General features: G+C 40.9%; 4 protein-coding genes and 1 long non-coding RNA gene across 10 annotated transcripts; 2 read left to right on the plus strand and 3 right to left on the minus strand.

The window, feature by feature from the left end:
- Positions 1 to 25,845: 25,845 nt before the first annotated feature.
- On the minus strand, positions 25,846 to 32,628 carry LOC120496319. Its single transcript, XR_005626272.1, has 3 exons — positions 32,554 to 32,628; positions 28,454 to 28,525; positions 25,846 to 26,067 (listed from the first exon to the last, which is right to left on the minus strand). It is a non-coding gene; the product is annotated as an uncharacterized LOC120496319 (long non-coding RNA).
- A 1,310-nt stretch (positions 32,629 to 33,938) lies between these two features.
- Positions 33,939 to 42,937, minus strand: NHLRC3 (NHL repeat containing 3). 3 transcript variants are annotated; one of them, XM_039696602.1, is made up of 7 exons: positions 42,804 to 42,937; positions 41,940 to 42,089; positions 40,918 to 41,065; positions 40,233 to 40,433; positions 39,000 to 39,091; positions 37,034 to 37,146; positions 33,939 to 36,557 (listed from the first exon to the last, which is right to left on the minus strand). In XM_039696602.1, the coding sequence occupies exons 2-7, from the start codon at positions 42,042 to 42,044 to the stop codon at positions 36,329 to 36,331; spliced, it is 888 nt and encodes a 295-aa protein (XP_039552536.1). In that variant the 5' UTR covers positions 42,045 to 42,089; positions 42,804 to 42,937; the 3' UTR covers positions 33,939 to 36,328. The 3 variants fall into 3 exon arrangements, with proteins under 3 accessions (XP_039552536.1, XP_039552537.1, XP_039552534.1); XM_039696603.1 differs by having other exon boundaries at positions 42,808 to 42,929; XM_039696600.1 differs by lacking the exon at positions 42,804 to 42,937 and adding an exon at positions 42,575 to 42,706.
- A 737-nt stretch (positions 42,938 to 43,674) lies between these two features.
- Positions 43,675 to 64,669, plus strand: PROSER1 (proline and serine rich 1). Of its 2 annotated transcripts, none has more exons than XM_039696599.1 (13): positions 43,675 to 43,804; positions 46,950 to 47,015; positions 47,722 to 47,790; positions 48,245 to 48,339; positions 50,545 to 50,638; positions 51,102 to 51,212; positions 51,951 to 52,034; positions 52,933 to 53,011; positions 55,241 to 55,336; positions 55,456 to 55,500; positions 57,756 to 59,517; positions 60,152 to 60,299; positions 64,352 to 64,669. In XM_039696599.1, exons 1-13 carry the CDS (start codon positions 43,760 to 43,762, stop codon positions 64,355 to 64,357), a joined length of 2,700 nt encoding a protein of 899 aa, XP_039552533.1. In that variant the 5' UTR covers positions 43,675 to 43,759; the 3' UTR covers positions 64,358 to 64,669. The 2 variants fall into 2 exon arrangements, with proteins under 2 accessions (XP_039552533.1, XP_039552532.1); XM_039696598.1 differs by lacking the exon at positions 64,352 to 64,669 and adding an exon at positions 61,571 to 63,173.
- Positions 64,670 to 67,663: 2,994 nt separating this feature from the next.
- On the plus strand, positions 67,664 to 75,962 carry STOML3 (stomatin like 3). Its single transcript, XM_039696618.1, has 7 exons — positions 67,664 to 67,821; positions 69,705 to 69,808; positions 70,426 to 70,498; positions 71,728 to 71,810; positions 73,536 to 73,739; positions 74,727 to 74,861; positions 75,274 to 75,962. The coding sequence occupies exons 1-7, from the start codon at positions 67,770 to 67,772 to the stop codon at positions 75,472 to 75,474; spliced, it is 852 nt and encodes a 283-aa protein (XP_039552552.1). The 5' UTR covers positions 67,664 to 67,769; the 3' UTR covers positions 75,475 to 75,962.
- A 1,135-nt stretch (positions 75,963 to 77,097) lies between these two features.
- LOC120496315 (complement C4-A-like) lies at positions 77,098 to 119,318 on the minus strand. 3 transcript variants are annotated; one of them, XM_039696645.1, is made up of 41 exons: positions 119,233 to 119,318; positions 117,587 to 117,779; positions 116,412 to 116,592; positions 115,541 to 115,611; positions 115,143 to 115,228; positions 114,351 to 114,433; positions 112,920 to 113,007; positions 110,165 to 110,270; positions 109,851 to 109,974; positions 109,422 to 109,537; positions 108,528 to 108,695; positions 107,308 to 107,505; positions 105,507 to 105,698; positions 104,052 to 104,201; positions 103,506 to 103,632; positions 103,067 to 103,138; positions 102,026 to 102,226; positions 101,167 to 101,278; positions 100,881 to 100,951; positions 99,915 to 100,054; positions 98,681 to 98,893; positions 97,373 to 97,424; positions 96,854 to 96,934; positions 95,590 to 95,793; positions 93,964 to 94,039; positions 93,389 to 93,545; positions 91,967 to 92,062; positions 91,471 to 91,639; positions 90,350 to 90,516; positions 89,759 to 89,917; positions 89,112 to 89,171; positions 88,546 to 88,639; positions 87,653 to 87,818; positions 85,941 to 86,028; positions 85,238 to 85,312; positions 84,550 to 84,658; positions 83,492 to 83,581; positions 83,036 to 83,128; positions 82,022 to 82,105; positions 78,566 to 78,698; positions 77,098 to 77,427 (listed from the first exon to the last, which is right to left on the minus strand). In XM_039696645.1, exons 1-41 carry the CDS (start codon positions 119,295 to 119,297, stop codon positions 77,289 to 77,291), a joined length of 5,049 nt encoding a protein of 1,682 aa, XP_039552579.1. In that variant the 5' UTR covers positions 119,298 to 119,318; the 3' UTR covers positions 77,098 to 77,288. The 3 variants fall into 3 exon arrangements, with proteins under 3 accessions (XP_039552579.1, XP_039552578.1, XP_039552580.1); XM_039696644.1 differs by having other exon boundaries at positions 87,653 to 87,821; XM_039696646.1 differs by lacking the exon at positions 102,026 to 102,226 and having other exon boundaries at positions 87,653 to 87,821.
- Between the last annotated feature and the right edge of the window lie 15,780 nt (positions 119,319 to 135,098).

Consider the following 135,098-nt stretch of genomic DNA (forward strand, 5'->3'; position numbering starts at 1 on the left):
GGGCATCGCCGCAATCTGCATCCCCTGTATAACTGGGTGTATTAGCTGGATGAAGCAGGGAATTAAACAGGGTAGGAAAATAACTCTGGCTACTGAACAGAGAATGAAGAATATTAGTTTCTTCCACCAAGCCCCGTCAAACAGATTGTCCCACCAGGAAGTGTTCAAGATTGAATTCCACTTCTGGATGGGAACGTGTGCAACCCTTTTTATTTCGTCAGTGAGACCCCAGATTGTTTCCCCATAATCGTCAATTTCAATGCAGCATTCTGACTCATTGAATTTTCTACATACACCCCCTTCTTTGGCTAATAGGTAATCTAGTGCTATCCTGTTCTGGTAGAGAAATGCTCTCATCTGGGAGTGCTGCTGAGATAGTAACTCCAGGGCATCCGAGGTGTGGTTAGGCACAATCTCCACCACTGCCTGGAGTCTGATCAGTCTGTTTAAGAGGTAAATTGGGGTGCGATAACCCCAGCTACCGTCCTGGGCCCAGGTAGCAGGCCCCTAATACTCAATTATACGTTCAGCAGGCCATTCCTCCTCCCCCCACTTTTGACTACCTTCGAAGATAGGGAATTTCTTTCTTATTTCTCTCTTTTGACGACCCAGGGTTTCATATAGAGGAGCTCCCAGTGAGCTGCTTTCTGATCATGGCAAGATAAAGAAAGCAGGTCTGATTATTCCCAGGCTGCAAGATCCTTTCCATTTTTCAGGCAACTCGCATTATGCTTTTTTTCCACACCCTCTGCCCCCACTCGCGCCCACTGGGTTGCCACCAGCGGCGGGGAAGACCATCTTCTTGGCAGCAGGCGTTAGGCTCGCGGAGATCACTACTAGCCCAAGCTGCGTACCTTCGCTTAAATGTTTCCCACCGGCTGCACCTTACTGGCTGAGCACTGCAGGGTACTTTACACTCTCTCCGGCATTCAACAGCTAGAATTTGGGCTAGATATCGGAGCTTTCCCCTTAGTCCGTTTTGGAAGATTCTAAACCACAATATGGAATCTGTCTCAGTTACTCGCAGTTCTGTGAGGAGCGTCAAGAATAGGTTAGTTGCATGCACTTCGTTATTATAGCAATCCTCACACAAACCCTTGGGCCTCCCCACTCAGCCACAGTGAGCCACCCACGGTATTTTGCAATAGAAACACTTAAATGTTACAAAAGGGCGACAAGGGCAATTAGGCTTTTGGCACTCTATCCTGTCAATCTCAGTCATTAGCAGGGTCTTCGTAAGGTCAGTTTCAGGTCTCTGGGAGGAGAGACGACCTCCCACTCCGGTGTGTCCTTTTGAGGTTTTACTCACTTAAACCTGGATGCGTGTGTCCATCCCTTTTCCGCGGTTCGTACTGCTGTATCTGTGGTCAAAAGAACAAGAAAGGGTCCTTCCCAATGAGGGGATAACAGGGTGTCCTTCCAGGTCCTAATCAAGACCTGATCTCCGGGACAGACAGGATGAATAGAGAAACCTATAGGGGTCTCTTGCATTATGATCCCCTGCTTCTCTCATTTGAGAGTGTTGTTTTGATAGTAATTCGAGGGTGTCTGCGGTGTGTTTAGACGCAATTTCTACCACTCCCTGGAGTCTTATCAGGTGGTTCAGGAGGTATATTGGGGTACGGTAACCCCAGCTACCGTCCTGAGCCCAAGTGGCTGGCCTGTAATGTTCAATGATGTGTTCTGCTGGCCATTCTTCCTCCCCCCATTTTTGGCTACCTCCAAAAACAGGAAATTTCTTTCTTACCTCCCTCTTTTGACAGTCCAGGGTCTCATATACAAGGGAGCCTCCAATGAACTGCTTTCTGACCGAGGCAAGGTGAAGAAAACTGGCCTGATTAGTCCCAGCATGCATGATCCCTTCCAATTCCAAGGCAGCTCACTGTATGCCTTCTTTCCACAAATCCAGTATATCCCATTGGGTGCCTTCCAATTCTTTATATTTTTTGGCCCATTCCAAAACTCTTAATTCCTCTATGGATTGAAAAGGGTTAGCCCCAGCCACTTTATTCCAGCATAGCCCAATTTTCTCGTTCCATTCACATTTGTCATTCTTTTCTTGGCTCCAGTACCATGAGGGAGGTTCTGGTTGCCAACTTTGGCTTTTATCATCCAGATTTAATGCCAAGGTGGAAATACAAGGCATATAACCTACCACCTCAGTATATTAGTTCCCTTCCCGGCTTATACAAATTGTTCCAATCACACGTTTGTCCAGGACCCATCCTTCGGGCTGTTGTATTACTTTGGAAATTTTAGTATTGTCCCATTTTAGTAGTTGTTCTGGGGTTAACCCTTCTCCTTTCCAAGGCCATTTTTCAGCAGATTTTAGTTCTCCACATATCCAACAATTCGACAACCCTAATTCTGTGGCTATTTCCTGCATTAGATCTATAAACAAGTTTCTGTCTGATGTAGGCAGACTGAAATAATTATATTGTTCTTCAAATTGGTCATATTGCTCGCTTAGGGTTTTTAATCTTTCTTGTTCTAATCTGCATTTTCTCATTTCTAATTCCTGTCTTTTTAATTCCTGAGCAACTTGCTGGATCTTACTCTCCGCGTCTAATCTTTCTTTGTTCCTGGAGAAAAAAAAGGTTTTATCATACTGTAGGCAGGTTCTGCCATCATGATCCTCAAGTAGGTCAATGATAACTGGTTCCCTTCTTATAGGAAGTTTATTTTCATACTTTAAATTTTTGCCTGCCCAGTAGGTTTTTCCCCCCATAGCACACATTCCTAATTACTCATTATCGTAGCATAACTTATTTACTTGGTAATACCCCACAAAAACTGATTCCATTTCTCCCCCAGTCCAAACAGTGCGGTTACATTTGTTGCATACAAGGATTTTTATAGATTCAACACTGTGTTTTTGTTTTAAATGGTTTGACTTACCCTCTCTGGACATGATTCTCTGCGAGATACAGACTTCTTTCCCTTCTTTAACACAAACACTATATCGAGTGCCATCGAAAAAACAATACCTGCTTACCATGCCATTTTTAGTCCTCTGAGGTTAGATTGGTTGAAGCCTCCATTTCACCCTGTCTCTCCTCGAGAATCTGGGTACAGACTCCACACTTGTAGCTGGGGTCCCGCCGACCCAGGTTAGCCTGGCTTTCAGCATGAGCACTAGTCTTGAGGCACATGACTAGACTCAGGCTCACTAGAATCACTCCTACTAGCATTCTTCTGCCTCCACCTTCACCCACTGGGTTGCCACCAACCGCGGGGAAAACCATCTTCTTGGCAGCAGGAAGTAGTTTCCCAGAGGTCATAACTAGCTCGAGCTGCGTATCTTCGCTTAAACACACCCCACCAATTGAGGCTTACTGGCCGGGCACTGCAGGATACTTTGTTTAATCTTTGGCACTCACCCGCTAAGATTTGGGCTCAAGATTGGAGTTTTCCCCTTACCCCATTTTGGAAAAGTCTGAACCACACTAGAGAGTCTGCCTCAACCACCCGTAGTTCTGTGAGGAGCGTCAAAATTAGGTTAGTCAAATGTATTTTATGATCAAAACACTTTTCACACAAACCCCTTGGTCTCAATCCCCTTTCACAGTGAGCCATCCACAACTCCTTACAATACAAGAACTTGAATATAGCAAATGGGTAGCACGGGCAGTCAGGCTCTTGACACTTTATCGGGTTGATTTCTGTCATTAGTGTGGTCAGCGCAGTGTAAGCTTCAAATCCCCAGGTGGAGAAACGACTTCCCACTCTGGTGCTTCTGTCCAAGGCTCAACTCACTTAACTCTTGATGCTTGAGTCCAACCCTTTTCTGCTGTTCAAACTGCTGTGTCTGTGGTTAAGAGAACAAGAAAGGGCCCTTCCTAATGAGGAGATAATGGTATGTCTTTCCACGTCTTTATGAGGACGTGATCTCCGGGTCGGACTGGATGAATAGCAAAACCTAAAGGAGTCCTTGCATTATAATCCCTTGCTTTTGTAGTTCCTGTAAGGTTTTATTAATAGTTATGAGGTATGGCCTTGCTTGCCCATCCTCGATTTTAGGGTGCTGTACCGACATCCCATGTTCATAAGGCATTCCATGTAACATTTCAAAGGCTGATATTCCTGTTTCTGAGTGGGGCAGCGTCCTGACATTTAGCAGAGCTAAAGGGAGGCATTTGACCCAAGACATTTTGGTCTCTAATATTAATTTCGTCAATTGTACTTTTGGAGTCTGATTCATCTACTCGACCTGTCCAGAGCTTTGGGGATGTCAAGGGGTATGATATTCCCATCGGATTCCCAAAGCCTCTGTCATTTGTTTTATTACCCTGGAGGTAAAATGTGTACCCTGATCTGAATCGATATACTTTATTAGTCCATATCTAGGCACTACTTCTTCCAATAATATTTTGGATACCACGTGTGCAGTAGCTCGGGAGCTTGGAAATGCCTCTACCCAATGTGTCAGTTTGTCTACCTTTACTAGCAGGCACTGGTACCTACCCACCTTTGACAGATCTGTGAAATCAACCTGGACCCTCTCAAAGGGCCTGTATGGCACTGGGCGGCTCCCCAGTGCTGTTTGCCTGGCTCAGCTCCAGTTTACCTTTTGGCATATCATGCATCCCTGTACCTCTTGTTTCGCCAATTCATATATTCCTTTGCATCCAAAGAATTTGAAGAATTGTTCTACCAAAGCCTGGGTCCCCCAATGAGTCTGCGTATATAACCTCCTTAAGATTTTCCGGGTATACTCCTTTGATACTAATTCCCTTCCATCTGGCAACCTCCACTTACCTCCATCCAATTTTCCCCCGATTTTCTATACCCCTCAATCTCCTTTTGAGAGAGTTAGGGGGGAAATTCCCGTGCCTCAACCTCACAAATTTCTGGAGTACTTGTCTGTAGGAGTGCTGCGTGTTTGGCTTCTTGGTCCGCCTTGTTGTTTCCCCTTGTCTTAAATTGTGCTCCAGTTTGGTGTCCTTTTATGTGAACTACAGTGATTGCTTCGGGCTCCCTGATAGCTGCCAGAATCTGCTTTATCAATTCTTCCTGCACCAGCCCCCTCCCTTTTGTGTTAATTAACCCTCTTTCTTCCCAGATCTTACCGAAAGCATGAACAACCCCGTAGGCATACTCTGAGTCCGTGCAAATAGTTCCTTTCTTACCTTTCAATCCCAACAAAACTCTCAGCACTGCATATAATTCGCATGCCTGTGCTGACCATTCTGCATTTAAAGGACCTGATTCTACCGTCTGTCCCGTTACCCCATTTATTATTGCATACCTTGTTTTTCGTTTTCCTTCGATAACCCTGGCTGATCCATCCACAAACTACTTTTCCCCTTCCTCCAATTCTTCCTCTTCCAAATCAGGTCTGATTTTGGTCTGCAGTTGAACGATTTCAGCACAATCATGGGCAGGTACACTCAGAATTTCTCCATATAGAAATTGAGCAGGATTCTGAGCTGCTATGTTCTTATGTTCTAAGTCATGGGAATGGATTAAAATGGCTTCATATTTCAGAAGCCGTGCATCAGTGAGCCATTTTCCCACCTTCTGCTGCAAAATGCTCCTAACGTTATGTGGGGAACATACTTCTAGAGGAGCCCCAAAGGTTATCTTTTTGGCCTCCTCCACTACCACAGCTGTGGCCACTATAGCCTGTAGGCACGTAGGCCACCCCCTGCAGACAGGGTCCAAAAGCTTAGACAACACATAGCCCACTGGTTTCTTTGACCCTGCCCAATCCTGTGTTAGCACCCCGTAAGCAGTATGATTACTTACATCCACAAACAGTGGGAAAGGTCTTTTTACATCTGGCAAGCTCAATACTGGAGCCACTATAAGAGACTCCTTCCGTTGCCTAAAATTTTTCTTGTCCTGTATCTGAGCATAAAACCTCAGTCCCCTTACTTTCAAAGGATAACAGTAATCCAATGGTCTTAGGAGCCACTCATCTTGGTGCAAATCCAAGTGAAAGTAATGGACCTAAACCTAGGTCTACTATTCCTTCTGGCTATATCAAGTCTAGCGGTATACTCCATTCTATGATCAGGATCAGGATGGGCCTCTAATTCAAAATATGCCCTAACTGGGGCACTACGAGCGGTAGCCCAAACAATCTCCCATTGATTAATTAGGAACAACACCTTTTTGTAAGTATCTTTCCATAAACATCATGTACAAACATTCCACACGTTCACAAACACCATGTACAGAGATTAAGATAAGAATTGTTTTAATACTTTCTCTGAGCTTTCTCACAACTTCACCAGTATGATGCCTGGGAAAGTTATCTGTTTCTTTTTCTGACTAAACTGTCAGCATCCACAGGTCCCCCTTTTTGTTTAAAGCAGAAGGTGGCATTTTTAATCCTCTGCAGGGCCCCTTGCATGAAGGAGAACAAATACAGCTCAAGAGGTCCCTTTAATAATTTTCCATTTATCAATCAGAACCTCAATCAGATGCTGATTTAGAATGGTCAGGGAGGTTCTCCAACACATACCATCAAATTATTTACAGTCACATCCTTTTACAACATCAAATCTTGTTGCTCCTTCTTACAAGAAATCCTTACTAATTCTAAGACAGTAACAAAATATCATTAGTCTGCTCAAAGAACTGGCAGTCTAACTTGTCAAAAACCCTTTTCCAGAAACAAAGAAAAAGACAGAATGCTCATTCCCTACTCATAGAGGGACCATCTGACTGATGATCAACATCTTGATCATTGTTCAAAGGTTGCCTGTTGGCCACAATCTGTTTTTGGTGTCGCAAGGCAGGATGAACACACCCTGCAGGTATCCACGGTACCCCAGTATCTGTGGAAATGCATGCGTAACTGTGACACCAAGTGATAAGCTTGCATGGGCCCTCCCACTTATTAGTGGTTAGGTCCTGTATCCAGACTTTCGCTCGAGGCAGGTGCATCTCACCTGAAGACTGCAACAAGAAAAAGTGATTTAAAATGACAGGATTTTTTGAATTTTATGGCACTGTAAGATGATTGATTGTATATAGAGCTTTTTCCAATCCGCTGTGCAGGGTTTCTCCAGGCATTCCCCTTTCTTGTCTTTCCAGAACATGCTTTAAAGTATCATGAACCCGTTCAACAATGGCTTGACCAGTTGGAGAATACGGAATACCAAGTTTATGTGAGACTCCCCAAAAACTTAAAAACTGCTGCTTTTTCTGCGAAATGTAGGTGGGACCATTATCAGTTTTCACAGAAGAAATTATTCCCAAAATTGCAAAAGCCATCCTCCAATGGGCAATCATGTCACAACCCTTTTCTCCAGTGTGAGCAGATGCCCACATAGCAGAAGAGAAGGTGTCAATAGACACATGCACTTACTTAAGTCAGTAAAATTTGGCAATAGAAGTAACATCTGTTTGCCAAAGATGCAAGGCTTTTAGGCCTCTGGGGTTCACCCCCACTTTTAAAGATGCAGCCAGTCCATGACAGTCAGTGCAAGAACTGACGATGTCACAAGCCTTGGCTGGGATTAACGGAAATTATTTCTGCAGAGTACATGCACTTTGAGGGAACAAATCATGTGATGCTTTGGCTTGTGCAATCTTGTCAGGCTGAGGTGCTACCCATGCAGGGTTAGCTAACCTGTCAGCCCTGGCATTACTTTCTGTTATGAAACCTGGTAAATTGGTGTGACTCCAAATGTGTAAGATGTAATATGAATGAACTTGGATCTGAATTGCACATCACGAAGTTTTCAATAACTGAAACAAAACTGTGTTATTGACCTCTTTCAGAAGTGAGCAATCCAAATGTTTAGTTATGTCTGCAACATAGGGATAATCAGTGACCAAGTTCAGAGGCATCTGAGAAAACTTCTGAAATGCCATGGCAACAGCCTTTAATTCAACCAATTGGGCCAAGCCTGACTCATGGTCTTCTAGCACTTGCCACTCAGATTCATCCTTTCAACTATCACTACTGAGCCCCACACCACACAAAGCACCAGGGCTCAGTCAGAAGGCTGTTTAGACTTATCTATCAATGAAACATGCTGCCCTTACAGTCCCAAAAGATGTCCATGTCTGCCCAATGAACACATACACTGTCCATTGGTCACAAAGAAAAAGCAAAACTTGCAATAGGTGAAAGGAGCCACGGCAATGTGTGAGCCAACCAAAGTCCAGATCTTCTTGCTTACACTTTTCTCTCTCTCATTCCTCTAGTTTTCATGGTGATAGCCTTGGTAAATTCCTTGAGAGAGATATGAGGCCTTCCTTATCTTCAGAAAGCCTTTGCTGGCTCACAAGAACAGCACAGAAATGTCTTTCCCACAAGTAACCATGGCTTTCCCTATTTTTCCTGAGCTGCCAGTGAAGATGGTGGGTTCTTGCACTGGCACCCAACTATTTCTTGGCCACAAGGACATATTGGTTGATTTTACCAATGCAATAACTTATGACTGGGTAAATGACAGGCAATCTGCCCTGAAAAGTTTTTCAGGACACTTTGCAAAGGAGCACTGTTAATGAAGCTCCTTTCAAAGACTTCCTGCTCTATTGTAAGAATAATTTTCATGGGATCAGCTTCCATTAATTGCAAACACCATTGACAGCATTTGATTATCAAGTGAGTGATTAATTCAAACAACCGTCTTTTTCAGTTGATTGTGTGAGAAGACCCATTCCAAAATGTGCAAGGGATCAGACCATTTGTCACTCCATTGGCCAATGATACCTGTAGGATGAAAATCTGGATTGGTGATGAAGAGAGTAGTATCAATGGAAGGATCTACTCAATGAAGCTGATGAGCAGAAACAGCTTGTTGGACTTCCTCCAGCGCTTGTCGCACCACAGAAGTAAATTTCTGAGGTGAATTTAGGTCAGGGTCCCCCCCTTAGAATATTATACCTTGGGGACAATTGTGTCTTGGTTAGCCCTAAATAAGAACATAACCAGCTGATGACACCCAGCAATTTCTGGGCATCATTCAGAGTCTTAATAGAATCTGTGAACTGCACCTCTTGATGCTGACTGGTTTGATTCAGAATTTTGACTCGTAAATATTTACAAGGAGGATGCTGTTGAACCTTCTCTGGAGCCACTTGCAGCCCATAAGAATGCAGAGCAACAAACACCTGAGGTTATATCCTCAGCAATTCATCCTGGATGGAGGCTGCCACCAGGATGTCACCCATGTAGTGATAGCAATACACGTCAGGACACTGCTTGTGGACTCTGGACAAGGCCTGAACCACATACCATTGACAAATACTTGGGCTGTTTCTACAGCTCTACAGCAAAACTTTCCATTGATATCTGTGCACAGCTTCAGCATTGTTAATTTCAGGCACAGTAAAGGCAAACTTTGGTTTGTCAGAAGGATGCAAAGGAATTGTGAAGAAACAATCCTTTAAATCAATGACTGAAATTTCCCATCCCATAGGGACCATGGTGGGTGAGGGCATATCACACTGCAATGTCCCCATGCTTTCCATCACTGCATTAATTTTCCAGAGGTCCTGTAACAGCTTCCATTTCCCAGATTTTTCTTTATCACAAAGACAGGAGTATTCCAGGGACTAGTAGAAGGCTCAATTGTGTCTCTGTTGCAATTGTTCCTGAACCAATTCATGAAGGCCGACTGATTTTTTTTTGTCAGGAGCCTCTGGTTCTCCCAGGTGCATCTGCTCACTAGCCACTGTAAAGGCAGCATAGGATACTTAGCGCCCTTCAGCACAGTGACCCCAGTCAAAAATACATTCCAATCCGTACCCCCCAGGCTGCCAATACATCTCACCGCCCAGAGGCTGATTGGAGCTGCAGTGACATAGGGCTGAACTGGGCTGTCTGTCCATCTACGTTTTTGATCAGCACAAAACATTGACTTACAAAGGTCTGTGTTGCATCCCCCACTCCTTCAGTGGCCAAACCTATGGAAGCCAAAGGCCACGTAGGAGGCCACGCAGAGGAGGAGATTACTATCACATCAGCCCCTGTGTTGATCAAACCTTGGACCTGGATCTGAGGTGGGTTGGCACCTGGTAGAATCAGGGTACATGTCATCTGTGGTCGCTGAGCAGAAATATCTGTAGCCCAGAAGACTTGTGGCAGTCCTGTGGATCCAAAGTTGCCATCTCCATGAGTGCTCTGGTCAATTCTGGGGATACATGACTGAAGAGGCACAAGTTGAGCAATACGAGTCCCTTCTGGAAAAGTGATGGGGCGGGGGGTGGGTGTGGAAACCATAGCACAAATTTGACCTGTAAATTCAGAGTCAATGATATCTAGATGCATGAATATTCCTTGGAGGGTGGCACTAGATCTTCCAACAAGCAGTGTACTCAGTCCTTGACCCAAAGGTCCAAATGCATCCCAAGGAACCTTATATACATGACAAGATTCTAAGATGATTGTTTCTGCAGTGTGTACATCCACCCTGGCTGCTCTGTGGGTGCTACCCCTAAGCTGGCTGAGCTCAGCCTGTGCCAGTACCGTGTCCTGGGGAATCATTTGTATCGGAGCACACTTCCCCTTTGCACTCATCTTCCTGTTTCCTGAACCTACCAAAAACTGACCATTGGCATGGTATTTAGAGTTACATTGGGTTGCATAATGACCTGCCTTTAAACACTTAGAGCACAAGAAATTAGTATTCGTTCCTTTCCGCTTCTGTGTTCCCTGTTTTTGCTTGCCCTTCTTTTTCCCCTGTTCTGTTGTGTCCCCCTTGAGGATGTCTGGCCTGACTGTAAGGCACCCGCTAGAAGAGACATTTTGTAGTCTACAGAACCTACTTTAGAACATGCTTGGACCATGTCTGTAAATGTTGGGTTGCTGGAAGAGCATCTATGATCTTCCTACAATCGTGGTTTGCGTTGTCCCTTGCTAATTGCTTACATAATATCTGCCTCTAATTATCATCCTCAATCTGCTTTTCCAGGCCTGCTGCAATTTTCTCAACAAATGGTAGAAATGGTGCTTTTGTTACTTGAGTTATTTTCACATATTGTAGTTTGGAAGTGGCCGTTTCTATAGTTTTTAACAATGCTAAAAGCTCTATCCTTTGACTCTGCTCATAAGCAGCAGATCCCAGGTAGCCTGAAGACCAGGAATAAAAAAGGCATTTTCCCCCATGAGAGCAACCACCCCCACATAGTATCTCGGATCAGTCTGAGGCAATTGCATGTTCTCTGCAACCCTTTGAGCGATCTGCCTCCAATTGTTCTGAAGAACTATAAATTGCAGAGGTTGGAACAATATTTGAGCTATATTTCTAATATCAAATGGAGCAAGCAGGCCAGTGTTTAGCACTCTGATAATTTGCATAACTTGTGTAGAACCAAGGCCATATTTTGCTACCCTATCTTGCAAATCTTGGACAACCCGTCAGGCAATGACCTCGTACCTCTCTGCTTGTCCTGTATTTGGGACAACTTTACACATGGGAATAGCCGGGACTCCCCCTTGTGGCGGAACACTGCGTCCCTGATCCACCTGTGTCCCCTCCTGAGATGCTGGATTAACTATTTGACCGTCACTTGTGGCTCCTTCCCCCAGATTTGCCATGCTGGTAAGTCCACCACTGGGCATCCCCAACTTTTCTATCAGGTCCCAGTGTCCATTCTCTAAAGCCTGCAACTTAACTAATTCCCAAAAATGGCGAGGGTTCAAGGTCACCCAACAAGGGGACAACATCCCCCCTTGATGGCTCTGGGACAGTGTCACTGATTGTTGTTGCTGGAGTTCCACTGCCAGGGCATGCCCCTGTTGGGGGGCAGGTGTTCGTCACTGTCACTGTCCACATCCTGGGACGGGGGCGGGTGGGAAAGCCTGTGGGCAGCAGAGAATGGTAGGTTGGCCAGAGGTACTGAAGGTGAGGAACCGGCTGCAAACTGTGGAGCAGAGGGGCTGGTTGCAAGCCCTGGGACAGAGAAGCCAGCCACTGGCTGCACAGTGGCAGGGGGCGCAGATGCTAATTGCGGCATGGAAAAGCCAGCTGCTGGCAGGGGCAGCAGCGGGAGTGCAGCCCTAAGGGTGGCATGGCCTCGCACATAGCGTGCCGGATCTTACACAGGCAAGTAAAGCACACAGGGAATGATCTGAAACAGGAGCCCCCATACACGGCAAAGCATCCTTCCATGCATAAAGAAATAATCTCTCTTCTGTAGAAGGTTGGTTCCCCATGTTAAATGAAACTCTTCCTACCAGCCCTCATGTAATCTGGCCCCTTCTATAAAGGATAGTTAAAAGTGTTTTTATAAATATATTAATAGCTGTTCTAGTTACAGGAATAGGACACCAGTTTAGCACAAAATGTGTGTAATCAAACTGTATTTTACTTCCCTGTCATTTTTGCTGAAATGTTCATGACGGGTTCTCAGGTCCCCTGCCTTCAGGATGACCCCAAGAGTCCTTTTTTCCCAGCCCGATGGTCAAAGAAAGAATGGGAATTCTTCGGCTCTGCTTCACAAGGTTCTTTATTGTCTCTTATCAAAAAAGTTTTTTCTCAGACCAGCAGAGTTCTGTCCTGCAGGTCTGCCAAGGGCACACTGCCTGCCCCTGGGCTGGTGTCTACATTTTATACTATGAATTAAGTGTACTTTATTTATCATTATTTTCCAATACCTATCACCTATGTTACACTGTCTACTTCTACTCTATACCAATCTAAATGTGCCACCATCACCAAGAAGATGGAGGCTAGGAAGAAGAAGGAAGAAGAATAGGACAACACCCAGATCCGTCTATCTTGCCTCCTAGACCCGCTATAGTAAAATCCCCAAAATTCCACTTTCACTTGGTGATTAATTCATTATTACTCTACTTAAACTTCTGTGACTTGTGATTCTTCATACAAGGTTGGTAATTTGCTCCATGGGTTAAGATCAAAATCCCAAGTGTCTTTGGCTTCCCGCTAGGACTCCCCAGGCCCCTGCCAGGGGCACACGTCACCCAGGGCACCCAGAGGGGTGTCCTGGGTTCTGATAATGGGTCACGTGCAGTAGCTGCCCAGTACAGCCCTGACACCTCAGGTTACAAACTGGGTGTTAATTAAGATAGGGAAAAAGAGGCAAACTCCGAGAGGCAAGTAATGTTTCCTTTCTTCACACCAGTGACTCAGCTGTGATAACTCCCCTCTGGGGGGAGCACCAGCACGTTCACACGAAGCCTGAGAGGTCATCTCTGCTAACAGAAGAAACAGACTCGATGGCTCCAGCAGAATAGGCCACTGTAATTCTTAAGACCATAAAAGACTCACAAAATATCCCATGACTCAGAGTCGTGTCATCCATTGGGAAACTTCCTGCCCTGGGGGAGGTACTGAGCATTTCCACCTGAACCTGAGCATATATAAATCTTTGGGTTGGGGACTTCTGGTACCACTTGAGGATCCAGAGTGAGACCAGAACTTCAGTGGGACTGCAACCACTGCTTTCAACAAGACTGCAACCATCACCCTGACCAACCTTGTTATAGCCTGGCCAACCAGGTAATACACTGCCATTGTGCATTAAAAACACATCTCTGTGTATCAGTGTATTAATTGAACATGGCTCATGGAGGAAGACGATGTCAGGCAGCGGTGTGGGAGCAGCCAAGGGGACTGGCGCATTCGGGGGAACCTTGGGGCCAGGGCTGGGGCCAGTGTTGTTTGTGTTCAGCAGCAGGACAGAGCAGCAGTGGCCCTGCGTAGTGCCTGGCATGACGGTAACACCGAGACCGAGACCAACACTGACTTCTTGACAGCAGCAGAGGACCAGGAGCTGCTCAGCACCTGGCCAGCCCTGCTGTCCCCGAAGGAGCTGTTGATCCCCCTGATCTCCCGTCACTGCTTGAGGAGCCTGGAGTGCCCTGTGCCCATACATGTCCCTCCCCCGCCGCTGATGACACCCCCAGCAGGGACCCCACTCTGCTGGGGCTCCCCCAAACCTCCCCAGGTGGAGTCTCAGGTGGTGCAGGAGCTGCTGCAGGAGGTGCAGCAGAGCCCAAGGGGGGCTCAGGACCCCCCATTTCTATTCGCCTCCAGCTGCCCGACAAAGACATTGCCACAGGGCTGCTGCCAAACCCCTGGGACTATGAGACTGTGCCCGTGGGCCAGTTCGGGCTGGCTGTGCTGCGGGGCATGGGATGGAGTGCTGCTGTGACAGACATGATGGAACTTCAGTATGAGCTGGAGTGCAAGCTGGCAAAATGGGACCTGACTCTTGACAGTACAAATGTGTTTTCCTCAATTCTTCTAGCAGCAGAGTGCAGGCCACAGTTTGCTGTCACCTGGAGGGGCGTGCAGTATACTTGGAATTGACTGCATCAGGGGTGGAAGCACAGTCCCACCTGCTGGGAAGGATGAAAGTTTGACAAGAAAGTCTCCCAGATATGTATGCTTAGCAGAAAGATTTTTGAATGTAGAAGCTGAGGAAGGAATAGAAATGAAAGCAAGTTTTGATATAGAAGAAAAGAATTGCTGAGCCAATGTTATTGGGTAACCAAGGAGGTAAAGGGTATGTTAGTTAGAAGGGGTTTTTTATGACTTAGAGCAAAGGATAAACCCACCTCAAACAAGATGTTTGTACCCAGCAGTAAGATAGCACAGGCAAACAAGTCAGCAAATGTTGCAAGTAGAAAAAAGGTCACAGAATTTTCTACTGCAAGAAAACTGAAAACAACTTCTAGCTTAAACTGTAATGGACTAACTTTTAGTGATTGGAGAATACTAACATGAATATGGTAATTATAGTACTTATGATAGGCTATAGGTAAAAGTTAAGGTATAGATTGATTCTATTGTATTAAGATGCTCAGCAAAGAAAAGTATATAATGCATTTGTAACCTAAGCTAGGGGTCTCCAGGCCTGCCTGCAGCTGCAGCTGACAGCTCTAGGCACAGGCTCTGTTGCCCACAACCCTGGGCTGCTGTAACATCTTGGATGTAATAAACTGCATTTGGAAGAGCCGCCTGGACTCCTGCATCTCTCATTTAGGGTTTTACACTCACCATTTTCTATGGACTGATTCAGAGTGCACTGAAGAGGGTGAAGTTCCAGAATGCTATCAATGACCTCATTGTATAGAGCAACGCAGCAGATGTTTTTGAGAAAGGGGAGAAAATAATTCAGGTTCTCCAGAAAGCTGTTTTTATCATTAAACAAAATAATGTCAAGAGACCTGCCCAGGAAAGTCAATTCCTAGGAGTGAAGTGGCAAGATAGCTGTCAACAGATTCCAGCAGAGGTGATTAATAAGATAGCTGCCATGTCCTCACTAACCACAAAGAAAAAAACCACAGGTTTTCCCAGGTGCTGTGGGTTTTTGGAGAATCTCAGAATACAACTAGATTGTAAGCCCTCTATACCTTGTGAAATGGAGGAAAATCTGTTTAAAGTGTGGCCCTGAACAACAGTAAGCCTTTGAACAGATCAAACAAGATATCACTCACACAGCCCGTGGGCCAGGCAGGACAGGATGTGAATTACATGCTGTACACCACAGCCTGGAGCCTCTAGCAGAAGGTACCTGGAGAGACTTGAGGATGACCTCTTGGGTTGTGGAGTCAGGTATTCAGAGGATCTGAGCCAGCTGTACCCCAACTGCAGAAGAGATTCTTGCAGCCTGTGAAGGAATTTGAACTGCCTCAGAAATGATTTGCATTGAAGCACAGCTTCTTCTGACACCCTGACTACCAGTGCTGGGCTGGGTGTTTGAAGGAAAGGTCCCTGCAATATGTCACACACCAATGCATCCTGAAGTATGTGGATTGCCCTCATTACACAATGAGCTCAGATAGGAAATGCAAATTGCCCTGGGATCTTGGAAGTTATCACAAACTAGCCTGAAGGTGACAACAACTGGCCCACTTTTCTCAAAGGAGAATGCAATTCAGATATGTTCATATATATTCTCCTATAAAGAGAGACAACTCATTCCAGAGTGTTCCCCTTTAAATTGTCTGAAACCAAGGCACCAATGACTGGGAAAAGGGAAATCTAACCCCCATTTTTAAAAACGGGAAAGCCAAAAACCCAGGGAACTACAGGCCAACCAGTTTCACCTCTGTGCCAGGCAAGATCATGGAGCAGATTCTCCTCAAAATTATCCGAAGGCATATGGAAAACAAAGAGGTGATTGGTAACAGCCGCCATGGCTTTACTAGGGGCAAATCATGCCCTGACAAATTTGGTGAACTTCTATGCTGGGCGTACAGCGTTGGTGGGAGGGGCAGAGCAACAGGCACTGTCTGGCTGGATTTATGCAAAGCGTTTGACACCGTCCAGCATGGCATTCTTGCCTGTGACTGTGCCAGCCCCATCCAACACATTCAGTATCTGTGGGGTTCCATGCACTGGGGTTCCCCCTGCCCCACTGCCTGGCACAGCAATAACCCGAAGCCCACGCACCCTCCGGGGTCCCCTTTCCTCAGGATCCTTTCTCCGGAGAGGCGTTTCTGACTGGAACCTGCTAGCTGCAATAAGGGGTTTCCACACTGGGGTTATGATGCCAGTAAGAAAGGCACCTGGATTCTGTAAAGCATAATTTAAAAATAAGACTTTAAAAAGCTAACAGCATAAAGAAGGAAAACTGTAGAGTTAAACTTACATCTCTCTTTAGATCCTGAGAACTCCGTGTTGTGCAGCACTGGAGAGTAGCAGCACACCCTACCGATCCCATCAGGTGGAAGGATTAGTCTCTTCTGGTCCTTCAAGCTTTTATTGGATTTTCTTACAAGAAAACAACTTCATTCATAATTTCTACTGTCAAACAGAGAGGACGTTCACATGAGAACTTTTTGGTATGCTGTGAGATAAAGGCAAGGCCGTGCAGATGTGTAATCACTGGTATGGAGTGGGAGCTGCTCCACTGTTATCATTACCCGGCTGAATCTGCCCTGCACCAAGGCAGAAGTGCAGCATGGAACAGGCCTGAAGGTGATGCTGTTGGTGTGCAGCACAGCATGGCTTTCTGCCTTCACAGATTCACTGTTACACGGATCACTAATCCTCACTGTGCAATGCTCTTTAAGTCAGAATCATCGCAGGAGCCCATAAAAGTAGTTTGAGATCTCCATCAGTCTAGAAACAGTTTGGAAGATCCTGAAGTTAAAAGCAATTGTTCTCTGTAGCAGGGAATTTAGGATATTAGTGTGGATCATGTTGTTTATGCTGATGAGGTAGCAGTCTATACAGAATCCCTTCACTGACATTTTGGCAATATAATTTGTTATTTAAGAGAAAAGGATTGTACAGATAGGCTGAGTAAAAACGAGTCAGCAAGTTTTATTGTTCAGAATGTTAGCTGGAGCTCAGCTGGAACATGATCAATAGTTGTCATGAAGGAGACTTTGGCCTAGCAGGCTGCATCCAGCTTCAGAATGAAAGAACCACTGAGATTTATCTGTCATGCATGGTATCTTCTCCCAGAGGTTCTTAGTTACAAGACATTCTTTGATAATAAGATTGCTGTAGTCTGACTACTAATTCCACTGAAGCCTATTATAAACTCCAGAATGATACTGAAGGTTATTGAAATTCTCTGCTGGCTACATAATAATTGTCTTTACTTATTGACAGCAAGTATGTCACCATCTCCGTCTTTCCATTTCTCTTCTCTGGATTCCTCATTTTATTGTCCTTGCCATTTAACTAGTTGCTTTGTAAATGTAATTTCTCTAATGAATGGAGCTACAGCAAAGACTCACTTGTGTAATGTTTGAACTAACTTAAAGTTCCACTGAGGTGGCCAGGGGTCATCTCACAGGCCTTGCTGCAGAGCAGATCTCTCCAAGCACTACACAATATCCTTCACCTCCTCCTGTTCCACAGCACCTTGGGATTGGTGCTTATTTGTCTTCTACAAAGTTCTTCTGCAAACACAGCAAGCAAGCTAATGTCTTTACCAAATAGCAGAAATAAACAAGGGAAGTCAAGCATACTTTTCATGTGAAGTTCCTGAACCATGCTTACTTCATATAGCAACACTTAAAGCTTTCTGAGGGCAGCAAATGTAACCTCTTCTATCACCAGTGTTTAGTCTAAAAAGGATCTTTTTGGCTATTCTGCTACCCTTGAAGCAAACATGACAGAGATTGTCATTCCCCTTGTAAGTCAGAAGGACCATCTGGCACTACATTAGAACAGTATTATATTAAATTCATTAGCATGCTAATTATAGGATTACTAGTGAATGGTTAAACTGCCAGATGCTATGAAGATATATCACTGTCTGTTTACGTAGTTAGGCAAACATTTAATTAATCCTCCAGCTGCTGTGTCTGCTTTACCTATGAACATATCTAAATTGCATTCACCTGTGCAAAAGGCAGGCCAGTCATTGCCTTTCAATAAGAAAAGCTTAAACACAACTTCAGTGCAGCATACAGCATGTACATGTATGATTTAAATATTCATGCTGGTAATTGCATCAAAACTGATTACAGACTCTTCCACTTCAGTTCCTGGATTGTGCTCCCTGATCTTTTAGTGGTCTTGCAAATTTTGAAAGCTAAGTTGTTTTAGAGACTTCAGCAATGTCATGTTAGAAAACTTAGTATACAGCCTCAGTTAATAGGATGTCTACAAGTGATCCTACAGCCTTTTACTTATCCCCATTCTAAGGAGTCTTTCATTCTGAAAACACTGAGGAGAGTACTTCCAATATCACACAATATTTAATATTGGTCCCAGGGTGTTTAGCATTCCCATGAGCCTGCTACTTTACTAAAATGCTGAAAAACAGAACCCATTTGGGATGTGGCCTTGGCTAAGGATGATTTTCAAAGACAGTGTAATTCCTTTATAATTGAAAGTGCTTGTATTTTGCTCTATAATTGAAAGTGTTTGTACTTGGCTCTATTTGGTATTGTAATCTCTAAGAGATAAGATCTGGAAAAATGGGACTTAATGATCTAGCTAAAGTCTAGCCTCCATTCACTCAAGTTTCCATTATACTTTGTTTGTTTGTGTTTAAGAACCAGATTTCATAAAGGTGCTTTATTTCCACTTAGTAGTGGGCCCATATAGTCAACCTGGACTTTTCATAGAATCCATCCTAAGACACAGGCATTGTGGAGACCAAAGATGCACAAGGAAAACAGGCTGAGAGATGCAGCTGCAAGTCTTGAGTCCCCTGAGTCAAGAGTTTTTTTGGATGGGCAGCATCCTTGGCTGGACACAGTCTGTTGATCTCCATTGATTGCAGAATGTGCTTCATGCAACTAAAATTGCCAAAATTGAGTTGCAGTTTTGCAAAAAAGTTCTTGGCATGATTTTGGAATGGGACCACAAGCATTTTTCCAGACAATTCACGAGCACAGCAGTTACTACACAACAAAGAGCAGTGCCAACAGGCAGACTAGATGCAGCCAAGCATTTTGGAGGCTAAAGGAATTTAACAGTATTTTGTGACAGTTGACCTTTTTGCCACAGTACTGACAAGAGTAGGATGAAGTAGGATGTACTGGGAAGTTATTCAGGAGATACCAGGGATATAGGCTTTAGGAAAAAAAAGGGACTTTAGAGTTTCTACAGTAAAAATAATAGTTTAAATATTTTTACTATTTTAAGCCTACTTTATTTATAATTTTCTTCTTCTTTTGCTAGCATTCCTCTAAGCCAGTTTTCATAATATTTGTCTCATGAAACACACACAGCCTTCCCTCTTGGGCACAAACACTGACAATGTGATCCACGTGATGGCTCTCTCAGGGTTAGATGCTGGTAAACATGCCTCATGCAGCTCAACAACTGAAATCCAGACAGAATATTCAGGATTACGTGGTGCTTAACCCTGGCTGGGTACCAGGTGTCCACCAAAATTGCTCAGTCACTCTCCTACTGAGCTGGGCAGGGGAGAGAAAATATGAAAAAAAAGATTGAGATAAAGACGATTATGTTACCAAGAACCATTTCAGGCAAAAAAGACTCAACTTGGGGAAATTAGTTTAGTTTATTGCCATTAAATCTGCATAGGATAATGAGAAATAGAACCAAATCTTACAACTTCCCCCCACCCCTCCCTTCTTCCTGGGTTTAGTTGCCCTCCTGAACTCTGCCTTCTTCCTCCAGCAGTGCAAGAAGACAGGGAATGAGGGTTGCAGACAGTTCAACACCCATCTCTATGGGCTGCAGGAGGATAGCTGCTCCACTGTGGACTTCTGTGGGCTGCAGGGCCACAGCTAAATCACCATGGTCTTCATCACAGGTCTCAGGGGAATCTCTGCTCTGGCACCTGGAGCACCTCCTCCCCCTCCTTCACTGACCTTGGTGTCCACAGGGCTGTTTCTCTCACATATTTTTACTCCTCTCTCCAGCTGAAGTTTTTGTGGTTTTTTTTTTTTTCCCCTTTCTTAACTGTTATTCCAGAGGCACTATCTGATGGCCTTGGCCAGCAGTAGCTCTGTTGGACATGGGGATGCGCCTGGCAGCTTCTCAGAGCCACCACCTGTGTAGCAGCCCCCAACAAAACCTTGCCACACAGACCCAGTGCAGAGATAAGATACTGGTATCTCAGGAGCTGCCTTCAGTGCTTCAGAGTCTTCTCAGAGTTTGTGGTGTTTTCCTGGGAAAGCAGAAAAAATGTATCTGTGGTCATCCCTTGCAGTTTTCTTTACTCTCTGTGTTTGGATTAAGAATGTCTCGTCCTCTGACACACAAATTTGTAAACTGTAAAGTCGTCTGTGGACTGGGTCTGCAACACCAAGAAATGGCCTTTCCTCAGAAGTTCCCAGTAACTGGGAAAAGCACAGCACTTGCAAAGTGTTACATTTGGTGGTTGTGAAAATTTTTCCTCTGTTTCTTTTAAAGATACCAAATTTGCTGACTTTCCAGGCACGTTGCAAAGGGCATTTATGTAAGAGGGTTTTCAGAGGAGGCAGAGACATGCATTCTAGCTGACAGTGGAGGTAGATAGTTGGCTGAACTGCTGAGGCTTAACTTGACAGTGGTTTTGCATAATTTATTATGGTAGTTCCATAGAGCCTTGGGAACTGATCTTGATTATTTTAGATTTAAATAAATAAATGATGGATCATGGGACAAACTGGCACTCCATTCCAGGAGATGAACCTGAGGCACATGAAAGGCAGGCTCCCAGCGCCAGAATCAACTGCAGTTTTACAACTATGCTAAGCTATGCAATTATCTTAAACCACAGTGATCCTGTTGGATTTGCAGGCGTAAATTTAGCATCAATCTCCTTACACAAAACAAATAAACAAAATCAGCACTGCATTTTCATGTTAACACAGCACAGCACAGTGCCAGAATGAATTATTGTCTACATTCAGAAGCACTGCTGCTGTGCTGGTTGCCTCACAGATAAATTAAAATGTATAACTCTTTGTCTGAGAAGCTTGTGATTACAGAGCACAGCAATGACCTGTAGAGATTATGACCAGTAAGGTAACTGGGAAGAAACTACAATTGTCTAAAGCAGTGCTGGTTAAGTCAAGCATTTTACCCTGTTGAGGTGTGCAGCCTTGCTGCTTTCATTCATTGTTGGGTGCATTTTTCTATCCGTTCCCTCACCTCTAGCATTCCCAGGGCCAGAAGACAGGACACACCACCACCAAGAGATTTGGGTGGCTAAAGTACTGCAAGCAAAAAAACAACCCAAGGTGCAAAAATCCTGTTAAACCAATGGGGAGAGACACCAGGCAGCAATGCAACAGAGATTAACTATGGCAAGTCAGTAAGCAAGCAAATAAATAAATAAATAACCATTACACATCACTTCCCGGCATGATCATTATCAGACAGAACAGAACTCCTCTGGAGTTTACTTCTCAGTAAGCTGGGCTGGAATCCAGCAGGAGAACAAACTTAGAGGCAGCTTTCATTTAAAAGACAATTTATTTATTGCCAGGCAGAAAATCCCATTAAAAAGAGAAGAATTCCTATGATTGTGCTGCAATATTAATTTTCAAATATTCTGCCAAAAACTTTGGGTGTTTCGCATAAGATGAAACCATAATTCTGGATTAGACCTTGAGTGGGAGTGGAGCACGAGCTGACTTTCCCAGGAGAAGTCCCAGGAGGCAGTTTGACTTGAGACACTTAAGATTCCTTCTCTGCCAGATTTATATATATATTTCTAATCTGGATTAAAATATTTGATGGGAATGTTTGCTCCCCATCTGGGAGAGAGTGTGTGCAATGTTGAATTTGACTCATGTAATTCCTTTTCTGCTCATTTGGTAATACCATTTGGGTGGAATAAGGTGCTGACTCCTGGTATGTTAGTACAGCGAAACAAATGTGGGGCAGGGAGTGGGGCTGAGCACCGGTCCCCAACTCTTCTCTGCTGAAATTTTAGTTTGCTCAAGGTCTGACCAGATCACTCCACTGAATGTTTTCCAAGAGAGAGCCCAGAAGTGCTTCTGGAGAGAATCTTTTCTCAGCAACTCCTGCCAGAATGCATCATGAGTGAACCTGACCTTCCATCATTGAGGAATGTCCTCGTGCCACACACTGATGTGAATAAAACATCCACTTACAGGTTCCTGAAGGGTTGCAGAGCAAACCCTAGATTATTTCATAAAAAAGAAAACAAGGTGAAGTTCCCCAGCCCTGTAAATCATAATTCTGTTGCTGAAGGGCACCAACTGGGTGCCAGAGGACATCCAGAGAGAGGATGGGGTGGAAGTGTTACAAGAGGAACATGTCCTGGGCTGTATGGATGTGAGACAGTCCATGTCATTCAGAGGTAGGGACCAAACCCTCTTTTTTGTTATTTTTAATAGAGTTGATATAGTCTTTGCCATACAGCCTTTCAACCTGAGTTCAGAACTCCAGCTGTCCAGGGAAAAGACCAAATTTTTTTTCCCATGGAGAGCGTTAGGCATGTGTAAATCAGGGCTATGGCCAGAAGCTGGATATCTCAGGTCAGCTTGCAGGTGGAATTGCAAGAAAAACATCTGATAGATCTATTGGATCCTTGCCTTCACAATGTGGTGGATGAGAAATCTTATCTGGAAACTCTCCCACAGAGAAGCTTTCTATATTGTGACATGTAACATTCACCCGAGCTCAAGGAGGAGTCAGTTTTGCAATGTTAATGGAACAAAACATTTTCACCTTGAGCTCTGTGCACGGTGCCACAGCATGGCAGAACCCCTAAAAATGTGTACCTACACAAGCTGTTAGGATTTCCGGTTAAAATTTGTTTCTTCCTTTGCTCTAGGCATGCTGTCAGTTACTGCATCTCAGCTGCTGGCTGGAAGATTCTAGCCAAAGGGAATCTTCTATAAATTGCTGAATTCAATCATACAGCACTCATATGACCATTTCACAAGATATTTTAACTGGAACAAACCCAGCAAGAATAGTCATGTAGAGATGATGAAGCTTCAGCTCTGCAGTGTCATACCCTTTTACTGATGGGAAAGTGCCCAGAAAGATTTTCTTGGGAATTGATTTTCCTCTTTAGTGTTGCTAATAAGAGATGTTGATAATAGAAATTAACCTAGGTATCTCTAAATAAAAATGGCATGCCTCTGCTGTGGTTCACTTGCAGGAAAATGGGTCCAAACCCCTTTCTAGATCTAAGGACTAAAAAAGAAGTACAATATGCAAAATAATTATTATAATCCATAATTTTAACTGAAACAAAGCAGAACAACAAACAATTATGATAGTAGACTGAATTATAAAATGGCAGTATGCCAAGGTGTATATCAGCTGAGTCTTCTTACTTGTCTGTTGGCAAAATAAAGAGGATTAGGGGAATGACTCATCTGTTGATTGGAAAATCTACTTTAAAGTTGCAAGGAAATTCAAACAGCAACATTTAATAAGCAATAACTTAGTGAGCAAAAAGCTTCTGTTCACTTACAGCTGCACTCCCCATCTAAACTAGTGGATGCTTTGGAGCAGCAGAACCATCCCAACTCTGATGTCAACCCCTCATCACCAGCTTGTATCTTCTTGTGTTTGCTCTGGTCATAGTGAGTAGGGTCATATTAGCAAAACAAAATATGTGATCTACTTGCACAGGGGAAAATCCTGTTTTTGCTGTAGCTGTCAGTGACAATTTTATTCCTGGTTGCAGTGCAGTCTGTGTTTTAACCTCTCCTACAAGTTTTATCTCCTCCTATATAAAATCTGAGTTCCACCTACACCAAGCTAAGATTCATAATGCAACTGAAGTTGTGAGTTTAGAACTATTTGTGGCCACCAAAGTGGTGCCTGAGCTGTTGTAAAAGGGAAAAATCATGCTGTTGAAGCTCAGGCTTCAAACCCCCCCCACTCCCCGTTATCAGAGCAGCCAGCAGCTCCCTGCCCTGCAGGCACTGCTGGGGGTCCCAAACGGCGCAGCAGTTCTGGGCAAAGTCACCAGTGCTGGGGAGGTCCTGGCAAACTGCCCGTCCCTCATCTTATCTGCAGCCTGGGCTCATTCAGCCAAGCTGCTGCTTTGTCTTCATCTCACAAAACCCCGATGTCACCAGACACCTCAAGCTTCACTCTGCTCAGCAGCCTGGTGAGGATCTAGGTAACAGGTTTGTGTAAGTGCTATGTGGCTGTGCCTCCACCATGCATAACTGCCCTGTGTTGGTGTTTGGCAAGTGCCATCTGGTTTTCATTTTCTTTCACAGTGTAATTCATCACCTCCACCCCCACAGATTCACAGTGGAACTGCCTTTCTGCTTTCAAGATAATTTCAGCTGCATGTGTTTTGATTTACTTTAGCTAAAACCCAGCAGACACTACCATCAAATCATTCTCCTTTAAATTAAAAGTTACTTGATTTGCAAATTTTAGCAAGATAGGACTACTCAGAAAATCTTAATTGATAAAGAAATAAGGTGCTCAGAACATGAAAGGACATATAACAACTCTGCTCACCATAATCTAGGAAAATACTCTGGAGAATCATTTTAAGCATATTAAAACCCATCAAGAAATAAAAACCATTATTCAAGTAAGAATAATAGTGAGCAATGAGAAGAGCTGTAGAGATGAAAACATCTATTGTAGCTCAGTACAGGAAATTGTTTAACAGTCCTTGCTGTAAGTCAAATCACTATTTCTTTTAAAAAGATTGAAAGCATCTTTCATTAAAAACTAATTTTTTAATCTTATACTTTGAGAGGGAATACTGGCTTGTTCTATTTGTGGATCTGTGTCCAGGCAAGGTCAGCTAAATAAAATTTAAAGCTAAGAAGGAGTAAAAGAGCTGATTACAGAAGTAAGAAAAACAAGTAACTGACAAACCAAGAAGAATGTTTTGTTGTGCATTCTTGAGGCTTCTGGTTAACAGTTTTCTCCCCTCCACTTAGACACATACACTGTAAACACCATCGGACATAGCTGTAAGGAAAAAGATTATTTTCATTCTCAGTAACACTGAAAGCCCACTTCACACTGAAATTTTACGTTTTCCTCAGCTATGTCTTAGGGATCACTGGCATTGTGTGTCAGTGATTGCAAACAGGTTTGCCCGGTCAAAGGCCCATTGTCAGAAAACAGTACTGTACATGTACATATGCACATTTAATACCTTGTTAAATCTACTAACTCAAGCAGGCAAAAGCCTAGGAAGTGTCAGAGTTAATGTATCTGCCCTTTCCCCACATGCATCATGGCTATAATCTTTAATGCCATGATCACCAATTTATTTTCCCCCCAGGGGCTCCTGTCTCATTCAGTGTTCTCTCCTGGGTGGTCCTCCTCCAGCTTCCCCTTCCTTGGACATCTCCAGGCCCACTGCACAGACATACATCCACATATTTTCCACAGGAATAACAAGTGGAAATATCTCATGCAGAGGACATGACCTTCTCTTAATTTAAAGCCATATTTAGTAGGAAGGTATTAGAGCTTCTGTCTGTTTTAAAATTCTTCTAAATAAGTGGAAAACAATATACTTTCTTAGGAGTCACTGATTTAAGCTGAAGAAAAAGAAATCCATTGCATGGGTGACTTCAGCCTGAATAGTTTAACTTTAGAGATCAAAAGTAAACAATGTCTAATAAAGGCGAATGTTGGAAGGTTTTGCCTAGGTGACATGACTTGCTTTATTGATCATTCAGCTCATATTTTGATAAACCCACTACCGTCCTGGGAGTTTCCTCAAGAGCCTTGTTGAAGAAGAGGAACAGGACACCAGAGGTTAGGGTCTGAGACTGGGCTCCAAGTAAAACATCTGCAGAAAAAACAGGAGAAGTGTCCAGGGCTGGTTCTGTTCTCTCTTCCCTTCTATTCCCTCAGGGGTGGTGTGTGGGTGAGGGTGTTGCTGCAAAGCACCCCTTGATGGGCACCTGGAGACCTCTCCAGGCTGGAGGAAGAGTGGTCAGCCTCCCCTTGTGTTTCATTCCCTTTCTTTGCAGAGCAAGCAAGAAAGCAAAAAGTAAGGGACCAACACAAAACATCAGGTTTGCTTTCACCCACTTAAAAAACTAAGGCCAGGCAATCAAACCAACTGCAGCAGCTAAAATAGTCTTATCCCAGAACAGGAATGAAGCAACCCAATCCCATTTGTCCCACAGTTTCTGGGTTGCCAGTATTGCTTCAATTTTACCATTCATCCCTCCCCCACTGCATCTGATTATCTGTATAAAAGGCTAATAAATTCTCTGCTGAATTTCAAAAAGCAGCAGTGTTTGCATTTTGAACACCCAGCCATGCAGGATTCAGCCCATTTAATTATTTCACTTCAGAGGATGTACCTGGTTTTGTCACTCACCCTCAGTGAGGAGGCATGGGCTAGTGAGGGATGGGCAGTGGGATTATCAGTCACTTGGCCTGCTGGTGTTTATTTAAATGTTACCAATTGCCACTCCTGATTTGGGGTCTAATTTACACTTCAGATTCGAGACTGCTATTCTAGGGATAGCTCTATCCTGGTGCACCAGGAACCACATTCAGTTTGTCTAGGCTTGCATAAATCTGTGCCTAACAAAAAGGATACATTTCCAGCCTGTGTCATTGACTTGTACTTCCATGAAATGCCACTGTGTTCCACTTAAGTTTTGAATGTTTTGTTTACTTGGATTCACCTCTAACCACATTGCAGTGAAAAAGAAATTCTTCCATGGTCTAAGAGGCATGTTTATAATAAAACTTTTTAGAAGGTGCTCATAATTTCCTCTCTATTAATTTTCTCACTGCTTAATTTTCTGCAGTGTTCTTATGTCATGCCCTCTTGGCAACATGCAGGCTTTTATCTCATGTATTGTGCAGTGCTAAGTGCTGTTTCTTTTTCTTCTGAAATTACACAGGGCTTGAGATTTTTAGATCAAACTGCAAATGTTTCTTCTCTGATAAAGATTTTGGGTCAAGCAGCTATTATTACTTTCTTATACTAGCTAAAATTTCTCCCAAGCAGAAGAGTGAAAACTAAGGATGTAATAAAATCCATTAAAGCTCATATGTTGTAATTATTACAGTGAATTAGATTGGTGCAATAGCATTCCTCGGGACACCTGAGCTGGTCTAACGGATCCCTCACACCAAACCAGACCTCCTTTTGAAAAGATGGAAGTTTCAGATTGTCTTGCTGAATTATATATTGCTTTTCTTTAACACCAGCCCATTTCCTTGGGGAAGGCCTCAAGGGCAAGGGCTGTCTCTGTACAGAGCAAGCACAAGAGGGAACTTCTGCTGATGCTGGGTGGCTTAGGCAGTTTCATTATAGAAGCATTTGCTACCACTCTCCTCTCCCAGCATGCCTTGGACCCAGACTAGATCAATAAAAATTAAATTAAAATAGCATACATATGTATTAATGTTAGATTATATATACTGCATCTGCCGCTCACCTCTCCTGATATATTATCTGTATACCTGAGTGTGTGTGTGTTTGTGTTAAGGATACATACAGCATGCAATCCATACAATCTGAAATTTGTTACAGCATCTTGAGCAAGTTGAAATTTGCTGGGGAAATTTATATCCTTTACTATACCTAGTGAGAAAGCTGATTAAAAAAAAAGAAAGTTACATAAGGCCTTGCATACTCAAAGGCTTTTAAACTGCCACAAATGTGCTAACAAGAGATAATATTTCTTCTTGCAAAAGTTGTGTCTGCAGATCATGACAGGTTGTGCATTGGGAGTGTGATTGCTTCCCGTGTTGGAGAAGGAGGGTGCTGCTCAGAGAGCAGCCATGGTGACTGAAGGGTGCCCTGATTCCATGCAGGACAGGAAGGGCACAGGGAGAAGCAGATGGGGCACACCAGACCTTACATGGCTGCTCTGCAGAGCTGCATGGGTTTCACAGCACCTGGCAACCTTCTGGTGGACTCTTGGTGGCCAGCTCTGACTTAGAGGTGGCCTCTCCTACAGTGCTAGCAAATCTGCCTTTTTAGGTAAGCTGTGCCTTTCTTTGCAATGCTTGGTTTGAAAAAAAAGAGACTTTTTTAACATAAGCCACTCCAGAGCTGTCAGGCTTCCTGGTGTGCAATCCGTCCTCCTCTCCTGTGCATTGCTGGGGCATTGTGTGCAGCGAAGAAGACTTGTGCACTGCCAAAATCTGTGTGAGGGTGGAGGAATTGTGACTGGAAAGCAGCAGGCCAGAGAGAAGGTAAGTACCTGGTGGGAGCTCCCTTTGCAGCTAGGTGAGCTCTGGAGGTAGATCATCATGGGTCAGACCATCAGACTTAACTGTAAAGAAGATAGCAAATTGAATCTATTAATAATAATATTTTTTAATTCAATTTAGTTTGATTCATTAAAAATTAAATAAATTCATTTAATTTTAGTTTAATTCATAAAAGATGTTTGGTAAATATTTTTTGTAGCCTCCTGACTCAACTGTCTGAGAAAGAAGGACGTCTATGACAAGGAGATTGGGCAAAATGAAAATTAGGAGGTGTCTGCTGCACCATGCATCCCTGTTAGAAGACTGGCAAGCATTTTCAAATCAATTGAAAGTCATCCCAAATATTTTTACCTCCTCCAGCTTAATGTCTGAAATATGATTTAAACTTTCTTTCTGTTTTCATCTGGTAGCATCATCCATCACAAAACCTTGTTAAAGCAACAGCTTGGAGGCAAATCATGGCAATCCTTAGTTATAATTAAATGTCCTGCTCTTATAACAATTTTCTAGTTTTCCTTACTAAAAGCTCTGAAATTAGACTGGGTATAAAGTAAGATGGGGCAAGCCTTATTACAGAGCTAGTGTGGACTCTGCTAGGGAGAATCCCTCCCCTCTCCTTCCCCCTGACATCCAGGTCTCCTTAATTGATTAAAGACTTTTTTCCACTGTAAGATTTGTACACATGTTGAAGCACAAGCCTCTAGTATGATTCCTTTCTCTTTTACAGCATCCCTGTAGAGAGCATTATGGGTATTTGCTTGCAGACCAGTCACCCACTGCATGAACATTGCAGTGGGAGGCCTCATTTGGGAGCCAAGGGTCATCTTCTGCCTGCTTGTTCCAGCTACACCAATGCACACAAGATAAACCAGCACAACCATCAGCATTGTGTCTTGGCCAGAAATCATTAAAATGTTTAAAGAGCACCTTCATTTGAATGCCAACATTTTTCAAGGGCTCCAATCTTTGAACAAAAATTAGCTTGTGCTACCTTGTGTTTGTGTTAGACCATGAGAGATGATGTGTTACCAAAAAAAAAAATTATTTTTTTTTTTATATTTTAGTACCTGATGCAGAGAGTATAGGGCTTTTTGTCTATGGACAGGTGGCACAGGCAGCCAGAGCATGACCCTTGGGAGGAACATCAAAGGTGATCAGACTGGAATGAGGGCAACTCTGATCCCTTTGCTGAAACTTCTGATTTTCAGTAAGACAAAGTAACTGACTTTGTGACTGTATGTCTTATTCATGAATTACCTTCACCACTAAAAGCTTAGATATTTGCAGTCTTCTCTTCCTTTCAACCTAACCTCTCCTGCATAACAGACACCACGTATCCCTGCCCATCTGTATCCTCCACCCCACTGTGGCATGCCATCCGTCTGTACATCCTCACCGAGCTCTGAAGCCAAACCAGTTCACAGCAGCAGCTATAGGGAAAGGCACACTCATGCAGAGGCCTTTTGTGATGAAATGCTGAAAACACTCCACACAGCAGCTGCATATAGTCATGGTTTTTTTTTTAAGACTTTTCTTCCCCTGCTCTATTTTTATGTCTGCTTTAGCTTTCCTGAGGTTAGAAGGGGGAAGAAGAGGCAGAATTGCCTGTACTGTTCCCAATGAGCATGCACTAGGAATTCACATATTGCATTGCAAAGCTTTCTGTTTGATCAGCTGGTACTTTCCTAGTCCTGTTCACATTCTCTTTGTTTCCTGACTGCTGCCGAGTTTGGAAGCTGATATTTTAATATAATCATCTTTTATGAGCTGGAATAATTTCCTGAATGACAGTATATATTAAAGCTATCACAGTGTATAAAATTGGACTTTTTTTTACTAATTGTACCTGATTTTATATTTATCAGTGTTATATTTCTTTTGCTATTTTATTGCCCATTCAATCTCATGATATTGTGCAACACTTTGCAGCTTTTGTCTTTAGTCTCAAGCCTGAGTTTCTTAGTATTGTTAGTAAATTCTGTCCCTGACTCTCCAAATTAATTTCCAGAACATTTTTCAATAGATTGACCAGCACAGAACCAGTATTTAACTTCATTTATAATATTTTGTCTTCCACAATTAGCCCTTCTTTTTCATTTCACACAATTGGACACTTGGCATGAGACGTTGCTAAAAGCCCTTTTAAGATTTAAGCAAACTTTATTAGCCAGATCATCCTGACATACATGCTTAGAGATTCTTCCAAAGACTTATAATAGATTTCATGGTTACATATCCAATAGAGTACTCTTCCATTATGGTTTATGTCAATTGGCAAGGTACAGCCATCAATTCTTTTGAACCTCTGCAGAAATCTCACACACAGGTGTGGTGGGGATTTTTTTGTTGTTGTTGTTTGTTTGTGTGTGTGGTGGATTTTTTCTTTCTTTGAACCATATTTGCCACTTTTTCTCTCCTGTGATACTAATGCAGTTCTAAGCACAATTACTATTTCAGAAATCTCCTAAAAATACTTAATGACTGTAATGAACTGACCACCTGCTAGTAACTTATCAGATTGTTTCAATTAGACATTTACTGACACTTAAATTCAGCCAGATCTTCTGATTAAGACTCTGTCAAAAATGTTAGCAGCATGAAAATTTTGCTAAGCACTTCAACAGCAAAGAGTGATAATAAACTCTGTATCCATTCTGGTCTATTCTTACACGTTTACACCTTGACCATGTAGTCACCCAAACTCTCTGACAACTGTCAGAGACAGTATTGTACTGAGAGTTAGTAGCAGGAATAAATTCAGCCTCATCAAATTGTGTGGGGGATAGCATTACTCCTGTACAGCACACAGATAGGTTTAGTGCTGGCAATCTAATATCCAGACTTCCTGTAGCACAGTAAAAATTCTTCTGCATTTGTTTGTTTTTATTAAAAAGTGCTACAAAACCATTTTGAAATTAAAGCCTTATCAGTTTGCCATTGCAAGTCAAGTTTTCCAATCTATACGGTTTAGATAAGGAGCAGAGGAAGAGATGACTCAGTCATCATCTGTAAATGACTCCATGGGTGATAAGAAAAAACGCCATATTAAATCTCTTAGCTACCTAGAAACAGAACACAGGGTGTTGAAGACAAATTAATCCAGATTAAATATAAAGCCTCCTCTTCATAATGTTTATTGACTGCTAGGAAGAATTTAAGTATACAGACTCTTCAAGAGATTAAAGAGATTTCTCAAGTCTTAATTTGTTTGTAAGAGATCCCTCCACAGCTGAAACTGAATCACCAGGCTTATTCCTGCTGTAACTGGGCAGTATTATTCACCTCTGTTTTGCAGATCCAGTTGCACAATTACATGCATTATCCTCAGATTTGAAACATGTGATACTATGATAAAGAATGTCTATTCAATATCTCATTTGTATCAATGTTACCTTGACTTTAATGCAGTAACAAATCATCCTGTGTGCATCAGTTCATATCCTCCTACTTTAAAATTTCATATAAGCAACACGAATTTAATGTTTTATGAACACTGAAAGACTGAATGATTCAACTATATTGAATCATTTACCTGAAGAAAAGCCTGTGTTCTAACCATTTTTATGGCAACTACTGGAAAATACAATTTTTGCAGACACAATCTCCCAAAGGAGTGGAATAAAATAGCAATACAAAACTGAGCAAGATTTTTTTTTTAAAAAGGCTGAGAAAGGAGAGGTAGAATAAAATTGGTGAATGAGATAAAGTAAGTTTAACTCTAATCTCAGAGTCACCTCTGTAGGGAAACATACTGGCATCACTCTCGTGGTATAATTATTCTGCTGCAGTTATACAGTTAACAGTTATACTGTTATAAATAACTATGTTTCCAAAGCAACGTATCACTATTAATTCAATTGAAACCAAGGATGTAAGGACTACAAGAATCAATTCACAATATCCAGTTGCCTCTGGACACTTAATTACTGATTTTTTTCCCCATAGGAAAACCATGGAAATAAAAGATGGACATAAATCCAGTAATAATGGGGCAAAATTACCATGATTCTATGATCAGCTTATGCTTAAAGCGGTCTATTTTGAAAAGAGAAAGGAAGTCTGGAGTAATTCATTATCTTTGTTGGCTTACTGAAAACGTTCAGGAAGCACCAGCTGTAGGTCTGTCCCCACATGGAGTCCCCCAAGCATCAGCAGGGGTTTGGTGCCCTCTTACGTTGGGTACAGGCAATTCGAGTGACTGCAAACACTTGTGCCTGATGGATCTGGCTGATGGATCACCTGAGAAGGCTTCTCGGGATACAAATCGTTAGGAAAGTAAGTGCTAACTGAGATAAGTGACTACTGAATGCTTCAAAAAGGTTAATAACCTTTAATAAGGCGGAGAACTTACCACAGAGACAGTGAACTCCCAGCAATGAACATACTTTTGTACCCTCCCCTTCAGCTTTTATTGAGGTGCTCAGCCTCACTGACCTGGTCTTGCATAGCACAAACCTGACTCAGGCTTTTTCTGTTTTGGCTAAATATTGTTAATAAATTTCTGACTGAGAACACACACACAAAAAAAGGCTGTTGAGCATCACAAAACAATCCTGAATAATGGGGCACTGTCACAGGTTCCCCAATGAAGTTGTGGATGCCCCATCTCTGGAAGTGCTCAAGCTGTGGTTGGATGATCTGAGCACCCTGATGTAGTGCAAAGTTCCCTGCCTATGGCAGAGGGGTTAGAACCACATGATCTTGAAGGTCTTTTCCAGCCCAAATCATTCTATGGTTCTGTGCAGAGAGAGGACTATGTGATCTGGTCTTCATTTCCTGGAAACACAACCAGTTAACAACCTGGGTACTTATCAAAAAAAAGGCCTGAAAAACTGGAGACATTAAAATAGAGGGTATTTTTATTTCCATTAGTTGAATACTCCAGTGATTACTGTTCACACCTAAAAGCTGGCACTGATTACCTAAAATTAGATTTCTGGACAATTTTTTGCAATCACCTTAGGTTTCTCTCTTACCTAGTTAACACTGCAGTATGTTACTTTATTTCTTGTGCAAGTATTTCTAATCCATAGAGAATCCTTCTTGGTCTTCTAAAAACTAGACAGACTGCTCAGTAAATCTTTTCTGAAAATACAACCTGATTTGGTATAAGAAGTGTTTTGTTAGTTACTTTTTAATTTCCCTATTTATTCGCATCATAAGGGTATACAGTTAAATTTTTTTTTAACTTGGCACTTATGTAACTCATCATTCCATTTTACTAATTACTCAGAAGGAAACATATGAGAGATATTTACGTCTCTGTGTTGATACATAAATTAGAATGCAAAAGAGATTGGCCATAGAAATAGTGATGTATAAAGATAACATGTAATTTTAGATTACATTTAAATGTTGGTATCAGAAATTATTAAATACCTTATTTAAGTGCTGAAGGCCCTGTATTTAGAAGAGTAATCCATTACAATGGAATTTATTTATATTAGTACAGAAATAAAACACCCAAGAGTTTAATAATGCGAAACTCTCAATTTATTTTATCAAGTTCTCCTGCTATGCATTTCTTCAGAAATCAGTTTCAAGGTGATACATAAGAAAACATTCAGAGAATTAGCAAGTTAGTGCACAAAATCATTTTCTCAGTCTGGTCATAGACACAGAGATAAAATAGAGTCTAAGCATCTCATAATTATTAATAATAAGCATCCCTTGTCATCACAGATACCCAAATACCTAGCAGCAAGGCACATTTTGGCACCTTGGCCTATTTCAGTAAAGCCACACAAAACTGGATGGATGCTTCCCATTTCTTGGAGGCAAAAGCTCATAGAAAAGAGCTGAGAGCAGATCCATGCAGCAAGCAGGAACTTGTACAATTAAGTTATTTGTCAACATCCAAAAGTGCAGTACATTGCTTTACTGAACACAAAATCATGTTCCCAGAGAGCTTGGAGTTCTATTTTCAAATGAATGTGACGAAGGAAAAATAAATAAGGAGAGGATGTAGTGAAGTAAGATGGGTATGCCTGGACCCCCTACACACCAAGATATGCTCAATTCATGATTTTATAGTAAAATTTTATAAAATAAACCCACCTTGTGTAGACAAGAAATAGCTAAATTGCACACAGAGCAGAGATCCCTGAGCTAGTCAAAAACTAGTTAGAAAAGCCACACAACACACTGTGTGGACATATTCACATAGGTCTAGAGAAAGTACTGCTACTTTTTCAGCAAATAAATATTGCTCACTAGCTCCCATTCAAGACCACACGAGTGATGGACCATATTTGCTAGTATATAACCTTGAAGTTCTGCTTCTAAGGCTTGAGTGAGGGCAGCCCCAGCCCCAGGTGGGATCTGGTCTTATTGTTGTGGATGTAGCCAACAACAAAACTTTCACATTTAGTGCATTAATATCAAATAGTGCTGAAATCAAGGCAGTCAGGCTCCGCAGCTGAGTGACTTTTGGAGAAAGTATGAATCTGACTTTTCTGAACAGCTTTTCCATCTGCTGACTCACAAGTTTGTGATCATAGGTTGAAACCTACCAAATTAAGTAGCATTTGCTTTTGACAACATTCATTGAAGTCGTATTTCCCATCAGTACAATTCCATTTCCCATATTCCCTTTCTAAGAAAGTAGAAAAAAATGACCTCTCTTAGCTGGTAATTAGCATTAAAATAATCCACACAGTAGAATAAACATGCGGAAACCGCAAAAATGCTCTCATATTTTTCCAAGAGCTAGGAAATACAGCATGTGGATCCAGTTTTACCATGGCAATCAGTTATCTCATTTCTGCCATGCCATCTTCCCCATCCCATTTTTCCCATACCTGGTTCCCTCTATGCTATAAAGTGAACTTAAAATCTTGTAAAGAAAGGAGAACCACTTTGTTCTGGGAATGGAGAGGCAGGATTTTTTAGGACAGAGCTTAGAGACATCTGCTACAATATAGTGTAAGAAACTTAACTCGAACACATTAATGAAGTTGATGAAGCCTGAGTTCTGGAAATAAATTAAAACAGATGCTTTGCTGTTAACTGACAGAGCTTCAATTAAATCAGAAGAAAATCATATGTCTCCCAGTCCCTACTGCTGATTAAGACTTTCCTAGCAAATTGCAATTTGTTTTCCTTGAGGAACTTACACGACTTGAACCTCAATATGTTCCACTATGAAATCTTATGGAACTGAAAACTCATGCTGATATAAATCAAATAAGGTTAAGAACTAATTTAGTTAAGAATCAGTACTTGGCTGCTGTGCAGATACTTTTAATTTAGTTTGAAGTGTCTAATATCAATTTAGCTCAAGCTTATTACAGACTTTATGGCTTTAGCTAGAGCTGAAAACAGATTTCAATACTTATGTCATTAACCACCTAAGGCCAGTACTGACACCAATATCCAGCAGCATCTAATTTAACATTGTGACACATCCTTATAGTCTCTGTTGGACAGTATCAGCACAACCATTCAGAAAACAAAGTGAAGAAACATTGAAATTAAATGCTCTTCTCTCAGGAAATAATTTATAAAATTTCTTTCAGACATTTCTAACCATTTAACAACACAGGCTAAGCAGAGCCCCAAGTTGACTCTATATATTTAAGATGAACAGTTGTGTTTGTAAAGTTTTATATAATAAAATTAAAATGCTTATCATTTTACAATTGGAACAAAACTCAAAGCCACCATATCGTTACTTAAACAAGTAACAGCTCAACACCAAGAATTTCTCCAGAACAGCTAGGACAGAGTCTTAGTTCTACAGTTCTGGGAGCACCTGTGCAGTTCTGTGCTTGTCTAAGGAAACACAATCCATAAAGAACTCAAGGAAATGTGGTCATAGGTCTTAAATGTCACACAGCTTGTGCCATAGCAGTTGTGGGAAACCATCAGCTTAAGGGTACATATTTTTGTACTTGCTGGGCTCCAATCTCTGCAACATAGACTGCTCCACTCCTCATGTCTACATCCACAAGGTGTGGTTTGGTTTCATCAGCCAGCTGGATCCTGTGGACTATGGCACAGTCCCCAATGGAGCCGACCGGAGGTGCTGCCAAGATTGCCAACCGGTTGATATTCAGCTGAGCTACAATCAGGTATTTGTAATCGGCAGTAAACCTGGGAAAGATATACATATTTTTGAACTCCATATGACATCTCATTTTATCACAAACAAAACCTCTTTAACAACCACAGTTCTGAAGGCTATGACTGACAAAATGCAATGTAACATTGGGAATTAAGTTGTAAGCTTTGCTCTTCGTATGGCTGCTCACGGAGACATACTATGCTACAGAAAACTTGATCAACAAAATCTTTCTTCCTGTAAAAGCTGGAACATAGTAAGGTTAATAACATAACAACTTTAAAGTGAAGCTCCTCATCCTGCAATCAAATCTACATGGCTTGCTATAAAGCCAGGATTTCCCTGTTAAGATGCAACTGTGCAGATCTTCACATATGTTAGGACACCCAGCACCTTATTTCACTGGTTAACTCCTTGTCAGCAGGCATTAAATGTCAACATTTTAATTCACCAGTAAAAGTATGCCTTACTTATGTAATTGTGTGCTTCTAGAACTGTTCAACAATACCTGACAGAATAGGGTCCATCTTCTGAAAAACAGCCATTCCAAGACCCAAGCCATTCTCCCGTGACTTTATCAAAAACTTGGATTCTCTTGTTGTCTCTGTCTGCAACCCATACCTATCAAAAAGAAAAATCATGGCCGTTAACAAAGAGAACAAATTAAATGCATTTGTTTCTTATAAGAGCAAAGTTCCCTGTACTAAAAATGGAAGACTGTACCCTGGAAGAATGCATACCTTCCCATTCAAAACTAAACCAACAGATCTGACTGCCAGATATAAACCAAATCTGACCTACAGTTAACATACACAAATTATTTTATACTACTTTAACAGAGAAATAAGTGCCTTCTCTTCTTTTTTGTTGTGGCTATATGATCTACTTGGCAGGATTTTTATCCCCACAATGAAGACATATTTCCACCTATTAAATTCTGAAGATCTGTCTAGAGGTCTGTCACCTGTATTTTTTTTCCAATGGCAGTCTCATTTAATGATCATGATCTGCAAACACTCCTGACATGCCTAATACTACTACAAATATTTAGCCATTTAAACACTTAGAGCATGTTTAGCTGGTTTTGTCTAACCAGTTTTGTCTCCTTCGCAGCCTGTGTTAACTGGGCTCACAAACGCTGCAAGCTAACAATACCACTAGACAGTTCCAGTGAAGGCATTTTTTGTACAACAATCATTGAAGTTTTAGCTGTTGACAAGTCATCAGTCTTGTAAGTAAACTTCATGACTTTTCTGGGGTATCACCTAAAAGGGAGCAATAAACATAATCTTAGATCTTTCATCATTGTTTTTAAATGAAGCACTATTAAAGCATGCTCTTAGATTTCTTATGAATGAACAATTAATTCTCAGCCTAAACTGATGATCACCACTATGTTGGCAGTAAAATCATAGCTCATCCCAGTCACTGTTTTTGAATGAATAAACTCACGGTTACCCTGCAGCATAAAATGACCACGCTCGTCCTGTTTTTTCTCTGCCAGTTTTGGCAGAGAATTGATTTTTATACACAATTCTGATTCAGACAGCATCAGCAGAATTAGCTACAACCAGTGTTGTTTTAGTGAAGCAATCTTATTTTCCTTGAAACAGATTAAGAAGTGACTGCATAATTCCTCTCTAGCAGTGGAAGACCAAAAGCCAGACTGCAATTAATGCCTGGCAGAAGCAGATTCCTGGAATGCCTTGAGCTGCATGTAAAAGAGAGTGATGTCCACAACCTGACTAGAGCCTCATATCACCTAAAGCTAATTTGGAATTTCAAAATATGAAATTAAAACCCTTTGAAGTATAGTGACTGAGGGTAACGGACCACCACTTTGTCATCTAGCAGGATTGTCTTTGATAAACACACTTGAGTATTCATATGTTTCTTCTATAAACAAGTTTTAGGATCAACTACAAAGCCAGCCAGCATGAGAGAGAAAGTAACCACAAAAAACCAAAAAGAGCACAGCCAATGTTCCTAGCTCTTATCATTCATCCCACACATTCACAGCCCAGTTTTTTGGGTTTTACATCAAAGCACAGATATTTATGGCTGGACTTGATCCTTTGGTATGCACTTTCCCATGGCAGAAGAGCTGCTTAACAAGGTCAGGATGGACCGAGCAGGCTGCTGCTTCTACATGAAGAAAGAGAAGTGCTTTTATTTATTACAGAACACACTTCTCCTGTAGTCTCACAATGGCAACCTGTTACAAACTGCAGGAGGAACACTCTGTTGTTGCATGACATTGACAGTGTAAGTGGCAGGATCCTGGTGTTAGCATTGGAGTCAGCTGCCTCCATAGAACCTACACTATAAAACTTCAGCTCACCAAAAACTGTAATCACATAAACTGACACAGATCACAACAGTTTAAAAAAAAAAAGATATATGTTTTGTTTTGTTCAAATACATATAAACAAGTCTGTTGAAAGATTAAATAAAAAAAGTCCTCAATTCTTTACCCGTCCAAAAGCATCCACTGTTACACTGTGAGGAATCTTGAACTGACCAATGCCACTCCCATTTGTTCCAGTCAGCCATAGCTCTTTGTAGTCTGAACAGTGAGCACCATGAAAAATAAAAGTTAAAAAAATCACAGTGAGAAAACAACAAATAAACCAGTTTTTAAGTCAACCTCTTGCAAAGTTACTTCGGGTAATTTGTAAAAGGTGAGATTTCTAAACTCTTCAAAAACAGTACTCCAATACAAAAATCTGAGAGAAAACATGAATACTACAGTGACTACTGGATTGTTATTAGTGGTTTCATTATTATGGTTACAAAAATGTAGTCAGTGATACACAAAAGCCATAATCCAAGGTTCTGTTAAACACTGAACTAAAAAAAAATACAAAAAGGAAAAAAAAGAAGTTGGCTGATTATGCTATTCATTTATTTCCTAAATTGATTTTTAACACTTGTTACCTGGAAGTTTTCACTTTTAACAATTTACCGTTTTGCAAACTAGGTATTAGGAAAGTACCTGCTTTTTGATAGGAAAATGGAGAAACAGTAGCTCCTCCACTTATTCCAGCTGCAGACATGTGGAGACTCTTTAGTTGCTGCCCTAACTGAGGGGTATGAGTGAGCTAATTAGAATCACAGAACAATTTAAGTATAGAAGTCCTCCAGATACTGCCTGGTCCAACCTGCACCTCAAAGCAGGACTAGCCTTGATAAAAAAGCCAACTCTCAAGTTAGATCAAGTTGCCCATAACACATCAGCTTTTGAGCATCTACAGGAATGGAGGGTGCAAACCATCTTTGGACCACCCTGTCATTCACTGTCTGACCATCCTTACTCTAGGATGTTTTCTAACAAAAATCAAACTGAAATTCACCCCTCTTGAATCTTTTGCTCTGTGTTCCTCATTCTTCACTGTATATCTCAAAAAATACATGCCTCTGTCTTCTCTATAGCCTCCTTTTACTGCCTTAAGACAGCAATAAGAATCCCCCTTAGCTTTCTTTCTTGGAGACACTGAACAAAGTCACTGTCTCAGCCTTTTCTCACGAATGACTAGGAGACTTCTCCTGAAGTAGCAAGCAGTAAAACAGGTTCTGATTCAATAAGATCTTCAAGCCAAAGTTAAATGACAGTTCTGCCTAGTACTTGTCTAAAAATATTCCCAAGCCATGTTATTTAAAGTCCAGTTTTCAGTGGCCAACTACTGCAAGAGCTCCTTTTTCCATACCATCTGATAGTTTGAGCAATCTGTTGTTCATTCCTCCGTCTCCATCAACGACATAGATTTCTCCAGTTTCCTCCACAAAGATATCTGCTGGCTGATCAAATTGCAGGGGAATCAAACTCGAACCAGCATTACCAGGTGTGCCCAAGACCTGCATAAGTTTACCCGAAGGGCTATACTGTTTCACCGTGTGTCCATATTTCCCTGAATCAAGGAAAAAAGAAAGTGCAAAAGCATCTTAACAAAACAAAATGTAAGTATTAAAACTGACTGTAAAGATTGAAAATCTGATACTCAAAAGTGATATTAATACATCTAACAGACAAAATTCTATAATGAAGTTACGACAATGGGTTAGTAAATCCACAGGCTATGACACTATTTATCCACTGTATTAGGATCACTAAACCTAGGTCTAGCAAGGTTAAACTTATGTCTATCAGGATTTTTTCCCAGATACTTCTGGGTGGTAGGGAGGAGTGCTGACCAAGTTCAGCAGCTGTAAGCAGACACACAGCACAACTCATGAAACTTCAGACTATTTTGTGCAGCATCTGAGAAGTTTGTTCATGGCAAGTAAAGCACAAAATGTCTATCTCAGAATTGCTGACAGACTTAAATGAGTTGTTTAAAGCAATACTACATTTTCTTCCCCACTGAATATTTCTCATATCACCACGATGCATACCTGTTCCAACATCTGTGATCCACACTGAACTTCCTGTTGCAGTGTTCCAAACAAAGATACCATGAGGCATTTCAACTGTATCATTCCAGGAGTGAAGAAAATAGCCTTCTTCTGAGAATACAAGTACCTTTGGCACATTATCTCCTCGCTGAAAAGGTAAAAAAAGTTCTAAGGTAAACATATTAAGTAAGTAATCTTACAGTTTAAAATTCCTCTTTGTGAAGTTTTTGCAATGTTTCATGAATTGAAAGAATCTCCTGACATGACTGTCTGCTGGAACTCTTTTTCCAGCTAGAAAAGGAAAAAGAGATACGGGTGTAAATTCAGCATGAGAAACCTTCCAGTCAGTCTAGACTTTGACCTTTATACCACACAGAGTCCAGCTTTCAGAGCAGCCAAGTGCCTGCAGCTATCCTGGTCTTCAGCTTGATCTGTGATTTTGTGTTCCTGCTGAAAAGTGTGCCAAATATAATGGGCATGAGAAACTGCAACAGTGCTTATTAGCTGCATGGCACTCAAGTACTCATACTGTCTTTACACGACATTCCCACCACATCCCGTGGAGAGAATGTCTTATCCATGGCCTAGAGATACTCACACATGGACCTGGGTAGAGGAAATAATTTAACCCAAATTACTCTATCTGGTTGAAAGAGCTCTGTGGTTTTGATTTCATGGGACAAGGCCTCAAAGAATGGAAGATTCAGTTGTCCCAGAATCACATTTTATCTTACAGCTGAGGGAACAAGCTGCTGTAACTCAGTTAAGTTGGATCATGCATTCACTGAAATGGAATGCTTTAAAAAAAACCCCACAAACAAATGTTGTGTCAGAACTGTTTTCAAAAACAGATATAGCAGAGACATTTCTGTTTATATTTTCTCTGAGTTTGATACAATAATTATTCATATATATATATAAATATATAAATGTATGTAAACAAATATACACATACATATCAAAATTTTAACCAGACACTTTAACAAAAACAACACAGAGAGAACTACAGCATTCCCACTCACTTGTCCTACATAGACCAAACCGTGGAGAGAGTCAACAGCAACACAAAATGTTTGGCCAGTGAAGTGTTCTGGAGTTTTAGGCCAGCCTATGTCCAGCTTGTACATCTGTTGCTCTCCCTTCCAAGGAGAGAAGTACTTTGCTTTCAAAACCTGAGAATACAAAATAAATATATAGTAGTGAAATTCCATGAGGGTGGGATCAAAAGAAACAGCAGCTGAATGTAACTGTGTGCTGAAGCATCATAGATTCATTTACTCAATTTAAATTAACAAGGCAGATAAACAGAAGCAGCCTTGCAGCCAGGGCTTTGGGCTGCAAGTGGGAAAGCTTCAACAATCTGAAAGTCCTTTGAACTGGGGAACTCTGGAATTAGAAGGCAAAACACACACCCTGAAATTTCTTACACCAGAGTTGCTGTAATATCTGTAAATCACTCTCCAATACAAAGAGAAAGTAAAGAAGGTTCCAAATGCACCAGATTCAGCAGCCACTTCAAGACGTGAAAATAAGAAAAAGCAAATAATACAGGTCAAGAATGAAAACTGCACCTTGGAAATGAAGAAGCGTAAAATGCCAGGAACAGTCAGACTCGGGTCAATGTATACATTTTAAACAATAACGGGAAAAAAAATACCTTCCACTTCCTTGTTCTATTTTTCCAGCAGAAAAGGGGAAGCTGAGCATTGAGACAGAGCACTCAGCACAGAGCTAAGAAGTGACGGGAGACCCTGAAGGCCCAGGGCCACTGACACTTCTGTTCCCGCCCCGCCGGGACCTGGGGACGCACGGATGGCACCGAGCTGCGGACACACAGGCCGGGCTATCACGAAGGAAAACCGCGAGCAATGGAGCAAGGAGAACACCTGCCAGTATCGAGCGGGAAGTCAGTCACCCATAAGCTCCATCCTTCTCCTCGCTGGGGCGCAGCCTGGAAGGGGCCGCCCCACGCCGGCACCACCTCGGCGAGGCAGCGAAGCCGCCGAGTGCGGCAGACCCGGCCCGGAACCCACAAGGCACAAGCGGCGCGGGAGGCACCGGGAGCGGGCGGGTCCCGGGCGCCGCCCGCACCCCCGCCCCGCCGGGCGGCGCGGGGGAGGCGCGGAGCGGGCGCGGCGGTGCCCCGGGGCAGCGCCCAGCGCTCCGGCACGGCGCCGGGAGCTGGGCTAGGGGTGGGTCCGCCCCGCGTTCCCGCCGCTCCGGTGCAGGCATCGCTATCGTCGCCCAGCGTGGAAAGGGCCTTCGCTCCGCGCTGTGATGCCATAGGGGCGCGACGGCAGGGAGGCGGGACCGGCGCAGGGGGTGCGCTGTCTGTGGGTTCACGCCGCTCCCGGGCCGCCCTCCTCACCGGGCCCGCCTGCCCCCGGGGCCGCCCGCCACCGCCCCGGCTCTGCCCGCCGGGATCGCAGGGCGGCGGCGCCGCGAGCGATGCTCTGCGGGGGCGCCCCGGGCCGCGGTGCCGCGTGCTGAGCGGGGCGGCCACCACTGCCGCCCTTCCCTTCCCTTCCCTCCCTCCCTCCCTTCCTTCCCTTCCCGCCGCCGCGACTCCTGCTCCCGCCGGAGCGCCCGCGGGACGCGCGGGGAGCGGCGCACCCGGCGGCTCCCGGAGGGCGCCTTTGTCTCCGTGTCCGCCGCTGCTGAGGCGGCAGCGCTGCATCCCCGGGGCCGAGGGCAGCCCCGGCCACCTTCCGTGCCCGGCATTTTTTATTTATTTATTTTTTTAATTCCTTTTTTTTTCCCCACTGTATGCTCAAAGACATTTAGGATTTTTTTTTATCAGTAGTAGTATTTCCTCCGCGTTTGAGTGTCGGCAGTAATCAAGATGGATAAGAAATCATTTGAAACCGTGCTGGATGAAATTAGGAAGGTAAATTCTCGTTTCGTGTATTAGTTTAATCATTTGGTGATGGACTATAGGACAAGGAGTAGTGGCTACAAATCGAAAGGAGGGGGACATTTAGCTTAGATATTTACCAGAAATTCTTTGCTGTGGAGGTGGTGAGGCAGTGGAACAGGTTGCCCAGGGATGCCCCAGTCCTGGCGGTGTTCAAGGCCGGGTGAGATAAGGCCTTGGGCAACCCGGTCTAGTGGGAGGTGTCCCTGCTCATAGCAGGGGTGGTTGGGTCTGGATGATCTTGAGCCCTCATTGGAAATAAGCACTTGGATAAAGTTACTGCAGCATTTTTACTTTCAAGGAAGATGAGGGAGAAAACCAAATTAGCCAGGCATGTCTTATTTGAGGGAAGGGCTGTGGTTGCTTGGCTTGTCCGGAGGCAGTGTGAAGTACCCACCTTTTATACGCTGGTTTAGGAGGTACAATGCACAAACAGGACGTGAGAACACTGATTTCTGAGCTGAATTCTGTAGTCCTTTTTGGAAATTACGTCTCCCACAGTTCAGGAGTGACTGTGTTGTGTGCACACCTCCTTCCTCTGGGATGTCAGTCCTGCTTTTTGATGCTTGCTCTGAGCTGTGCTTCCTCATCTCCTGTTTAAAAACTCTCCAAACAAAATACTGCAGGTTGTGGGGAGCAGAGATACAGACCTGGGCTTCCTCGTGTCTGGCAGGGCTCGGGTTTCTCTCTGCATGGTGGTCTGATTTTAAGAGGAAAGCTTGAGGCTGGTGGTTGGCACACTTCCCTGAATGCTAGAAGGAGATAAAAAATCAGAACCTTTGAGATTAATGTTTCTGGTTTGCCTGGGAAGCAGCAACTTGGGACGATGTATTTTGTTGCAGTCAAGCAGAGGTTATTTAAGTGTCACAGTAGAACAGTTTGCCTGCTGAAGGTGTCTTGGTGTGACAAGGAAGGGCTTGTTTCAGATGGGATTTCCTCGTGGTGCAACAGCATTCCATAGCATTTTTGTATTAAGTAGAATTTTTTGTTGTGTTGGTTTGTCTAGGAGAGGTAAATGTCCTTTATTTGGACTTGGGTACTGGAGTTGAGTTTCAGTTCAGTTTCTCTTCGGCATGAGGCAGTGATGGGTGCAATTGCAGTGTTATTATTTTACAATATATCAAGGTATAAAACCATATTGAGGTATAAAACTGTTTATCAGAAGCCCCAGGAGTGTTTTTCTTATCACAACTATATTTTTGCATAAGGTCATGGTCATAAAATAGCTAAAAACAAGACAATCTAAGTCAGAAGCCCCAGGAGTGTTTTTCTTATCACAACTATATTTTTGCGTAAGGTCATGATCATAAGGTCTCTTTCATAAAATAGCTAAAACCAAGACAATCTAAGACAATATTTCAGGGTGTGGACTTCCCTCCCACCTTATGAATTTGTATGGAAAATCTGGGGACCACAAAAAAAAATCAAACATAAAATAGCTAAAACCAAGACAATCTAAGACAATATTTCAGGGTGTGGACTTCCCTCCCACCTTATGAATTTTTGTGAAAAATCTGGGGACCACAAAAAAAATCAAGGAACAACTAGTACATGAATGTTTTCTCTGATGATTGGTGGTGGGAGGGAGTAACGTTTCAATTATATTACTGCAGTGCAGTCCTTCAGAATACACTCTGTGATTACTAAAGACTTCAGACAAAAGGCTTTAGGCATGTGATTTTAGGCAATTGTGTTTCCTCTATGCTATCTGCTTGTATTCCTGTATTCCAACTCCCTGTTGATCTAAGGACCAGTGCTGTGTGTGTTCCTAATAGTTGTGCTGCTGTGGTGTAACATTCATTGTCCAAATGCTGGTTTTGTGTCTTTGTTGCTATGTTTTTGTTTAAGCTTCACTTTTAGCTCTGTCGTAGAACCTTCTTTATTATGTGATTTACAAGTTTGTTGTGTTGGCATGTTCCATTTTCAGTCCTACAGTTAACAGGAACAATTATTTAAATGCCTTCATGTGTAGCTTACTTCTGTTTTTCCCTGTATGACTGTTTACAAGTACTAGCAAAATAAACTTTGGGGGTTTTGTTTGTTTGTTCCTTCCATAAATATGCATAGCAGTGCTTTCTGTTTGTACTCTTGTTATAAAGTCATTAAGTTGTTGATTTAAGAAGGGAAAGTAACATTTATTTCAGTAAAAAAAGACATACCATGCTTTTTTCCAAAACATATGAGGAGGAGGAAGGAATAGAAAAAAAATGAGCATAAAGGCAGAAATTCTTTCTCCCCTGTGACTTCAGTGTGTCTGGTAGTTTGTCTCTTAATGAGGTACAGAAAGGAAGAGGGTTGTTGGGAGGAAAATAGAAGTGGGTGTGTGGGTAAAGCTAAAGGTAGTTTGAGAATACATGAGATCTAGCAGGGGACTTGGAAACTATGGAAGAAAGGTGTTTTCACTGTCTTGGGGCAGGAATTCAGCTGTTAGCTGTCTTCTTTACATCTTGTACTGTCACACAGGGCTGGGTACAGGGGAGGGAGGAAGTCCTGGCTGTTAGACAGCTCACATGGTTATCAACACAACTGTCTGGCCACTGAGTCAAAAGGCCAGTAGTGCTGCATTGAAGTACTGTGCTTTGTTTGTTTGGTATGACTGCATGTTAAAACTTGGAACCCATAAGGATAGTGATAAGACAGTATCCATCTCTGGGCCAAGCTTTGTTTTATATTTAATTCTGTCTGTATAGACTCGTTATCCAATTTCTTCATAAAGTCACTGAAGTAAAATACTTTGTCAGTTAGTTTACAAGTGCCATACAAAGTAATTGCCTGAATCATCAACTGCATTATCTTGTTTAAGTTGATGTAAATCATTGGAGCAAAAAGAAGAGTGATGGTGTTCTCTCAGCGCAGTTATAAGCAACAATGAAAAAGCAAAATCAAGTAAATAAAACAATGAGTATTTTTTAACAGAAGAATTAAATCACTTCTTCCTGCTTTTCAATGTTCTCAGTTGTCTAAGAAATACACTGTTACTTCAAAATGCTGCAATGTAATTGATACAAATGTCACTTTGTAGGGGCAGATTTTAGATTAATAGATTAGCAGATGGTTGTGCTATAATTATGATTTTTGAGTCACTAATCGTGCATCCTTTTTTTTCTATATCTTTTAGGCTGTATTGACTGAGTACAAATTAAAAGCTATTGAATATGTTCATGGATACTTTTCCAGTGAACAGGTAAAGTCAACACTGTTACGGGTTTAATGGGAGCTGTTGTTTTTGTATATTCAGTAATACACAGAGTTTGTCTTGAGTCATACTGAGGCTGATCATATTAGCGTTTCATATTTATTGAGGAGATTTAATTCCTTGTTATCACATCAGCATGACACTATTAAAAAGAGTTCTAAGTTGCTTTGTCATAAAAATCACTACATTTTCATTCTTTTTGTGTCTGGAAAGTTGTATAAATTTATCATAATAGAATTTATAATTGTTTTGTGTGTATTGTCTAAATAGAGATAATGTATAACATGATAATATGTAGATTTTCTTTTTCCTCTTTCTTTTCCTGCTGGCTTTTTTTGGTGTATACTTGGGAATATGTTGTTTGGGATCCTGATAGTTGATAAGCTTTTTCAGAGATATTGATTTATTTTATTTTTTTCCCTTATTCTAATACAGCGGTATTGTTATTTATATGTGCAAGTATATATCAGAAAGTAAATGTTTTAAGTATTTTCATCTCATAAAATAGAAATTTTAGGTGCTTACTTAGAAAGTAATAGAGGATTAGATGCTGGTAGGCACTGACAATCAGCCATCACAAACATGTTTTTTAGCATTATATCAATGTGCTGCAAAAGTGGAGAGGTCATATTGATGCTGTTAGCATACATTTTTAAAATACCTGAAAGTTTAATGGAAGGCCTTACTGTTGCAGGTTGTTGAATTACTGAGATACTTCTCCTGGGCAGAACCACAGCTTAAGGCAATAAAGGCTTTACAACATGTAAGTTCTTGTGACATGATCTTGTGGAATAAATTTGCTCTCTTAATGTCAGTTTAATTTTATGACACCTACTTTTTAACTGATGAGTCAATATACCCTTCAAAATCTTCAAAGTTTCTTCTTCATCTCCTTCAGTGGTACCAAGCTATGCAATTTCATACTTCTAATTGGGGTATCTTTTCTGACTAAAGTGACTTTTACTTTCCTGTGTATCACAGAAGGAGAAGTAACCCTTTCTAACTCTTGTTAACTCTCCTATTTCTTTGCTTTTGGTGAATGCTTTTTGGAGGTGCTTGTTCATAATTTATTGTACAGTCTCCTTCCCAGTGGGAGGGAGAGGCTATTAAAAGTTTACTGACATATACCATATGAAGCTGTTACTGAATTGTATTCTGAGTTTAAAATACTTGTGCTGTTTTATTTTATACACACTTTTTTCTTTTTTTCTTATCAGAAAATAGTGGCAGTTCCAGCATCAAAAATGGTTAATATTCTCAACTGCTTCACCTTCAGTAAAGATAAACTTATTGCCCTTGAAATCTTAGCTTCGTAAGTATCTCTTCTGCTGTGTTCCTTAACTTGTATTGGTTTGGCTCATGTTTGAGGACATAAAACTTTAGATCTCTTAGAAGGAAGCACTGTGCCTGGTTAAGGTAAAGCAGAGATCCATTACTGATGGAGCTGTTTAAAGTAATAATTAGAAGCAGATGTTGTAGAAGTAAGCATTGGGTTTGTTCGGCCTGGAACGAGTTAGGGTGACCTAATTGCAGCCTTTTGGTACCTGAAGGGACCCTGCAAGAGAACTGGAGTGTAATGACAGGACAAGGGGGAATGGCTTCATACTGAAAAAGAGTAGATCTAAAGTGGATATTAGGAAAAAATTCTTTGCTGTGAGGATGGTGAGGCACTGGCACAGGTTGTCTGGAGAAGTTTCCATACCTGAAAATGTTCAAGGCCAGGCTGGATGGGGCTCTGAGCAACCTGAATAAGAGGTCCCTCTGCTCACCTGAAGGGGCTTTGGAGCTAGATGATATTTAAGGTCCTTCCAACCAATGATTATAGATTGTGGAAAATTCCATAGTTCTTGCTGCTATATGAGCTTCTGCCTGCTGGAAGACTTGCACTTTTGATGGTGTTTTTACTGTGGTCTTCAAATGTTATAGAGAACAAAGAGAGCTTTAACCTTATTTCTCTGCTCACTGAAATCCAGAAGACTTGAGACCAGGAAATTCTGGGAATTGACCCTTTTTTGAAAAGTCCTCTAAATATTACATTTGTAGAAATGAGTTAAATAAATAGATCTCATAAACTGACAAATCTATTTTCTATAAAGAAAATAGATATTCTAAATTTTTATTTACAGAGAAAGTTAGGGTTTTCCTAGTGAACAGAGCTGCTTCAAAGGATCTATTACACATATTTAAAATGGAACTCTTCTGCTTGGTTCAGGGGATTTTCATTTTATAAAATATTCTCTTTTTTTGGTTATTTAGGGATTTTTTTGCTTTAAGAATATCTGCCTTCCCTGTGAATGCTGTCTTACTGCCTGCTTGAACTTCCTGGGTATATAATTTCATGGTACAAATATCCGTAAAACGGTTAAGACTGAGGATACAGACATGGTTTTGCTTTAGGAGTTGAGTTTAAGGGTGCCATGTCAATGCTCCTAGTCTATTTCAAACCAAACCAAAACACGATAGCCAAAGGAAAGTTAGTGACACACAAGACTAACCTGTTACCTTCTTGTAATGAGACTGGAGCCCTTGGACTCTTCAATTGCTACACTTCAGCTGATGTGGAGGGAAAGCACAATAACTTCCTTGGCTGTAGAATTTCTACAGTACTAAAGCAAAGTAATGGAGTCATGATTGTAAATCCTAACCCAAATCTATGCACTGCTTACTTCATTAATCAGAAATAGTGAACAAAGCTGAAAGCTCATTCATACTATTCTTTTAGGTGTTTTTCATGTCTTCATTCAATGTTTTGCTGATTTAATTTCTGTTTAATATCCTTCTTTGAGGAATCCCCCTTTTTGGTACTGTATTGTATTTCCAGTAGTTTGGATGGTACGGGTAATATTTGATAGAGAAGTGCTGGTAAAAAAATTGGTCAGAATTTTGAATAAGTTGGATAGAAGCAGGCATTAGTCTCTCCTTATAGTCACATATTTTGTTCTCTGGTGTGTCTAGTGTTGTTTGAGGAAGAGGAGAGAGGAGGAGTACATTTTGGAACTATATGAAGGCTTTCACTAACTCTGCAGAACTTAGAGAAATTTACCAGGAATTATCTTTTTCATCCTAAATTAAATTAGATGAAAACTTGTTTTTCCACCAGACTGGCAAGAAACAGTGGCAAATTGAGTAGCTACTGGTTTTCTGCTGTGCTAGGAATTGTGTGTTAGTAGTGATAAAGCTTTCTAGTGAACTTTTGATGCCTTGAGTCTCAAGGCATCACTGTTGTGATGCAAAATTCATTTATTCTACATACTTACTCTTGAAATAAAGTTTAGACATCATCATCCATTATTCTGTATTGATATTTAGTTCTAATACCATGTTTTACTTACAGGTATTGAAGTCCATATTTAAGCCTAGGATTTGTACTTTAATAATAGTAATATTATGATCTGAACTAATTATGTTTTTTTAATGTGCTTTTGGGTAGTGGCTAAGTGTGGGTCACTTTTCAATGGTGCATTGTTTCAGCTTATGCAAGTGGAATGGCAGTAATTGTCTGTCAATGTCCTTACAGCAACATTGTCGATGCTCAGAATTATCGTCTGATTGAAGATCTGTTCAGAATTAATATGTCAGAGAAGAAAAGATGCAGAAGAATTCTTGAACAGGTAATCAAGATAAGCTAATATCCTTGGTTCTGTTAGGATTGTGTCTGTGTGGTCATTGTGGAGTCATGGCTTAGCATGAGGATTTCTGGGAGCTGCTGGTGTAAGACAAGCTGAAACAAGCAACTGCAAAAAGGTAAGAGCATGTGCAACAAAAGGAGAAGCTTTTGTCAGGCATTAGGAACGTATGGAAAAAGGGATACAGAATTGCAACTAGTGCTGGAGGAAACAGTTTGTGTTTCGTTTTAGAGAACACCAAGTGCTTAAGCCCAAATTCAGTGTAAACAGAGAGAGGCTTTGGTAGACGTTTACACTATTTGGATTATTTGGAATAAGACTTGAGACACAGACTTCAGTTGTTCCGTGTAGGTTGATTCATGCAGTCTAAATGTCATGAAATAGTAACTAGTTTCTTTAGAGCATTGAATTTGATAGCAAATTATGTTCTTTCTTGATTATTTTGCAGGCTTCAAAAACAGGTTGTAAGGCTCCTCATGCTATGATATCATCCTGTGGCATGATTCCTGGCAATCCTTATCCCAAGGGCAAACCAAGCCGCATAAATGGAATTTTTCCAGTAAGCATGATCCTATGCTTTTGCTTTTCACAAATGAACTTTGCTTTAAGATTTATTGCAGTATCAGCAAACCCAGAATTCATATACATGGAAGGAGGAGTGGAATCAAAACCAAAGTACATTTGTTGGGTTTGTTTGTTTGTTTAACCCCCTTCCACATTTATAGGGAACTTGCATTATTCTTATTTGCCCATTCTTTCTATGCTGCTTCAGGTAAAGATTACCTGAACAATGTCACAAATAAGACATTGTTCATATCAGGAAAACATTGTAAACTCCAGCAGTATTTGGCAGAATCAGGAGAGGTGTTGAGAGGCTTGCTGGTAGGTTTGATAAGGTGACCTAGTATGGTCACTACAGTACTACTGCTAATCTCAGTGTGGCTCTTCAGCATGTCAAGCATTTCCTGTGAACACTTAAGGGACAGCAAAATTAACTGGAATTAATGTCATCATGTCCACAAATCAAAATGCAGAATTCCATCATCAACATGCACTGTTTAAAACGTCTCTCTTTACAAAACCTCAGTGTTATAAACCAAGCTATTGGAATGCTCTTAATCATTTCTTTACAAGCCTATAGCAGTTAGTTGGGTTGGTTTTTTTTCCTGACAAACATGGTTACTTTCAGAATGTTCAAAAACTCAAATGTAGTTCAGAAAAAAAATAAAATATGGTGAAATCGTACAGCAAGGTTTGCTTCTAAATTAATGCTTGGTTTAATTTTCTTTTGTTTCAGGGAACCCCTATCAAAAAGGACACAGAAGAATGTACTAATGAAGGAAAAGGAATAGCAGCCCGTATACTTGGACCATCCAAACCAGTATGTGTAAAACTTAATAAATAAATGACCCTTTAAAAACCCCCAAAACAACTACCAGCCAATTCAACAAGGCTTTTTTATACAATGCTGTTGTGTTGCAAGAAGTCTGTAGAGCAGCAATTTAATTGAAGCTAAACTTCTATAATGAATATGACCTAGTATGTTTTTATTTAACTTGAAAAATGAGCTCTAGTTTTTATGTGTAGAGGGGGAAGATTCTCTGCTGGATACAATGTTTGTACATTTGAAGACAATTAAAATTACAGTTGCAGAAGAGAAAACGAAGAGCATTTTTGGTAATCCATCACTAGCTGCTCTCTGAGGATTTCTCACATAAACACAGAAAATGCCTTCATCTTTGAAACTTGAATTACAGCAGTGCCTTAGAAAGAAGTTCTTGTTTCTTAACAACACAGCTGATCTGTATTTCAAAATTTTGAAGCATGTGGGACAACCTTTCAGTGAACCTGTTGCTACTCTGAAGTATTGTCCAAATGTTTTATTATCACTTCTGTTATGAGATGCTTCCCACAAAGCTGTGTGATTTTTTAAAAGTAGGTACCTTCAGAAATATTTGCTAGTTTTAAATGTGCTAAACCTCTAAAATGAGAAGCCAGTCCAAGACTGCAGAATATGAGAACTGCAAGGCAGAAAGGAGCTCCCTTTCCCACTTGTGCTCAGTTTTCTATGAAAATCTAAAGATATCCTAGTGAAGTTTGTTTCACTCTTTTCAGAAAGACTTGCAGTCACTATGGATATTATGAAAAAAATTTATAGCACCTATATTTGTAGGAAAGAATGCCTGTCTGTAGTAGTATCTGAATGTTAGCTCTTTGTCTGAGAAACATTATCGAATGCTCTCACTATTGCTTTTTCCATTTGTTTTTTGTTTATGTAGGCTCCATCAACGTACAATCCACACAAACCAGTTCCATACCCCATCCCACCATGTCGGCCACATGCAACTATTGCACCAAGTAAGGTTTCTATGTGTTCTAGCTTGATGCTATTGTTTGTGCATTTGCCTTTTAAGCAATGTGTCAAGTGTTGGTTTCTCTGACCATGGTCATATCTGAAATTGGCTTCTGCTCCCTGAGCATGCTCTAGGTACTGGTTTCTGCCTTTTCTTTCATGACAGCAGAATTGATAAAAAGAGGAATATACTGACTTCTTTTTCCAACATCCATAAGAAAAATTCACAATCCTGTTCTGATTACAAAATATTTAATTTATGGGAAGTATTGTTCATGTTAAACAAGACAAGGGCTTTGGCTTTGTTGTAACATTTGGCCAAGGCTTGGGCTTTGGCTTGACAAGTCTGACTTGTTGCTGTAGAACCCAACTTGGGATATGGTCAGCCACGGCCCTGAATTAAGTGGAACTTTGTAGGAACATGCTGAAGGGTTGTAATCTGTTTCTCACTTGCCTTCAGTTTTGCCTTTGGTCCATCATAATGGAGAGTAAACAGTTTCCTAAAAGAAAAGTAGATTTCAGTCTCAGAAAGGAAATAGTGATTGCTTTTCCCTGCCATTGCTCTATTTCTAGCCTAGTGCCTTAAGTAAGGTTGAGCCTTTATTCGTAAGCTCCTCTCTTTGCTGCATCAATTGTTAGACTCAAGAGATTTTTGGAAGGGGGCAAGGCAATTGCTCTTTCTTTGGAAGAAAGCTTAGAATACTTAAAAGTAGTCAGATTCAGGTCTGGCAGGCAGCTGAAAGCCTTTTCTAATCTTGAAATTCTGTACTACAACACAAGGAGTGCTCGGGTTAGGACACTTGCATTTCATTCATGTTTGGATTTCAGAGAGTTTTTCAGGGAGTTGATAAGAAAGTGAAGCAGAACTCCTATCAAGCATGCTGAAGGCTGTCATCTAATCAACTTGATGTGTGCAAGTCGTTTTATAGTCATTTTAGAAAAATGGGCACTACTAGTGGCTAAAATAAGACTGATTGATTATTTATGCCCAGAAAATTACTTGTTCTGAAGAAACTGTGCAGGAAACTTGCAGACTAAATCAAATTTATATTGAATAAATCCTATCCAAAGTACCTTAAAGCACAAAATTTGGCCTGCGGCAGGATAGAAATATTAATACAGTTTTAGGATATGAAAGTGCTTTAGAGATTTCAGGGCCTTACTAGGCTGCAACATGTGTTTTAAGAAAGCTCTTGTGACAACAGAACTCATAACTGGTGAAATTATATATATGTGTATGTATGAGTTTAATGAGATTGCAGATGCTGACCTGAAACTATTGAATGTGATTGTTTTCAGTCAGTGGTGCTGAATTGTTTTTTGCCTCTTGAGCATTTCCTTGCTGAGTGCTACAGTGATTATTAGTTGCTTTTCTGATTTTCAGGCAAGAGTTGTGCAAGAAATCTTGGCATCAGGTGGAATTACTATGAAAGTATGAAATCAGAAAGGACTTCTATATGACAAATTAGTGCACTTTGAGTATTGTTCAAGTGCTACCTTTTCCCATGAAGCCCGAGTTCTTATGCTCTTAAACTATTAATTCAGGGCCACTGTAAAATGTGTTTATCTTCCTGCAATTTAAATTCAGATGTGTTTCATCAGAACTGTATACCACAGCAATACAACTGTTTCAGTTGCTCCGAAAAATAACAGAGGAAAAAAGATATATTTAGTATGTTAATTGCTGTAAGAATTTTATATTAAAATACTTTGTTAACCCACTTGAATTTCTTAACATTTAAAGAAATATTGAAGAATACTAAGTTAAGTATTTGAGAAGGATTGTTTTTTCTCAGAATTTCCTGGCTAGTGTTAAAGGGTGATGGTTACTGATCTGTGTTTGGCTCCCTTGTTTGTCCAGCTTTAATGCTGAAGAAGGAGTTGCAACAGCCTTTAAATTAGGAATAAGAAAGGAACCAATGATGCTGCAGACACTGTATTACTCCTCCCCTTTGAGTTTTTTCAGGCAAAATGGAACTGGAAGAAATTGAAACTTTTTTTTCAGGCTCTCTTAAGAGAATTGCCCTTAGTAAAATTTGGATCACAATGCATGGCCTTCAGGCAGACATTGGCAAAAGCCAACATCCAGCCTGGATAATTAACTGGTCTAGCTTTTTGATGAAGGAATGTCTTACAGTGTTGAAAATATTTTTTTAAAGGTGAAGATGCTTACTGGTTCATCTAGATACAGATTCTTCTGACAACAGGGATGTGTATTGCCTTTGTTATTTTAGGTGCTTACAACAATGCTGGCTTAGTTCCAATGGCCAATGTCATAGCTCCAGGCTTACCAGCTCCTCCACCATACACTGCTAATCAAGCGGTATCAGGTAAAGCATGCATATCTTTAAAAATATTCATGCTGTATTTCCTGGTTCGTTCTGGGAGTGGGCATTCACTGCTGGAGTTTCATTTGCCTTTCAATAACAAGCTGCTGTTCTCTGTTTAGAAAATGAGGACCTTTCCAGCCAGGCAAAACCTTCCCAAAATCAAGGTAAATTGCAAATCCACAGGGGATTTTTGTGTGTATTGTATCTTTGTTATTTGTTCAGAAAATGTTAACAACTTGTTTAGTGGGATCTTCATAAGCTTCCAAGTATGCAGCCACTAAGTATGTGGAATAGAATCTCTTGAGAGGGGAGAAAAAAGATCATCAGACATTTGTACTTAGAAGCATTGAAACATTAAAATTCATTCTTTTGTGTGTTCGCTTATCAAAGTTTTTTATATTCTTTATAAGTATGTGAGGAAATCATATTACAAACTAAATCAAAATACCATTCACAATGTTCATGCACTTAAATACTTCAGTAAATCTTTGCAATTTTTAAAATTCTGGATATCTGTTGGAAAACTCATTGACATTTTAATTTCATAGATCAGTTGCAATAAGAAGGTAGGAATACAAGAGAGATTTAGAGATTTTTGAATGTCTTATCCCAGAGTGTTAGATCCAGCTATGTCTCCTGCACTTTCATCTTACCCTGTAAGATCCTGTTCTTTTTACCAGGACAATAGTGTATTTTTAAACTGTTGTTATTTGTGTGGTGCTTTGCACACTTGGTACAAAGCAAAATAATCCTCTTAGGAACTACTTATAAAAACGCTTTGATAACATGTTATTAGATTTGACAGACTGAGAATTTACTGACCATTGAGTCAGGCATATTAGCAAATACTGCATATAGATAAAATGACTGTGATAAGTTTAGCTACTGTAAATATTCCTAGGGACCAAAAAAAAGTCATGTTTTGTCTTTCCTTCTCTATGTCCAGGGATGGTTCTACAGAAATGTTTTGAAGAATCACTTCATTCTTGTATACCCTTCTCTAAGTGTGCATGTATTTTTACAAAGTTAGTTCATACAGCTAAATAAATACAGTGTAAGGAATGAAACATTCTCTTAGGAAAAGTTCAGCTCTGGATTCTACTGCAGCTGTATTTCATTCATGATTATCTCAGCTGTCAGGATTGAATAACTGTTATCTTTAGGCGAGTCTTCAGCTTGGAAATAGAATGAGAAAACAACACAATCCAGAGCTGGGCAGTCTGTGGCTTTTTTGAAAAGAGTATGTCAAAGGAAATAGTTTTTTGGCAGATTTACTTGTTTTAGAGTTTCAACATACACAAAATAGGAGTTGGTCAAATGAACTTAGGTCCAGGATATTAAATAATAATTTTCTGGATTTGTGTGTAGAATTATGTGTAGAAATCAGGCAAGAGAGACATGTAGGCTGCTAGAGAGTTATGGGTGGTGAGTTTGACTGGTTGGATGAGTGTCTTGCTTACATTTGAACAGATTATTCCAAAAGTTAAATAAAGCACAAGGGTTGTTTGAGAGGAATGATTTATTAACATATTCATGTTCCACAGGAAACTAGAGGCAGGCATATCGAGACTCTTGACATGCCAGTGTTCATAAATGCAGCTCCTTTCCATTAACTTCCACCTCCCCATTAACAGTGAGCCTGCCTGTTTTCCTGCAGCTTGACTGATGTCTCTTAACTTACTTTGTAGGATTGACACAAGCTGGTACTTTTAGTGGCAGGTGCTTGCCTTTATTACAGACACCTAACTAAAGACTTCTAGAAGTACTTTTCGATAAAGTCAAGTGCCAATGTTAGTTTAATACTGTAGTGTGATACATGAATTTCAAAGTGTACCTTCTTAGAATCAAAATCTGAAGGAAGCACAGTGAAGAGAATGACCTGATTTTGAAGGAGAGAAAACTACAAGCACCTGAAATCAGCTTTCTTCAGTTGTTGACTAAACTTCTCTGAAATCAGGATACATTGAATTAACTGGTTCTGAAGGAAATTCTGACCTTCAGTGAGAGTGGATGCAGAGGAGCCCAGGTGATCTGATGCTGATGGAATATTAGATCTGATTTGGGTACTGCCAAATGTTAGGGACCAGAGGGAGGGTGTTTACCTGTATCACTTAGATGTTCTTACGGAGTGTATTTGAGTTTCTAACTGTTCTGCATGAGATCATGAAGAGGTAGCAGATGTCACAGAGTGTTTTAAAAAGGAGTGTTAGCCCACATGGTGTATGATTTGTGTGATGTGTTTGTGTGTACCTTTTTGGTTTGTTTTCATAGGCCTCGCTGTTCATTGTTTATATGTAGACATTGTGTGTTAGCTATTGCCTGTGTATCATATTTTGAAATGCTGTATAAAATGTTTTTGTGTTTATTTCAAACATTTCTGACAGTTTCAAGTATTCTTACTGGTTTTGTTTCTTTGCAGCTTTTTCTGCACAAACGAATCAGCTCTTTACTCCTCATGGTTCTAATCCTTCAACACCTGCTGCTACTCCAGTCCCTACCCCATCACCTGTCAAGGCAATAAGCCATCCATTAGCACCTGCAACTCCACTCATCTCTGGGATGAACATGTCTACCCCTGTCCTTCCTGTTTTCCCAGGACAGGTCTCCTCTTCCATCCATACATCTCAGCCATCCACCCCAACCCCTACTGTCATCAAATCCCTTTCATTGCCTGGTGTCCCTGTCACATCTGTTCACACTGCAACCTCTACCCCGATCCCCTCAGTTTTTTCTGGGCTGGCTTCTATCCCTGCTGCTATGCCCGCTCCTCAAGGTTCTTCCACTCCATGTGCCACACCTGCACCCAGCGAAGCTTTCGCATCTGCTGCTACACCATTTGCTGGCCTCCCTTTCTCTGCAACCTCTTCAGTTGCTTCCGCTAATAATCCTGCTCCATTGTCATCGGTCTTTGCTGGCCTCCCTTTGTCCTTGCCACCCAATGCCCAAGGGATTTCTAGTCCTGTTCCATCTACAATTGCTAATTCTCCTGCCACTACCATTCCTGGCTCGCTTAGCTTGCCTAACCCAATTTTGTCTGTCTTAAAGGGATTTCTGACATCAAATGACACTTCATTAATCAATTCATCTGCTTTACCTTCTGCTGTGACAAGTGAGCTAGCTTCTTTATCTGCTCTTGCTAATCAAAGCTCTGACCCTCCCACTTCCTCTGTCAACAAATGTTACGCTCCATCAGCCACCCCCAACACACAGCGTTCCTCCACACCTGGGCTGGCTATTTTTCCAGGTCTTCCATCCCCATCTGTAGCCAATTCTAGTTCCACTCCTCCCACATTGCCTACACAGTCACCTTTAACCACTTCACCATCAATTATGCCAGTCAACTGTGGCTCATCAGCCTCCCTCTTGCATGGCACAAGTCCTACTAATCCCGACCAGCAGCTCTCATCAGCCCCAGCTGCCACAAGTATCCCAGTTCTGGTCAAAACAGAACCCATGAGTCCTACCCTGTCGGCCTTCAAAGGTCCTTCTCATTCAGCCAGCCCTTCTCATGGTGCTCTAGGACTGTCAGGGCTCGGGCGTGCGTACACCTCAGCAGCTTCAGTGCCCGTCAGCTTACCCGGTTCCCTGAATCCAGCACTGTCAGGGCTCTCCTCTTTGAGTGCTCCTCTGAACAACTCCAGTTCTCTGGCTTCCATTCCCCTCGCCCCACATGGCTCCTCTGCTCCCATTGCCCCCGTGTTCAATGGACTTCCTCCTTTCACGTCTCTAACCAGTAACTTTGCCTTTACTGGTAACCCAGCACTGACCCCGCCCGTCACTCTCCCAGGGTCTCTGTTGGCCACTCCGGCTACAAGTGCTTCGGCCGTGTCCGCCCCCCATGTGAGCTCCACCGCTGCCGTGCTCTCAGGACTCGCCGCCTCCGCAGCAGTCTCTGCTCCACCCTTCTCGCTTAACTTGTCCAGTGCTGTCCCTTCCCTTTTTTCTGTTGCCCAGGGACCTCTGGGATCATCAAACCCATCCTTCCCTGGTTTTCCTGTCTCTAACACACCCTCTGTCACTCCTGCTCTCCCTTCTTTCCCTGGCCTCCAGGCATCCTCTGCAGTAGCAGCAGTTGCACCGTTGCCGGCAGCTGCCACAGCCCCATCTCCAGCTCCGGTCCTGCCAGGGTTTGCCTCGGCCTTTAGCTCAAACTTCAACTCTGCACTTGTGGCACAGGCTGGGTATGTTACTGTTTTTGGAGGAGGTCAGAACTATTTATTTTTCTCATCAACAAAACACTGATTTTATTTTAGGTGTGTAGACAATATTTTCACTCATAGTTACTAATTGCAGATAATTTTTAAAAGTTAGCTCACTACTAGATTTCAACATGTTTTTAGAAGCTGATAAGGTAGTGACTAAATAGGTTGGCCTCATAGTCCCTGGTATGACAGTCTAATCCAGTGAGGTCCTCAGTGATTTTATTTCCCAGGTGAGGTTTTACAAGATTGGATTCCATGTGGGCATCTATTGACACACACAGGTAATAGCAGCCAATATCTTTGATGTTTTAAGGAAGTCGTCAGCATAAATTCTTGTCTGTAAAGTTTTTTTTGAGTGCCAACTATCAGCACAGTTGAGGTACAAAACATTTTGAGTCCCCTTAGGTGTGTTCCAGACAATCTTGGTTTGTGTATGTATGAATAATTTTTAGGTGGGTAAAGACTGGAATTCGGTTTATAAATTCTGGCCTTTAGAGATTTAGAAAAAGAACTGCTTTTGTAATTTATATAGATACAAGCTTATGGAAAGAGAAACAGAATAAAACATGGTGCAGATGTTCCTAATAATAGCCTCATTTTGACATTCTTTCAGCTTGGCTTCTGGACTACAGACTCCAGGAAATGCAGTTTTTCCTGGTCTTTTATCTCTCCCTGGTATCCCTGGCTTTCCCCAAAGTGCCGCGCAATCTTCCTTACAGGAATTGCAGCACAGTGCAGCTGCACAGTCAGCACTACTACAGGTAATGTGCCTATTTGTTGGTACTGTTCTACTTCCAGTGAACTCTTGAGCATGTACTTGCCTGCTAACTCTTTGGGATTAGTTTAAATCAGTAAATTATTAAAACCCCTAAATTGTGTGAGAACTAATTACAAGGATCATGATAAAAAACAACTTGTGCTAACTTCTTTGTTAAGGTCAGTGTACAATGCATAAGTGAGATGAAAACATTATCTAAAACTCTTTGTAAAATCGGAAGAAGCAAAAGAAAAGATAATGCAAATTTATTATTTTGCTGGGTTTGTGTTAAATCTAATTGGCTGATCATACTGTTGCAAAATTTGTGCTCAGTTCCAGTCTGATATTTGAATAACTTACAGATTTCTGTGGACCGTTTGTTGTGAGTTATGTGCCTCTGCACATGTAATCAGATTGTCTTGAGTTTGTGTCTGTTGTGGTTGTGCCTTTCTCTTGATAGTTCCCACAGATAGAATTGTAATATAAGCTTGAAGTGGCTTTGGGTAATGTGTAATTTCATCATCTCTTGTCCATGAAACACTTGTTTCACCCATCAGCCTACACAAGTTAACCGAAACTATCATCAGATTTTGTGTTTATATGTTTAGCTTGTCTTTTGTTAAAAACAGCCTCTGTACAGACTCTTGTAAGAAATTTGACCTTCTCTACATAATACTAAAAAAAAGAGCTGAGTGTCTTAATGTTTTCTCTCTTCTGTGACACATCAGTTGTTGAAGTGAAGCATGTGTCTAAGTGCAGCATATTGTCAGATATCTTCTGAATATCAGGGGATTGGAAGAAGCAAGTTACTTCACCTAGACCATGCTTTTGCAACTCAGGAGTCTATTTGTTCTGTAGAAATGTATGCAGATTGCATTGAGGGAATGTAATTATTCTTATTTATAAGATCCACTCACTAAAATTAACACTTATTTACTTGAGCAATGAAGAGAAAGCAAGTTGAGTCACTAAAATATTACAGCTTCTGATTAAGCTGTGCTTTCCAAATCAGATGGTGCCATTAACACTGCTTTGTTTTCCCCCTTAATCCAACTGCTTTTTTCATTCTCTGGTATTTCAGAGCAATAGTTGCACTACAGATTAACGTCTTTGTATAGATACCTTGCTCATCTCTATTCTTTGCACACTTTAGAATATAATCCATTTGTTTTAGCTTGAGCAGGACTGGTATTGTGGCTGAAATTTTGCTTAATTTAGATTTTTGTTTCCTTATTTTTATCAGTGCTGTTTCTTAACTTCTTATCTTCCTTAAAGGCACATTCTGCTTCTGCTCTGGAGAACTATACCGCTCAGCCTGAAGGTTTTGCTAACTATCCATCAACACCAGGAACACCATTTTCATTGCAAACAAGTCTGCCCCAGAGTGGATGGCAGTAAATACCAGTAAATGCATAAAGACTGCAGTGTTTGCTTGACAGAGCCTGATTCTATTCACTTTCAAGGCTGTCTCTGCGATAGTGGGAGCATGATCTGAGCTGGGGAAAGAAAGGGAAAACATGAGGGTAAAATGTTTCCAGGAGGCTGTGTCAGATGTCAAATTTAATTTGTGAATTGCATTCAGTTTGATTCAGGGTCTGATCCTGTGAATTGCTGAGCATCCTTGACTCTCCTTTAATTTTAAGAGTTCAATGTTTGGTGTCTTACAGGATCAGGAGCATTCAAACAGATGTTTCTGTAAATAGGGCAACTGACTGTCAAGCTGAGTAAGGAGACCAAGTATACTCAATAGTGTGAATAAGCACCTATCCTTCTGTTATGTTTTGTATGGTATATGTGGTTAATATAGACTGAGATCTAGACTGAAACTAGACAATTCAAGCTGTAGACGACCTTTTGCCTAGAAGCACACTTCTTGTGTGTGTACAAATCAAGGTCAGTTTATGGTTTTTCAGATGATTTCTTCCTATGTATGAAGATATCCTGTTAGCATCAGCAGTATGTTAAGGGGAGGGTAGGTCAGAGGTATGTGGGGGTTTTTCTTATGCTTCAAAATACTGTTATGGGCTTGCTGCTGAATTGAGTACTCCTTTGTCTGAACAAAAAAGCTAGGAAATGATGCTGTACTGTATTTGGTAGAAGTGGATTATGTTTTACTGGAGTATGGTTTAGCTAGCTGAGAATATGTCTTTCCAAAGTACATAAAAACATTTTAACTTGCCTCTAAAATAAGGTTCCATAATATTCTCCTTGCCTCCAGCACCCCTCTGAATGAAATAATTGTACTGCAGATAGCCTGCCTATCTGGCACTTTTGACTGCAGATTTATGTGAATGTTTACAGACATGGGGCAAGTTCTTCTCTCCCTTATACTCACAAACAAACTCGTTCTCTTTGTGCTTTTCAGCTATAAACTACAACTTGATGGTGCTTATCATGTCCTGTGAATATAAGTGGGAGCAGAATTTGGACCATGGATTTTTTTAGTATTTTTCCTTGGAAAACATACATGATTTTAAAGGCATATAGCTAAATTAATTGTTACAATGCAGCATATAGAAAGGTCTTGCTTTGTTAGTGAAATTGAGTTGTGCACTCTTCTAATAATGTTAGTATCTGTGGCAATGTGTAACACATCATTGAATATCTTCTATTTAAGGTATGCTCTTGATCATGGTCTAGAGACAATAGAGATGAATGATATTCAATCATGTGACTAAATTAAAATGTAGAGATACTACACTGTAGAAATGTTCTGCACCTAGAGTTTTACTTTTTTAAAGATTGATGATGCTGGGAGATGTTGCTAATGTATTTTCTTTCAAGATGTGAACAAACTTTTTTAGAACATTAATGGAAATTACTGTATTGGTTTTTAACATAATTTTTTTAAATAAAAAGTTTACAGTCATGGCAAAAAGGCTTTGCTGACTATTTGCATATTTACCTAAAATATGAATGAATAAACTTGTTTTTACTAAGATACTTCTACTGATCTTGATCTTGCTTTATGCAGTTTCTTTTTGATGAGGAATTCTGTCCAAAATTATAAAATTTACTTCCTAAGGAGTGACATTAGAAATATCCTATTTAATTTTTAGATGAAAAATTTAAATTCTTTGACATTTTAATAATCAAACTTACGTATGATGTTAAATCTAAAAAAGATATTGTGTTCTTACATTTTTTATTTTGTGAAACCTGTTAAAGTCTCATTATTCTCCACTCTGAACTGCTCCTAAATTTGATATCTCGGATATTGATATCTTGACTTAAGTAATCTGTGGAAGAGTTCTCTACCATCTTTCATTTTATTCTGCTTGTCATTCTTTCCATAACTCATTCTTTGTAGATTAGCAGATGAGTTGGAGAAAATAAAGATACAGGTATCTTATTAAGAGCAAATTGGCTTTTCTCCCCTGGATGTCAATGTAAACCAGTTCCAAGTCAGTAAGTGTTTTGTAACCTTTCTGAGGTGCTGAGTCTTTTTAATTCTAATTTCCCCATCAAGCAATCAGTTTGAACTAATTCATCCAGTTCCAAGTCAGTAAGTGTTTTGTAACCTTACTGAGGTGCTGAGTCTTTTAATTCTAGTTTCCCCATTAAGCAATTAGTTTGAACTAATTCACGTCACCCTGTAGTCAAAAGCAAGGAATACTGTTTTGTCAGAAAGTAAGCACTTTGTGCCTCTGTTTCTAAAAATATCTGTTGAATGGTTATGGGGTGTGGGGTTCCTGTCTGAGCACTGGACAACTCGGAGATGCTGAAGAGACTCAAGCTGTGTTTCTCCAAATGAAAACAGGTGAGAAGTAGTGAAATGCACTGCGTTAAATGCTCTTCTCCTGCAATGTAGTTACTGGGTGTTGTCCAGCCCCTTTAGCAGAGAAGAGTATTTGATGCTCCCATCAGTCTTAGACAAGTGAATAGGTTAAGAAATGTTTAATTGTAAAGTTCTTATGTCTGGCTGTCTGGTTCTTACTGAATCTTACTGGAGCTGGATTTTGTAAATGAACTCTCCACTGGTTAGGATTAAAATTCAATTTTTGAAATATTTCTCCTGATGTAAAATTGTTTTTTATTAATTTTTTTCCTCTTCAGGAATAGAGTCTGTGTTCTGCATTGCAGCAAACTGCTGTGACCCAGCCTTGGAATTTCTGAAGGGAGTGATTTATCCTGAGCTCTTTCATGCTTACTTGAGCACCATTTTTAGACAGCCAAGGAAATGTCTGCTCCTGAGGCAAACCACCTTAAGCTGAGCCTGTGCCAGGAAAGGGCTCTTGCTGTATGATTTTAATTCTGGACCGATTTTTTTCACTGTTCAAGTTGCCTGTTACTGCTCTGTTTTGTGTGTACTGACGGCCTGCATAGATACGGTATGGTGAAGTGTTCCTCGAAATAAAATCTTTTTTGCAACAACTTAAGAACATACCGGGATTGTGTTTGCAAACAAGTTTCAATGTTTCTTTCAAGTGCTTTAATTGCAACTGCAGTGAATAGGAGAGAAACAGAGTAATTTTCTGTCCTTTTCCTCTGCAAATGAGTGTTGGGAGTTTGCCTGGGCCTGAAAGGAAACTTGCCACGGTATGAATGTTTTGACTTTCTTGCAAATTGCCTTCCTTTCTGCATTGCTAGAGGAGCAATACCTTTATTTCTGTCTCATATTTACTCTAGTGTCCAAAGGGGGACCTTCTGTCATCTCCAGATCTTCAGCTGTTGAAAGGTTGATACCATTTTCATGAGGAGGAGCAGCAATATGGGGATGTTCCTACAAGCAAAAGGACAGTACTGTTAATCTGCTCTGTCCTGTCCTGTCTCCTTAATTTTGACCTGGGAAAAGGGAATGCTGAGCCTGAAGCAAGTAGCCAGAACTTGGGGCCAGGAAAAGACTAAGCTGAGAAATCTATAGGGAGAGGCCAAAGCCCAGTGCATGGGAAAGAAAGTAGTATAGGCCTAAGAAGGTCAGAAAAAGGCAAATTTAAAACTACAACTTTGTTTGCGAATCTCATGGGGGGACTGCCTGACAATTCTTTTTTGCATTTTTGGCACTGTTTACAAATGGCTGTGGATTAAGTCTCTGCAACTGGATGATGAGGTAAGTGGTAGAAAGTAGACATTGTAGAGACATTGTAAAGGATTGGTGCAGAGGAATATTGGAGAATGGCGTGCCTGCCATCTCCAAGCACTTGATCATGCCTGACCTGAGCCCTTGTGCTGCTTTTGGAATAGAAGTTGAAGCCTTTGGCTACATCACAAATATAAAACTGCAGAAACAGCTGAACTGTGAGCAGCCTGAAGCACAGTCATCTGATGTGGCTTCTAAGTCAGTAAGTTCTGCTGAAGCAGCTTTGAGCTCAGTCTTTGTGGCTGTGCCCTGTGTCACAGGAGTGCACCAGGCTGTTCAGTGAACTTGCAGCTTGTAAACTGCTTTGCCCCAGAGCTCTTGTGTTTTAATCTCTGAGTGGTCTGTGGTAAGCTGGGACATGAGTTATCCACATGCCCCAGTATAGCCCCAAGGAGAAAGCATTAAGATTGCCCTAACTGTGATTTTGAAATTTTGAAAAGGGGGGAAAAAGTGCAGCTTATGTTAAAATGAAAACAAATATTGCAATGTTCCTGAACACAAACAAAAACCACCATCTGCTTTACTCACCTATATTTACAGTCACCTCAGGGGACTGTCAATAAACAGGGAACAATTATATCTGTTCACTTTTAGTATGTGTTGCACATTTATATGGTGGTATGAACAGCGGTTTAAATTGTGGCATTCAAATGGTTCAGAATTAAGCTATTTTCATTAACTTTAGTTTTGCTGTAAAATAAAAAAGTTGGGATAGTTTTGCATAATATGTTTTTGCTTCTGAAATAATTAAACCACATTTTTCTTGTCACTGTTCACACATGCTACCCTGCTAGTAAGCATCTGTCCTGAAGATGTGTGATCATACAGCTCAGTGTTTAGAAGTCCAATAATGATGAAAATGCTACAAATGGCCCAAAATGAATATTGTCACATTTTTGGGAGCATATTGCAATAAGCATGTCAATCCTGATTTTTCAGGCTGTGCTTATGGCTTTCAGTGGAATTTAAAATGTCAGTTCAGGGGTGTAGTTTCTTTGTGAGACTGAAAAAGGTTTCTCTGGGGAGCAATCAGCTTTGAATGATCTGTCTGGGACCAGGGTGATTGCTGGCAGGGATGAAGACTTGGGTGAAATGAAGCTGGAGCTAGATCTTCATAAATATTCTAGATAACAGATGCCCACAAAAACCAGCCCTGTAATTAATGCAGCTATATATCAAACTCATAAATTACATATGAAATAAAAACCTCTCATATTTTATTAAAATAACAAGCAACAGCCTTGTCCTTTGAGAGGGTTGCCCTCTGCTGCTACAGCCTTCAGAAATGGCTTAGTCTGAAATGCTGTGCTTAGTTTGATTGTCAAAATACTTTCTGAAAAATGCTCTTATTTGGGGGGCAATTTTAAGGCTTGGGAGCTGAAATGCTTCTGCTATGGTTTCTAGGTTATCCAGCTCAACAGGGGTCAGCCTGTACTGATGGACAGTGTGAAGAAGGGTGTGGTGAGCTATTCTACACAGTTTGGAGACCTCCTCTGGAGTTTTGTTTATTATGCTGGTGTTTGAGATCTGAACAGCAGCTGAGCCCCAAAACAGCAGAGGAGCAGCATGCAATGGCATTATAGGCTGGAAAAGACCTCTTGGGTGTTTGAGATCTGAACAGCAGCTGAGCCCCAAAACAGCAGAGGAGCAGCAAGCAATCTGCCTTCTGGCTTTATGGCATTATAGGCTGGAAAAGACCTCTTAAGATCCAGTCCAACCATTAACCCAGCACTGCCAAGTCTGCCACTAAACCACATCCTTAAGTGCCACATCTACATGTTCTTTAAATGCCACCAGGGAGGGGGACCCTACCATTTCTCTGGGTAGCCTGTTCCAGTGTTTGGCAACTGTTTTGGTGAAATAAGCTTTTCCTCATATTTAATATAAGCCTCCCCTGGCACCACTTGAGACCATTTATTCTTATAATGTTGCTTGTTTCTTTAGAAGAGACCAATCCTCACTTTGCTACAACATCTCTTCAGGCAGGTGTAGAGAGGGTTGGGATATCCCCTGAGCCTCATTTTCTTCATGCTGTACCTTGGCTGCTCCTCACAGGACTTACTTTTTCTTCCTTTTTCGTGGGTGTTTTAATCTCTGGTGACGGATTCATAGAAATTATTTCCAGCTTGTATTTTTTGGGGCCTAAGATCAGCTGGGCCAAGTGCACCCCAGACAGAGGATGGCCAGAGAATACCATCCACTTACATCAGAGGCACAAGACTTGGTGTTTGGGAACATCCTCTCCTCACCAGGGTAACTAACTCCCAGAAGACTCTCATACAGGGGATTTCTCCTCTCATCCTGCCTCCCTCTTCAGCATCTTGCACGAGCCCTGCAGCTTCAAGGTTTGCTGTTGTCTCATCTGTGAGGGGATCAGAGCTTCCCTCTAAGGGGATGGATCCCCAGACAGAGAGACCCAAGAAAATGAACACCGAGCATCTTATTGGTAAGCCTTGTTTTGCATGTGTGAGTGGGGTTTTCTCAATAATATTGAAAAGGAGCATTATTAACCAAACAAAAAAGGTACATTTGATCTACATTTGATGTACAGCAGACTGGAGATGAAAACTCTTCTCAGCTGCTTGAGTATCAATCTGCTGAGTGCTGGCATTTTTTCCTATCTATTCCCCTGTCTGTGAATTGTGTCATTCTCACCAGGCATCCTCACAGTGGGCTCAGGTGGATGATGGTAGGTGATGCTACAACCCAAAATTGCTTTTGAGGAGGTTATTCATAACCATGTTTGTCACTGGAGAAAAAGATATTCAGATATTTTCTGTAAGCTGTTCATTTATGTGAAATTAAGAGAGAGTAAAAATGTTGAGTTCTGCTGAACAAAACATTCCTTCATGATTAATTTGCTCAGATTTCAGATTAAGAATTATAAATGATGCCTATTCTGTGACTTTCCTTGATCTCTTTTCATTGATTAAAAGACACTTGACAGCTGATACTTATGTACCTGTTGTAGCCAGCCACACCACTAGTGTAATGTGAAGTACACTGTCTGGGTAACAGATAACAGTGAAAGTGTTAAAGATTTTCACACTAAATCCTAATAATCCTGGTTTTATACATGTGGCCTTAAGGTTTGCACAGTAATTTGCTTAGGGAAGGTCCTCAAATCAATTTTGCCACTGATGGCAAAGTGCCTGATGATACCTCACAAACAACAAGTGATTTAAAATTGCTGGTTTTTTGAGAAGGATGAGGAGGAAAGCTGGGCTCCTGGTGCACCAATTCTCTGCCCAGCTCTCCGGGAAACTTGAACCTGGGCCCTTCTGAATGCAAATGTGTTCACATGTGTGTAATTCAGTCTGCATCAGGGTCCTCAGGAGCAGAATGGGCAGAGCTGGGAGCAGGGCTGGATGTCACAGCCGGGTGTGCAGGAACCCCTGCAGCGGGCACAGGGACCCAGGAGGGACAGGGCTTCAGCAGGGCTGTGCTGTGTGTCCTCCTTCCCCAGGCTTGCTGGGAATGTTCTGACACACTTGTCAGTCCTGCTCTGCTGGTCTGCCAGCTCCTGTCTTACAGATCAGGGAACCTCCTGCTGTTTTAGGGTCCTGACATGCTGGGGTTTTTTTCTTACAGAGTATAAATGGAATTGTTTCCTGTTTCTCATTTCTGTCTGCATGTGAGTTTTATTTGGTATCAGAAATTTCCAGTGCTGCCCTACACCTTTGAAATAACTTACCTTGCTACTGCCTTCCCTTCAGGCACTAAAATAATGAAATTAATTTTAGTTTTGTTTTATTTTATTAGAATGAAATTTTGAGATGAGATGAGCTGAATGCATTGAGACAGCTGCTTAAAATACATGGGCATGCATATTGACAAGCAGTAATTTTGAAGTTCTGCTGAACAGCCCAATGGATGGACTGGTCCATTAATATTCCTAAAAATGTTCATCTAAAGAAAGCAGGACTTCCCTTCATTTACCTTGCTGCTTGTTTCACCCAAACAAACCCTTTGCCCCACTCAGCAGTTTCATACTCATGGTTATGCCACCCATTCATTTATTTCTCCTTTACAGCCCCCAGCTTTGGTAATATCTTTCATTTTCCTCATTTTTCCTGTTGCAAAAATGTATTTTCTGAACCTTTTTAAATTTTCTGTGTAGAAGGGCCATAAAATTTGGTTAGGTGTTTTATGGGGTTTTTTTTGAGTGATGGAAGGGAAGAAGAGGGAGTGAGTTTCTGTGACTTGTAATCCCATATAATTGCCCTGGGCCAGATGTACATCCCTGGGATGACTTCTCAAACTTTGCATTCATTGCTCCTCTTCCTTATATTTTTTATATATATTTATATTTTATATTTATTTTTATAGCTGACAGGCAAGAAGGAATTGGTGTCTGTGGCTGGATCCTGGTTTCCCTTTCATTCCTCCTGGTGCTTATTACCTTTCCTATTTCCATCTGGGCATGCATCAAGGTAAGCTAGCAGGATTTGAGGCACATGAAGAATGCTCTATTATCATTGCTGTTGCTTTTTTACTGATTTAGTTAAGACAAGGCACGTCACATTCACATTTTGGGAATCATAAGGGTTTGTAGCAAAGATGTGCTCTGGAAATGAGATCCACACAGGTTCTTTCACAAATGTTATGTGTTGCCACAACTTACTCACTTAATTTCATCCAGTCTCAACATTGACTATCAGTTAAATTTCCAGTTAAACATCAGTGGAATGCCAGGCCTTCAGTAGTCATGATGCACTAAGTGAAGTGGTTTAGATTATCTGAGGTTAGAGCCCCTTTGCCTACAACTTCTCTGAGTGTGCTGCTGATGTTGAGAGAGCTCTGGTGTGTCCTTTTTAGATCACTGTTAATTCCTCCATATGTGATCTGTTTTGTTACCTGTTTCCATGAGCTGGGGCTGAGTTCTTCCAGCAAATCATGAGTCAAGTAGAAGATGTGAAGAAAGTGATTTTCAGCTTTGTTGCTTCCTATATTATTTGTACTTCACATTTAATATGGGTGCCAAAGATTAAAGGACCAGGGAATGAAAATAGAATTAGTTGTAAGATCTAAATTTAAAATATTTTCCTAGGTTGTCAGAGAATATGAACGTGCTGTTGTATTTCGTCTGGGACGTATTCTGTCTAAGAAAGCAAAGGGACCAGGTGAATGCATGCAGTTTTCCTCTGTTAAAGTCCTCTGGGTTTGTTTATGTTATTACAATGCACTCAGGCCACACAGAGAATTGCAGAAGTTCCATGAAATCCTCCTTCATTGCATAGAGGGGGATGAGAAGGTCCCCTCTGCTGCAGGTCCTTTACCTGCAGACTGTTTACTTTTCTCAAGAGAAGATACAGCCAACCTCCTGTCATAGCACAAGAGTTTGAGTACCTTGATACCAGGTGTGACTTTGCTGCTGAGCAATCTGGACAACAAGGATGAGTTCATGCTGCACACACTGTCAGGGGACTGCAGGGAGGTTAAAGTGCAGTGTTCAGGTCTGCCACGGTCTTTTTTGGGTATCTGTGGCCTCTTTCCCCGTATGTCGCTTCCAACACAGCTTGTAGCTGCCAGATCCTCAGCTGGCCACTGCCCTGAAAATGGCAAATGTCTCAGGGCAGGGACACTCAGAAGCTACACCGGGGCTGCTACAGTGCCCTAGGACCAGCTTACAAATCACAAACCAAACCCAGCTACATAAGGAGTTTGCATTGGTGCAGTTACCACCTCTGGGCAATGAAAAGGGCAAACTGGAAGCTGAAATAACAAGCAAAAGTCCTTTTCAGGTACTGTCCTTCCTCTTGAATAGTAGTCATGTGGTCCAAAGAGCAGCTAGGCCTGGTACAGAGCTCCTCTGTGTGGCTCTGGGCACCAAAGCAAGGTGCTGAGGTTGCAATAGAAGATTGGAAGTTTTGTCCAGTCTCCCTCTCCAGTGAAGGAGAGTGGAGATTCCGTCATAGGATTTGTCATATCTTGGGACAATGTTTCTTATGTGGTGCAGGAATCACCTGGGTGATGTCTTTCCTGAAGACACATACTAAACCATACATGACCTGTGGTTTAAAAAGGGAAAATTAAAGGTGTGGAAGGAATCCTTGCCAAAAGTCGCGTGGCAGACTTCAGATAAGAGCTTCGAGCTGTGCATTTCCAGACCAGAGTCCTAGGTCATTAGGCTCTAATGAGTTCACATTACTTGCAGATATCTGCACTTCCCTCTGTTATTTGAAAATGCAAAACATCATTTTTGTCGTGTCTTGTAAGCAGAAAGGACAGCTGCAGTGATAAGGCAGGGTGTTAATTTGAATCCTGTGGGTATTTCCATCTATTTTCTATAGGATACCTGGATCTGGACTTTAGTTTCAGAGGTGTTTAATCTAATAATTTTTATTTTCAGGAATGATCCTTGTACTTCCATGCACAGATACATTTATCAAGGTTGATCTCAGGACGGTTACCTGTAAGATTCCTCCACAAGAGGTAACTTCTCTAGCAGCCATCTAAGACAGGAACAAAAGATGCAGCAGATTCATGTCACAATCAAAAGCAATGCAAATTTAAAAGTAATTTTGCCACACTGAGCTACCATATGGAATTTAGCTACCACATGGAACTTAGCTTTTTTGCTGTATCTTCTGCATTTCAAGCTGCTTACAGCACAACTCATTACCCAAATAAATTATGGGTGCCTCGTCCCTGGGAGTGTTCAAGGCCAGGTTGGAGGGGGCTCTGAACAACCTGGTCTAGGGGAAGGTGGCTCTGCCCATGGGAGGCAGGTTGGAACTGAGTTATCTTTAAGATCCCTTCCAACCCAAACCATTCTATGATTTCCTTAATGAAAATCTGCAGATGCCTCATTGCAGGTCAAGCTGGTGTTCAGAACTGTGATTTCAAAAATGAGGGAAGGGAGTAACAAGTGTGAATGTGAGACAGGGAGGACAAGAGAGGAGTGGGCTACAAAATTCCCAGTTGTAAATTAATGACCTAATAAAATTGGACCTGACATGTAGCTCACCATTCAAAAGAGCCTTCTATGTGTGTCTGGAAAGGCAAATTACCCAGGGGTAACAAATCCCATTAAATTAACAGGAATTAGCAGACAACCTTCCACAAAACTCAGGTCCAAGCGGGAATGGATGGAGGAAGCAAGATACATCCAAGTAGGATACATCTTCAGGCATTTTGTTGGCAAGTTTTGACTGAAAAATTTAATCTGAAGGATAAGTTGTTGAGCAATCCTGTCTGATCAAGTTTTGGTTCTGTGTAGCCTCAGCCCCATGGCAGAAAAATTCTTCTCATTATGGAGTTGACACTGCTGTCCCCTTCATGAAACAAAGAGCAGAGGGAGAAGAGGCAGCTCCAAGACCCTTTGGACCCCCAGAATTTCCTACTGTGTTCTTCAGGAGATGTTTTTTGGGCTATTATCTTTTTGTAATCAGAAAGAGCCTTTTCTCAGAGAACAGGTACAGGGGTGTGTGGTGTGAAATGAAAAATGGCTCCCCCAAAATGTGAGGCTGGAAAGAAGATGGTTGCAGAACTTGTACTGTATAAGGCTTAGCAGCTTTTGGCCAGGCTTCTGCAGCATTTGGCAGGGTTTTTGTGAAGCATTCACTTGCAGGCAAAAGATGCTGAGGAGGGAATTGATAGTGGAGCATCACCAGTTCTCCACTGAGGCCAGCTGCCTTCTAAGACAAGAAGCATGTCTGGCAAAAAATGACAACTCTTCCATGAATGCTTAAATATTTCTTTCAGTATCTTCTCACAATTTCTTACACTTTTTATTTTTTTTGTTTTAATTGGTTGGTGTTTCTTACAAATACATTGTTTAGGGGAAGTAGCACAGATCTTCCAAGCTGCATGAAATGTATAAGCTCATTAATGGACCTTTCTACAAGAAAGAAAGAGGATAGCCATCATTTATTATTGCAAAAGAAATTAATTCAAATTATGTGATTCACTTACAATTGAAGCAGTTGTTTAGAGGGTATGTAAAGCATTTTCCCCCGGTTTAAACTTTGTTGTTGCTGGACAGCTGTCTTGAAATAATTTCTTGGGGGAATAGTAAAGAAATCAAAAGAAATTCTTAGTTTCTTTGAATTATCAATGCCTTTTACTCACTAAGGGTTAAAAAAAATATATTCCCCTTCCTAGGCAAAGGACGTGTTGTTGGATCTGTCTGTGACTGTGTGCATTTCTCAAACGCAGATTCTCACGAGGGATGCTGTTCCTGCCCAGGTGGATGGGGTGGTGCACTACAGGATCCACAGTGCTGTCAGTGCTGTTGCCAATGTCACTGATGTCCACTCTGCGACCTTGCTTCTGGCACAGACAGCCCTGAGAAAGGCTCTGGGTACACTGAGCTTGGCTCAGCTGCTGGCAGGTCGTGGGGAGATTGCACACAGTATCCAGGTAAATCTGGCACTCAAAATTCATAAGCACGGAGGTGTCTTCTGGGGAGTTGCAAATTAGGAACAATCTCTCTTTATTTCTTTAACAAGGATAAAAAAAATATTTCTTTATGTGTTTTTTTTCAATTATACATCTCATTGCTTAGAGTCAGAAACAGTTATTCTAAAGGTATTTCCCCAAGCTCTTGTAGCAGAGTTATCTCTATCAAAAAGCAATTAAAATTCTGAAATTATCCAGTGATTTAAAAAAATCAGCTTAGCCCTTGCACAGAGGCAGCTGCAAACATGGAGAAAGAGATCTCCTGCTCATGGGAAGCTCTGTCTTGAGCCCACCCTTCATTGAGCCAAGACTTGTATCTCCTGTCATTACAAATAAGAGCACAAAATTGAGTTGCTGTATACTTTAAATTGCCATCTGGTTTCTTTATTTGATTTGGCAGCCAGGGAGAGAGCAGAGGAAACATCCAATACCCAATTTAGTAATTTCAGTCAGAGACAAGGCATAGTCAGACCAAAGAGAAACTGTATGCTCTGCAGCCAGGAGATTGGCCACGCAGAGACAGGGTCATGGTGGTGGTGTGGATTGCAGAGTGCCCAGGAGCCAGAACCCAGATGAGTGTGCCAGTGCTGCAGGGCTGTCTGGTGTCTCACCCATGGTGTACTTTTACCATGTTGTGCTGTTTAAGGAACTTTCTGTAGTGTTTCTTTGTAAAAGGAAGAAGGTATAGTAACTGCCCACCTAAGGAAAGGATGGGGATCATAATTTAGGAGGCAGGAGAGAAGCCACACAGGAGACACTGATGCTGACCAGCAAGTGTTTCCTGAGGCTGTGGTACCCACTGTGCTCACACCACGCTGGGTGCTGGTGTCCCTGGAGCACCCCTCCTGCTGTGCGGGTTTGCCCTGTCCTTCTGTCCAAGCAGGGTACACCACGTGGCTTTCCCTCTGCCAGCACTGTGCTCTTCCTGGCGTGTTGTTTGTCCCCAAGGCTGCCCTCGACAGTGCCACGGAGCAGTGGGGAGTCAAAGTGGCCCGTGTGGAGATCAAAGACATCCGGATCCCCATGGCCATGCAGAGGGCAATGGCAGCTGAAGCAGAGGCTGCTCAAGAGAAAAAAGCTAAGGTGAGACCCATGACAAGTGACACCCACCTCCAGGCTTTCATTTCCTTGTCATAGAACCACAGAATTGTTTAGGATGAACAAGACCTCTCAGATCACCAAATCCAGCCCTTAAACCCAGCACTGCCAAGTCCACCACTAAACCATGTCCCTAAGCACCACATCTACATACCCCTTAAATGAACACCAGGGTTAGTGACTCCACCACATCCCTGGGCATCCTCTTCCAACATTTGACAACCTAATTTTTTCCTAATATCTATTGGGAACCTCCCCTGGGGCAACTTGAAGGCCATTTCCTCTTGTCCTGTGGTTCCAGGAATCCAAGCTAGTTGGTTTTCTCATCATTATAAACCTGGATTTTCACCACTCTGGGCAAACTTTCCATGCCATTTCCATTTCTGTTCCTTTGCAGGTTGTGGCAGCTGAAGGAGAAATGAATGCTTCCAAAGCTCTCCAGAAGGCCTCCATGGTGCTGGCCGAGTCTCCAGCAGGTCTGCCACTGCGTTACCTGCAAACATTAACAGCTGTGGCAGCACAGAATAATTCCACCATTGTCTTCCCTCTCCCTATGAATATGTTTGGGAGTTTGGGGCAGAAGCGTACAGGGGGATAGAGACTGTTCTATGTTAGCTCCTAGGCCAGAGATATTTAAAGGTTTTCCTAGGAAGCAAAGGGGTCCCAATTGGCAGAGTTAAAGTAGAATCATGTTTGGGTCCTCTACCTCCAAAATAAGTTTAATAATCACACACAGCTCCCACATTTAGACTGCATTTGCAAAGTTCAGACACTAAGCAGTTCCAGCTTAGACTCACCTGCAAATAAAATGGAAGAAAATATGTAAAATGTATGTTAGTTCTAATACAAAATATTAATGATGCTTTCACCACTCTTTGCAGAGTCTTGAGTGTTGCAATTATTTGGTGATTTGTCTGCTAGGCAAGAAGCTCTGAGCTGTTGATATACTCCACACAGCAGAAGGGTCAGACATTGGTTTTTAACTCAAGCCTTCTGGAGTGGAAAGAAAGGATTTGGCTCTTAGAGGTATTCTTTCATAAATATTGGCAGAAATACTAGATAATGGTATGTCGGTAGAACAGCCTATTCTTTGTCTAATATTAATATAAATTAGTACTTGTTTTACTGACCTCAGCTGTATTTTGCCATATCACTGACATTTATGTAAGCTGTGTAATAAAGTTAAGAAAATTAATGACCAGGCATTACAATCACATTTCATAAATGTGACAGCTGGGGAAAACCTCAATGTCCTCTGTCAATTAAAGTGTCTGTCTTACACTTTCAGTAGGTTTCTTATCTTCCTTTACATGAAGCATTAATTGAGGTTTTTCTGAAATTAGCCTTTCCTACCTTCCATCCATGCAGTGCTTGGCAGCTGAGGGGAAGATGTTGCTGATATCCAGGTTCAGCTGATACTAAATTTGAGTTTGCAGCCTTCAAAGATAGCTGTTCAGTTCTCAATTCAGGCACACAGCAATGAACTCTTTTCTGTGAATCTGAAAGTTCTGGTGATGGAGCTGTTCTGGCAGGTGCTGCTGCAGTGTAATATCTTGGCCACGTGAGCATCACTGTTGTCCTTTCTATAAGTAGAATCATTTGACTCCAAATTAACCACCTCAGCATGGACCTACTAATTATCATATCACTGACACCGGCCTTTCTTATTTTTACTGCAGTGTGGCAGAAGCAGTCTAGGTGGCAAATGTTTGCGCTCAGTAGCTGCTGGCACAGATAATGGTACGAGCAGCTGAGGATGGTGACCTACCCAGTGCTTTTCTGCTTCAGCCATGACTGCCAAATAGCATTTTGCTGGCAAGCTAAAGAAGCAAAACCTGTGGTTGAAAGTAATCTCCTTATCAGTATTACCAAAATATTTTCTTAACCTAAGAGCAGTTTTGAGTTAAACTCTAGAAAAATAAAAGCTTGAAAGACATGTGGCTGCTGTGTTGAAGCATGAATTGGTATCTCTTCTCTTTCAGCAGCGGTGTAACACAGGTAAGCTCATAAAAGCCCAGTTTTCTTTTTGACCCATGAAAATTATTTTTAAAAAGGCCAAGATATTTTTTTCTTGCCCAGGACTGTGGGAATTAATTACACGCTGCACAATGTGTTTTTCATTTTACTCTCTGCAGGATAATTGCACTGTTGTAGAAGAGCTCAAGGAGACACAAATTCCTGCTCTCTCTTCCCCAGTGTCAGGGACAATAAAGACAGTAACTAGTAGAGGAGCTGCATTTTTATTGTATTACCCACACACACACCCACGAGAGGATAGCCCAATCAGTGAGACAGCAATGGAAGCAGCCCTGCAATGTTTTGGGTGCCAGTGGGATGCACAGGCTTTGCGGGAAGAATTCTGGCAGAAGGTGAGCTGCAGTCCCAGAGAGATGTGGGGGTCAGAGCCATCATTCAGATGTGGCACAGGCTGTCAGAGGTGCTCAGGAAGTCCTGCAGGCGAGCACAGCTCTGCCGGCGCAGACTGCTGCGGCACTCGCTGTCCTCTGGAATTTTCTCTACCCAGGCCTGTGCATCAAGTAAGTATTGCATCCTGAGTGAAAATAGGACAGGTAAAGAAGGTTAGTCATTATTCCTGACATGGCGAAATGGGAAAGCGCAATCCTTGAGCATCCCTTCACAGAGGCATCTCTGAAATAAAGAGTTATACTAGCCAAAAAACTTGCCTTCACCAGCAGATTAACTGAGCTTTGAACAAAGTCTGGGATGTGTCAGTGCCAAGCTGGGACACACCTGGCTGTATTTGTGTTTTGAGTATGTCAGGTAAGCTTAGGCTAAGTTTCTGTTAGAGTTTCCAGAAAGACACAAAAGGTCCAAGTGCATACCAGTGAGGGGAAGTTTAGTTCCAACAGAGTATACCAATGAGAAGCTGTGTAACTTCCAGTATTTCATGCCTGAACTGGAGAAGACGTAGGAGATTAAACCTCTGCTGGGACACCCTAGTCTCTATCAGGCTTCTTTTGAAACAGGCACTGACTGAGGCACTCACTTTGGTGTCATATGAGAACTGGACTTTTTAAGGTTTTAGCAAGTGGTGATCACAGCTTCATGGAGCTCTCCTCCCTAGAAGCTTTCAGAGGCATTACCTTTGTCCAGTTCTGTGCAGGGAGATGAAACATTTAGGATGTCTTCATCCCTGAATATTTGATAGTGTCATACTAAATTCCCACTCAGATAACTTCCCTTTTTTCATTAAAGTGTGACAGTGAGAAATGACAGCAATATGCTACTCGCATGCATGATGTAACAGCAACCTTGGGAGCTGCTCTTAGTCATGGTCCCACATGTTTCTTCTGCAAACACAGGAGTGGTTTAAGGCATCTGCAGTAGATGGACTGGGTCTCTTTTCCCATTTTCCTTTTCTAGCTGTGAGTTTTTAACACAAGGGAACCAGGGCCAGATTTGATTGTGAGAAATCTGGCAACCGGAAGTCTGGGAACCACAGATCCTTGAGCCAATAGGTTTGGGTGGCTCAGCTCTTCCCCAGAACTCTGCTTTTGCCTATGGAGCCGACCACTTTGCATTTTAGTAAATTCAGCAGAATCATTCCCTGTGGAATTTGGTGCTGCCTTTACTTTCTGGAGGTACTCTAACAGATTGAGTATCCTCTGGGTTTATGGTCCATGATAGCAGCTGCTGCTGCTGCTGCCCAGAGACCATTTTACACTTACTTGTTGTTGCAGTCCACTGTTTGCCCATCTCTCCCCATGAGGAGGTAGCGTTTGCCAGGGATGATGTTTAACTTGCACATGGAGCGTGATAGGAACTGTCGGTGCTCTCCCACTTGGATGCTTTCATCTGCAGCTGTGGGACAAGAAGAGGAAACCCCATGAACTTTCCTAACAGAGAGAAGAACTGTAGGCCACAGGACACAACCCCCTGTGACCATTTGCCCCACTGCTAAGCCAAGGTAATATTTCACTTGGGAATTTGCACTTGACACGTGAATAAATGGCCCTGCTGTGGTAGGATACATACATAAGGATACAGCTTTACAGAAAGCAAGCCACTTTTGCCTCAGCTTATTGTCTTGGTGTTTGCAGTAATTATTGAAGGAGATGTTTTCCTATAGACCTTAGGACCTTTCAGACCTTATGGAGTTTGCTTAAATCTGAGAGTCTGAAGGAAAAGCCAAGGAAAATAGAAAACAAGCTGTCTTCCATTTCAGAATGCTCATGTTCAGGGTGGTCTTACAATCTAGCAAACTAAATTCAAACATTTTGAGGCCCAGCAATGCAGCAGACAGTATTAAAATCTCTCTCTCCTTAGTACACCTGACCTGAACTTTGCCAATGCAGCCTTTATGCTGTTCCCTCTGAATCTGTTACAGAGGACAATCTCCTCGTGATCTCCATGTTAAAGTAACTTAAAAGATTCTGGTCTGGATTCTGGCCCAGAAGTTTATTAATTCAGAGTTTCACTGCCCACTACAGAACTGGGCACCCGAGGCAGATGAGGTGGCTGCTCAGATACTGCAATGACATGAGAGCTGAAAAGATGCTTATTCATCTGACCAATCTCAGGTCATGAGGACACTGGTTTTTAACTAGAAAAACAGTTTTCAAAGTCCATTAAAAAAATAACAGCAATGTTCTAATTTCTTGCTCACTATCTAACGATAATTTGAAATTTCTTGTAAAAATTCAATATTAAACCAGTTTAAATTACATGTAAATTACACCATGGTCTTCTTATCATCTGCTCTAATACAGAGTATTATATTACAAGTATGGAAAGACTAGTCATCAAAATCCTAAAAGTAGTACAAAACTAAAGTAGAATCTTCTAACATTAATTAGATTTCAGAGAATTTGGCAGAGACTGCTAAGCTGTGAAACCTAGCTTTAAGAGCCTTATCTACCACCTAGGTAAAACATGCATCAGTTTAATATAAGTTAATTATGCTTCTGCATTTTCAGAGAGAATATAAGTCCTGTAGGTTTTCTCATATAACCCAAGATCTTTTTACTGTTCCTATGCTACATAGTGTTTTCATTTTGTTCACAGAATGCAGAGATGGGTCAGAATTGCTTGAGAAAATGATGATGTTATGCCTCATTTAGCTTAAATTACCAAGGTGTTTCTCGGTTCATATGCTTCACAAATAGCCTAATACAATTCAGACAGTGCGGTCATAAGCATTTGAGTCATTACCTTAAGTGGTTATTATGCAATTTCCAATTTTAAATCTCCAATTTAAAAAAGGTTGAAATTTAATGTTTCAAAGCATCCAAGTGGAATTTAAGGTAAACAATTACTTAGACATTTAGAATCTATAATGGGAAATAATGTTTAAAAAGGGGAGCGGGAGGGGGAAGAAGATGAAAAAGAAAGATTCAGTGCTACTTTGTATGAGCTATACTGTTCCCCTAAAAGACTCCTGGAGGGCTCATAGGACAGCACAAATATTAGCCGTCTGAAACATATATGCTAATTCTATCAATAACCAAAGTAATCTGAGAGGAACACATCTGCAATATTCTCTTTTGCTGACACAAATAGGCATTTCCATCTGACTTCTAAACCAACCCTTTACTTCAAAGGTTGTTAAGGAAACAATGATGGGGTCCAGAGAATGAGATTTTACCCTACTAACTCTCATCTAAACTTGGTGATATCAACAGAGGCCAAGTTCACTCAAAAGAGCTCCAGAGAATACAAGAGATAATAACACTAGTTCAGTCACAGGCTGATTTGGGTGCAACACCTAGCTTTACTTCATCCTCATATATCTTTGTGCCTCCTGCTAGCCTTTCCCAAGCCTGCTGAAAACTTCCTGATTCTCAGAAGCTGCCTCTGCACAAACCAAAATTAATTGTCAAGTATGTGGGAATAGAAGACATCCTTTCCCTTCAACTTCACATTCAAAGGATATTTCTCTCAGCTACCAAAACCCAAAACCTTTCCAGTGCTTTCCTCCAAGTTGTGAGTACAAGTGCATTTGGACTCAGAGCCCTAAAGCCTTTAAATCCTGTAGGTATTCTCAAGTGATTAATAAAACTTTCCATTGGGATACCATAATCTCCTGCAGTCAGTACTTTGACCACTAGGTACATTATCATTTCCCTCTGTATGGAAAGCCCTGGCTATGTCAGATGCTCTCTCTGGACTCAGGAAGCATGGACCTTATTTTACTGAACACTGGGCACAGATCACAAGTTGTGTGCCACAAAGTACTGTGTGACATTGCCAAGCCCCTGGGCAAAGATTGATGGAGTGAGTTAATTATTCTGTTCCAGAGAGGGAAGATTTCAAAACCTTTGAAGTTCCTTTTTAAAGGCAGTCTCTGGCTGCCAAACTCAGAACTGGTGACCACATGATACCACAGCAGCTGAAGTCTGGTGCGTCACCTGACAGCTTCCCCAGAAATTACTCTTAAGAGTATCAGTGCTCTCTGATGCTGCTGATTAAGTTCACGTGGGGGCAGCTGGGATGGCAGGCTTGCAAAAGGACATTGTCTAAGAGCTGTGCAAACCTTTACACTGCACCTAAAAACAAAGAAGCCTTTCTATTTTTTTTTAGCACAGTTATTAAATTGAAGTTCCAGAAGTTTTCCTGTCTTTATTGACCTCAGGCAAGTCACTGTGGACAACTCAGCCTGTTCCACAAGGGCTGCAATTGCTCAATAATTAGTTGAGTAATAAGCACTTCAAATCTTCATTTAGTATCAGAAGAGAGAGGTCAGTGTCTATGTCCACACAAGAAAAAATAATAGTTTTAGTCTATAAAATAAAATAGTTGATACAGAAGACATAGTACCCACGCTGTGCATATGTTTGGAGAGGTTTACCTTAGACTGGCCCTAGTTGTAACCATGGACTCAATGAGTCTGAAATGTCTGAATGTCTCTTCTGGTTTATTTTCATCTGAAATGTTTGCAGCTCGTGTGCTCTGGGATTGCACAATGTGAACAAAAAAAACTACCCATGGCTTAACTGCACAGTGAGGCAGCTGCACCAAACAAGACTTGCAATAAATAAGCCTTCTTGAAAGCCTACTGTAGAAATGTATGTGACCCCACTTTTCCATGGCAGAAGAAGGCATCTGCATGGCGCATGCTGGCTAACATTTACTCGACCTAGTTTTTCTACAGGTGAGTGAAAGGAGTAAAATATCTTTATACTTACATGCTTTAAGGATCTTGTGGATTTTGGCCTCATAGTAATCAAAAACATTCTTCTTTGAACTGTTGAGGATCTTCACCTCGTATGCTGCAACAGACAACAACACTATGATGCCAAAGACTAAATAATAGCATGCTTGTGCTTCTACAAAGTGTCTGAACAGAGGTCAGTGTACCATCTACTCACAAATCATGGAATTATTAATCAGGAGACTCTAGATTTGTATTCCTTTCTTTGTATGTTGTCAAGGAACCTCCTCTGTGGTCAGGTTTTCATGTCCTTCTGTTAGCATCTAACTTATTAATGGTGCACAACCAGTTTTCTTTTAGTCGTTCATTCAATCAGGAGACTCTAGATTTGTATTCCTTTCTTTGTATGTTGTCAAGGAACCTCCTCTGTGGTCAGGTTTTCACTTTTCTTGTCCTTCTGTTAGCATCTAACTTATCAATGGTGCACAACCAGTTTTCTTTCAGTAGTTCATTCAACTTTGTATCCAAAGAAGAGGCCAGAAAGGTGAATTAACAAAGGGAAAAATATTCATCTAGTTCTGCAGAAGGAGCTGCTGAACTATGCCATGCCTCAATTTTGTATCCAAAGAAGAGGCCAGAAAGGTGAATTAACAAAAGGAAAAATATTCATCTAGCTCTGCAGAAGGAGCTGCTGAACTATGGCATGCCATGGATGGAAACCTTATTGTTTATTTACATCCTGTAACATGAGGGATGTAGTGGACTGTGGTACTGCTACACATGGGTTTTTCCTAAACACAATAACATAATGTAACAATGTCCACCCCTCCTGTCCCCAGCATCCTGCTGCATCTTTCTGAGGCCTTTTCTTCCCACTTCTCTGCCCTGATGACTACAACTGCACACACCTTTGTTTATTTCTCCTCAGCCTCTTGGCCACATACATAAACCCTACTCAATTCAGAAGAAGTCTGGGCACATAAAACTACAAGTTTATACTTATTAAAATGAATGATGTTGAAATCAACAGCTGTCTTTCATGCCTTACCATAATCTGCAGTAGGTTGGTAGCAGACAAAACTAACACGTGCGGTTTGTGCTAATGATTTACTGAAAGTTGATTTTTGTCTTGGGCAGGGACCTGGAAAGAAGAAAATAAGTGATAATATGGATGTGTAAACTACATCTGTCTGCATATTCATGCCCCTATAGGCATGGATATATAGACAGATGTAGTTTACACATCCATATTCACACAACAACATAATAGAGAATAAAATGGCAGAACAACTTCCTTAGTGGTGTGATAGTAGGTTTTTACGTACACACACATGTGTATGAAAAAAATAGTCAGTTTGATACTGAACATCCTAGAGGATGAATGTGGCCTGTATTACACATTAGGATAATTCTAATGGTCCTTTCTGGGCTTAACAATTGCCATATAAATTGTTCCTAGAAGTAAGTATCTTCTTTCAGACCAGCTCATGCAGTCATTCCTTACCTTCTGCGCACTGACAGACGTTGGCGTGGCACAGCTTTGAGAGCATGGCACTGTGCTTGGGAGCGCTGTAGAACACACTGCAGCTCCTGTCTGTGGACAGGGAACAAAGCATCTCATATGGGAGAGCTCAGGTGGAAAAGCCTGTGCAGTACAGCACAAACTATGTTTGCAGCCCAGCTTTTCCCTGGTCCAGAGAAAGCGGAGCACTGAGGGATCAGATGCACATCAGCAGTTCCCAAAGACCTACAGCTTAGGCACCCGGAGTACAGTGTTGCCTTTCAGCTGGGCAACAGCTTGAGGTTATTTTTGTTCAGTTTGGATAATTTTTGTTTGGGCATTTTGTTGTTGTTGAGGTTTTCATTTGTTTGTATTTGTTTTTTTAAGTTGTGTTCTTCCCTCCCTGCTTCCCCCCGCCCCATGTTTTTTTGGTCCCTCTGGAAACCATCCATCTTAAAAGCCTCTTTAGGCCATAGAACAACAGTGAACACTGCACTGTTTCAGAAGAAGATAGGATCAGCCAATAGTTAGTTAGTGGTTTAAACTCAATGTAAACTGTCCTGGCTCCCTCTGTGAAGGCAAAGTAGCGACTTGACCTAATTTTCAAATATTGTTTGCATGACTTTGGCACATGGGGATGATTTGCATTTAACCTTTCTTTGAATGAGGAACAAGACTGCTTTCCCTGGCAAGCACACTACAAAAGTCAAACATCCAAGACTGCCTTAGATCTATAAAGACAGAGCCTGTCAAAACAAAATGTGAGTAAAATATGCTTAAAAGCACCATGAGGATCAGGAACTCAGCAAATCTGATTTAAAAATCCATGAGTGTAAAAGTTAATATTTTCAGTCCATTTGCAGTACTAGACCATTCCTAAGGAGATCTCTGCTTAGATAATCTAAAGTAACTGGAAGACAGTTATGCAAAGCTGTTTTTTTTTTTATCACTCAACAAAATCACATGGTTTCACACACTACATCAAAATCAACTTTCTATAGACTGGAGGGGTTTTTTGGGAGTCTCTCAAGCAGTTATGTATCATTTATCTGTGCCCTTACCAGGGTTGTAAAAATCATAAAGGATGGCATTTGCTGGCTGAACCAAGCCCATGGGATTGATCTGCTTTGCCCCAAATGATATACAGTCTGGGTCTGGTCCACGTGGGAGCTGAAGGAAAAAGGAAGAACAGTTTTCATGAGAAAACTCTCTCTGCTCAGTCAATTCCTCAATGTTTGTGCCTTTGCTGGTTGTTGAACACGTGTTGATGGCATAGAGGAGTTAATGCTGATATCTGCTTTGGCTGCAGAGGTGAAACAATTCAAGTGAGCGTAGGGTGGAGCCATTATCCAAAATATTGGGAAATATACACAGAGACTAGGGGTTCTGATGTTTACATTTGCTAATCACTATTTGGATCTTGGTTTTCACATGCAAGATGTCCATGTGGAATTTACAGGACCACCAGTTAACACTTTAGTTATCATGTATGAAAAGAATCCCTTTTGCCTAGAGGATTTCTCTTTTTTCTTGGATCAAAGGCCAAATCTTGTATATGAACTACATCTCCTTGGACATAGAATGGAGGAAGATGTGTGTTTCCCTTCTTCCCACTGAGCTGTTCAATAATAATAAATAACAAAAATTACAGAAAGGTAACGGAGAGTGAAAAATGCAATGATTAGATTTTTAAAAAGCCTGTATGCTATCTGAAATGGCAGGGATTAGAAAATCATTGGGTTTGCTTACCTCACCAAAGTAGAGCAAAACCTTTCCTTCCTTGTACTCAAAGTGCTGAATGTACCTGTCTGAAGCTGTCACCAACTGCAGGAAAACAAAGAAACAAACAAATCAGAACAAACCCCTACCAGAACAAAAATATTTTTGCTGCCACCTTCCATATTCTAGTTTGTTTTTTTCAGCCCTCTTTCTTCCTCCCTCAAGGGGACAGTCCCTGAAAGCACAAAACAGAGCAAACTTCCCTCAACCAGTGCGGCTTCAGAACCCCAGACTCTGTTGCCACATTTTCAGAGCACTGTGCCCCATCTCCTTGTCACTGTGCCCTGCCACCGAGCACCACTGAAAGACTACCTGCTTTCTGCTCTGCAAGCACAGGATGCACTGTCCTGGTGTGTCACACGACAGCAGTACATGGTAAAGAGAGGCATATTGCTGCCCTGCTGAGCCTCGCCCTAATTTCTTTTACAAAGGACTAAGAAATCCAAACTCTGTTCACCACAAGCTTTAAATTTCTTTCACTCAGCAAATATTTTTATTAGAATGAGAATAGTGAAAATCTATCTATCTATCTATCTATCTATCTATCTATCTATCTATCTATCTATCTATCATCTGTTTTCCCATGTCTCTTCTGTAGATTTTTGGAAAGATTTTGAAAGAAAAATTTTCTAAAGGCTCTATAAAAGGTTGCAAAGAAAAGTGTGTTGCTAACCTGTTCGAGCTCCTTTGTGTCAGGCTCCAACCCACTCAGCAGAGTGAGATCAACCAAGGACATCTTTGGTGCTTTGGGACCTGTGGACCTTTTTAAGGGACATGGTCAGCAGTGAACAGCTGCACTGAACAGCCAGGTTGCTTTGAAGGGTCTGGCTTTGCACACTTGCTAAAGGTGCAGCAAAACTTTCCACGCCATTTAACTTTCCTAAATGGATTTTAATTTGAAAATTAGCTGCCTAGTTCATTAAGAGTCACGAGGTAAAATGAGTCATCTAAACTAGTCAAATGGTCATCCAAAACCCAGGCACCTGGCCTGAGATTTTCATATAGGCTTTCCTTGGAGCTGATAGGCAGAAAAAAATCACCTGTAAATGACATTTCATACCACTCCAAAAGCATTGTTGAAGCCAGGGAGGTTAGCAGCACTGACAAAGTATCTGTTCTCTGTTACTTACAAAGTGGAGATAGGAAATTAATTTATCCAAATGTTTCACAGACTAAGTCAAATTTACTTCACCTTTTCTGTCCGAGGCAAAAATCCTCATTGCTGTAATTATCTACTAAATAGCTGTATTGGATTTCCAATCTTTTAGCTTTCACCATCTCAAAAATCAGGAAGAGGTGTTATTGCTGGAAAATGAAGTGGTTCTGCACTCACACAGGGTGCATTGGCATGACATACTTTACATACTCTTTGTAGTACTTCAGAACTTTTTATTTTGGCACTCTCCCTTTCCTGTAAAGGATGCACCACAGTGTAGGGAAGAAGAACAGTGATGTAAATAATGCTTTCAGTTTTTCTCCCATGTCTTAACCACAAGGAATTTCATATTATTGTCTAAGCCTCAGCCTAACACTCAGCAGAATAGTGGATCTGGTAGGTGAAAAATGTTACATAGCAATTAATGGGGAACATGATGCTTTGGCCAGTACACAATTCACTGAATATGTATTTAATGAGGGAGAGTGAAAATTGGGAATTAGGGTAACTTTAGTCCTCCCCTACTATTGTTCATGCCACTTTTTAAAAGAGGAGGTAAAGAAAAGAGGAGGTAGTCTTCAAGGCTTTGACAAAACTCAGTGGAAAACCAAAATTCTACTGGGGAGAAAAACAGTCTCCTTCAATCCTGCTCCTCTCTAGAATAGACAGGAGAGACACAAATTTGTGCTTCTGAGACCAATGCCAAACAGTAAATAGGAAAAAAGACAGGTGTTTCAGTGTTATGCTGCATAGGAGGGTTTCCTTTTTCCTACTTCTGCCTTTGTCAACTTCCTGTCACAACAGAATATCCCATCTGTATCCTCTTCTCTCCTAGATAGTATTAGCCATCCTTTCTTTTGTCATGAGGCCAAAGTGTGACCACAAAGGAAGTAACAGCATCTCTCCAGAAAGTGATGAAACGCTGTAAACAAGCTACTATTGCGTTCCAGCTGTATTTAGCTTTTTTAATAAAATATTTATTTCAACTTAGAGTCTCCCCAGAATTTGATGGGGAAGAAGTTGCAGTGGACATTTGAAGTCCATGTAAACCATGTAAATAAATATCATACATTGTTTGGAAACCTTTTCTTCTGCCATGGGAAAGAGGACATACTTACAGCGTATGCAGACTCACAGGAGATGACTAGGTTGGATGCTGAGCTTGTAGATATGAAGAGGGTGACAAAGGAGAATTACAAGTAAATGAGGACCTGATCTTGCAGACCTACCTGACACAGACTTTGTATTGCAAGGATTCTGTTTTGCTGAGAGTGGTCAGATCCCTTTTTCTTCTGCTGCGGATATCAAACCAATCCATTCTAGACAGTGTCTCAAAAGTGCTGTTTCCTCCTGTAGTCAAGTCCTCATAATCATCATCTTCATCAGAGTATTCAGCTTCTGGTGGTGAGAGACATGGTCAGCCATGAAGAAGTTTGCCTGCAGTTTGGCTCTTTTTGGTATAATCATAAATTCCAGTAGGCAGTCATGCCATCACTGTGAGTTTTATAACAGTTCACTGTACACTGTCTCAGTGTTTTCAATTAATTCAGAGTTGGAATTCTATAACTAGGGGATAACTATGGTAAGAATAACTAACAAACCTAGTTAGAATGGAGTTTAGGCTATGCATAAATATTTAAAGGACAATCCCTCCCTCCAAAAGTTAACAATTCAAACAGAAAAAACAATGCAGACACAGAGATGATGATGACTACACACTTCAGGAGATGCAAAACACATTCTTGCTCATGTGAAAGACCTATGACAGATCTGCCTCAAAGAATTTTAAGCCCACATGGTAGGTCCCTCCTTAGCCAGGGAACTGTGCAGGGCTTTCCCCTCTGTGAAGGGAGTTCACCTCTCCTTTCTCAAGAAGAGTTTCTAATGGTATCTGTGTAACTGCTAAGTACCTGCCACACCGCAGTCACTCATAGTTGTCATACCATCTAAGAATAAGCATAATAAGCTAAATGAAACAATGACTGGGTAGAGTTCAGGGACTTCTCTTTTTCCTTGTTTCGTTCATTTGTTCCCACTTTCCAAGGCTGCAAAGCTATGACGTAGCATTAGCGGCTGGCCAAATGTGTCCCCTTTGAGACCCAGCCCCTGCCCTTTCACTCACCAGAGTACTTCAGGATCCCTTCCAATTCCACTGTCAAAATCAAATCACTGCAGGTGCTGTTCTTCAGCTCAGGTGACCAGTACATTTTTAATATCTAAGATGAACACACAAACAGCAAGCCACTAAAAATATAATTTGAATGACAACGAATTTATCCATTCAGGACTCCAACACATGATGATGGGGCATGGGAGTGAGGAAAGAAAGACCAGACCCTCAGTGGCACAGACTGGTCACAGAGGAGTGTCACAGATATAAGCAGGTCCCATGTGCAATTCACAAATGGTGAATTTGTGGGACTACTTTGAGATAACTCTCCATTCACAAAAAACAGAGAGGTCTTTCAAACTCCAGCCACCTCCATCATCCTTGACATTTTATGGATTTAATAAAGTTAAAGACAGGAAAAAATGACGGTTCATAAGGGCAGGCTTTAGGACCCAAATTTTAGAATTTTGGAGGCAGGAACATAAAGTTTGAGGCCATGTCAAGTAAGTTTTCACTTTGGTTTCAAAAAGAGATTGAAGAAATCTAGCCAGACTCTGGATTTTGAATTTACAGCTTACACTCATTGTCCCATTTCCTTTGCCATTCACAGATACTTCAAGTTTTCTCCCAAGTTCAAACTGCAAACCAAGGGAAAAGAAAAGATATTTAGTTTGTGCTCAGAATTTGGTCTATTGTTTTCCTGACGTCTTGACAGTCTTCTATGCCTTTACCCCCCAAACCTGGGTAGAGAAATCTATGGAAGGAATGATGAGACCTCATGTCTCAAGATTTTAAATGCACTGAGCTAATGAATCTTACTCTGACGTTTTAGGGCTCAGTAGATGCATTTTACCAACTACAGTCCCTCCTTTGTACCCTGGATTTCACATTTTCACAGTTCCAGGCACAGTGAAGATCAGATTATTCCCCTTCCTCCTCATTTCTTAGAAGGACTTAGGTTCCTGGCTGCTCTTCAATTTTGGGAGAGATTCATGCCACCAAAGTCTTTAGAGGCAGGAAAGCACCTCTAAAGTGTGCTCCTAAGCACCTGATGGGTTTGGGGTTTTTTAAGTTTAAAAAGATTCTGTTGTCACAGATCAAATTATTTAAAGGTATAATAAATCAGCTACATCATGGTTGCTTAACATGACAAAACCTAGGCCAGAGGATTTGATTGCTCCTTCTTGAGGAAAAAAAAACTTTGAAACAACCAGTGGTTCTATACCTCTAGCTGCTTCTGAAATTCTTCATGGGCATCAGTCAGAACAATGCTGTAGTAATTTTGCCTTCCAGGTGTTCCCAGTCTGACAGTCAGGTCTGTGGAAGCAGTGTCCAGTGTCTGTATGCTGTATGCTGACAGAGCTTCTAAGGCCACCACTGTGTCCTAGGTGAGAAAGAAAAGCAAAAAACTAGCAGTTATGCCAGGTTATTTCAACAACATGTGAGATGGCATTAGCAGTCACCTTGAATTCAGTTTTATGCTTTTTGCTGCTTTGAAATTCTCCTGCATTTGTCTGTTCCTACTTGCACAGACTATTCATTTAATTTCCCAGCTTCTTCTAATAGCATTAAATTGTAAACACATTGGAGTCCTGACCTTAGATTATCCTACTTCTTCATGAGGACAAAGAATTTTCTTTGCTGGCTTTTAACTATTTTATTTTGGCCCATTGCTAATTGACGATCCAAAATCTTTACTGCTTCATATACCAAAGAAGTTGAAAATTCAATGTTCAAATCTAAATGAAAAAGTTTTTAGGGGGCTTTTACTTCCTTCCCTCCCCTTAAGACTCCCCCTGATCTGGTGGTCAGGCACCTGTGTAGAGCAGAAGCCTCCACCGTAGTTCCTTCTTTCTGTCAGCCACGTGGCAATAGGCCTTGCATATTCCATGTCGTCCAGGAGCAAGGTTTGAAGCAGGGCATAGGCAGTGGTTTCCACTGAGACTGCGTTGTTGCCGTTTCCCCAGTAACGATGTTGCTTTGCTGCAAGAATAACTCAGTCCTGAATCACCTTGGCAGAGACTTTTGCCAAAAATCACTATTGCTCTACACAGTGGATACTTCATGCCATGGGACTGTGGAACCACAAGACACAGAGGCTGTTGTGAGAGCAACAAATCAGCCAGGAAGAACAGATAATGGAAAAGAAAACCCAGAATTTTCAATTTTGATATCTCCAACCAATGGGTCTAATGATGCGATGTCCATCTGATGGAGTGGTAGCATTGTGTCTGGTGGTCCCTCAGGCATAATAGTATTAATTACAGACACAAATCCAGCCTTGATTAAGGAGAAGCCTATTCCCTATGCTTAAACTGGGGCTGTTGAACTGTACTGTATTTACCAAATGCATTGGAAGGGATAACCAGGATGGTGGTGCAGCCACACAGCTGACTGACTCAGCAGTCACCACTGCCACACCCCGTGGGGGTCAGTGGGACATCCATGGGAAGCTGGGACAAAGCACTCAGAACTGGTGGAGGGCTTTGAAAGCAGGTGGGCTGGAAGAGACCCTTCCCTCTTGACCACAAACCCAGTCTGAACTACTCCTGTATGTTGCTATTTTTTCATATGAAGTTTCTTCTTTCTCATTTGGCTTGGATTTCTTTTTCTTTCCAAGGGAAGAAGAAAACATAAATGAATATTTACTGTAGTTTTGTTCCGGTTTCAAAATCAGAGAAGGTTATGATCCAGGCTTCACTAGCTGCCATTTTATAGTGATATTAGTTATGAAAATGACATATTAAAATGTCAAATATTGAAATATTTAATTATGCAATATAAATAATTAAATATATTACACATGCACATACACAGTTGTAGAAAAGTAATTCTTCTTCATTTAATTCAATTAGGTTTGTTCATGTAAGCGTGCTCAGAGTGTTTCCATTAGGAAAAGTACTTTCTAAAGGGATTTTTAAGAATAGTTACCAGTACCTCCATCAAAAGAAGAACAGTCCCTTAATTTTCCTTTCACAAACTGAGCTTCTTCGCTATCAGACCGTACTAGTGTCAGAGCATAAGCAGTGATGACAATAGAATAGCAGTCAGTATTTCTTGAAAATTGACTCTTCATGTAAGCCACCGCTCCTGTAATCACTTGCGCCTGTGGAAACAGAATAGATCTGTTTGTAAAGATCACTGAGACTTGCTAACTGTTACTTCTGGCACTAGGAAACTAGTACTTGGAAATTAGAATACTTTCTTGTAGTAATTTTTAAGACAATTATAATAATATTTGCTTTGTAATTAAAGCCATTGATGATGGCGCGTGTAGCTCAAAACACCTGGTTGTATATTAGACCCTGACATCCTTTCCTATCCACCACAGATGTAAGCAGATTTTAAACCCCATTTGCAGTTCTCCAAGAGATGGTAAGGTGGATAAGCCATTGTGCAATAGACTGCAGACTTAAAGAGCCAGGCTTCCTACCACATCAGGCGATGGGAAGACACGTAGGGTGTGTTGCAGTGCTATGGTTACAAAGGCTGTCATAGCCAAATCATCTTCTGCTGTCTCAATGCCACCCTGAAAGATGAAATATGAAAAGTTAAATAAGCATGCATACATTTATGATTAAATCTAGAAAATTACTTCTCATAAGGTCAAGGATCTTCTCTGCAAACCCTCTGGTCATGTACCATGTAGTTGTTGCCTTAAATTTTTCTCAGTAATATGTGTCCATCTAAAGTATATCTTCTATAGTGGCAGTCAGGTTGCATTAAACAGTATAAAAGATCAGGAGCCCACCACATCCTTTAGCTGATAGTCAAATATTTAGTTATTTTTCTTACAGATAAAAATCTATAATTTCTCACTGAAACATTCATAGTTTAAATTTCCGGTCACTAGGTGGGGGGGTTGTTTTCATCTCTGTCCTACCTTGCAGACAGAACTCTCCTGTAAAGGTATTTATACACCAGTACTGGATCATTTCTTATCCCTCTCCTTGTTAAGTAAACACTGTGGTCTCATTAGCATTTTTCCCCTGAAAGCTCTTGCGGTATACGTAAAATAGAAGATTATCTCAGCTTGAACACAGGTCAAAAAAACCCAAAACCTTTTGACCAGCCCTTGAGCTATTTGTTTCTTTTTCCACAATAGTCTTATATCAACTGTGAAACTAGCTTTGAGGCCAGAGTGTGAAAGCCTCACTAGTTATTTGACACAGATGATAAAAAATATTAATGCATGTTTTTTCATATATATATGGTCATTACATTGCATTTTCAATGAGTTTTGGAAGATGCACATTCATTTCCTAGACTAAATTCATGGACAGTATAATAATTCTTTGTTTCTGGACAGTTATAGAGGATGTGTAGACCAAGATATGCAATTAGAATTTCTGATTTAAGTGTTAACATTTTCTTTTTTCACCATGCGTACGGTGAAATACTGAAACAGCTTACCCAGACAGACTGGGATGTACTTGAGACACAGGTGGACGTGCAGTCTGATCTAACTAGAACTGTTTTGAGCAGCATTTGGACTAGATGAGCTCTGGATGCCCCTTCAAAACAAAGTTACAATTCTACACTCTATTGCCTTTGGCAATAAAAGTCTTACATTTTTACCAAATATATGACTCCCAATATATTTTTTTAAGTGCCCTTTAGGTATAGTTGAAAAACGAATCTAAGACTATAAAAAGATAAAGGTGGTGAAGTGCTAGCTATGCATCTGACATGACAGATATTTTAACAAATTAATTTTAATTTACAGATTTTGTACTTGCATTACAGATCTATTCTCTTTAGATACATTTCTTGTTATTCAACAACTCACAGCATTCCTTTCAATCCCTACTAGAATTATTTGTTGTGCATTGAAGGCTAACTATGGATGACCTACCTGCATTTTCCTGTCCCATACAGGGTGGTGGTCATGGAATGATCCATCTGCCTGCTGTTGATTAACCAAGTAGGAAATCGAGTTGGTTATGTGGCTGTCTTGTATACCAAAGTATTCTCTGCTCCTGGTGAGCACTTTAACAATGAATGCAGTTAACCTGCACAAAAGAAAATTTTCCAAACTTGTGCTGACACATATTTAGATAAGACTACACTGACAGGAAGAAAAACATAATAATTTTATGCACAGACTCATATTCAATACAGTGCGCTCACTGCAACCTAGCAAGTTATTGTTCAACATCAGATTGAATATTTCTACTTTGTGGCAAATGCAAAATAATCAGTGGCTCAGTAAAAATTTCGTTCACCAAGGACTGAATATGCTCAGAGAATTTGGTGGCTGATTATTCATGACAAAAATACATAGGCAAACTCCAGATTTTCAAAATCCATCACCAAAGAAAAACTTCTGATGCATCAAATGATAATAGAGGTAAATTAAAAAAAAATCCCAATCAAATAAACAAAAATAAAACCCTAAAATCTAAACCCCAGGAAGAGAAAACCACTTACCATACACTACTGGGGGTTGATTTAAATGCTCCATAGGACCCATCCTCCTTCTGAAACTCAAGCAGTCTAATGTAACCTGCATGAACAGGAGATCACATAACTGTTCAGAGAACGCTCATATTTCTTGGGCATTTTCCTACATGACTTGCAATATAATGGACATGTTTTGTATTGACTGGTGGAAGAGTTCCTGAAGGTGTTCAATGGGGCATTAAGGAGGAAATTACTGGATCAGCAGAATTTGACACAGAAAAATCACTAGGCTTAGAAGGTCCTCTGTCTTGTCTGAGTTAATCGAGCCAATAAAATAACCTGAAAACTGCAGATACCTATGGTTATAAAACATTGTATGTGTAGTGAATATTGGGAAATAATTTTCCGTTATTGACAACTTTTCAAGCTGTTGATTTTATGGTGCATTGAATCAAAAAGTATACAAAACATCATCTATTGAGTCAGACACAGTCTTAGAAAAATCATGACTTGTGGCTTCTGATCTCAACTGCTATTATTTTGACAAAGTCTGTATTGTAGCCACACAATTAATTTTTTACACTGATGAACGTCAATAAGAATAAATAAAAGCACAATGTAGACACTAAATGATGCTGATAATACTAAATACTTATTAGCAGGATCTCATGTCACTTTTGGCAGGCTTGATAAATAGGCAAAGATCTCCAAGCAGCAACAGCTAGCATGCTTTTAATCTCTATTTCTACATTTGTTTTTCATTGATGAAATATGTATATCATTTCTGAAGATCACAATGACAAGTGCATTGTACTGCTTTAAGCCACAAGCACACCAGTATATTTAGAAAGATGAGCTGTACCTGTGTTAGTTCTGTGAGCTGGAACATTTCCACATACTGTGGTCCTGACTTTGCTGTACATTTAACACCAGCTTTGGATCACATCTTGGAGTGGAGTCTTCCAGAAAAAGACTAGCAGGTGTCCTCTCCCTAAGGAAACTCCCTCCCTGGCTTGGCCCAAGGCTGCTGAAGTCCTTCTAGCTTACATAATGATGTAAGCTATCATTCACAATGATGTGCCAGCATTCATAATGATGAATACAGGACTATTCATCATTCATTCATTCATGGTGTCAATATCATGATTAGCACTGGGAATTTCCTTTGTCATACTCCTCTTGACAGCCACAGACAGAGATGTCTACATCTCAGCTGGCTATCCTAAACAGTGTCTATGAACCACTGGGAGAATAAACATTTTTAGGATGTCATTTATCTTGGTTGATTTTGAACATTTGGAGGCAATGAACAACTGGCCTTTGCTATCCATTTAGTCTGAAAAGACTTTTCATTGGTCAGCTCAGATTTTGCTTTCTACTTCTAAATTAGGCAAGAGAGAGAATGGACTGTCAGTGTCAATACCATCCAGTGCCAGATGGTGGTAATTAGTGTCCTAAGCCCTCCTTACAGGTTCTGTCCCTCATGTCTCACATCTGTCTGCACACTGGCAGGGGCATTTCTGTGTGGCTGTGGTAAGACAGTGGGCACTCCTTCAGGTGGCAGCTGCAGTCGGTGTGCAGTGCAAACGGATAACAGGGATCCCAACCTTTGGTCTCTGGTTATTTTGCCTTGTTTTGTTCTTTCCTGCCTACCTTTTTCAATCATACTGATGGCTTCCTGCTTCCGTTCGGGATTGAAGTTCACCCACTGCTCGCTGGCATCCAGGTACTCAATGGCATAGACTGCAGGGGCCATTTTCACCATCGTTTGCTCTGCACAGCCTGTGGGCACCTGAATCAGCTTCTCAACTCCGCTGAGACTCAGACAGTTTTCAACAGACTGATCCATGATGTTCCCTGTTGTAAAAAATACAAGCCATAGTATGTATCTTATTTAAAACGGATTGCTGTAATATGAAGAAAGGTGATCCTAACTATAGGCTGACATTCCAGCCTGGCCTGATACTCCTCAATATTCAGCACTGTTCTCAGGTACCTGAGACTTCATAAAGAAGTCTTGAAGAAGAGCAAGGATAAGATGCCAGGCCCTGGGAAAGCTGGAGAAAGGAGTCTGGCACAGTGAAGAAATATTAAAGAGAAAGAGTCATCAGGCTACTGGAGTCAGGGAAGAAATGGAAGGGGGAAAACACTGGTCTATCAGGTTTGGGCTGGAAAAGTCTTGTCAAACCAGCCCTGATCCTCCCACAGAGGGATAAAAAGATTTTACATTAATCACGTCAAACATTTTATGTGCTTTTTTTTTTCTCTCTGTAATTTTATAACTTTACTAATTAAATGATCCCTTTATTTTAGAACAGGGATTTGAAATGGAAGCCAATATCCTTTGTGTCACAAATACATTATTTTACATTTTGGGGGCAGGGGGAAAGTATTTATCACTACTAAAAATACTTGCTTAGAGATGTTTTAAAATATGCATGCATGAGTGTATATATATGTATATATATGTATGTACAACTATATTTGATTAAATGAATATATGAACATATCTCCTCTTTGGAAGTACAGAACTCTCCAGAACCTATACATCAGAGTCAGGCATCCTTATTTCTGGAATCCAAAGCAGATTTCTACAGCCCTGCATGAAGTTATTAGAGAAGAACTCCTCCTTTCATGTCTAGCTTTCCCGCAATGTTAGTCCAAGCACAGTAAGGAAGGATGGATTTCATAAAGCCATTACCCTCACTACAAGTAAGGAGTAATTAGAAAGAGGAAGAGCTACCGGCCCAACCCTGGGGATGTTTTCTTTTATGACCTGGTCATGTAGCACAGAGCATTTGAGTCATAACAGAAAAACCAGGAGAGAATGGAGGTTTGCCATGCAGGAATGAGCAGCACAGAGGGGCCTGTCCCTTGTCACCTATGGAGAAGTTGTTGACAAACAAATTACATTTACCTTTCAGGCTAACAAACACATGGCTATCAGAACCCGGTACCATATTAGATGGTCTGTTCAGGTCCACTGTATGGGACTTCACTGTAAATAAAAAATAAATAGATATCTACATCCAGACTCGTAAAAAATAAACAACATAAGTATATTTTTTGTAAAATTACAGTATCTTTCTTATAGTGATTTAATTTTCAATCTTTAGCAGTATTTTACACTTGAAAAAAACCCTTGTTTTTAATACCTTTTAAGACCCATTAGTGAATTAAATAGATGACCAGTTAATATATAAAGAATGATACCTTGAAAAACAAAAATAAAATAAATAAATTCTAAAAATTCAGAATACTTTTTTTTTCTTTTCTTTCATGAGTCTTTTGCTATGTATTGGATGGAGAGATTTCTGACAAGTTCTGGTTAACCAAAGGAACATCTGTGCATTAAGGAGTCTTTCACTGCACCCATAATTCATTGTTAATTCTTACTCTAAACCTCATATGTATGTAATCCTTTTGGGTAACTTACAGTCACTGTTAATGCAAATGGTCTCTTCTTCTCTCTGTAAAACACCTTCAGCCTGCATGGTTAGAGAAAGAAAAGTCAAAGGGTTTGCAAGCACTCACACCTGAAATTAAGCTGCAAGAAGCCTGTGAGCTCCACCCAAGCACTAGGCCAGCAGGTGGCACAAATAAATAATTTTGAAGAGAGATTTCTCTCTAGGTAAAACTCAACCTTTAAATCAGAATTTCAGTTTCCCAACTGAAATACTAATAAATGTTGCTGATTTTTTTGTATTACTATTGAAACATGTCCCTGGATGAAATTCCTTTAACCAAATCCCAAATCCCAAAAATTAAACTTCAAAGTTTATTCTCAGCTTTGTGACCCATCAAGTAAAGTTCACAGAGGGACTCATTTTAGTAAACCTCTCATGTATGAAATCCATGAAATTCTGAGTACATCTTGGGTGTAAGACTTAAACATACTTTCCTTCTGATTCCTCACATCCTCCTTCCTACAGTTTCAGTTTTATTAAAAAATGTTTTATAGCTACTTCTAATGTTTTGGTGTAACACTGAACTCTGAGACTATGTTTATATCTTCAACAGTTATAGCCTTTAACAACAGCAGGTTCCCAGCATCCTGTGCCTTATCCTTACCTACATGGTAATACCTGACACCAGGGGTGCAAGGATTCATATTTTGCATATTTTGTGTGGATGAGCAAAAGCTCTCCATGGATGACTTAGTTATTGTAATGAGTCTGTGTTGGCACTTGAAAAGTAATTTTTTCTAAAAGTAATTTTTTTCCTCCTTTTTATAATTTTGAAAGAGAGATAAGTTATTAAATAATCAATACAGCATCTCTGTTAACATATGTTTTTACCTATGCAATTGTTAAGAATGATCCATTGACCAGAAGGAATAAAATAGGGTTTAACTTTATTACTAGCAGAGAGCATTTCCTTCTTAAAGGTTTGCTAGATGGACACCTTCAATCTTGGCTTCACAAGGAAAAAAAGAATTTTCATACATGTTCATGAAGCAGGGAGAAGTTAAACATTCTAAGACAGGCACCTGCTGAAGAATTTGTTGCTGTGTCATGGGTAAAGGACATTTTTTGCCATAGAGAACAAAGATTTCCATATAGAATAGGCAAACAGGCTTAAATTTTTTTCCCTCCTTTCAGTCCTTGCTGGAAAACAGATTTCCTGAATTGCTTCCGGCCTCGTGTTTGTGCCATTGCACTTCCTCCACGAGAGCTCCACACATAGTGAATGTCATATCTGAGGACAATTTGTGAAGTGCCTGCCCACAATTAGTTATACATACCACAACTTTGAGATTCTTCCTAATGCTATCACTGTGCCCAGAATCGCGGTCGAAAGCAATAATGGTGATTGGGATTTCTCCCACAGTCAGAGGGACGACTGAGAAGAAGGCCGGTGTCGCCGAGTTCCCCTTAGCCAGCAGGGACAGCTGCACGGCCTTGGCCGTCGTCTCTGCGGTGCACAGCCCCTTCACTGCCTCCATCTTCACTGTCACCTGTGGGGACAAGGCAATGCCCAAGAGCATTCCTGGTGCCGCACTGCACAGGAAAATACCTATGGGTGTCCCCTCCAATGTAAATTGTGGCACCATGGCCTGTTAATATTCAGTTATATTGATTAGGGCTGTGAAGGTAAATCAGATAACATTTCTTCATTACACTGAACTTGAAAGAGTTTTGGCTCATCCCTGAACCACAGTATCTTCACTGTCACCTGTGGGGACAAGGCAATGCCCAAGAGCATTCCTGGTGCCGCACTGCACGGGAAAATACCTATGGGTGCCCCCTCCAATGTAAATTGTGGCACCATGATTAGGGCTGTGAAGGTAAATCAGCTAACATTTCTTCATTACACTGAACTTTAAAGAGTTTTGGCTCATCCCTGAGCCACAGCGAAGTGAGAAGGATAGTGCATTTTTATACATCCCAGCTCTACACAATACAGTGCAGTTCAGAGGATGCTGGTTGAACGGCTGGCTGGGAGATGGGAAGAAGTGAAAAAAAGAGAATATCAGCCTTAGGATGACGGAGGCCCCTAGCCCAGTGACAACTGTGGCCATATGCAGGACCACAAAGGAGTCACATGAAGAGAAAAAGTGGCTCTGCGTTGTATGCTTAATGAGTTTTGTGGCCAACATTGGATGGTGGGCTCACAGTCATTTACCTTTCTATCTTGTGTATCTTGTGAAGTGTCAGTAATTGTCAGTGTCAGCAGCTGGGAGCTGCTCAGATCAGCAGGCAGCAAAAAGGGAGCAGATTACTTCATTGAAGAGGAAGACAAGCCATATCCAAAGACAAAGGATATGGCTACGTAACATGGTGAATAAAATCTGCTTTATACAGGAAGTTTGATTACCAAATAGAACTAGATCCTGTGCTTGGGAAAGAGCTCAAGACAGGAGCATTATGTCTGGGCTATAGGGGGACACTGAAGGGTGTCATTCCCATTAAATTATTACAAAACTATAGATCTAGCTAGCTAGGCATGCAAGGTGCAGCAGTTGTTGATAACGCTACCTGGAGATCGTTGGGCAGGTAATTGTAAACCACTGCTTTTATTTCCAGTTGCTCGTGTCGTCTGACTGAGTACGGTAATCTCAGGGACACAAAAAAGTCTTTGAAAACTGCAAAGCTGTGAGGGTCAGCCACACAGAACCCTAGGGTGAGAAAAAGAAAAACAGCCAGAATTGAGAATTACACACTTAACATCAGCGATAGGAAGTTTAATGTCTAATCAAAATTCAGTGCCTGGGCTCCCCTGAGGTCACGAGCAGGAGAGGAAAACAAACATACTCAGAACTCATTTAAACTCATCTGCACTACAGACCTATCTCCAGTTTGCCCCCTGGATCCACTGCAATGGTTTTTGATAGCTAAAATTCTGCAGAAGTGTTTGTATGTTTTGTGACTGAAATGTGGCTCAGTTTTCCTCCCCTTTCAAAGCAGACCCTTTGTCCACGCTGCATGGTCCTCATCAGCTCCTAGGAGCTCCCAGAGGGTAGCACCTGGGAACCTGGGCTCTCTGGTGTCCAGCCCTTGGCTGATCCTTTGATGGTTTCCTGGTCTTCTTTTCTGCCTTAGAGGCCACAGATGTTCATGCTTTGAGATGGCCAGAACCTGTTCCCAGACTTATTCAAAGAGAAGTGGTTTTACTGCTGCTACCTTTCTTGTGCTTCCTGGCCATGTGGAAGCTAAACTGAGGTGGTTTATAGAGTAGAAAGAATAAGAGACAGTTTTGATTGTATGATCCATCATCTTTGAGCCCCTACTTCATGTTGTTTTTTTTTAATATAAATCTATACCTTAACTTCTAGCTGAGCTTTAATGTGGCATAAAAGAGAGAAGTAAATATTGTGATCAAAACACTTTGTGTTTTTTCAGTATATACTGTTTTATTCTGTCAACATAATCTCTCTTTTAAGAAATATACATTCTCTCTTCATCCATACAAAGAAACAAACAAAAAATACCCAATACTTATACCTTTTTCAGGAGATATACTTATTGCCTGAACTTCCCAGGTAGTTATAGAGTCAGGAGCAAAGTTTTTTACACTAAAAACAGACAAAAAATGTATTAGAAAGCATGTATAAAATGTAAACATTGTCATTTGATGAAAATACTCCCTCAATTGTGGAGACAAAGAACTTGCAAACATTCTGAAGTCCTCTGCATCAGATACTACATAAAGTATAATTACTACATAATTATATACATTTGAGAGTACAGTATTCATCTGCCTTATTAATCTAGTCAGACAACACAGTACCTGTGCTTTCCAGGGCTTTCCACTTCTTCAAAACTCCACCACCAGCTCTCAGGAAAATAACTGCGCAAGCTGACAGAGGTTTCATCAAACAATTCTTCACTTTCACTGTATTCTGCAAAACAGGAGCAAGGTTTCTTTTTGGCAGACTTCAGCTGCTGACTTGCAGAGAGTCAGTTTGTAAGAACACAAAATTTGCTCTGAACGAAAAGATTTCATCTGGGTTTCATTCTGTACATTAAAGAAAAATGTTGAAAAAAGAGAGCAATGTCCATAGCTTGTCACTGAACAAATAGAGAGTTCCTCTTCCCACTCTTCAATAACTATATGCTACCAAATGAGAAATCAGACCCCTGCAGTAAGGCTAGTAAAGATGTTCCCAGTGTCCCATACTTGTGACAGACAGGGGAAATCTGTGAGAAATGGTAGCAGAAATTGCACTCAGAATGAGATAATTTTAGATGCAAAGTAATTTTCTTTTTGGTAATATAATAGTAGCACCACTAATTAAAGAGTCATAAATCTGAGACCACTTAGAGCCCTAAATGCAGACAACCACCCACTTCCCTGCTCTGCTGTCTGTGGCCTCTCTGGGCCGTGGGCAGGGGCCATCAGTTCCTCAGCAGTGGCTGAAGTGATTCCTGCCTTTTCTTTCCCCAAAAAGTTATCCTGTCCCACTCCCACCTTCCCCGTGCACAGGTGGGAAGATGCAATGCTGCGTGGCTGCTGCACTGTACTGGGGCTCTCTGAAATGATGATGTGAAAATTCCCCCCCCAGCCCCAGCACTAAAATGCCCCTTGACCCTCCCCAGCCACCACAAGAAGGGTGAAAGTGGCAGAGCTGTGTGCCACCGCCCCTTACGTCGTGCCAAGCCCACTCTGTTCCTCTGCCTCGCCTGCTTCCTGAGGGCTGTGGCTTTCTCACAGCAGTCCTGGAATGCATCCCTGCACTCCCGGGAGCCGGACACCCTTTCCACCCTTTTTGCACAAGGAAACCTCATGGGATTTAATTTCATTCCATCTTGGCAGCATTTTAGTAGAGCAGTGTTTTGGTATTTGCTGGCTGCAATAGAAGTAAAGCCCAGAATTAGTGCTGTGTAAGAAGAAATCAGTGTAAAGGTGTTCATTGTGCTCAATCCCGTCATTCTTTGCCATTGGGATCAGTTTCTATTGCAACAACCAAGCTTCAGCCTGGGACCCTGAAAACAGTCCACAAACACAGGAGGAAAGGATGGGCTCTAGGGCATCCTAGACATTCTGTTCTAAGCCCTCTCTTCCCAGTCAGACTGAATTAAAAGTTGAATTCTCTTTGCAGTTTGGAATTCTTAATAGAAATAGCAATATCAGTGTTCTCTTTCTTGAATAGAGTCTGACTTCAAAAGAAAGGAAGAATCCAATTTGAACCCTTCATATCTTCTGGCAAGAAAATGAGAAAAAAAATTTGCACAAAGTGACATTTTATACCAAATGTTATACTAACTCTTCTCTTAATTGAAGCACAAAGCACCAAAGTTGGCACAGCTTCAAAGCAGAATGTCAAGGAAAAAAAGGATTTATAAAACATCTTCTGACCATAAAAATGATTTTCAAAACCTCAAAGTTGTGACTGATGACATGACATGTTATCTACTAGAAGTGCTTTGCATTTGGGATTATAAAGCAGTGAACAAGTTTCCATTTATAGGCATTATTTGGTTTTGTTTTTTGAGCTGTGCTGATGACTGATGCATCACGCAGCACAGTACACACATTTGTGCTAGGTTATGTCACGTAATGCAAGAACTGGAACTAAGAGTATCTTGCATCCTTCACCATGCCATCACTTCTTGCCCCCTAGATCCCAGACACATCCCTTTGCCTCCCCCTGCTAAGATTTTCAGGCCACCCAGTGGAGCAGACATACCAATTCCTGACATTTTTTTCTGAAAATCCAAAGATCTCTTCTGCCTTCTGGTGCCCTGGTCGCATTTGTATCCTGGGAAGGCAGAACAGAAGTACTTGGTCACAATGATATGACAGGAACAGCCTGATCATTCACATCATCCATGAAGACCTGTCTTAGGACCCATCTCACTGACAGAAGACCCACACTTTGAGGGAGAGTCCCACAAATCTTCCAGCCTAGCCAACTGCTGCCTGCCCCAGCTGAGGTTGTCACCAAAGGACCAGCACCCACCATCTGGCATATCTGAGCTGCCAGCATCTGGTGGAAGAGCAGAAGAAAAATCCAAAGGCAAAGGAGATTTTACAGCATAAGAGTAAAAATGTTTCTGAGTTTTTAAGCAGTTTCCCCAGCTCTATAGTGGTCTCACACAGATTTCTGAAGGGCAGGTTGCACTTACCTTCCCGAATGCTGGATTGAATCGTGTCTGATATAAAAGCCAGACCAACATCAGTAAAAACTTGAATGTTATTTGCGCCACCACCCGCAGAACAACCAAGATCATATGAATTCATAGCATTAAATACCTGCCAAATAAAATAGCACAGATGGATTTTACATGCTTGTAAAGGGTTTATACATATATCAGAACAATTCTTGTAGCCTTTGATTTGAGAAACAAGAGAAATTGGTGGTGCAACTTGCATGTGGAAGCAGATTAAAGCTGAGGGACATTTTAGTTAGTGAGTGCTTTCAAGACATGCTTTTTTAAATTTACAGACTTGTATGCCATAGGATGGAAATCCCCATCTTAAATATACCACTCATTTTAAACATGCAATTAATCTTAAATAGATCCCCAATTGCAAAAGAAAAGACATTTTCAAATTTAGCAAAGTGTTGTCTAGGCAATTAATAGCCATTAATTATATTTTGATCCTCTCATTAGTAAAGACAAAATTTGCTTAACTTTGCTTGCTGTGGTATTTTCTTACAAATATCTTACCTTTTTGGCTGTAAGCTTGTTTTTCTTATTCAGAATAAAAACTGCCTTATCAACCACAGCTAAGGCAACTTTTCCAGCATGGTCCATTTCAATCTGTAAATTGACCTGGTCTGTTGGTTCATATGTGTCTTGTTCTGTTCTCACTTTAATCTAAATAGAAAAGATTGAAACAAAAATATAATATTTTTTAATAAGAAGTGAAGAATCTTTGGGCCAGGACTACTGTCAGCTGTGACTGTCAGCAGTCAGAGGCTGGGAGATGTTCCTGTTTTTTTGAGTTTCTGCCTATGATCCTGCGTTTTGGAACACGTAGGTGCAAATACTTCACACTGAAGGCTTGCAGAATTTTGGATGTTGGTTTTCAATGACATTTAAGCATCAAGGGAAATTAAAAGTTTGTGTTAGGGGTTTGTGGAACTGGGGTCTTCAAGATAATTTTGTTGCTTTCCAGTTGGGAAAAATTATCATGAAAGACATGAGCACAATGTCATTACATGGTAATGTACAAAATTAACCAAATTAAACCAGTCTGTAATAATATGTCCTGCTTTCTATCACTCACTTGAAATTTTTAGCAAAAGTGAGCAAACACAGATGTCATTCTGATGTGCACACTTCTGTGGTTTGGAGAGGAAGTAGCCATGGTGATTATGAAATAATAGGGAATTATTACTAGAAATTCCTGTGAACATTACTAAATTTTGTCCTTGCATAAATGAAGGATTGGTTTGTCTGTTGGAGATGGATGATTTTTTCTTGAAAACTTTTTTCCCCCCAATGGACCATCATATTCTTTTTCTAAAACAAACATTTTCAGTGGAAAAAATAATTTTAGACAGCTGACAATTTTCAGCAATTGGCTGTCATGCTACTGGGAGGAGTTCCTGTGTCTCCATTTTTTTTTGATTCTACCTTATAGTCCCAAAGTGAGGAGAAGGAATAGGAGAAGATAGAAGATCAAAGAAAGGCTTAGAGGGTCTCCCATTTTGTCTACACTTCATTTTCTAATGTAAACTGTTCTATTTTTAAAGCTTTTGAAATGCTACCAAAACTCATAAAATTACTTTTAACAGAAATTAAAAAGCTTGAAATATTACCTCAAATTCATAACTTTTTCCCAATAAATGGCTTCACTTTCTTTCGTGCAACACACATCACTACAAAAAGTTACAAAGAGATTCTTCCCCCTCAACAATTCTATCAGTGTTTTCTTGTGAATTTCTAAAACAGAGACACTAACAAGGGGTGATTTTTTCTGTAAGAAACAGTATTTTTCATCAATTTGAGGCACAACCTTTCTGAGCTATACCTTTTGGCACGACTCCTGATGACTCCATTTCAATAAAAATGACATGTCTCAGTTTATAATTCCAGGCCTGCACTTGCTCTGCCAGTACCCCCTTTTTTAAAAAAAAATTGGAATGCAACAACAGAAGCCATGGGCTTTGAGAGCACCTTTCCTTCGCAGTGATCCACGACATCCACCCACACAGAATCAGCAATGATCTCTTGCCGGCCCTCGTGCTCAATGAAGTAGTAGGCTAAAAACCGAAAGGCAGGCACCATCTTCTCGGTGATTTTAAGGTTTATTACTTTGTTTGAGGATGGGACCCTTCCCAGAAGCTCAGCTTGTCCCTTTGCCACAACCTGCAAGGCAGAAACAAAGTGAAATCAAATAGTGTGACGATGCCCCAGAAAGGGCATTATGCTGCATAATTTTACTGTTTGTTTTGGTATTTTTTTTCCTGAGGTAATTTCTGTTTAGAATATATTCTTTTCTAATGGCATTAACAGTTTTGATTACCAAGCTGTATACCAGTAGCCTGGAGATGACCTGCACACTGTGGTGGTGGGTGTCTGCTACACTGGTCTTGTGGCCCAGGTTTGAACACAAATCTGTCACCCTCCACTCAATCTTACAACTTGAGAAGGGGTACCCAGAGAGAACACTAAATTTTGTCTTCTGCAATGACTGGAAATCACACGTAGGAAGATATCAGCATTAGTGAATCTGTAATCAGTACTGAATCTTTCAGATGGTGTGAAAGAGTTGGAGCAGGAGGTTTAAGGATAAAGTCCCACAGACACATCTTGAACTGATTTCAGCCCATCCTTCACTATTTGACTCTTTCCTTCCTACATTATTTTAACTGTATTCATGGGCGGTCAGAGGAATGAAAAAAAGGCAGAGTGGCAGGAGTGAGGGTGCTCTTCCCTGAACAAAACATGTGAAGCTTTCCTAAACATACAGGGTTTCAGAAAGTAACAAAGGCATGCTCAGCCTGGCCTGAAATCCTCACTGCCTTTGTCAAGATGACCAAAGTTTGGGAAAGACCCTCACTGCTGAGCTGCAGCAGTGTCTGCCACCATCCCTCCCACACGTCCTGCCTGCCCAGCACTAAACCTTCCCAAAGACTGGCAGCACCAATTCCAACCCTGTGATACATCATCCATTGAAAACAAACCCCCAAACCTAAATTTAAGGGAAACGATTATTCCAATATATCAGAGTCATTTTAAAAATAAATGGGAACTGATATCTTGGCACTTATCATCCTGTGAGATTTAGGCTGCCAAGGGAAATTAGGACAGAGAGTGAGCAGGGGATTAAACACATTTTACATTCAACAGATTCACTCCTGGCATGTACCCACAAACACATTTGTCTCATTCAGCAAAATAAACGCTCTGCATTTTACATGCCCCAAAAACACGTGCAAATGTATATTAAAAAAAGAAGAATCATAGAAATAATTTCTGAAAAGGATTTATGGAGATCTCTAGTCCAGCTGCTTGTTCTGAGATGAGACATCATAAGAGTAAGACTAGGCAAGACTGGAGAAGTTTTCTCTTCTTGAGTGTTGGATTTTTCTATGGCTGGAAATTCTCAACGCTCTGTGGAACCTCTTCTAATACTGCACTTATCACTAGAGAATAGATTTTCCCAAAAATGAATCTTCCAGGCCATAATTTGTAACTTTGGTCCCTTGTTAGATTGTGTGGCATCACCTAGGACATCTTGTCTTCACTATACCTTAATTACTCTTTAAAGTAGTTTTAGGTTGCTATTAACTCACTCTTCACCAAAGTGAACAAGCTCAGTTCCCTGAGCCTGTCTTGGTGGGTCAGGAGTGCCAGAATACGAATCATCCCACCTGCCCTTTGCTGGACCCCCTTGGCTTCCCCTTGCATCAATAAATGTTCCAGGTTGCATAATTTCTGAAATAAATTACTGGTATGGTACTATTTTGTTTACCATATAGTAGAAGTAGCCAATGTTTCCACTGCCAGGCTGATGATTATCATTCAGGGTGATGGGTAAGGTATCTCCAGGTGCCACAACAGTGTGTGGGATGCTGATGCTGAGGTAGTTTGGAGAAGCAGACTGGTATCTTTCAGCTCTGAGACTGGCTTCAGGTGTTTCTAACCTTTCTTTACCCTCTTCAGCCTTTACCTGTCAGGGAAGAAAAGAAGAGTGAGTAAAATGTCCAGCAAGAGACAGTGTATAGTGTCACAAATGATTATATTGTGCCAGGTTATTTGGAAAATGCTGTGAAGTGAGAGGAATAATTGCTGAGCCCTCATTAGCAGAATTGGCATCAAAATTCCATTTTGTTCTCTTACCCCATTTTGCCTCTTACTGTATTTGCATTTGGTATTTTCACCCTTGGCTCTTTCTAAATGAGAATAAATAGGTCAAAAATCACAAAGTGATTTTGTACTCAGACAAATTTTTCCCCATTTTATATTGTGGACATAATTGAACCCTCTGATTGGGCAAATGTAGTTGACTCTCTGCATTGCTCAGGACCTTTTCCTTCACTTTCCTCTGATAATTTTCTATCACTTTGTATGGTGATATTCCTTAAAGTCTCATTTCTGTCCTTCATGCCAGGCAAATGCACATCCAAAACACAAAAATGCATCACTATAACCAATGCATGTACTCCCAAGGCTCTGATGACACTACAGGAGTGTCCTTTACTTGAGACATCCCTCAGGCCCCTAATCTGTCTAACAAATCTTACACAATCTGGACAAGGATCTGCAGGTCATATACGAAATCATGTTCCACCCTCTGTGCTAATTAAAATGAAAAATTATAATCTTCACAGTTGTTTATAATTGTATTATGAGAAATTCTCAGTGGGAACCTTTTAAACGTGGATGCTTGCAGGTTGTAATAGGACATGAAATGAATGATACGCACAAGCTGGAATGTTTAAGGTAAAAAGAGCATAGTTTATTTTTGAACTCTAATATTTATAGAGTTTTAAAAGTGATTGGAGAATGAAATTGTTACTTTTTAACCTACACTGGTTATATTAATAGTTTATCAAATTGTTTTTTCTAGAAAGGAATGTAAAACAATTATTATTTACATGAAAAATGCATGAGAACTCTGTTACAAAAATGTAAACATCAGAAGGTTTAGAAGAACTTAGAAGAACAGGGTGACACCTGCATTTCCTTTACCTTTATTTCAAGCATTTGAGCATCTCTGGGGATGTCGAAAGTAATAGAGACCAGACCCTCTCTGTTACAGAAAGCAGTTTTCTTCACTGGGGGTTTTCCAGGCAAGGTGACGGTGGCAGTGACAAACAGGAAGGCAGCAGGAGTACCATCAACAAAAGTGGCAGATGCCTGTAAAAAAAAAAAAAGTTATGTTATTTAAAGGAAATCCTATGTTTAAAAAATGCACACAAATAAGAAGCAATTATAATTTCTAATTATAATTTTTATGAACTGAGAAAAAATATAAACCTGTACACACCATTATTCAAAAACCTGAGCTTTGAGAAAACGGGAGAGCAATTGACTCCATCTGGTCTTCAGTTAAGGCAAAAATCTGTGAATACAGTTTACAAAATGCCCTGGATTTTCAACTGGCATCTATTTGGTTTAAGCAGGTCCCAGAGATATTTGTCCTTAACTATTATAAGACAAATTTCTGACTTCAACTCTTTGTAGAATACTCTAGAAAATTGAAGGTGTGAAGTTTCAGGCCATATAAAATTAAATTTATTTTAAAAGGCTTTACTTTTCACAATTTTAATTTTATATGGTATTATCTTATTACAATATCCTTGTTTCAATATTTTGATGGGGAAGAGAGGAAGAGACTGCTATGTTTTATAAAACTTTGTAGGGCAACATCGATTTCTAGAGCAGAAAACCAGCATTTTCTGGCTGTTCAGGCTCTGAATATACAGAAATGGGACAAACCAGATACACACAGAGTAGCTCTGTGTTGGACCTACTCTTGAAGGTGTCTATCCTACAGAACTCACAGCAAATCAGACAAGGAAAGAGGGCAGGTGTAAATGCATTGCTATGAAGGCAGACAGACACAGTCAGAACACTACATACCATAACAGAGAAGGGGGCTCCAGGCACAAAATACTTTTTGGTGTTAGACAGATCAAGAGCATAAGGAGATCTCACAAACTTCACACTGCTGAGCTCCTCTTCCCTCATCTCACCACCTGTTAACATCAAACAGTATGTGTTGCTATGGGGGCACTAACTATAGACTTGCATACTTTGGATATCTAAACTTCTGAAAGATTTTGTTTTCCTTTTCAATTATTGGCGAGAGTTAAAGTTACCTAATGCCATCTGCAACTTGGAGCTTGAGCAGCCGCTTTCCATCTAAGATTCTTCTAGTTAACTCCTGACAGAATGAGCAAGCTTTGCAGCAACAATGGATGCAGTGAGATCAAATTCCCCACATAACAGATTACACCAGAGAAAGATCAATGGGAATCTTCCAGACTGTATCAGCCAAGCCATACTCACTTGCAGTTTCTACAGTGGTAACAGCGACATATAAATGAAATCCTTCTAGAGTGGAAATACTCCTTCTCAATTTCTCTTCCAAAAGTGGTGTATTTAAAGTAACTCTTCCTCTTCCATTTTGGATCTAAAACAAAAGTAGGAGGAGAGAAAAAAAAAAAAAAGAAAAGGAGAGACAGTCTTACTGGTTTGTTGCCATTAGAAATAAAGTGTTGTTTATATCACAGCTACAGTATTATGGACTTGTAAATTCCTAGAATTTTTTACAATATTCAGCTCAGGTAGGATAAATCAAAGTAGTTCCACTGAATACTTACTGATAGCTGTTGCTCCAGGCCTGGAATAAATATTTTGTTGTCATTTTCATCGATTATGCCAAAACGCACATATGCAGCACCTTGAATCTCTTTCCCATAAGAATGCCTTTGGAAGGAAGAAAAGTGAGGAGAGGGATCATTATTTTAATAAAAAGCAAGCGTAACACAGACTAATCATTTTATGCTGAAAAAATATTGTAATATTTTTAGGCATCCCAATTATAACTAATAGCTTGAAAACAAAATTTAGTCCCACTCTCTCGCAACTCAAACATGAAAACTTTTACTGATCTTTGTGCCAACTGGTGATTTCAAATGCAAAGAGACTTATAGCATAAATCACATTGGCAGAATCACATGAGGAGACATCATCTGGTAAAATTTGCACTGGAGTAATTTTTTTTTTTTAACAAATTAATGAGAACTTAAGTTGCACAGAGAGGTTTTACCCCGCTCATCCCATTCAGCTTGGATGTACAGCTAATTCCTTTGCATGAGACACCTCATGAACAGAGCATAGAAAATAAGGTATAAGAGAATAATTTCAGGGAGTGATATGAAATACTTGGTACCTCTGAAGACATACAGCAGGAAGACCCTCCCTGCTGATATTCTAACAACTGCATTGGATAGAGTGGACATCATCTGCCCCACATCGCTCCTACAGATTTAGGCAGTATGGCAGAAAAGTCACCTTGTAAGTGAAATATTTGCCAGATCAGCATCTGGCCAGAACATCCTTGAACATTTAATAAAGGTCATGGGGAGAGAGGATAGGGCCTGTTGTTGCACCTGGCTCTGTACTCAAGAAAGCCCTGGCAGATGCCATCTTCCAACAGCACAGTGTGTGATGTGCTACATGAGACCCATCATGGCCATGGTATTGTCTTTTCCTTGTGGAAATCCTGCTTCACCTCAGTCCTGTAATGGCTTATTTTTGTTTAAACAAGCCTCTTGTAAATTGACCTGATCAGCAGCACTGATCTATACCAATAAAGCCAATGGAGAGACAGGTCTTATGAAAACTGCATTGAATGCCAGAGCTAATAAATGGGAAACAATAGTCAATTACACTAACTTCATTACATGCATGGCCAGTTTAGAGAAATAAGTTCAATTATCAGGAATTCCATATGCTGATTTTGGTGAAAGTCATGCAGGCCCGTGTAGCACCACTAGGACTTTCCCAATAAGGAAAAGAATGGTATCCAGTAATTGAATGTCAATTTTTCTTCTTAAATAATTATGAAGTTAATGAGGAGTCAAATATATATGAAGTTCATAAAGTCAAAATAGAGTGCTGCAATATCACAGAGAAAAATTTAGAAAGGATTAAAATACTGAAGCCAGTGATTTGAAATCACTTTATATCACAATATCAAGTTATCATGATTAAAGCGAGTAATTATTCAATAGAACCAAATAAAAACTTAAGGTGATCAAGAGGAGATAAGAAGAGTTGAGTTTGTTCAGACAAGCACAAGGAGGCAGATGCAGGCTCTTTCTGCTCTCTCAAGGTGTGCTGGGGAACAGAAGGACCAGCACAGTCAAGGACAGCAGGCAGTAGTCTAATAGTCCTCTGAAACTGAATAGATTTCTCCCAACTATGAAAGAAGGCCAGCAGCTTCCACCTGCCTGTTCTTATTTCATAACATTTATTCCTCTTTAGAAAAAGAAAAAAAACCCGAAAATTCAAGGTATCAAGTCCTAATTTAGTCATTCTCCTAACAAACCATTTCTGAGCATTTCTACTCTTATGCAACCTGAAAATTCGACAGCCAAAAAATTATTTTTATTTAAAAAAAATTGATGGATTCAATTTTCATTGTCTGCCTTCATAAGTTTCTCTGTGTTTGATGCCATTCTTATTTGATACCATTTATTCCTCTTTAGAAAAAAAAAAACCCATGAAAGTTTCAGGGTATCAAGTTCTAATTTAGTCATTCTCCTAACAAGCCATTTCTTAGCATTTCTACTCTTATGAAACCTGAAAATTCACCAGCCAAAAAATTATTTTTATTAAAAAAATTTTGATGGATTCAATTTTCATTGTCTGCCTAAGTTTCTCTGTGTTTGATGCCATTCATATTTCATATGGCAGCAGGTGTGATTAATTTTCCTTTGAGCCCTGCCCCATGGTCTGGCCAGTCAGAGCTCTGTTGCCGTGGAACATCCAGGCCAGTGCACTGCTATTCAGCAATGGACATGTGATGCTGTAGTGATGGTCATGGAAACTCCTCTGATTATTTGTATTTGTCTACCTGGAAGCCTTTCTGCATAAATCACTACTCTCAAATGAGCACTAGCTCATTATTTACAGATTTCACTGTGCTTTGAGAAAATTCCATACCCAAACTTTAATTCAGCTCTACTTGAATTATGTTACACATAATACATTATGTTACACATAATTCAGTGGAGGCTTTAGAACATTTATATGTTTAAACTAAAAATATACAGAAAACCAGGTGATTAGTTTGCCTGGAATCTTGCTTAGCAACACAGAGGAGAATCCTAAATAGCCATTTTGATAGGAAACTGAAATATTCAGAAAATCTTGTTCCATGACCTGGACCCAGGTAGCTCTTGGCACTGATTTCTCAAGTCAGTGGTGGAAACAGAGAGTATATAAAATTGATCAGATCCAAGGAAAGCCAGAAGTTAGTTAACTCTTAAAGACAAGAAATAGGTAAAAGTCACAAAACTCAGAACTGCTTGTCTGCCTCTTAACCAGCTTGGCTCTGAGCACACCTACTTTGCCTCGATATCAAACACAAAGCTTTCATTCCAGATATGGTAGTATGGATGAAGTGGGATGAGTTTGACTTCAAAACTTGGAAGTTCTGCATGAAAAAGAGAAGACAAAAGACTTGTGAGTTTCAAACATACCTTAAACTCCTGTCATGGCAACACATGCTGAGACAATGCAGCTACACTGAGGGGATGTTTTATTTTGAATTAGCAGTGCTCTTCTGAAGCAAATCTACTGCTCATTTTCACTTATTCTGCTTGCTTCGCATAGTGGAGCAGTCTTCAAGCACACAAAATTTATTTACTTGCAATGAAAATAAGATAAACTCTGCCTGCTCATGGGCAGGAAGGGCCCTGGACTAGGAGCAGGCTGAAGTAAACCCACCCTGAAATGGGTAGAGTGTGGGTATGAGCTCCTCAGCATCAGGTGTGTCACTCTGAATTTGCTCCTACAAAGCCAACCTATTTGCTCCAGCAGGTATAGCAGAGTGATTTGCTCCTGCTTCCAGCTGTTTGGAGTAATCTCCACTATTCTGCTACCTCCACTAGCTAAGACAAAATCAGTTTTGTTAAACAGAGATTTTCAGACAATCTCAAGGTTTTCTTGTCTTTAAAGGAATAAAAATGAAAACAATGAAACAACAAATGCACATTAATTTTACAAGAAGGTATCATTTCAGTGTAAATAAATCAAACCACTTCTTATCCCAAATTGTTACTTTTTTACATGTTTACTTTATCCAAAGGGCCCTTATTTTCCATAAAAAAGTTCTTTGAGGATAGGAATAACTCTAAGAAACTTCTAGATTGAATTTGGCTGAGACAAAATGGGCAGGGTTTTTTTTTTCTTTTTTCCATCCCAGTCTTCATTGCAAACTTTAGCCAGAATTGAAATTACTTCAAAATGGAGCTTACCTAATTTTTTTTTTCCTGTGGTAGGAGAGTCCATCTAATGTTTTGTGACAAAATGTTTAACAAATGTTTAAAAAGTTACTAAATGTGTATAAAACCAGAGGTGTTTCTTTTTTTAAATGTAAGTGGAAGCCATACAACCTCAGAGCTTTTCTTCTGCTATCACAGATAGCAATGATGCCCTGAAGCACCATGAAAGTTGTCCTTAGTAGTGCCTAACTACAGCCAGATATAACCATTGCAGTGTATTTTTAACACATTGTGGTAACTCCTTTTATTTATACAAATGTTTAAAAAGTTACTAAATCTGTATAAAACCAGAGGTGTTTCTTTTTTTAAATGTAAGTGGAAGTCATACAAACCCAGAGCTTTTCTTCTGCTATCACAGATAGCAAACATGCCCTGAAACACCATGAAAGTCGTCCTTAGTGCCTAACTACAGCCAGATGTAACCATTGCAGTGTATTTTTAACATATTTTGATAACTCCTTATATTTATTATGCAAATTTTATAATATCTCACCGTATCTTTTAACTTCAAATTCAGTGGAAACATTAGACATTTCATGTTGATGAAACCAGGCTTTGATTTTCCAAGTTCCAGGCCTAAATTTCAGATTCAGCAGAAAATAGTTAATTACAATTCCTCAGATATTTTATGATGCCAACATATAAATTATCACTGAATGATAATATTTTCCTTGCTTTGATCTCATCACTAAGTAATTAATTAATGTTTGTTTTTGTTTTTTTTTTACTGGGAGGAGCCAGCAACATATTTCCAAATGTCTTAGAAACACTCAAAAGAAGTATGAGGAAGTGCAAGATAACATATTTGCAAAGCAATACCTTTGAAAAATCCGCAGAAACAGAACTCATCAAATATAGCTCATATAGCTTATATAAGATATTCCTATAGCTTATCTTCACTGAGATATCAAAATCAACCCAGCATGCCAGAAGACCTTGAATATTAATTAAAAGCTTGACTGTTTGAAATCAGAGATAATAATGACGCTTTGCAGATTAGCTCTTTTAGAAGTGCTCCCTTGAATGCAGCCATACATATGAGAAGATATTTGAGCAGTTTAATTGTTCTTTACCAGGATACATGTTGCTAATTGCAGCCTATTAACAGTAAATCCTGGACTCATATCTCCAAGATGAGGTGCTTAAAGGTAAAAAGGTACTGATCATAGGCTCCATATGAGCCCCATGGTGAAAGAAAGACAATTTTGAAAGGTAATTCAAGAAATTCAGCAGTCAAGAATCTTAATCTACAGGTTTTGATGCAGAAGGCACAGGAGCAACTTACTCAGCAATGTCAGGTATATCAAAGTGTTCACCAAACACTGCGTTTATTTTCCGGTCTGACTTTTTAACCACCATTCCCTTGGAATTCTGTTGAGACAGAAGAAGTAAACATGAAATTAAGCACCAGGTGTCGAACATTTCCATCCAAAAGCTCAAGGTCATATCCTAGTCCTATGGAAGAGAAAATGCTTTGCTTACTTTCCTACTTTATTATTCACATGTCACATATCTCCATGTTTCTGATATGGGCCAAAAATAACTACAGATATCTCATATGTGCAAATAAAGATTTCTGGAGAGGAGTCCCAGTTATTGTTGTGCTCTTGGATGTTTTGTACAAGTTTTCCACAGCTCCTGTGCTGAACAAGCACTCATCAACAGTGTTTTTTGCATACTTACTAGCACAGCAACTGTAACCGTGTCATCTGTCGGCCTCATAGCATTGTCCAGAATGAAGATCCTGTATCTGACTGTTTAACAGAAGAATAAATAGGTTCACAAATTTCTTTCTGGCCTTTCTGTATACATATCATTGCAAACTGTAAACTGAGCTACTGAATATAAGACAAAACACTTTCTTTTAGTGAAAAGAAGTCTGAGAAATGAAGAATGAAGATCCTGTATCTGACTGTTTAACAGAAGAATAAATAGGTTCACAAATTTCTTTCTGGCCTTTCTGTATACATATCATTGCAAACTGTAAACTGAGCTACTGAATAAGACAAAACACTTTATTTTAGTGAAAAGAAGTCTGAGAAGTGAAAAAAAAATTATTGCATTCTTCCATAGCCTTCGGAAGGATAAATTTTTGGAGCAAATTCTGAAAATTACTCAGAGAACTTCACTTGCTTTTGTATTATTTCTGCAGTTGAGGCTTGAAACCAAATTCAAACCCTTTTTTTTACTTCCCTCTTTTGTTAGTTAAATTGGTAAGTAACGAAGTAGTAATGGCCATAAAGAGCAAAGATAACTTATTGCTGGGGTTACAAGCAGAAGCAGCAGGAACTTGGTGTTTGGCAGATTTCTCATTAATTTTTTTTTTCAAAAGGAATGTCATCATTAACCTTTTTGAACAAAAAGAAGCAGATTTTGTCTGTCTCCCTTAAAAGTGACTGGCTCTGGAGGCATTTCCACAGGGGTTGCTGCAATGTGCAGAGTTGACCCTGCAGAAGCCCCGGCTGCCGGAACAACCAGCTCGTTATTACTTTTTCTAATCCTGCCCTTGTAACATGCATATCCAACACCTGAAGAGAAGCATTTATATTTTAACCTTGGGAACTTGGTGTGTATATGGGCTTATCTGTCTGGATAAAAATGTAGCCTTTCTTGGAGGACAGGAGGATGCGAGTGCTCTTGGCAGCCGTACGGAGCTCCTTGCTCTCAGTGACCAGTAGAACATATGGCAGATTACTCCTCTTGAACAGGCTCTGCTGCAGACTCCCTGGCTTGACCTGAAGAGAATAAAAGGGAAAACCCCACAGAGGTATAAATGAGCCTGGTAACTTTGGGACCACATAGCTGAGGCCCCACAACAGCTAGAGTGCTTAAATAATCTTATTAGCACCATTCAACATAAGATTTGCAATTATATATTTCTTATTGGGTGTTATATCTTTCTTACTAGGTGAATATTTATTTTTAAGTAGAAATACTCTCTAATCATCCATTTCCACCACATAAATACACTTTCTTCCACCCAGTGTCAATAACTCCAGGCAGGTGAATTCAGTCTACATGCCTGTATCCTGTAATCCCTATTTATGCTAAAATCTTGGTTATGAGATTGCTGTTTTACTTCATGCAGTTTAATGTGCTGCTTCTAAACATCACCCTCGACAGAAACCTGATTGGAAAGTTCTGCTGTTAGCTTTGGGAGTAACCAACCAAAGCTAAACTGAATATTGCTGTGTGCTTTTTTCCCAACCAAATAGCCCAAACTACTGCAACTCAAATAAATCCTACCAGACTTCAAAGAATTGTGCCAGGAGCAAATGATGCAACATAGGATGTAAAGAATTAATCAACTTAAAAATCTGCAGAAAGAACAGAGGCTTTGGTCTGAGAGACTACACATTTTAAAGGTTTCTCCTGTATTGTAAAATGGCCAGTAGTAACCCAAAGGCCTGAAAGCATAGTTTAAGTCAGGTAGAAAACCCAACAGTGACAAAACAATTAAATGTGTTTAAATTAAATTTCATTTATCACCATGTGACAAAATCTCGAACTTTTATATGTGCACAAAAGAATATTCACAATCACCACTAAAATTACATTAGGCATTGTTTTATTAGCTGGTTGGGTGAATAGGGTGCTGCTGTCACTGGAATTTGTTTTGGCAGTGTCTCTCAGGATCAGTGTTGTTTCAGTTCCAGCCTATTCCAAGTAGAGATTATGTGGTTTTTATCATTAAATAAAAAAATTAAATCACTCTGATGGCAGACTCACCATTATTTTTTTCATCTCTTGGTAGCCATTATTTTGATTAAGGTTAAAGTAGATCTTCTCCGATATGAGCTGATTTTTCACCTCATCTTTGAAGAATGCGGTAACTTGCACAGGGCTTTGTGCCCCATGGACTTGAACTGTAATTGTCTCATGTGTGCCCAAATGCACCACATTTGGGGCAGTAATAAGAAATCTGAAACAACAGGTAAACAGATTGTCCAGTATGTCCAATGAATGTCCAAACTATATGAATTTTAAAGATAAAATAGGCTCTCACAATATAGTTGAGCAGGGGACTTGTGGAGATCACCTAATCTATTTGCCCTTGTTAGTCAGAGTAGAGGTTAAAAGAAAATAATTTTCTCTAACTGATCTCCAAATTCTGAACTTTCCCGTTTAAGTCCTGTAAAATAGCAATCACCATACACAGAGGAGAAAAAACCCTGCAATATGTCCCAGGGACTACCAATGCAATTTATAACCAGGAACAACTCAAAGAACTCTATAAACTCAAATTTCTGAAATAGAACAAGGCCATGCATTGAAAGACAATGAATACATATTAATAAATACACAATTAATGCTAAAAAATTACGTATCTTCATGTACTATAATCCACGTTATGCCAGTTTATGCTTTAATATGTCAGGTGGTATAGGTTGAAACCATATGTATGGGGTTACGGGTATCTGATCTTCCTTGCAATATCACTGTGAAATCTTGGAAATGACAGATTGCAGAAGGTAAGACCACATCTCCGGGAAGGGCTGATTTGGAGGCTGAATTGGTTGGGATTTTTTCTCCTCTTTATTGTTTTCCTTCATTCTTGACCTGCTCTGGTTCTTCTTAGTAATTGATTTCATGACCTTTAAAATGTAGATCATTATTCTTGCTCTCCTTTTTTTCAAGTCTATTTTACCCAAAAAAATTTTACAAAAATCAGAGAACTGTGTGAAGACCCAAGTCCTGTCTCTTCACCTATGATGTCACATAGACAAGGAACAGTTCAGAGCTCAAGACAGGTGTTTTTGGAAAATGATTATTCTGCAGAAGATTTCTAAAATGAAAGGTGAATGATTTTCTATTATCAGAATGGGTTGGCTGAACTACCTTTTATATTTTTCAATAAAAAAACCCACTTCTTTCTTAAATGCATAAAATGAAAGGTGAGGTATAAAAATCAGAGAATAAAGATGGTATTTAATTTCATTCACTTGGAATCAGTTGGCTCTAACAAAAGGTGATACAAGGCCTGGCTTATATGTAAATCTCCACTGAAACAGAGGATAAATATAAAATACTGAAGGTCTTCCAGAAGTTAAAACTTTGCTTTCTGCAATGAATAAATCAATTACAGAGGGTTTTTTTCCCCCAAAATTTTTCAATCCAATAAATGTCACAAACAATAAATGAGCAAACAACATGATTTAGTTGTACATTTTTAATTATTGGTACCTGAGAGAAGATTTCTTCCTTAAAAGGGTAGTTTTAAGCTTTTTACTTCTTACCTGTTTAAGGTTACACACATTTTCAGTGGTCCAAGAACCTGGCTTTTTTGATTCTCTATTGAGAGAGAGAGACTACTTCCTACCTTCACTTTCAAGAGATTTGTTAGGATTGAAGAATTTGTAATAAAATATACTTACGATGGTGCTTGTTCTGTATTGGGAAGCAGCAAACAAAAGCTCACCAACAATACCAGCCTTTCCATTGCTCCAACACTCTACAACATCTGCGCAGAAGCACCAAAGAGCCACCATCAATCCAGGTGCTGGCTGTGGAAAATGGGCTGACAGCACATTGCAGCAAATGATGTTGTCTATCCTGGTTATTTATTAATAACTTGCAAAGCTGTGCAAGCAGTAGTGATGGACATGGTGGTGGTGCACACAGTAATACCCTATGGAGAAACAGTATGGACTAAGTCACAATTTTATACTTTTTTGTTCATGCATTCTCTTCCCAGCTTCAATGTTTTCACATGATAGCAACTAAAAGTCAAGTGCAGAGAGAAGTTTTCACAAATATTGCAAAGGCATTCCAAAATCAAACAAGACACTGTGGCTTCAAGAGCGGCTGTAGAGTATTTCTAAATGGGGACAAATACAGGTGATAGGTTCTTTCTCGAAGCCTTTATTTAACCCCAGGCATCTCTGTGATCCAGCAAAGGTGAGAGAAAACACCTTCTGTTTAGACAGCACCACAGGAACTGTGCTGGAAATCTACCTGTACAACTCAGTCTCAGTCTGTGGTGCCTGGAGGCATTCGTCCGCTTTAACTTCATTGTAGATGAAATTGATGCCTCTGTCTGAGCCACTCAACCCAATTTTCCTTCATGCCCAAGACACTGGGCTCTTCCAGAGGGCACTTAGTCTCACCTTACCATAAACATGCAAGATGAATCATCAACTGAAGTCATTCCAGGCTGCATGAAACACATCTTAAAAAGTAGGATAGTGATAAGCAGGGGGAGAAAAGCCCATCTGAACAATAACTGTTTGTACAAGAACCAGTTTTGATCAGAGGTAAATCAAAGATCTGAAACCATCATCAGGTCTCACTTTTGCAAACTTTTACTGGATTGTTGTCTCCCAAACACAATTTTGTTGACCCATTAAAATGGAAACATGCCCATCTGATTTACAGGCAGGTCAAATCCCAGAAATCACATGGCTACTCCCAGGCTCTGGTGATGAACTGCCCTTTAACACACCATAGCTAAGTCTGTGTCTTTAATCATTAGCAATGGATGCCTTAAATAAGCACTCCCTTATTTGCAAGGTGAATTCATGGTCACAGCAAAGGCTCATTGCCCATAGCCATGGAACCCCACCCCACCACTTGCCTAAGTGACATCTCCTGCCTTGCTTTTCAAGACAAGGAGGTAGGGGAAAGGAAGAAGCTGGATACAAACCCATTCAATATTTTACATTTAGTGTGCTACAAGTTGGCAACTCCCTGTAAGACAAAATGAGACACAAAGTACTCTCTTGTCCACTAGTGGTCACAGAAAGGTGGGCAGCAGTAGCTGGCTTCAAACTCATGTCAGGAAAAGCTACATTTTGCCTGCACTAGGCATAGGTTTCTTTCACCTCTTCTGGTTTTCTCTCTTACTTCAGCTGCTAGGAGGGAGGAAAAACTTGAGGAAAGATACACGTGGATCTTCAGGGCCAAATCCATGCTCTTTGGAAGATGTTTATAAGAATTCAGACTTGGGAACGATTAAGAACAAAGTTATTTTCTCTCTGCCCTCCTTCCTCACCAGCTAATTTTCTGCAGTTATGCACTCACAAAACAGACATATTTCCATACCAGAATAATTTGCCTCAGGGCTTCTGACCTCCCAAGCCCAAGAGAGATGATGAGGAAGAGTAGAGATTTCCACTATATGTCTGGTCTGTGTGCAAGGCAAAGACACGTGGAAGAAAAAGACCTTTTGGGAACTGGGCTTATGCTCTCCCTAGCGAGCCCTAGGGAGAAGGAGAGTCTTATTACACCTGCAGCTGGTAAAATAAGGATTCTCACTCTTGCAGAGATAATGGGGAGAGTTAATTAAGAGCAGCAGTGGCTGTGGAGCATGCTAAGGCTCCTGCCCTCTTCAGAGACTGTTCTGCTGCTCCATCTTGCACTGCTGCCATCCAGGGTTGGAGCTGATGCAACCACTGAGCAATCCTTGCCACTAAAACAGGGCAAGAGACAGCTCTGAGTGAGCCCTTTGCTTTTCTCCAGACAAATATTTCTCCAGAATAAGAAAAGAGATAACATTTGCAAGGTCAGTGCCCATTCCTTGAGAAAAACATAAGGGAGTTCTCCCAGCTGAAAAGCCAACAATTTCCAGAAGACCGCAACATAACTAGCAGGGAATTCCTACTCCTGAAGTCACAGGAAAGGCACCTCTGCAGTGTGAAGTCACACCAAAATCTTGCCCTGTGCCCATTTTATCAGAGGGAACAAGATGGGATTTCCATTGTCCAGGCTGGCTTGTTTGCCAGGGACCGAGGTCTGTTTGCACAGCAATACAAACAGCCATGTATGGACTCACAGCTATACATTTTCACAGATCACTTTCCAAAGGGAACCCCAGAAAAGCTATTGTTTTGCTTTATTGGATCTGTACACTTCTGCTTTATTGGATTTGTACACTTTTGCTTCCTTAAGTATGAATAAAAATGTGAGAATAAACAACAGCTGTCTATAGCAATATGCAGCATAACTATTTTATATTTGAATTTAAGGATGTGTTCTGACTCTTAATAAAACTCTTTTTGTCACCAAAATATAAATCAGTGACTTCAATTAAATATATTTTTTTCTCACTGTATCTCGCAAACACAAAAGAGCAAGCTGATGCATAACCACTTGTATAATGAGAATTAAAATTCCTTGTGCTTAATTGATCTGTCTCTGGGATTGTATAAAATAATCATTGGTTATCTAGTATCACAGATTTTTCACACAGTGATTTGTAGTATAATGTAAAACATTCCAGTCCAAAGCCACACTAAAATGGAACAAAATTAAACAAAATAAAATAAACCAATCTTGGTTGAAGGTCTCCAACACATGCATGAGACAGAGAACACAGAAAATTCCCTCTAAAATAACTTAAACGTCTTTTCTTTTTCTAAAAGCAAAGTCCTTTCCTGTTTACTCATCAGCCACTTTTGACCTATTGATCCTTCAGCTGGCCCGTATGGACTGTGGAAAGCACAGCCCGGGATTGATGTGTGTGCCAACCCCAAACCTGGGGAGACAGAACTGCTTTATTTTGAGTATGTGCTGTCTCTCCTTTCAGTACCTTCGTTTGAACTTGGTGGGATTTCACAGTGTTTTGAGCACCAGCAGCAGTTTTTTGTTCTTTGGCACGAAGAGCTTCCCAAAGCCTTTTTCCCCTTAATCAGCCTAAATACTGACGAGACCAAACTCTCCTTTCACTTTCGTCCTGCGCTCTTTTACCTCTGCCGGTAGAGGGGTACAAAGGGCAGCGGCACAAAACCCATTTCACGAATGAGCACTGCGGTGACATCCTCTCTGCCTAGTTACAGGGACTTGTGACAAACACAAAAGGCAATACTTCACTTCTGACATTTCAGAAAATTAGATTTTTAAATCCTTTTTTCAACAGCAGACCATGAAGTGTGGCTCTAATTGGAAAAGTTCCTCTTAACAGCAGGATGGCTTCTCTTTAGTGTCAATACAAATTGGAATTGTAAATTCAAACCATACTTCTTTTTTCTTACCAAAATCGAGGTAATGAAATGAAAAAGCTGTAGCTGCTTTTGCCATTAAAAAATTCTTTAAAAGTTCTGCATTTAGTGCTTCTAAGTGTATCTACTGAAAAAAAATATCATATATTTAGAGGAGAAAAACCAGAATTTCCCTGGCATTTTCTGCTCTCACTGATGAGTCTGCACTTCTGGGGCATTAAGCCTTAGTGTTTTCTCACAGGTTTCTTCTTCCCTTCTCTCTGATTCTCTAAATTCTGTGATTTTCTGAATGTAGTGTTGAAAAAAATAAAAATAATGATTTTTGAAAATACACACAAAACCAGCACTGTTTCTGTAAAATTCTTATCCTGCAAAAATTATCTATGAGGGATTATTTTAGTTCAAGCAATAATTGCATAACACCACTGACATAACATTTTACCATATTGTAATAATGCATCTTGTTTTCTTGGTAAACCATGTTTTTCAGGATCTCAGTGCTTTTGGCACTTTTAAGAAGCCATTGAACTAGACAGGAGGAGAGGAGATACCTGAGCATGCAGGTGACTCACCCCAGGTGAAAGCACAGAACTGCTGGAAATGAGGAATAAAATAACTTGGCCTAAATAATACAGGATATTTGGAGTACTGCCCTTGTACTCAAACATCCTGATGCTCTGCCTAGAGGCTTGTTCCCAAATCTATCCTTTGTGGTTTTCTTTTTTTTTTCTTTCAATTTCATTATAAACCCCAAAGTAACCCAAATTCTTCCTTGTTACCAACTGTAAATTACATAGAAAAAGTAATGTATGTCAAATAATTTCATCTTTCCCAACTTCTCCATTCCTCTGGATTGTAATGAGCACAATTGTCTCTCTAAGGAATTCTTTTCTTCTCCTTTTCAAGGGAGCAAAGGGTAAGAATAAGTCTAAAGAAGCAAAAGGTATCTTGAGCATATCAATGGAAAAAGCTAAAATTTTAAGTAGCTGAGAAAACAAAGGTTACATATCTAGGTCTGTGAATTTGGAGGTATATTGTGAAATCAAATAAAGCCACAAGTAAGAAGTAGAGAAGTAATTTATAACTGACCCTCATTCCTAGGATTTCCTGATTTGCTGCATGGAGACACTCTAAGGTTTCAGACAATTGCACAATTTTACTAGAAAACACTTTACAGGCACAGCAAAGGAGAAAATAAATCCCATACCATGTACAACCACAGCTAGCCTTGTGCCTACCTGCCACTGGCAGCCTGCCCTGCTCTGAAAATTAAATCTAAAACACCCACTTCACCCAGTAACTCATGGGACACCAGAAAGGAGAAAGCATCTCCTCCCCCAGGCTGGGAGAAGGCTCAGCTCCCACCTCCATCACACTCAGGCAAGTTTAGGTCAGCTCCACTGGCAGATGGGAAGCTGCCCTACTTTTTTGATCCCTTGGTTTTAATGTTCAAGGATGAAACACAAAGAGAAAGGAGGAAAAGGGACAGGATATAAGGGTCAGGAGAATTTTGTTTTCATTGCAAAGGAGAAGCTGCTCAGTGGCAGCAGTTTCAGTGTCAGGAGCTGCAGCACCTCCCCATGTGGCATGCCTGGCATCTGCTATGCTGGTGGAGAGGGGAAAAGTTTGGATGACTTTTGTAGCAGCTCAGTGGGACAGCTGTTCAGGTAATGTATGCTAATCTCTTCCTTCTCAGAAATTTAGCCATGGAGCTCTGGCCCTTTGTGACACTCAGCTTTTTTAGGCTCTTTGGATGAACAACGTGCCTCTTTGTCCTGTGTGGCACAGGTACTGTATCCAAACTGGACACAGCAATCATAGGAGGAATCTTCCCTTACAAACCCAGTTTTACAGAAAACCACCTCCAGCAAAATAGTGCAAAAGCAGTCAGCTCTGCTGCCATCTCAGTGCAGAGGGGAATATTGGTGCCTTCAAAAGGGGACTGACTGGATGTCCCCAAAGCCCTTCTGCTGGTACTTGGGTCAGACACACCCTGCCCTTATACATATACAGTTGATACAGAAAAAAGGGTGAAGCTATAACAAAAATGTGAACAAAAAGGATATTTTTATGCATTTAATCAACACGTCTTGGAAGGCACATGGATCTGCTCTTGCTAGTATGTCACTACATGTCTCACTACTTTGTGCTGGTTTTGGCTGGGGTAGAGTTAATTTTTTCAGAGTAGCTGGTGTGGGGCTGTGTTTTGGACTTGACCTGAAAGCAGTGGTGATAACATGGGTGTTTTTGTTACTGCTGAGCACTGCTGACACAGAGCCAAGGCCTTTTCTGGTTCTCACCCACAGCAGGCTGTGGGTGTACCAGGAGCTGCGAGGGGACACAGCCAGGACAGCTGACACCAGCTGGCCAGAGGGACATTCCAGACCATGCCATGCCAGCTGGGGAAGGAAGGGAGAAAGCCAGGGACATTTGGAATGATGGCCTTTGTGCTCCCACTGTCCCATTTTTACTCTTACAATTCTCTCCCCATCCTGATGCAAGGGCAATGAGTGAGCAGTTGTTTGGTGCTTAGTTGTTGCATGGGGTTAAAAGACACATATTTATATTTTTATGACCTGGGATACATTTCCAGGCTGTTCATCCTTGATTTTTACCTGACCTCTGAATGAGGAAGATGAATATTCAGTCACACCAGGATATGGTCTAAAAACACGTCTGCGCCATTCTGCTTCAGGTTGTGGTCCCAGCAGGATCCTGTTAATGCCTCTGACAGCAGTGCAGCCTGCAGCTCTGCTGTGAAAGCAAGACTGGGGCTGTACCTCTGCTCTCCCCTCATCAGGGTGGGGGGACAGAGAGGTTTGGTAGCTGGTGCCATTCACATCTGGGCATCCCTCTTAGCTTTCCTTCTTCTCCCTGCACTGGGTGTGACTCTGTCTCTCTGTGGGTCTGTCTCTGGATCATGAAGAAATAAAGAGCAGCTTTGAAACAGCCAGTGCCTGTGGCACTCTTAAGACTCAGGTAGAAGCCCAGATCTCTGATATAATTCCGTGGCTGTTTATGTTGTGCCTGGGCTTGGACACCATCTAGCCCTGCACCTGGAGCCCACTGGCCTCTGTCACCTCAGTGGGGAAGCAGCTTCCTCCTCAAGGCTACGCACAGCTTGGGGCTGCCAAGGCTGGCCCTTGCCAAGCAGCTCAGCCTTGGGCTGCAGTGTTCTTCTGCCTTGCATGGTTTTCTCATTCCTTGCTGCCATCAGTGATGCTTTTTTGATCAATTCCCCCGTCTTTCTGGAGCTAGTACCTCTTGGTACTAGCTGCATTCTGTTGATGAAAATGTGTCTTGAAAACCTGGTTTTTGGCCTTGGTTCTTGAGATAGGATGGCCCTTGGAATGTGTTTTGCCTTTCTGCCTAGAGAAAGGCTATGGAAAAGTACTGGGAAAACTAGCCACTAATACAATAGGCTACAAATATATGTGTGAAAAATTACAGAGAATACACAAAAGAAAAAGGCAAAAATCAGCATGGCCTCACCAGCAGCAGTTTCTTTATATCTGGGGCTGGCTCCTATTTCATGGGCTTTTACACTTCTGCCTGAGCAGTGATAAATAAATAAAGATGCAGTCATCAGAGATCATTAAGAATTGCAACATAATGTAATGGTTCCCTAAATCCAAACAGCTCCCTTTTCTTTGATGACTTCTGTAAAGCTTTTTGGCTTCAGTGAGTATGCTGCAGATGCACATTTAGGCAGCAAGCCCAGCTCTAGTGGCTGTGGAGAAGAGTATTAACTTGTACATTATTCTATAAATATCTGCCATAAGTTTGCTGCATGCATTCTCCACTGAGGGATCAAAAAGTGTTGGCTCACCATTAATGTGGCACCATTAATGCCTCTGACCTGGCTCATGTGTGGGAAGTCAATATACTTTAGGACCTGGAATCTTTCAGCCACAACCTGTACAGCCTGCAGCATTTATACACTGCTATTGCTGTAGCCTGAAGCAGCAAGAATTTGCAACAACATGATTAAAAAAAAAGATAGTGCTTTTCCCTCTACCCTATAGTTAGAGAAGTGTATTCCACACCTGTGATGAGCATGAAGTACTCTGCAGAACATTGCCATCTCAGTTACATACCATAAAAGATAATTTGCCTCTTTAAAAATACTAGCCGTGACAGCACCATGCACAGCTTTCACATCTGGAATTTCCCCCATCATCTCGCTGTGCCTGTTTGCAAAGCATCCCTTATCCCAGTGATGGATGGGATGGCTCAGGGAGGCTGCAGGGGAGTGTGCACACACGTACGGAGCCCTGGTGCCATCCAGTGGCAGCTGTGCTCTGCACCGCGTAGCAGCTTTCGTGAAGGACTCCGCAACTGCCAGCCCTGCTTTCTGAGACCCCAGGTTTCCACCTCCCAGACTGGTACGTGGAGAAACGGGGAGTCAGCTCCCGATTTCTCCATCCTCAGGTGCTTCTCCACAGCTCAGGATGCTCGTACGTGAGCTGTGGATCTGAGCCCTGTGACAGTCAGCACAGCTAAGTGGGTTTTAAAAAGCAATTTGGGTAACTGAAAGGAAGGTTTCCACCCTGCTTTGTTCCAAGGAGTGCTAAAATGCTTGTATGAAAAAAAAAACAACACAAAAAAACCCAAAAAAAAACCAAAACAACCAAAAAAAACCCCAAACAAACCAGAGAACTCCCCAAACAAGTCCCAGGGAACCCACTGGCAGTTCAGAATCAATGTTATCTTTTGAGAACTCTGGTGAGATTCACTTTGAAGCACTGAGAGTTGCCCACCTCTAGGCATCACAACCTCTACTCATCTGTCTCCAAAACAAACCTGTCTCTGCCTTGTCTAGATACAAGTCCAGGTTTTTATCCAACTTGCTTGATCTATCATTTTGCAAAGAAATGAACCAACAAAAGCAGTGCTGTTCAAATCAAAATTTCAGGGTAAGTTTTTATAGAACTTATAGGAGTTTTATAAAAACCTGTAAAAGTCAGTGCTCTCAGTTGGCAGCACAGTCCAGGGCCAGTCATGACCACCTTGCACTGCCCAGGTGCATCAGCCTCGTGGCATTACTCCTTGCAAGGCAAGATGAAAAGGTTTGTGCTGACCACCACAGTTTACTGCCAAGTTCAGGGCTTATCTTATTTGAGTCCTTTCTGGGTGATTAGTGCACTCAGAATTTGACCCCACTGCACACCTTATGGAGTTTCTGATTTACTGCAGCACACTCTTCCCACTCCCTGAGAGTCAAGAGTTTATCTGAGAAAACAGATGCCTTGAAAATGTGAGGCCCCTATTCTCTGTTCCACCTAAATTCCACTTATAACTAGAAGGGAGGGTAAAAGATAACTTTAAGCCATCTTTAAGATGCCTCTATTTCACAGCAGACAGAGGACTAACTTCACTTCTAATAGGAATTAAAGTGCCTTAAGGTATTGTGATAAAAGACCAGCTGTTTAGGAATGCTAACACCTTTCTGGCAAAAAGGAATAGGCAGAGAGGGTCTTTGGCTTCTCTGACATAACAGATATCTCTGAGGTTAAGGAAACAGAAAAAAAAAATACTTTTGGAGGATATTTATTTTACTGCTTATTCCTCTTTATAGTCTGCAGATAGCCCTTCTGATGTGGGAGTTACAGTAGAAGTAAAGACTGTGTTAATTATATTTACCATGCTCTTAAAGAATAAATAACCCTATCTGTAACTGAGATATCTGAAAGTGCCCTCTCTAAGGAGTCAGACAGGCAGGATCCACTACATGGAGCAGTGCAGTACTATATAAAAGCAAGATAATAGGTATAAGGTAGATACAGAAAAATGCAGCTATGCACTTAGGAAAGGAGTTCTCATACAAATTCAGATAAAGCAGAAGGCATTCCTCCCTTTTCTGTAGCCTTGGGAGAGGTACTCTGACTACCTCCCCATCTGCCTGCAAAGGTGGCCCACAAACACCATTTATGCTGCTGTGTGCATCCCCCTGCCCTCACCCACAGGGGCTACTCTTCCCCTCTGCCACCTAACAGAGAATTATCTCCTGCTTTTCCACTGCAGAGTCCAGAGTGAAAAGAATCTAGGACCTCAGAACACAGCCCTAGCTGCTTAGAAAGAAGCATACTCCCTAGTGAATAAAGAAAATAAAGCATTTCTCATACCTTGGAATCTGGAGAGTCAGCCTGGCCTTGCCAAAGTCCAAGTTTATCTTTAGTTATGGAGACTTCTTAAATGGCAATAGGAAACATGGGTACAAAAATCTATGCAGGGGAATAATCTGCTCATACCCATAATGCTGAGCTGTATTTGCAATAATAGAAGATTAAATGATAAACTTGTGGAAGAGATGTGGCATAGAAAAATTCCCTTGTGGTGTTTTTAGTTGGGTTATTTTGAGGTTGGTTTGTTTGTTTTTTTTTGAGGGGGGGGGGAGAGGGGAAGGAATAATCAGCCATACAAAACTTAGTAGTCAAGAAGAACAAAAGCAGAACTGTGGGGCTGGAGCAGTGTTTCCATCCTCCCACACCAATGTTTATTTGTTGTGGTATGCAAGTGAGGATACCCAGGGTGCCCTAGCAGAAGCTCTTTAGCATTTCTGCATCAGCGAAATGAGAGGAGGGAGATTTTCCTAGATCAGCTCTGAAGGGAAATATGCACATCTGGGTGTATACCTGGAGGCAAAGAAGATAAAATTAAGAATTTAAAAAAGGAGAGAGAGAGCTTCATTCATTGCAGTAGTTAAAGGGACTGGATGAAGTCTTACCTTCCTCATCTCTCTTTACTTTCTACTAACAGTGGTCAGAATTGGCCTAATTTCTGATTTCCTTGAAAACCCTTTAGTGAGCAAATTTATGCCAACAGCTGGAGTGCAAAGCTTGTAACTAAAGAAAAGGCTGTGAGAGTAAAGAGATTTAGATAGTTCAGAGGGATTTCAGAGATGTGTGCATACGTAGGATTACACGGGTCTGTGTGTACCTGCCTGTATCTGTGCACAGATGTGCATGCTTTACACAAGTTTCCAGGGGTTATAAATTTTCTTTGGGCTGTGCAATAGCTGAAAAGAACAGAAGGTGGCATATTTTCAACATTTTTGTCCAGCAAGTAAGTGCAGTAAAGGAAATGAAAGGAGCTACAGTAAAGGGAAAAAGGATAGAGGAGAAAGAAGAAAAGAAAGCTAAACCCAGACCACACCCAATTTGATAATTCTCTACTGTTAATGATTGTATTGATACTGAAGGCTATTTCTGTTCCTCATTTTAGCAGTGTGATTCATTAGTACCATAATGGCTGCTTTTAATAGATTTTGGAAAATACCTGGTTAGTTCACTACTGTAATATTTTTATAAAAATTACAAAATGCAGGTGTGCAATTTTCTTTGTTGTTGTTTTATTTGGTTGGGTTTTTGTTAATCTTTTTTTTTAAGTGATAAAATTCACACAGTATGACCAGTTAATCAAGAACCACATAAGGAAGATAAAAGTAGCCCTGACATTTTCCCTTTAAAGTGCAGGTACGTGGGAGATAGTACCAACCAAAAAAGTGAATTAATTTAAATTTCCCAAAAAGCTATGATGCAAAAACCCAAAAGAAATAAATTAGAAATTACAGAACTGTGTGTTCACAGGTCATTAAATTAAGGCCTTTTTCAATATTTAATCAGGCTTTGTGCAACTCTTACCACAAGCAGATGTCTTTTAGTCTGCAGGGGCACCCTCTTGGCCTGCCTGTTTTTTTTTTTTAAAGCACAGATTTCACTCTCTTTTCTGACCCACCACTCTATGAGAAGCAACAGGTTCCCCCACGCCCTGAGTGGCAGCAGCAGAAAAAGCCCTTTTTACAGCCAGTACTGGGGACTCACCAGGTAGGAAGCTCCTCTTCTTGAGCTCTCCTTTCACTTTCTTCCACAACTAATTGCCACAGCTCATTTAATGAGAATCACACTGCTCCAGAGGGGTGGTGAGGGCTGGTCTGAGCAGGACCAAAGTGACCCCTCCTGCCAGGAGCCAGGGGGTGCCAGGAGCCACCAAGGAGCTGAGGCTCCCATCCCGTGGGAATAAAGCGGCACTTTTGTTGCCCCTTTGAGAAATCTTGGACAGCGTCTGACAGCAGACAGCCTTTCTTTGTTTAGCAGCCAAGCGCCCTCATTCCCTGGGCAGTTGATTTGCTTTTAACTTCATACCTTCACCAGATGAGAAAGACTCCCTTGGAATGTCTGGGGACCAGGGAGAGAGGTCTCAGGTGGCCAGAGGCTGGCAGCATCCCCTGCCACGGGCTGCTGGAGACACAAGCTCACTGAGGGAGCCTGCTGCTCTCCCCCTCTTTGGGAGCACTTCCAGGCCACTCTGCTAATGAGGGACCAAAAGCAGCTCACAGCAGTCACAGAAGGGGAGCCCAAGCCCACAGCTCAGGAGAGGGGCACAAGGGGAAGCTGCTGCCATGCCTTATAGGTCTCCTGCCCCACACTGCAGGTTCTTGGGACGCAGAAATTCTAGTGCTGCAGCATCTTGACATGAAATAAATAGAGGAAGCATGGATTTTGGAAAACTTCTGTCGTTTAACTTCTGTTTTTCTCAATAACTTTACTTGCTGATCTCCAGACATGAGGTATTGTGAAGGAATGGTTGTGCTTCTCCTCGGCATCCTGCAGCAGACCAGGACTGAGAAGCTCAAAAGCTGGAGGTATAGACTGCAGCTGCTGGTCCCAGCTACAACTGCTGGTCCCCATCAGGGAGACAGTCCAGAATGCCACCTGTTTGCTTATTTTGGACTCCAGGAGAGTGTATCAAATCAGCCTCCCTGACCCCAAGGCTCTGGGAGGTGCATTCTCAGGTTTTGACTGTGGGTCTGGCTGCTGTGATTCCTTCCCAGCAAATATACCCTGAATTCTGCTTCCCACCTTGTAACACTTCATCCTTGTGATCTTATCTGAGGAATTGCATATACATAAAATTTTTTGTATTATATAATACAAAAAATATAGACATACTCATAAAATATCCACAATTTACCAATATCAGTATATATTACATACTGTATATATTAAATGCACAGATACTACTCTATGTACATGTATGTTTAAAACACATGATAAAATCTACACAAAATTTATACATTAATAAAAACATATTGTGTGTCTGTGTGTGTTTGTGCGCAACAGATGTTGCAATCATGCTTTGAAAACAAAGGATTTGCTAGAGAATAGAACTCCCCAGCACTTCTTGAGAAGACTTGGGAAATGCATATTACCACAGCTGACAGTTCCAGATGTGAACTACAGGCAATGCCAAAATGCTGCATGAATTTTTTGAATTGTTGGCCTCACATTTACCATTCAGAGTGATGTTACGGATAACAATGCAGCTCCTGAGGAAACGGAAGTTTCCTAGGGGTGAAATATTTCCCTGGCACCTTCATTTTGAGAGCCAAAGAAAAATCCAAGTAGCAGTGTACCAAGTCAAATAGCTTGGACAGAAGCTCTTCTGAGGGTAGGGTTGCAGGGTAGAGAAATCACCACAGCTGAGGAAAGAGTAGTAAATGAGTGCCCCAACTGTTGCAGGAAGTGTGCACACAAACATTTTCAGTCTAACGTCTGATAACAGAATATGAACTTCTCAGAAAATCTGTCTAAATATCCAACAAGTTCAAGAAAAAAGCCCTCTGCTAGAGAAAGCAGCTATTGAGTCACTCACATGTAGCTTGGCTACATACAAACAAGAAGTGTGCTCTGCCTCTGACATTCACCTTTTCTGAAGTGCCAGCCAGGTTAATAACAATTAAGTTAGTGACAAAACAGCTTCAGGCATGCACCCCTCCGAGTTACTTCCTGCAGCTCAGTTAGGTCTCAATGCACAGGGTGCTCTGTTGGCAATCATTGCTGACAAACCAAACTTTTCCCATAACCAAGACCTTTAATCAGCAGTAAGAACTGCACTTCCCTGTCACACTTGTGTTCAGAAAATCTTAGGTGTCTGTGACCAACAGGATACTGTCCATAAAGGGGCTTTTCTTGGACCTTGGTACTAAAGTTCACCTGAGTTAGGATCTGAGAGGAGTTTAGGTGAAATGAACATGCTCTGCTAAGCCTTTTGCTACTGATGTCCTGGAAGATATGAGACACATGAGCACACCTCCTGTGCAGCATGACAATGTTGTGTTTGACATTACAATCTGTGATGGAAGAAGTCTCCTTGCAAAGGTGCAAGTCCCTGTGCTGTACCGCACACTCTGATGTGTTAGGGTTGCCTGGGATATTAAGGGCATCATGTGGTGCCTTTGCTAAATCCTGGGCAGAGGAAAGTTGCTGAGTGTGTGATGCATGGGCAGCTGCTGATATCCATAAAGCCATTACAAGTCTCTCCAGCTTTTTGAGGGTGATCCAAATATTTTCTTTCCTCCTACTAGGAGAGAGTGTTTCAAAATCCTGACAACAGCAGGCCAGGAATCCTGTCTCCAGAAGACTGCGGAAGGCACACCACTGATGAGGTGGTCTGTGGCACAGCTGTGTCATGAGATGTGGGCATTGGGTGACAAGAAGCCAACCTCCTGATACAGCAACATCATTTTGTCCCCAAAGGCAGAGGCTTTTTTTATTCTGAACAATTAGCCAGATCCTCCCTTGCTTTCACAGGCTTGACAATACTGGGGACCAGTCCCTGTAAGGCACAGTGCAGATTGCTACACTGAAATCCAGGTATCTTGCCAAGAAATGGAAGCAGAGCCCAGCCACATTCCCATGAGCTATTACTTTTAAAGAATTAGATATTTATGTTTCTTTCTTACCACGATCATTCTGGTGCCATTAGAAACATAAGAAAAAAATACATCAGTGAAAGAGACACTTGAGAGCCCAAGAAATATTATTTTAACCTTTTGGTACAAACAGCAGAGAACAAATGAAGCATGTTTATAAGGTAAATAAAATCATCAACAGTATCTTTTACCTTGGCCCTCAAGTTCCTCACTCCAGATGCTTTACCTCATTCTGCCCAGATCATATGCCTTCACAGGATATGCACCAGGAAAAGGCTATTGGATCCTGCTACCATTTCAAGCAGTCCCCAGCAGGAGGTTCAGGCAGATGTCAGGTGCAGGTGAATCAGCTGTTAGAGGCCTAGGGTGCTGAAAAATGAAAACTTTCATTCCCCTTTTACTCCAAGAAAAACAGAATCAATAAGGCACATTATGGTATTTGTACCTTAAATTACCAATTCCAATTCTGGGGCTGGTGGTTCTCTGTACAACTGTTAGGGCTTAAGAGTGGCTCTTCTGGGTTGGTTTGTCTGCCTCTGGCAGTGCCCAGCAGCGGACTTGTAGGGAACAAAAAGGAAAGAGAAGATGAATAGCTTGATCCTTCTCCTAAATCCTACTGGCTTTTCCTAGACCAGTTCTGAACCAGCTGTTGATATAAACCAGCTGCAATTGACTTTTCTTCAATAAATTTCCCTTCTGGTTTTTTGGTATGGTATGCATGTCATCCTTCAGTAATGAATCTTGCAAGTTTAATTTTAGGTTGTATTTAGGTTAGGTATTGACTACTTTCATTCTTGTAGCCAACAAATTTTATTGTGTAGAACCTCTCTAAAATATTGCAAGAAACAGTGAATCACTGCTCTCTACTCACAGTCTCTCTAACATTCAGGATTTAATGTACCCCCATCATAATCTGCCTTGGGTAATTCTCTGCAGGGCTGAAGAGTAGAAAAGAGTTTCATGTATTTAACATCTCCTCATGGAGAAGGAGATTCCTTACCTTTTATCATCCTGTTTGTCATTTGCTGTGTCATTTAGTTCCACTGTATGCTATTTTTTTTTGTGGGGGAGGGGAGGGAATGAAAGGTGGAGATAAGTAGAAGGTAATACATTATCAAAGAGGAGGTACAACACACACTTACCCAGACTGCCTCCTCTTGCCTCCCATGCTGAGTAAGAAGTTTTGCTGCAAAAGTGGTCAAAAACACACTCAAGATGACATTTGTTGCACATGATCTTCTGGTTGCACTGGTTTAACCTGAGCACTTTTATTTGGACAGCTAGAGATTTATGTTCTACATGTAAACTTACACTAAGGAAAATTTGTAGCATGAAACTGCAGGTAACAGGGGGTAAGAGGAATCCAGCACATGCTGGAGTATTGGCCAGGAAATGAAACAAGAAGCATCATTTAAGAATCTTCCAGTTGTCTGCTTCAGCTTCAGTGGAAGTCAGCGGTTACTTACCAAAGCAAGGTGGTGCAAGATAAATTCTGAATGATTTACCTCTTGAGGTAAATAATAATAAACCCCCCCAAACTCAAACAGGCAACCTCAAGATTTACTTAATGGCTTTCAAAGCTAAAACACTC

This window comes from Passer montanus, unplaced genomic scaffold (assembly GCF_014805655.1).
Source record: "Passer montanus isolate IOZ18808 unplaced genomic scaffold, ASM1480565v1 scaffold99, whole genome shotgun sequence".
Taxonomy (NCBI): Eukaryota; Metazoa; Chordata; class Aves; order Passeriformes; family Passeridae; genus Passer; species Passer montanus.

What these genes read in the sequence shown, in the direction of transcription:
- NHLRC3 (XM_039696602.1), bottom strand. Translation starts at nt 42,044, where the DNA reads ATGTACAAGCTGGACATAGGCTGGCCTAAAACTCCAGAACACTTCACT. An exon ending in GATCACAGATGTTGGAACAG is followed by an intron (nt 40,434 to 40,917) that starts GTATGCATCGTG and finishes TCCTTGATTCAG; the next exon opens with GGAAATATGGACACACGGTG. An exon ending in CAGTGGATGCTTTTGGACGG is followed by an intron (nt 37,147 to 38,999) that starts GTAAAGAATTGA and finishes TCTTTTTGATAG; the next exon opens with GTATGGGTTGCAGACAGAGA.
- PROSER1 (XM_039696598.1), top strand. Translation starts at nt 43,760, where the DNA reads ATGGATAAGAAATCATTTGAAACCGTGCTGGATGAAATTAGGAAG. An exon ending in GCAGAAGAATTCTTGAACAG is followed by an intron (nt 50,639 to 51,101) that starts GTAATCAAGATA and finishes ATTATTTTGCAG; the next exon opens with GCTTCAAAAACAGGTTGTAA. An exon ending in CACAGTCAGCACTACTACAG is followed by an intron (nt 60,300 to 61,570) that starts GTAATGTGCCTA and finishes TCTTCCTTAAAG; the next exon opens with GCACATTCTGCTTCTGCTCT.
- STOML3 (XM_039696618.1), top strand. Translation starts at nt 67,770, where the DNA reads ATGGATCCCCAGACAGAGAGACCCAAGAAAATGAACACCGAGCATCTT. An exon ending in GAACACCGAGCATCTTATTG is followed by an intron (nt 67,822 to 69,704) that starts GTAAGCCTTGTT and finishes TTATTTTTATAG; the next exon opens with CTGACAGGCAAGAAGGAATT. An exon ending in GTAAGATTCCTCCACAAGAG is followed by an intron (nt 71,811 to 73,535) that starts GTAACTTCTCTA and finishes TCTCAAACGCAG; the next exon opens with ATTCTCACGAGGGATGCTGT.
- LOC120496315 (XM_039696644.1), bottom strand. Translation starts at nt 119,297, where the DNA reads ATGGAAAGGCTGGTATTGTTGGTGAGCTTTTGTTTGCTGCTTCCCAAT. An exon ending in TCTTCCCATCGCCTGATGTG is followed by an intron (nt 91,640 to 91,966) that starts GTAGGAAGCCTG and finishes CTGTTTCCACAG; the next exon opens with GCGCAAGTGATTACAGGAGC. An exon ending in CCACAAGATCCTTAAAGCAT is followed by an intron (nt 78,699 to 82,021) that starts GTAAGTATAAAG and finishes CTTGTCCCACAG; the next exon opens with CTGCAGATGAAAGCATCCAA.